The 114,409-nt window shown below is 45.5% G+C and overlaps 1 protein-coding gene across 2 annotated transcripts; it reads left to right on the top strand.

Moving 5' to 3' along the window:
* The first annotated feature begins 21,635 nt into the window (after positions 1–21,635).
* Positions 21,636–71,357, top strand: PRAG1 (PEAK1 related, kinase-activating pseudokinase 1). Of its 2 annotated transcripts, none has more exons than XM_036894286.2 (6): positions 21,636–21,772; positions 25,919–26,335; positions 28,108–29,900; positions 48,993–49,150; positions 60,197–60,954; positions 70,024–71,357. In XM_036894286.2, the coding sequence occupies exons 2-6, from the start codon at positions 26,045–26,047 to the stop codon at positions 71,203–71,205; spliced, it is 4,182 nt and encodes a 1,393-aa protein (XP_036750181.2). In that variant the 5' UTR covers positions 21,636–21,772; positions 25,919–26,044; the 3' UTR covers positions 71,206–71,357. The 2 variants fall into 2 exon arrangements, with proteins under 2 accessions (XP_036750181.2, XP_036750180.2); XM_036894285.2 differs by having other exon boundaries at positions 21,643–21,772; positions 25,833–26,335.
* The last annotated feature ends 43,052 nt before the right edge of the window (positions 71,358–114,409 follow it).

Here is a 114,409-nt window from a genome sequence, read left to right as displayed (position 1 = left end):
CTGAGAAAACCCCTCCTATCCCGATGAAGATTCTTTCCCCTGCTTCAACTCTATAAGGCCACCCAACCTGAACCCCACCGTGCTGCCCACCTCTCCAGCACGCCCACACTCCCTCTGTGAGTGTGTATTTTTGCCTTACTGAACTAGTCTTTTCTTGTACCTGCTCAACCTGCTTGTGAATTCTTTCTTGATCAGAGTCAAGAACGCTTTTCCGGGTTGAGGTCTCATCTAGTCCACAGGGAGATCTCCCCGGATTGGATTCTCAGACAACATTATTACTGGGAAAGGCAACGCCCACCCTACACAAAACTATTTTACGTTTGCTAGATAAGGGCCACCTGCTGACGTAAACACTGACATGCACTCTCTGCAATTACTAATCAGCTCTGTCTTGCAGCCACCAAACATAGCAGTAGACTTTTGAACACTTCCAAGGAATTTTTTGATTAAAATCCTTACCTATTATTTAATCCAGGAAGAGCTATTTCTAAGTTTTAGAACACTAGAGGAAAAAAAAATATGTACATGTAAATTACACACGCCCCACTGTGCCTTATTGGATGTCTCCAGCGGATCCTGTAGAAAATTTGCTAGCATTGAATCTTAATTGAAGATGTTTAGGAAACTATCAAGCTGACATCTGAACTTTCCTTTCCAGAGCCAACAGTTTCTGAAAGAAGTTGCTACTTACCCAATGCCCTTAGTGTGTTATCTGGCTTGGGAAAACTGTGGGTGCAAGTCTGCATGCCATTTTGGTTTGTCAACAATAGTTTCACTACGTAAGAAAAGTCCCGAAGGCAGTGCTTTGATTAACCAGCACCAGTAGCAGATCATGCCTCTAATCTAGTCCAGATAGAGTTCCGTGGAGTAGCTATGATGGGCACCACCCAGGGTGCGCCTACCGGCCAGGTGTGTGGAAGAAAAGCTGATAGTATTTCCTACCACGAGGTCCTGTTACCAGAGCAACAAACAGAAGTTAGGGCTTAATAGAAGTCAGAGGTCAGAAGGCACTTCCTCATTACAGGATGGCTTCACTGATCTTCCCATGGCCCCTCAGAATTTGCACCCTCAGCCCAGCTCTTCCTTTCCTGTTCCCTGCTGTTACCTTCATTCTCTCAGGAATAGCCATCACTCATCCTTTAAGATTCTAATCAGACGCCACATCTGCCCGGAAACATCCCTTCTGCAGGGATAACAAGTTGCTCCATCCCCAGCCCCCATGTTCCCATCACATCTTGGAACAGGCACCACCCTCAGGGGAAGGGCACCCCCTGACTCTTCCCTAGGTACCACGACTCCAGCAGTGAGTGGTTCCAGGGGCCGTTGCTGAAGCATTTGTCCAGGAAACAGTTTGAAAGAGAAGTGAGAATAGCAACAATGAGAGGTGACAGGAAATTCTTAGGAGGGGGATGACTTGCAAGACCGAATGTAACCTGCTCTGTCACCAGTGTGGATTTCAGCACGAGAGGCAAGAGGTCAAGGCCAATGGAGGCCATCTTGGGTTAGTTAGAAGAGAAGCATCACAGTGTGAAGACAAGGCTAACTCTGGTCTCTTGGAAACCATAGAGGAATTAGAACAAAATAAATCTCAACAGGGAGAAGACTGGAGTGGCTGAAATGTGTGTGTGTACATAGGTGTGGATACACATCTATGCACACAGCATATAACTGTATTGCAAAGGAGGGGACCAGCCACCCTACATACATTTCCTTTTGCTTTGAGAGAAATTTTCTTGGTATGCCCTGACTGGCACTCATTCAAAAGAGACAATCCCTGCAGAATCACTTACCTTGTCACTCCCAAACCCAGATAATGTTCCAAGTTTTAAAATAATTATTCCTGTCCTTCTCTCAAAGGTAGTTAGGCCATATTACTAATTCCCAAACTAATAAAAAATGAGATTCTTGAGAAGTCTGTTACTCATGCTGTTAGCAGTTTTAATAGATTCAGAAGCATACTACTCCAGAAGATGTAGGGGTGACAAATTTCTGCTCAAACGTAACACTCTGGGTCATAGAGGCCTCCTAGTGGGATTGTCTGATACCTTTGAAATCCTTTAAACCTAATACAAGAGACCAACTTCAACACAGATGTGGAAGAGTGTGGTTCTTGATTAAAAAAACATCATCCAGTCAAATGACTTGTGAAATATTACTGCAATATGTTTCTGTATCATAGTTCAGAGGTCAGCAAACTTCTTCTAGAATGGGCCAAATAGTAAATATTTTCACCTTTGCAGACCACCCTGTCCTTGTCACAACTGCTCAACTCTGCCACTGTTGCATACAAATTGCCAGTGAAACTATGTAAACAAATGGGCATGCTTTGATGGCCATGGCAGTGTTTCAATCAAACCGTATTTACAAAAACAGGCAAAGGATTTGCTGATCCCTATTATAGTTGATGATATAGCAGAAGTGTAAGAAAAGGTTTCTAACTCTCTGGGTTTTAAAATGCCTGTCCTGCACTTTTTTAGGGTACCCTAATATGTAATGGGTAAAGGATTTTATTCTGGATCAGACTTGATTTGAATGTTTGCTCTGTCAGTAATTATCTGTGTGCTAGGCATGTTACTTAACTTTCTAAGCCACGATTTCCTTATCAATAATACAGGTTAACGAGGGTACTTATGTCATAGGTTGTTGTGAGGATTAAATAAAATAATATGTGTCAAGCACTGAACACAACTGCCAGATTATGTTATCTATCTCATGCATTGATGTTGTACTGGAAAATGCCCTAATCGTCATCGAGAAGCCATGCACTGCCTCGCCTACTGTGAACTGAATGAATTCACACTCTCCACGGTGGTCCCTACCGTTAGTTAGGAAGCTCATTTCCCTGGAATCTCCATCTCCTGGCTGTCTCCTTCAGGGTCTCACAAGTTTCAAGATGCAGATTCATGGCACATTGGTTACCTAATGATCACTTTTAAGGATGAACATTCAGGTAACCGCCTTTACACAGGTTGGCATAGGAAAGGAACCTGAGTCCTTTTGACATGTTTTTAAAATGTTAAATGTTGTCATTTAATTGCACTTGCTCACATTTGTGTTCTCCTCCTGAGAATAAGGGCTCTTTTGTCTTTGGGGTTCTGATGGTTAACACAGTGTCTAGCACACCCCAAACATTTAATAAATGTCTTTTGAAGAAATACTGGTAACTAGATGGAATGTACTGGGGAACCAATGTAAGATCGAGCACCTGCCTGTAACTCTCAGGGTGTTTCCTAGGGGCCATGATTTTCTACCCTTACATTCAGACCTTTCCAGGGACAGGATTATTCTTGAGCACTCAATAATTTTCTCTTGCTTGTTTTCAGTGATTCATAAAAGCCAGTGTAGATGTCACTCTATACACTGTGTAAGAAATGTAACTAGATATTTCTATAACCCAACTAAAATTTTGTTTCATGCCTTTACTCAATGGTAGAGACTTAAACGCAGCCAATGGCCGTGTCCCTTTCTTGCCCCATCACTGTGTCTAAGGCATGACAGGGCCTGGGCTTCATCTACTCTGGTCACCAGCCGTCCTAGCTGGCATCCATGGGAGCCCCATTGTCCTGCCTGGCCCTGGTCGCCAGGCCCATGGGTCCATGCGTCCCCTCCCTTGCTGCTATCCAGGCACCCACTCCTGACGCAGCCTCTTTCTGCTGTGTTCCTGCTCCTTCCAGGTGCCCAGAATTGACTGTCTTCTATGTTGTCTTCCCTTCCCTGGGACAGCAGGCAAGAAGGCGCTAGGTGATTTATGGGGGAAGGACAAGGGCGAACATGGACGTGTGGTGGAAGCAAACACACCAACAAAACTAGTTGATATTTCAAAATTATTCTGCCACATAGTTCATTCCAATGAAGATGAATTGGACACAGGAGATGTACACCTGTGGGCAAATAAGCCGCATGGCTCCCAGGTATAGGAGATTGGGTCGAAGGATAGAAGACATTAGGAAGTAGATTGCACTTAACTACAAGAAACAGACAAACAAAACAACAAAACGTGAAGCAGTGAGAGCTCTCCAAAAATAAAAGTAGTTGTTCCAGAGGCCGGTGAAAATATTCAGCTAAGGCTCAGCATGTGTTTAGGTAGATGCTAGAGAAAAGATATGGCTGGGGAGGGTTGGAATAAAATTGTCTTTAATATTTTCTCCAATGCAGAAGTTTCGTGATTCTTTAGGAAATGTGTGTGTGTTTATGTGTGTGTGTTTCTTTCAGCTTGGTATTGTGGTGACAAGTCCCCCAAGGTCTGTGCTATGGCCTTGGGGTGTAACCTCAGACAGGCTTCTTCACCTCCCTGGCCTGTTTCCTCACCTATAAAATTGGCATAATAATGCTTACCTTGTGTGTTTGTTTCAAAGATTGAATTAGGTAAAATACTCTGCAAGGGCATAGAGGCATTGTAATTACACAACAACAGGTAGATAAATGAACCCAAACACTGGCAGATAGAAATGCTTGCGGAGTTATGACTGCTCTGCCCTCCCAAAACTCTAACGCGGCCGTGTTCAGAAGCAGTATATTTCTTTGGCAGCGTGGGGCAGTTCCTAGGCAAGTGCCCCTGGGACTCAGATATTAATTATAATGGAAAGTATGGCTACGCTTCTAGAGCCCTTGATCCTTGGCATTTCCTTAAGGTTAAAGGAGGGAGACTTGCCACGCAGATATGGAGACTGAGCACACAGCCAGCGATTGGCAGAGCCTCAGTGTGAAGTCAGATAATTGGCATCCAAGCCTGTCAGTAACCACTGTGCTCCATCTGCCACTGACTTGCGCTGTGCATTCATCAAGGTTTTCCAGAGACACAGAACCAATAGGGTGTGTGTGTGTGTGTGTGTGTGTGTGTGTGTGCGCGCGCGCGTGTGTGCATGCATGTGCGTGTGTGTGTGTGTGTGTGTGTGTGTGTGTGCGTGTGTGCGTGCGTGCGTGTGTGTGTGTACCCAGAATAACGTTTGACTAAGTATAATGTTTGACCATATATCTGGGCACCCTATGACCCAGCCAAGTGGGTACATAAAATTAACCATCACACTGTGATTCTCCACAGAAACCTATTTCCAGTTCCTCCCTAGTTTCCCATGTCCTGACAATCAGTTAAGAGCAAGTGAGTTGATTTTTGAAAACAACTTTCGAGATTCTCAGATAAAAGGGTTTCTACTTCCTTCTTGTCCACTCTCTACTCTCTTTCTCTCCATCTTTTTCCCTCTTTGACTGGAAAAAAGGAGGTTGGAGAGAGAGAGAGAAGTTTCACTAGCAAGTTTTGCAATGTGATACCCCAGCATGTTGCAACACTATTGTGCCAGAGGCAAATATATCTAAAAGGCAAATTCCATTTTTAAGTGCATGCACTATATAACAAATCAGCACTTAACGTACCTCAGATCTTTGATGTCTTCACATGTACTTTTATTCTTATTTCTCAGGTATGTAATTTTCAAAATGTAACAGAGTTTGAAGAACTAAACTTGGTTCAATGGGGGATGTGCAAAACCCACTCACATAGGAATATTTACATCATCGCCTGATTGCAAAAGGGACTACAGGGCCCCTGGCAGCTTCAGCCATTACCTTCTGAGTCCCTTCAGCCAGTAAAATATTTTGTCTTTTTCAGATATGGATAAAAAACGGTGTTCTGTTCTCCATGGGGAAAGTCTGGAATGGCAAGTGCAGAAAGAAGGCTAAATATTGGAACACGGATGACGAGTTCCCACAGTCAGCCTGCCTTGTTTTTGATCATTATTTCAGAACAAATGCTTCAGCTGCAAAAGCAAGAGATAATGCCTTCTTACCAAATCAAACTAAAAGTCCAATTGCCGATCGCTACATGAGTATGTTACAGTAAGTTGCTACAAAACACAACTGATTTAACTTGCAAAAAAACCCTTTTGAAATTAACTTGTATTCAACATCAGGAGAACCCAGAAGCAAATGAAATGTTCATCGTTTGGTGAATGGGTAAGCAAACTGTGGCAGAGCCCTATCATAGAATACCACTCAGCAATAAAAAAGAGCAAATTCCTAGTCCATGGAACACCATGGATGAATCTCAAAAGCCTCATGCTAAGTGAAAGAAGCCAAACTCAAAACCCTACATACTGTGTGATTCAACTAATATGATTTTCTGGAAAGGCAAAACTGTATGGATGGGAGTCTGATCAGTGACTGCCAGGGCCTAGAGACAGTAGGAAGGGGTAAACCACCAAAAGGCATGAGAGAAGGTTTTGGAATGATGGAACTATTCTGTGTCTGAGTTGTGGTGGGGGCTACCTGACTGTATGTATAATTTGTCACAATTCATAGAACTGCAACACCTAAAAAGGGTGAATTTACTATGTATAAATGATGCCTCAATAAATGTGACTTCGAAAAAAAAAGATGCATGATAATGCAAATGTCTGGAGAGAGAAAAAGACAATGATTCCTGGAAAACGGTTTCAGAGGGAAAAGAATGGCAATTGGGAAAGCCTCACTCACCCTTGTGCTCTGCAAGAGCTCAGATCAGCAGTGCAGTAAGAACACTGAGCAAGAGGCTTGGAAGGAAGGAGGAAGGGACGCTGCAGAGTGTAAGCCCTGTTCTCCATCCAATTTGAAATTCTTCTGCCAAGACTTGCCAGGGCTTTGGTTGGTTTATCAAACATGATTCACTATCTATTTGAAGTTTGCAAACGTCAAGTCAACGTAAACCTTCTCAGTGCGTGAAGATGCTGTAGGAAAGATCTCCCTGGAAGGGGAGCTCCCAGTCCAGAGATGTGTTCTCATGAGGGCACTCAAGGGATGCTAACCGAGTCAGTTTAGTTTCCCTCTTTCTGTTTCTGGACTGCACCTCAGGGATGTATACCAGGCAAACAAAAAAAAGGTAAGTCTTTTATTTGCCTTCAAGAACTAAAAAAAATGGTGGGAGAAGGTTGCCAGAATAAGTTAGGAAAGGAGTTTCAGGAACAGTAATGTGTCACCCAAAGTGCCAGCCAAAGTTGCATTTGGATTCAAAGGCAGAGACAGAAAACAGTATGATTAAATCCCAATTGTCACAAGAAGGTGAGGGGAAGTGAAGTAGGAGGCTTGACAGGGTGGGAAGGGGAGTGGACAGAAGATAAGGGCATCTAGGTCTTTCTAGATGGAAGGGAGCATCTCAAATCAAATCCACAGTGATGGAGTTGCTACCTGCAGAATATAATTTAAAGATCTCCTTTTCTAGTGCTGAGCATGCCCCTCACTTGCTGGGGTTTGACATCTGTCTTCTTTTCTGCAAAAGAGGGTCATTAGACCACACGATGCATCCTCCCCACAGGGCAATGTGGGGAAGGGATTTTAGCAGCCCTGACATACTGCTGGCTTTCGTAGGACTACAGTCTGTACTGTGCTCAGAGATACTCAGAAAAATACAGCACATCATTGTCACCTGGTATAAGTGGCAGACCCCTGCCTTTTCAAAGCTGTGTGTGCTTTTCTTCCCACAGCTGAGACCGTTAACCTGGTAAACCAGGCAGTGAGCGTATAAGTCCAGGGAAAGGAAATCCCGGGCAAAACACCTCTAAAACCGAAATCAGTCAAAGGGAGAAATAAAGTTTAAAATCCATTTATTGCTTACAAACTGCAGTCTGGGGCCGACTCTCTTTCCTGCTCTGGCAGAAGTAAAACTAGGCCTCCCCTTAACCTCTTAGGTTCAGATAAGCCCTAGTTGCCCAGGTAATTACCCACTGATATGGAGATGAACTATGGTTCTCCACCCCTGAGGAATGCCTATTGATATGCAGATGCACTAAAGCCATACTTCTCTCCATCCCTGAGGACACGGATGCACTAAAGTCAGGTAAGATATTCTGGAAATATTACAATTTTACCCACAGAGCATTTGAGCTCTGTGCTAGGCACTGAAGCAAGATGGAAAGATCACCGGAACCATCTATAGAGAATAACAAAGAAATTAGCTGGAGCCAGTGAGGTGCCACTGTTACTAATAAGCCTAGTTTCTGAGGAGCAATCTGCTCATGCCTCCTCTTTCCCGTGGTCTTTCCCTATAACCTGGCTCTTCACTGATGTCTTGGGACCCCACGAGCTCCCTTCAGATTAGACAGATACAAGGTTTAAAAAAAAAAGCACATGTATTTTCCTAATGTGTAAAACTGACTTCTATGTTCGCACTGTGTTAGATGCTTTCCATGCATTGTTCATTCATTGTTAAAAACGGCCCCATGAGGAAGGCACTATTGACACTCCCATTTTTCAGATAAAGATACAGAGAACCTGACAAATTTGTGGACTTGCTGAAGGGCACTAAACTATTCAGAGGGCAGGGCTGACCCTCAAAGCCACACCCACACATGGCCAAAACCAGAGTCCCTGCTCACTAGGCAAAGACGGCTCCTTCCTTGCAAAGCCAAGCCATTTCTTGCACAAGGAATGGGCAGCTCTAAACATCATCTTCAATCTTTCAAAAATATTCAGGATACATGATTAGGGGCTGGCCCTGAGATCCTGCACAAAGGGCCAAGCCATTACATAGGCCTAGACTCAAATCCAGGCTCAACAAATGAATGGTTGTGTGAACCCGACTAACTTGTTCCGAATAGGAAGTAGAATTACTTTTTGGAGATAGGAAATGACAGCATTTGGAGCATGTAAAAATAATACTACTTTGCAAAGTGTTAGAAATCTTACAGAACATGTTAACCTTAAAAGGTACAGACTAAATATATATATTTTTAAAGTGTGAATATACTATACACTCATAGTTGATACACGCTTCTATGAAGAGAATCTAGGAATGTATCTGAATCCTGAACCGGTATTACCATCACAAAGGCAACAAGATATTTTCTTTTCTCAAGTAAATGAGCTGAATGCTACCAGACCCAATGCAGGTGGTCTTGAGTTACAGCTTAGGCTGGGGATCCTGTGACACACAGATGGCATTTCTGAACAGAAACATTTTCTAATGGCCTCATCCCCCAAATAGGGTCACGTACTCCTTAAAAAGTGTCCAGTTCTCTTTGCAGTACTTCAAATGCTAATAAGAACTGACCTTATCTTCTCTCTTGATAGTCTCATAAATCCACTGCACTGTCTGGTATGTACCTTCTAGATATTCCTCTGGCACTGTTCCCAAAAGTCTTGCATAATGGGATTTGGGGAAAGTGTTGATAAGATCCTTCTGTTTTACTGTAACTTTGATTAAAATAAGTGTGCTATTAATATGCTGTTTTCATAGATGATTTATTTTTGTATGTAATACCACATCAGAGCATCTCAATTTTAGTTACTAGCTTTCTCTTCCTGCACCACAGAAAAGTCTGGAGCTGTTGCTACATATCGTTAATAACAAGTTTCAATGTCACTCCTGGGTCTCTTTTCCACAGGAAAGGCAGGTCCTACTTTTTTTTAAACATTTGTTTTATAAAATGAGAGTTTTTTGGTGAGGAGGAGATATGTGTCTCTTATCAACCTTTTATTTGCAAATGACTTCAGTTCCTTTAGAAACATGAAGCACAATTTTTCTCATGATTCCTTTCTTCTAATAGAGAAACAGAAATAAACACCCAGGAGACTTTGATATTGTGTTTAACTAGCAACACACTTAAATTTTTTAGGAAAGTGCAAACAGAAAACCTGTGTGTGTGACAGGGGAGGGCAGTGGAATGGACATTGGCATGAAGAAGTGTCTCCAGTCGCTGCGGCTTAGGGAATAAAGGGAATGCCGAAAAGGCCTTCAGGAGAAGTGTATTTGCTGTTTACCTGGAGAGGCCAAAAGATGGTTTGGAGCAAGTGATAAAAAGGCAAAGCATTGCTGAGACTGGAGATGCTAATGTCAGCCTGGTGATTCAACTTGCTGTCTGCCCTGGGTACGAACTAAATGGTTTCTTCGCTGTGTACTGTTTCTAATTTCTTAACCTATAGGCTCAAAACAGTAGCATGGAAGTGGTTAAGGGAAGGAAACCTCAAGCTTGCCTGCTTTGGGAGCTGCAAGGATATTGGAGCTAATGATGCAGAACGGTTTTGAACTCTCTGAGGGGTTCGTGTCTCCACAGCCTGCCCTACATTTGGCACCAGATAATCAAGCGTTGGTTGAAATAACCATTATGATAATAAGGTGGAGAAGTGTGTGTAAGTGCATGTCTCTCCTAGTGATTGCCCTTACAGTGGGATGGAGACAGAACATGCATCTGGTGATCGCTCTGATGGGGATTTGATGGTTCTATAAATGATTAAATTGTATATTCCAAAGTTGTAAAGTCATAAACAGAATTTGAGATTTTTGAATTTCCTTCTTTTAGCTTTTCTTTCTTTCTGTGTTCTTTTCTCTCTCTTCTCTCGTCTCCCTCCCTCCCTCCCCCTCCTTCCCTCCCTCCCCCTCCCTCTTTCCCTCCCTCCCTCCCTCCCTCCCTCCCTCCCTCCCTCCCTCCCTCCCTCCCTCCCTCCCTCCCTTCCTTCCTTCCTTCCTTCCTTCCTTCCTTCCTTCCTTCCTTCCTTCCTTCCTTCCTTCCTTCCTTCCTTCCTTCCTCTCTCCTCTTTCTTTTCTTCCTTACTGACCTTACCTTTCCTTTCCTTCTTTCTTTTTAACTGTGGGGGAAGAACCACAGAATCGTTCACAACATTGAACTTTAGACCTGGAAGGAATGTTAGCTGTTATTTTCTCAAATCTTCCATTTGCGGCAGAGTTAAGAGCTCAGGAATGAAAAGGCCTGGGTTTTAGTCTAAGTTCCACCACCCACAAGGTGTATATCCTGGGTAATACACAATCTTTCTGACCCCCAGTTTTCTCATTTGTACACTAGGACTGCTGGCCAGGGGCAGGACTCAGCTTTTCTGACTCTCAGCTCCTTGTGTTGGCCCCAGGACCCTGTCGGGGCCTTCCCATTTGCCTCCATAATCTGCCCAAGGTATCTTCCCCGCAGACCCCCAACCTTCTTCCTTGCATTGTCTGTGTTCCCTGTCACATCAGAGGGTAACAGTTCATATGCCAGAAAAAGTACTGGAATTTATTTTTGCAGTTTCATGCCAATAAATATCCTGATCCTGCAAGAGTATGACATTAAACCACAATAGAACAGACAGCCTTTCCCACATCCTGCTTCTGTCCCATGTCCTACTCTCCAAGTGTCAGCCTTTATCCTTACAATCTCAGCAACAATGAGCACTCACAGAGAAGATCATATTGACCCCACAGACAATGCTCCTGCCTATGACCTGACAAAGTATTGTCCCAACGGAGCACCGATCACAATCTACCATCAAAAATGCATGATCCTATTTGGCTGTGCGCTGTCGTCCCACCCCTATACTGTCTGATTCAGAAAGGCAGGAAGTATATCTAGCCCATCACTGCATCCTGAGGGCCTTGCTTAGAGCCAGGCACAGGCTGTGTCCTCAGTAAAAACATGCTGAGTGAGTGAATGAATGGATTTAACTTTCTGGTGAATGCTCTAATAGCACTCATCAGTTACTGAGCGCGTAGCATGTGCCAAGTGCTATAGGCTGATTGTTTGGGTTCCCCCAAATTCATCTATTGAAACCTAAAGCTCAGGGTGACAGTGTTAGGGGGTGGGGCCTTTGGGAAGTGATTAGATCATGCGGGTGGAGCCTGATGGGAATGGGTTTAGTGCCTGCAATGAAAGAGACCTCAGAGAGCTCCCTTGGCCCTTCCACCAGGGGAGGATGGCAAAAAGACACGTTTCCGAGGATGAAGAATCCGGCTCTCACCAGACACCAAATCTGGTGGTGCCTTGATCTTAGGCTTCCCAGCCTGCAGAACTGTGAGAAATAAATGTTGTTTATAAGCTACCCAGTCTACGGTATTTTGTTATAGCAGCCTGATGAGTCATCAGGTCCTAAACTAGACATTTTTACATAATTTAGCTTACTTAATTTCAAACAAACTTCTAAGGAAAATTTCACTCCATTTTATAGATAAGGAAATAGAATCCAAGGAAAGCACCAAGAAGGGACATTCAACTCAGCTTCCGGAGGCAGGGAAGGCCTTCCAGTGGTGACGATGGGGCCACCCCACTTGATTCCTTCCAGGTTTCAAATTTAAGTGTTTGATCTTATCTGGTAACAAAGCATCTCATTAGATAAAGTAGATAGATGGATGGATGGATAGATAGATAGATATCTCACATACATGATGACACAACTGATACTCATCAAGGTTCTATTAGCCATGGGAAGTATCAGTGAATATGAGTCATAACCTTTGGAATTGATCTGGGTTAAGCTGGTTGACCAGGAAGGTATGGGGATTTTTTCCTTTTGCTCTCTGGCCCCTCTGCCCCCGCCCCAGTGTAACCCCTTGGGAACCAAGAACCTTCCCCTTCTGACTCTCTTAAGATACTGATGCCAATCTGTCAAGCACAGGTTTAGTTGTATTAGAACCCCAAAAGACGTGGGTCTCTCTATTATTTCCTTTGTCCTATAATAGCATTGTAATGCCCATTTTTTAACTGAATTACACACAAAGCAACATTATACCCTGATATGAAAAGTCACATTTCTTTTCACTCTGGACACTAGCTCTGTGGGATCATGCATGTGAATGCTGCTGTCATCCCCATTCAGACTTAGTCAGCTGAGTTGGACGAGACTTCGTGTTTGTTTAATTTTTTTTTTTTTAAGGAAAAGAGATTAGCCAACACATGTCTGCTTGAAAGCAAATTCCTTTTTGAGCAAAATACCAGCTCTGCACCCTGGTGACAAGTCCTGGGTCCTTATCTTGTGATCCCTGACCCATGGGTGAGAATATCAGATAATAAAAGGTTTATTTAAAGGAGAATCAGAGATAAAACTCTATAGTTCCCTCGTCTCACAAATGCACATTTTCCTTTTCCTTTTATGTTCTTGTGTTACATCTTTTTGGAAGCTGTTTTCTCATTCAAACAACCCCTACTGGGCAAGCGTGTCTGCAAGAGTTGCAGGTGTCCCCCAGGCCGCTGCTTACAAAGCCTACTTGTTAATCGGCCCCATCACGTGTCTTTTGACCCCCTTCCTACCCTGCTCTCTCCACATCTCTCCAGCCAACCATCCCTGCTACTTCTAAAAGGGAAAAAAATGAACAGCCAGTCAAAAGAGCTATTATCCTAAAGACTCCTTAACAAGGCCTGGGGCTTTCCAGTAAATTAGTTCAAGCTTTTGCTCCCCTCCCCCTTTCCAGACATGGTGTCCCCTTCCCCCATTCACTGGTCTCTGCAAAGCTTGTTGACTCTGCTACATTGTGTGGCCACTGGACAGTCTACCAAGTGTCCCTCTGGGAGCCTCTCAGCCACCACTGCTCTATGTCAGAACCTGTTAGGAATGTAAATGAACAAGCAGATCATCCTGACTCCACAAAGTGCAGCCCTAGTGACTGCACGACGCCAACTAGGAGTTTAAACAGGGGATCTGGTAGACAGAGACATCGCTCAATCTTCTATACTTGAGGACTGACTGATCTATGCAGGTCCACTCTGTGTCACTTAACTGAGATGCAAAATAGGAATATTAACTCTTATGACATTATGAGTTGGGGAGAAGTAATTTGCTAATAGGGGTCAGTGTTTGTAGAAGGCCTTGGGGTTGGCATAGATAGGTTATAGATAACCTAGTCAATTATGTACTGTGGACCTGGGATTGAGGGAAGCCTGCATATACATGTACGTCCTAGATGGAAAGTTTATTTGCTCCCCATGTCACGCTGCCCCACCCTGCCCTGCTCAGAGATCAGGCACCATCTGTCTCTTCACTGACTTTATGCTCTCAGAAAGGAGGAAGCAGGTGAAAGTCTTATTTTGGTTTCGCCACGTGGTGTCCATGAAGAAAAATAAGACATTTCCCCAGAGTTACTTGGGCTGTATCAAAATGGGAATTTACTTGTGGAAAGGGCCAGTGATGGTTATTCGTAAAATGCTCTAAGTGTCCAAAAGATTGTCTTGAGATCCTCTTATGGTATATTTCCTTTGAGAACCATACGAAAAAAAAGAAGGCAAGAGAGAAGGCCACCTCACTTTAAGGTTGAATAAACTAAGGAAACACTTTGTTTTTCAACAGGTTTATAAAACTTTACAACAGATGGCAAATGTCATGTTCTTTTTAGATAAATAGAAACCTTTTGTTTTCGACCACTGAACAATCCCAGGAACACTTCATTTAGAGCACTGGCTTACCTTTGTAAGAAAAAGCCCCTAAGATATGATCCATGTAATGACATTCACATAGCTGGGTTTTGGCAAATGATAACTAGTCTCAGAGGTACTATTACGCAGAAGCCTTTGGGTGGAAGACAGCAAAACAACGGAGAGGTCAGGACATTCAGAAGCCTATTGCTCTAGTAAAATTGAAACCAAAGCCGCCTTGGGGAAGACAAGGGGAACCGATGTTCAGCGATGGGACAGTTGAGCCACCATAAAGCATGTGACATTTTCTCATCCATGACTTGGGTAGCAACAGCATTGGAGTTTCTGTAGTTTTATATAATTATGAATTGTATTTCCTACAGGAGCTTAGGAACTGATGGCCTTTTGAATGACTAAAGCTCATAGACCTAAAGAAATCATGAGATTTCTTAGAGCTGTTTCATTCCTCAAAAGCAGGCAGTTCACTTACACAGATATAGGTGGTCTCTCTCTCTTAATTGTATAAACTATATGTGACATATAATTTACTATTTTAACTTTAAGTGTACAGTTCCATGGCATTAAGCATATCCATATGATTATATAGCCATCATCACCATCCATCCTCTCCAGAACTTTCCATCTTTCCAAACTGAAACGGTACCCTTTAAACATTAATTTCCCTAGGTACTGGCAACCTACGTTCTACTTTCTGTCCCTACAAATTCGACTCCTGTAAGTTCCTCATATGAGTGGAATCATACAGCAATTGTTCTTTAGTGTCTGACTTATTTCACTTGGCATAATGTCCTCATGGTTCATCCACATGGTAGCAGGTGTCAGGGTTTCCTTCCTTTTGAAGGTGAATAATATTCCATTCTTTCTCTTTTTATAAACAACTTCATTGTGATATAGCTTACATGCCATAAAATTCAACCACGTTAAGTATGCAGTTCAGTAATTGTTAGTAAGTTAGCCAAGTTGTTTAATCATCCACACAACCCAGTTTTAGAACATTTTCATCAAGTCAATGAGGTTTCCTGTGCCCACTGATAGCTAAACCTTGTCCCCATTCCTCTTTCCCAACCCCAGCCTTAGGCCGCCACTAATCTACTTTCTATTTCTGTAGAGTTGCCTCTTCTGGATATTTGCTCTAAATAGAAGCATATATTAAGCAGTCTTTTATGTCTGGCTTCTTTCATTTAGTATAACATTTTTTGAGGCTTATCCATGTTGCCACATGTGTTGGCATTTCATTCTTTTTTATTACTGACTAGAATTGCATTGTATGGCTATATCACATATTGTTTATTCATTCACCAGTCAATGGACATTTGGAGTGTTCCCGCTCTTCAGCTATTATGAATAATGCTGCATGAATGTTTGGGTGCAAGTTCTTGTGTGGACATACTTTCGTTTCTCTTAGGTAGATATCTGAGAGTGGAATTGCTGGGCCAAGTGACAAATTTTTGGTTCACTTTTCAAGAAACTGTTAAGCTGTTTTCCAAAGCGGCTGTACAACAAGGACGTTTTCTTTAGGGTAACGAACGGATCTTTCAAACGCGTTTGTTTTTTCTTTGTGACCCTTCCTACTGTAAAATAGTCTGTTTCTTTCCAGCCCTGACCCCAGCTCCATCAGAAAGCCGAGCAGTGGGAGTCATGAATTGATTCCTCAAAGAGTTCTGATTTTCACATCCTTAACTCACAGTTGAGTTCATACTAAAACCAAACAACCTCAAAAGCTCAGAAGAGCTTCCTAAATGTCCTATGAGACCTTAGGCAGGTCACATTGGTCATGTAGGGCCCCAGTGTCCCCATTTGTCAGTGAGAGATTAGACCTAACTGATCTCTAATGTCTAATGTCCATTACCAGCATCTCTGGAAGTGTATACGGACTCAGAACAATCCCCTGATGGATGTGGAAGTAAAGAGTTTCTCAACTAACTGCATGCCAGCTCACTTAAGGAGCCAGGGCTTTTCCCCAACCATAAACCCTAAAAGGGAAGAAAGAGGGAGCTCAGGATGAAAGAATGATCATTCTCCTCCTAGGGCAGGGTGAATGAAGGGACACTCTGACCTTTTTACAGTGAACCGTCTACCCTTATGTCTGCAATGGGCATGAATTAACATGTTGCCTGTGTGTCATGTTCTTGTGAGTTGATTTTTGAAAAATCTTTATCTTCAGGCTAGAAGCAGTAGTGTATATCAACCATTGGAACATCTTCGTTTTAGTAACTGTATTAGTTCCCTAGGGCTGCTGTAACAAAGTACCAAAACCTGGGTGGCTTAAAACAACAGAAACATGCTGTCTCAGAGTTCTGGAAGCTGGAAATTGGAAATCAAGTTATCCACAAGGGCCACGCTCCCTCTGAAGGTCCCAGGAGAGAACCTTCCTTGTACCTTCTGGCTTCTGGTGTTTGCTGGCAACCATGTGGCCTCTTCTCCCTCCAGGTCTTCACACTGTCTTACCTCTGTGGTTGTCTGTCTCTGGATCCAAATTTCCCCCCTTTTACAAGGACACTGGTCATATTAGGGTAGGGCTCACCGTAACGATTTTATTTTAACTTGGTTACCTCTGTAAAGATGCTACTTCCAAATATGCACATTCTGACATACAAGGGCTTCAATATGTCTCTTTTAGGGGCTGGGGGAATGCAATTCAAACCAAAACAGTAACATTTGAAAAAAAATGAGGTTCTCAATAAGGTTCTCTGTCACTGAATGCACATCTAACTGCAATTATATTATAAAAGGAAAAAAAAAAGTGTTTTCCTTCCTCAACACCTGACATCTGAGCTCTGTCACACTTGAACACAAAGAAAGATCATAACAATCTTGAACCCTAGGCTTTCAGTCCCATGTGGTTTGAGATTCTGACATCCTGCAATCATTTAAATAATAGCTTTCAGTTTGGGCAAAAAAAAAAAAAAAAAAAGATCTATTCAGTGCTTGTAATATGATAGTGTAAATTATCTAGAATGTTTTATCCTGTGGAGAGCTGCCTAAAATCAGGGGGAAATGGGATGTTGGAAAAGGTTTAAAAAAGCCTGGGACACAAGGATGTGATACCATAATCACAGGGGAGGGATTAACCAATAAGATTAGTTGCGCGTGCACACCTCAGAGAAGGAAGAGAGAACTCTGGGTTGGTGACTGAACGCGCTGTCGGTCTGGAGGAAATGAGGAGTGCTGTCTACACCAGTCTTAGCTGACTTGCTGGGTCTCATCTAACAGGACAGGAAGGACTTGGAAAAGCTCCCTACAGCAAATTTTCAGGAGACATTTTCCCTGCCTTCCTTGCCATCCTTATCCCTGGTGCCATGGTGACTGGGGACCCCAGAGGCCACCAAGGTAGGCCCAGCACAGGCCTGTGGCTTCCAGATGTTCTATCCTTCCCCCTCTGTGGCCCTGCCTCCCCTTGTGAAAAGTGACTTTTCTCTATCACATCCCTATCAAACCCACTTTTCCATCCCATTTGTCTCCTCATCTGATTTACCTCTTCTGAGGGGTCCTTTGGACCTTCCTGCTATAACCAAGAGTTTAAGCTGGTCTCCAACACTTCCCACCTTACCCAATTAAGGGAAGCCTGGAATTCGCTTGCTCACACGTCCTCCCTAGCTGTCTTCCCCCAGAGCCTGCTCTTTACACTGTCTGGATTAAAGAGGGCCTTTCCTTCACCGTCTTTCTGGATTCCTGTGCCTGCCAATCCTTCACGCCTTCCTGTTAGGTCGGTTCCTTCTGAAAATGCCACCACATCTGGCAGGCCAACTTCATTTACTGGATGGCTATGATTCTCTTCAGAACCAAAAGACCACAAACTCAGTCAGGGCTTGCCTATTTGTACTGATGATGGCCATCAGGCTACCGGTGTCCGGAGGCTAAAATTCTGTGGGTCATCTTTGATTCCTTCCTCTCCCTCATACGACACCTCCTGCAGAGCTTCTGTGAGGTTTAAATGAAAGAAGGCATGTAAATCATGCACCACACAGGCCTGCCGCAGAGTGAGTGTGCATGGTATCAGCTGTCACTGGTTCACATCTTCTCGCTCCTAGGGAATTACTAAGCAGCCAGTCCCGATATCACCTTCTGTCTTTCAAAACCACCTATTCAACACCCATCCTTTCCATTCCCCCTGCCATCTCCCTTCTCCAGCCCTTACCTCCCACCTGGACCACGGAGAGTAACTACAAGCCATTCTCCTGTCTCCAATCTCCTCTCCCACTTCCTAATCCACCTGGGATATAAGATCTGGATAGAGCTAATGAAAGACCAAGATAATGTCATTGGGCTGCTCAGAAATGTCAGCGCTGTCCTGTTGGCTTGCTTGGAAACCAAGCCTTTCCTGTCCAGTGCCACACTCTATTTCCAGCCTTGTCCCCAGAACCATGCTCCCGCCAGACTGGATAGAAAATCTCTGAAAAGTCTTCTGCTCTGCCACATCCATACCTTTGTGGATGCCGTTCTCTCGGGCTGGAAAGTGCTCATTGTCCACCAGTGGAAATCCTTCCCATCCTTGTCAGCCTCCTTCATCCCATGAAGCCAATTTTTGTGTTTCCGACGTTTCCTTCTTTGAACTCCCACTGTCCCTGATTTCTCTCCTTCTCATAGAGTTTGCCTTTCGTCTCTTACTAATCTTTCATTTTTTTCCCCCTAGGGCACTGTCTCCAGTGCTTCGTAGGTAGAAGGCACTCAATAAATGTTTGTTAACTAAAACCGAACTACTTTCTCCCTTTAAGGTGAGAGATGCCTCTCTATTATTTGAGGTCTATGCTCTGGCTTGAGATGAGATCAGTCATGGAACTGCTTTGTTCCAATCTTTGCATTATCCAACCCCTCAAGCATCCCAGCTAGCATTTTCAGGATAACTTAATGGTGTGCACTTCCTCATTCAGCCATTTTGCCTTTCTGATTCCAAACTTTATCTTACCCACCCCAAAGCACTAACTCTCCCAGCCTTTGTCCTAATTTTCCAAAATTTTGCTGCTCTCTTGTATAGAATGTTGCTCATGGAAGAAGAACCTAAAGGGAATCACTCTCCTTCAAGGTCTGATTGGTATCAGTGAACTCCAACCCTGCAGTTGAAAGTGTCATGAAAATGGACTGAGAAATGGCTAGAAGCAGAGTGCTGTGTGTACACAAATTGCACCGCATTGCAGGGTATAGTTTGGAAGTTCAAGCAAGAATTGTTTATTAAAATGCATGAGCTTACCGCAGCTTTACTGAGGAGGTAGCATACTTAACAGTCACTGGTGGAGCCCTGCATGAGAGGATGGGTATTTTATGTGGTGCTAAGTGAGTCTTTTGAAGTATTTTTTGATTCTTTTCATTAGGCAAGATGAAGCCGTCTTTAAGGCCATGTTGCTGGCATAAAATGATGCACGTTTTATGCACGTTGCATATCAGCAATGACCATATAGTGTATCTATTTTCTGTGAGTGCAGCGAAACATGTGAGAACACGGTCTATTTTGCAGAAAGCCTGAATCAACCCTCCATTGCTATCCCGTGACACAGAACCGCCAATCTTGTCACACCACAGCCGTTGTTTCTTGTAACTACATGTTTTTAGTTTGTGCATGTATTAAGGATAAATTTAAAGAGAAGAAGATCAAGTGGGCAGTGAGTGCTCCTCACCTTGTGCTCCATCCTGTAGAGGTAGTGCCTCAACCCGGGGCCTTATGGCGGAAGAACTGAAATATCTTTCCTGAATCACGCGAACCGGGGACTTGCCCAACACTGGGTTTGCCCTGTCTCCTTGTAACTGAATTGCGTGCTCCTCCTAATGTCATTTTTGTGTTTCTCAAATGCAGATCACTCTGTGCCTACCTGCTTATCAACCCCTTCCCCTCCCGGGTTTTGATGAGTGGGCTGGACCTTCAGGTTTTGTTGGAACTGATGGAGCCTGACCAGGTTTCCTGCCATGTTTGTTTGGATGGCTTCCCCTCACATTGGGAAGAAAGAACAATAGGACTGGACTACCAGTACTTGGAGAGGACAGCATGGCAGAGTGGAATTGCCCATCAGGAGAGGCAGACAGCTGTTGGTTCCTATCCCAGTCCTGCCACTTTTCAGCTGATGGGCCCTGGCAAAGTATGTGGCCTCCTGTCTCTAACGGGGATGATGTCCCTCTCACGGAGTTGCTTGGCACAGGGTAGGTACTTAAGGAATGAAGGAATGTTAGTTCCACATCCACTCCTCTACACCTTCCCCCAGATTCTATTCACACGCAGGAGAAAGCCCCGATATTGGAGCATGCAGAAGTATTCCTCTATCTGTCTACCTTTTTCCTTTTCTCACACCAAAGCTGAACCTCAAAAACACGTCTTGCCCCTCTCCCCTCCACCTACCTCCTCACGCTCTCCACCTTGCTGTGCCACCACAGATCACAGGGAGAGCCCAGGAATCTCAAGGGGAGCTAGTCTTCCTCCTCTCCCCTGGGTGGGGGCTCACAGGCTCACCCTGGTGGGCTGAAGGGCAGAGGACCCTAAATGCAGTTACAATGCATTGGCTTTGGGTAGGGGTGGGGGTGAGAGGGGAGGCCACAGGCATTTCTCCTGCGTCTCCTTTCTGTTCCATGTCACCACACTCCCCGACCCAAGCTGGTGCACGGCGGTGACCTTGGTGCTGACTCCCCGAGGACACCTCAGGTCAAGGTGCGAGCCACCTGTCCAAGGCAGCAGTGGGAAGGGGGCTGGCTGGGTGTCAGGCTGTCAGATTCTCGGGTAAAAGTTCTTAGCCCGAGGACTATCTCAAACTCGTTCTACCTCAGTGAGAAAGTCACTTACTGGAAACGGGATAAAACACAGGTGTACTATCTGCCTGAGGAGGACCTGGTGTCCCAGAGTGGTGGAAGAACAGCTCTCTTCAGTTCAACCTTGCGTCCCAAATCCAGAAAAGTAAAGTTACACAGAGGCTAAGCAATCAGCCTGACGCTGGTCGGGGGACTGACTGCACGGCACCTGGAACCCGCGGTCGGGATTCTCAGCCTGGGTGCCTCCAGCGCCACCTTCGTCTCGCCTGCAACAGCAGTAGACAGTCACGGTGCCCACACCCCTTTCGGAACCGGTCTCGGATTTTGAACCTCACCGTTCTACTACTGACCCCTTGCTTCCTCGTTCCCCGACTCCAGCTCTCGAGCTTTACCCCCTTCCGCCTCCTCCCCGCCCCCAGGGTGACGCAGAGCCCGCTGGGTGGAGGGATGCAGGACACCTATAATACCTATACATCCATTGTGGTGAGCTCAAGGCTGCCAACGCCGAAACTCGCCCCTGCAGCAGCGCGCAGGGCCCCCACTGGGGAGGGTGCGTACGGGGGCTCGCCCGGGGGCAGACGGCGCCGAGCCTCGGGCTGGAGGTGGAGCCTCCCGGTCCCGAGCGGAGGGAGGGAGGGAGGGAGGGACGGGCGGGCGGGCAGAGTCTGGAGGGACGGGGCTGCGAGCCGGCTGCGCGCTGGCAGGGGGCGCGGGGCGCGGCGGGGACTGCGGAGGTGCGGCGGGAGCCGCGCGGGCGGCGTAACCGGAGGCGGAGGGGGCGGAGCCGCGCTCGCAGCTGCCACCCGGCCGCCGGCCCCGGCAGACGACACCCGCCAGCGGCCGGGCACGCTCCGCGCTCACGCTCCCCAAACAATGCTCCGGGGCGCCCGGCCCGGCGGCTGGCGGCGCGGCGACCGACGGCGAGGCCCGGGGAGCGTGGCCCCGAGGTGAGCCCGCGACTCTTCCTCCAAATCCGGCCTCTTTTTGTTTGGCAAACGTGGCCTCGGAGGGGAGCTTTGGGGGAGCGCTGCGGCCGCCGAGCGGGGCGAGCTCCTGTCGGGGTCCCCCGGGTGACAGGCGGCAGCTTGGGGAGGGTGGCGCGTCCGGACCGCGTGCGCCCGGGTTGAGCCCGGGCTGGAGGCGCTGAACCTGGAGGACAGGGAAGCTAGAGGGCGTTTTCGATTCATTCGAGAATCGCGCTCTTAAAAATGGGAAACTTTCCTTCGAGTTCCGGGAGGCGAACCGACTCTTCTGCGGGGCTTGCTGCTCGGTTTGGGGCAAGAGACTGACGCACTGTAGGGATCGCTGGGGTGGAGACTTCCTTTCGGGGGCAGCATTATTGTCAAAGGGGCAGAGACGGTGAGGTCGCCGGGCTGCTCGGCCAGGGCCCAGGGGAGATGGTTTGGGGCCCAGGGTAGCTGCCTGGTGTGCAGCGCCGACTCGTTCCAGCCTCAGACTCTCCGGAGGGAAGGAGATGATGCCTTTTTCCTGAGCCCTGACGGAGCCCTCGGACAGGCATAGCGTGGGCACGTTCTTAACCTTTGCTTGTGTTGATTGTCTCCCCAGACGGACACACACCTACACAGTTAGAAAATGGAGCCTTGCCACTTTCAGGGCCTGTGCGTGGGAATGCAGACAGGGCGAGCTCTAACTGGGTATTTCCCGCAGGTAAAGAAAGCTCAGCCAGCAAGCACATGGCTTTGCAAAACCCATGGCAGAGCCCAGAGTTCCAGGGGTCAGGATCAGAAGGATCACTGGCCTGAACTATCCTTACAACCCCTTCCCTTTTTGAGAAGGAAATTTGACAGGAAGCCCTGGGGGAATTCTTCTCGGCATCCTCCTAACTGGTTTAGACTGTAGTGGGTCTAACCCACGAAAACCACATTCCTACTGCTGAGATTAGATTACATAGCGCTGGAGAAAGAAAAAAGAAAATAAAAAGTTGGGTGAATATATGACTTACCCTCTGTGTGTGTGTGTAGTGGGTGTGTGTTAAGACTGTGACATTCTCGTTTCTGCCTGGGCCCCTAGAGTATTGAAATCCGGACACTTTCCATATATATTTTCCTTTCTGGTATTTCATTAATTTAACTGTAATATATATATATATATATACACACATATACATATATATACATATATATATGTATATGTGTGTGTGTGTATATATTATACACACACACACATACAATTTATTAGATGGGTGTTTTCTGGAATTCTGTCACCTCAGGGTAAGGCATAAGCAGCTTTTGATGTAAGTATGAGGGACATTTTGAGCCAAAAGATTTCATTTTAGGAATCTGGTCACCATTCTTCAGATTCTTTTTGAAAGGGGGGGTGGGAGTGTATCTGACAGCTTCAGTCTTGCAAATTGTAGCCACAAATGCTGTGCAGAAGTTTGTAGAGGCAAAGATATTTTATCATGACTTGGATCAAAAAGAATGCTGAGATCTTTTTCTAATCTTAACTGCTGCCTCCCACTGAAATGGGACAATTTGCATAAATCTGGGGGCAGTCTCCCCTCGAGGTAAGGAATGTGGGCTGCAAAGGTGCCATTCCGAGGCTGTGGAGAGTTGGCGCTGGTAGGCGAGGCGCTGCTCTCTCATTGTGAGCTCTGCTTGAGTTTTTCACCGTCTTTTACTTCAAACAAATAGGAACTTATTTCCAGGCAGAGAACCTCTCCAGACAGAGCTGGAAAAGAATCTTTTCTGGCTTGACATAGCGGTAAATTCTGTTCGTTGCAACTGAGAAACCAGTTTTAACAGGATGCAGTGAGTTGGTTGTGGGAGCCGAGACCTTCATTCTGTTCTCTTATTCAAAGACTTTCCGTTAAAAACCTTTGCATCTCTGAGTAGTCGTGTTGGTGAAAGTTGTGCCCGTGTCAGAGAAGTTCAGAGCTGAGCGTGGGAGCAAAGAGAGTGCTCATAAACTAGGGAGGGATTCTGAAGGAAGTTTCCTGAACTTTAGTAATTCAGAGCCCACCGTAAAGTTCCAGGGCTGTAGTGGGCCATCCGAGATAAAGGAGAGGGCCTTTGGCATGTGCAGCCATGACAAGTTTGTGCTCTCAGTTGCCCACTGAGGAAGTGAGATGTGACCACCCAAAACTGCTGCTTTGTCAATCTGCATCAGCCCCAAGGAAGTGGTTAGACACCCACCTCCTCAATAGCCCAGCCTTGTGAAGAGCTGCAGGAGTATGACATGCACACACAGATGTAGTTTTTTCCAAGCTCTTTCTCCATCCCACCAAGGGGGTGAGGAAGCCTCTGCCTGCAGTGGAGGGGACCTGCCTTCTGTGGCCAGGAAGGCCCAGGTAGCCTTCATCAGCTCCCTCAGAAAGGACCTACTCCTCCCCTTGGGGCAGGGGTATGGAGATGTGCGCCCTACTGAACCCCAAAATGCTTCCACTTTTCCCCCTTCCAAAATTTAGCAGCAGCAGAGCCTAAAGCTCTCTGTGGCCTAAGATTGTAGGAGAAAGAAAAATCCTTGCTATCCTCTGCTTGTTGAAGCTTAGTGACCTCTTCTGGGGAATTTGATGAGGAATGAATACACCTACTTGGGTGTATTCTGGGGAGGAGAGGAACCTAACCCAAAAGAGAGGGGTGCATCAGACCCTAACCTCGTGTGCTGTAGGACAAATACTTGTCTTTTATTTCTGAGTGTTCATTTAGCTTAACAATGCAATGGCTTCATGGTTAAGCTTAGAGGGAAAGGAGGCCAATTTAGCTTCATCCCTTGTTGAATCAACACCCCTGTCTCTGAGTGTGGGAGACCAGAAAGAGAGCACTTCCCACAAAGATTCTGGAATGATCTTTGGGGCTCCTGGCTCCTCCTACCTGGTTAGTCCTGTTGATAGTTTAAACAGCATCAACCTCAAAGCAGATTCTCATGGGAGGAAAGTGGAGAGCAAGCCCTTGGGCAACACCCTCCCTGTTTAAAGAGAATATGTTCCTCTGAGGTTCTCCTGAACACTCCTGATGAGGAAGTCAGGTCATTTCAATGAGAAAAGAGGAGCTGGGAGCAGCAGATAATGACCAGCAATTCAGAATGAATGACAGGGTGAGGGGAGGGGCTGTCAGCAAAGTTGGCTTCTCTTTCCAGAACCACCAAACTCTGAATATCTATGAACAGGCCTTAGTTAATGGCATTGCCCTTGTTTCCCCATCTGTGAGGATACCAGCTACCTGATGGGGTGTTATTCAGGTTGATTGGTTAATATCTGCAACCCTTTGTGCTCGCCTTCAGGTTAATTTACTAGGTTCTACCATGTACATTGTTTTTGGTTTTACTCAGAGGCATCTAGCCCTGTCTGACTGCCTGATTTCCAGGGTTGCAGGGAAAAATAACTCTGATAATCTCTTTCCTCTTTATATTCCATCCAGCCACCCTCGACCACAGGACTGGAGCAATCATGCATTTCTCTTTCTGGTTTCCCCCTTGGCCTGCAGCTCCAACTTTGCTGGCCTCACTGAGCACTGGGTTGATAATATATATTAAACAGGGGGAAAGGGACAAATTCCCAAGATACCCAACTGCCTGACTAGGTTCCCTGGGGGAGGCCAGCACCATACCTCTCTCCTTTCTCACCCATTCATTCTCCGCCTGGTGAGAAGTGTGGATTACAGTGCTGAACTCTGGCCTGGCTTATCTCCCTGCTCAGCTCACACAATTCTTGATTAAAAATGGTGGCTTATCCCCTGTGCTGCTTCACAGTTCTTCTTTCTCTGGGACAGAGTCCCAGGCTCTACACCCCTAGCAGCAGGGAATCATGGGTGGGACATAAGCTTCTCATCTCAGACCCTTTGTGAACACTCACGATTTCAGGGAACTGAAATGTCTTTTTTGCTCACGCCTCACGTGACGGTTGCTCTTGGTTTTTAGCTTCTGATAAGGCCACACTGGAGAGTGACTAAGAGCTTCATGACAAATGGGTGAGGGCCTCAGAATAAACGAAATACTAATCTTTACCTTTTTTCTCCTCCTTCCCTCCTTGTTCCCCCTTCTCCCCAGTCAAAAAAATCAGACTGTCATTGATAAAATGCACCCGTCCCCTGGAGGGGTAGACCTCTGATCAGGCAAGTGTTCTGCCTTTCCAGGAAGCCGCTCTGTGACCGACATCTGCCTCCTGCAAGACCACGCCAGAGAGCTGGGTGCAAGATGAGCCAGCACGTCGTCTGCTTAAGATACACCAGGCCATCCGATTGATCCCTGAGAGCCCGAAAATGTCTGCGTGCAGTGACTTTGTGGAGCATATCTGGAAGCCCGGGTCCTGCAAGAACTGCTTCTGCCTGCGGAGTGACCACCAGCTGGCACCCAGCCATCCCCAGTCGCGAGCAGGCAGCCTGCCCCCTCCACCCCACCTGCCCCCCAGGCCTGAGAACTGCCGCCTGGAAGATGAAGGTGTGAACAGCTCGCCCTACTCCAAGCCCACGATTGCCGTGAAGCCCACCATGATGAGCTCCGAGGCCTCTGATGTGTGGACAGAGGCGAGCGTGGGTGGCGACATCTCACAGGTGAGGCTGACTAACCCCTGGGGTATTTTTACAGGGGCTGCTCCTGTTGTAACACTTGGTGACTGGCTGGCAGCCAGGGAGGGCTGTCAGAGCAAGACTCCTGCAGGATGGCTTCCCCTCGGCTTGCCCCAAGCTTGCTCCTTCCTGACTGCTGCCCTCCTGCCCATCTGCTCTCTGCTCTCTCTGCCCATTCAGGCTAAGAACCATTAATCTACTCTGTAAGGTTATCTGGACACTATATTGATTATGTATCCGGAGGCACACAAAAGATGAAGCTTTTTAAAAAATAGTTTTTTGTATCAGTAATTTAAATCTATATACAAGAAGCAATAATTGCATAAGAAAAGCCATGCACCCACCACCCTTTAGTATGAGCTAAATAATCATCAAGTCATGACTGATCTTGTTTCCTCTCTACTCTTACCCTGACCCTCCCTTTTGATTTTAAAACTCCAGACATCGCCTCATTTCAGCAAATGTCTTGAAAAAAATAAGTCTTCACAAACAATATAACCACGATACCATTATCACACCTAAAGATATTAACAGCAATTCCTTAACATCATCTAGCCGGTTTTCATATTTGCAATTTTGAAGCTTGGATTTTATCAGCTTTGATGTAGGATCACCATAAATAATCATATCCCTAGAAAATGGACCACTCTGCTCATCCCATAGATAACCCTTATAAAGGTGTGGTTGTTTAGGGGACATGTACAGCCTGCTGCCATATCTTAGAAGCTGCACATCTAGGACATATTCTAAGGACTGCTTGGAACCAGCTTGACCTCTTTGCTGTTCTACTGCTCCTAAACCGTCGTGGTGAGTGGCTCAGGAAGGGTGTGTGAGCTTATGTGGAACCAGAGGTCAGTTTTAAATCAGGGGAGGCTTAATTGAGGAAAGGCATTTCCTGTGGTTGCCCTGAGCTCCATGTCCCCTCAGAGCCACTCCATTTTTGGTCAGCTTGTGACATCCATTCAACCAGGCCATTCTCACTACCTTCAACCTTCACAGATGTCAGCTGGGGACTGTTTCAGTTCAGAATCATCTTGGAAAGGATCCTGCTTTGAGGCTGCTGCTTAAGGAGGGTGTGGGGGAGACTATAGAGAAGAAGGAGGAGGCAATGGTGACTTCAGTAATGGCAATGACCTGTCCACATCTCTGTGTCATAGCTCAACTAGTCCAGCCACTTGAGGTCCCTGGCTCTAAGTGGGGAAAAGAGAATCTCTTTGGCAGGCATGGCCATGAGAGAAGGAAGGGAGACGCAGCTCAGAAGCCGTCCCTCACCCTCCTGCCCCCTGCCCCCACCACGCACCCAAGGTGTTTTTAAAAGCCCCATGATTCTGGTTTCTTTAGGAATATACTATGACCCAGTTATCAAAAGACTAATGAACACGAAACAAAAATTAAACAAAACCCCAAACTCTGTTTTCAAAGCCCACAGGAGAACTTATCTCATCCGGCAGTTTGCAAGGGAGAAGGCAAAATGTTCTTTTTAGAGTTTTCCCCCCTCCCTCACAGAAGCCCTAAGCCACAGGAATTACAGACCACGGGTGGGCTGCACAGCTCAGCCCCTGGGAAGACAAAGGGCTCCCCGGAGCCCCAGCAATGAAGGCAGGCTGTGGGGCGATCAGACTGCAGGCGGGCTGCGGAGTGTACTCGCCACAGCACAGAGGACAGCTCGCAGTGTCCCGGCGCGCGTCTCTCACTTTCTCTCTTTTCCTTTCCAAGACAAGGTCTAACGTACATCTTTTAACTTTGGGGCTGTGTAGGTCATCTGGAGACGAGTCCCTGGCAAGCTCCCCGTCCCGAAGCAGGAAGATGTGCCCATCGTTTTCCTGGGCAGCTTCCGTGGTGCCCAGAAGCCTCCTGGGCCCCCTGCCCCCGCAGATGGCCGCTCCCGCTGCGCCCCTGCGTACGCCATGGTCGGCCTGCACGGCCTAGAGGCTCGGGGCGAGCGCAACACCGCCTTCCGCCCAGTGACTTGCCCCGGTGAGAAGGCTGGGCGAGAAGATAAATCCACGTTTCCCTACCAGGAGCGGACCTCCACTCAGGAGAGCTCCCGCCGGAAACTGGCCGCCTTTGATGGGATGACATCTCGCTGTCACAAGGGCCCCGGGCCCTGCCGCTCTCCACAGCCCCTGCGGGGGTCCCTGCCCTCCGAGGATGACAGCGATCAAAGGTGCTCACCCTCAGGGGACAGCGAAGGGGGAGAGTATTGCTCCATCCTGGACTGTTGCCCCGGGAGCCCTGTGGCTAAGGACACCTCGCAGGCTGCAGGCTCCTGGCGCAGACGCGGCAGAGGGGACAGCTCACCAACGCGCTGGGAGCAGGGGACATGTGCGGGGCCAGCTGGGGACGACAAGCGGGGTTTGAGCTTCCCGAGGGAGAACCCGCCCGCCCTGGGCCCCAAGAAGCCGTCCCTTACCGTAGAGGCGGCAGGTTCTTCCGACGGCCTCTCCTGCGGCAGCGGCAGCAGCCGGGCCAGCAGCCCCTCGGCCGCCCTCCGGGACAGTGACTACTGCTCGCTCATGAAGGAACCTGTGCTGGAGAAACAGCAGGGCTCTGGGTGCCATGCCGCGACCTCTAGCAGGTGCCGTGGGCCGACTGGGGAGCCCCGGCCCCTGGCCCACCCCAGGGAGGTTGTGCAGCCTGAACCCATCTATGCCGAGAGCACCAAGAGGAAGAAGGCGGGTCCCGTGCCTTCCAGGCCTCCGGCCAAGGTGGAACAGGCAGCACCTGGTCAGGGCCAGGGCCGGACGGCTACCACCTGGGCTCAGAAAACAGCATCTGCCTGGGGCCGGGACAGGGAAGGCCCAGAGGTGGCCCCCCAGGTGGCGGCCACCATCACGGTCATGGCTGCCCACCCAGAAGAGGATCACCGGACAATCTACCTGAGCAGCCCTGACTCCGCAGTGGGGGTGCAGTGGCCGCGCGGGCCTGGGAGCCAGGACTCTGAGGCAGGAGAAGAGGAGACTTCGGCTGGGCAGGGCCCGAGCTCCAGAGAAAGACACCGCCACGATGCCAGCGAGAGCACATCCAAGGGGAAGCCCGCCATTCCCCCCAAGCTGTCCAAGAGCAGCCCCGGAGGGTCCCCGGTGTCACCGTCTGCCTCGCCACTGTCGGACCTCAGCGAGGGGAGCTCTGGTGGAGGCGGCACTGGGCCCCAGCCTTCCTCCAGGGGCCCCGCTGACCATGCTTCCTCCTGCCGGACCAGTGGTGACTCCAACAGGTGTGCCCCGCCGGCCGTCACAGCCTCAGCCCTGGACCAGAGGCGGCCCCGGTACCAGACTGGGGCCTGGAGTCGGCAGTGCCGGATAGAGGAAGAGGAGGAGGTGGAGCCAGAATTGCTGAGCCAAAGCTGGAGAAGAGAGGTGGAAAATGGCACCGCAGACCCCTCGAGCGCCGCCACCTGGCACCGTCTCCACCCCGCAGGCGGATCCTCCGGGCAGAGCAGCAAACCTGGGACTGGGATGAGCAAGTCAGCCTCTTTTGCCTTTGAGTTCCCCAAGGACAGAAGTGGGATGGAGACATTCTCACCTCCGCCGCCACCTCCAAAGTCTCGGTGAGTGTGATGGTTTGTGTGACTTGGGGCTTGTCCGGCAGGACAAAGGGCTTTTGCAGAAACCTTTGCCTGTGCTGTCTCTCCGGAAGGCCTGCACGCCAGGCACCAGCATCTGCCCAAAGGCACTGTGTCTATGTAAATTTCTTGGAGTTGTTGTTAATGTTTCTGCTCAGCAAACCAGCAGACGAGTGACGCCCTGCTTGGGGTGGGCTGTTTGAAATGAACCTTTCTAAGAAGCGCTGCCAAGCTGTCGCTCTTCCCTGGTGCTCGTAATTTTAAAATCTGGTACTCTTCTCCCCATCTCTCTGAAGTATCTTCAGTAGGCTTTTTCAAGGAAACCGTGCAATTCCCCATTTATTTACACATGTGCGAGAAGCCTAAGGGAAGCTATACTACAGAATTCGGGGAGGCAGAGACCAGAAGGTAAAGTGGGCAATGCCAAATGTGTGCTCCAGAAACTCTTACCATGATGGTAATTAGGCCTTGGAGCCTAAAGCAGAATAGTAGTAGGCTCTACACGTGGTTAGGAACCTTCAGATGTGGGTTTTTGAAGGAAAAATGTAGTTTCATTTTAGCATGCTGAAACTCACAGCTTTCTCTACTGCTTCATGGCTATCTCCTTCCAGTTTAAAGTACCTTTCAAAGGCCCCAAGAAAATAAGTGCCTTTTTAAAGATATTGAGTGTGTATGGAATTTAAATTCTGGGAAGAAGAAATTTTTTTTCTCTATTAGAGCAAAACTGATTCCTATGAGCGAAAGGAGAAACCTGTTGTTTTTCAAAAGACAGCATTTCCAAACAGACTTTCTCTATTTGTGTCATTTCCAATGGTTCTGTTTCAGCTCATGTGTCTTCAGGTTGATGTCAGAAGCAGGGAATTGTGCACCGAGAGAAGCAGCTGTGATACCTGACTTTGAAATCAAGGTGTCTCAGGCTGTGATGTGCTCTAACATGGGCTTTTTCCATGACCACCACTTCGTTCTGATATTGCGCTGGCCACCTGCCATGTACAGATGATATCCTCCAGGTCTTTGGGTGCCTGCCGATGCTCTTTGGCTGCCGACTTAGCTTCCTGAATGAATGAGGGTTTCAGCAACTAAGAAGAGTTCCCATTTCTGTGGCACTTACTATGGGCCAGGTGCAGGTCTAAGGGAGTTGGACATATTAACTCATCTCATCTTCAGAACAGCCCTAGGTGGTAGGAATTACCATCCCCAATTTACAGATGGCAAAACAAAGATAGTGAGAGCTGACGTCACCTGCTAAGGTTACGCAGCCATACCTGGAACTCTGGTGCAGTGTTGGTGCCCCTAAACACATAGGGCACATCAGTGGGTGTAGGAAGTGAGCAGGGCCTGAGAGTGAAACACGGGCATTGTGTCTGTCTGCCTCAGGCCACTTTGGGTTAGTGAGAAGCACAGTCTTCAGCATCAGAAAGTCAAGTTCATACTGCGTCTGTCTCATCTACAGGCTTAGTAATCTTAAGCAAGCCACTTGCCATGACTGAACCTCCAAGTTACTCTTCTCAAATGAGATGATAACAGTACTTTCATAACACCCTGTCGTTGAATGACTCAAATGAGATGAGCAGGTCTAATGCAGAGCATAGTTACACAGGCAGAAACCACCCTGAGCTGTTGACTGTGGCAGAGACACCCCCACCCTAGCCGATCCCAGAACCAGCCACCTGAGCCTTGGAGAAGGAACTAGAACTTTCTCATGTGAGAATCACAGCGCTTGGGGAAACCTGTCACCCTAACACTTGAGTGGTAGGGTTTTCATTAGCATCTAGGTTGAGACCAGTTTTTTGACTCAGTTTGTTACGATAAAACCATACAGCTCAAACCAGGTGGGAACCTCAGGTTCCGGATTCCAGCTCTTTAAAAAAAAGTTCTTACTTTCAGGACTTTTGAGAGAAAAAAAACCCTAAGAAATAAAATTAGCTGAAGGGAACACAGAAAAAAAGAAAAGAGCATCTGGTACCATTTAAAATGAATCAAACAGGTATATATTTTCATTTGGGGAAGACTGTCTTCTTCAAGCATTACTGACATCATCTCTTGAATTGTCACATCACCCCCGTGAGGAGATAAGAGCACAGGCTTTGGACCCTGTGCTGACTTTTTTAGCACTCAGGTACTTCCTAAATTCTTCTGAAGAGGATGCCAGGAACCTGAAGCCTTCAACCCTAGCAGATCAGGGTGACTGCAGATCAGAGTATTAATGAGAATGCGGCCCACCATTGATCTAGTACCACTACCAGTTCCATGCTGGTCTGTAGGGCACGCTGATGTCAGTTATCCAAAATGGAAAAACGTTGGAAGGTCTTTGAGCAACATTCAAGGTTAACTTAGTTCTTCCTATGGGCCATGTGTGAAATGGGTCCTATTTCTTAGGATCACTCTCACCTGTGAACGAAGATAACGGATCTCACGACATGTATTATGTACACTCAAAACTCTAGAGAAAGGGGTTGTTTCCTGCAGGCAGTGTTACTCTTCGTGTACACTTACGTATATCCATCCACTTTCTTGGGACATTATGGAGGAAGATCATTTTCTGGTTTACTTATGGTTCTGTTTACAAAACTGTCTCTGACTTGGAGGGAAAAAAAATAGATGCTGAGAATGACTTGGCTTTCCTGTCATCTTGTTCTGAGTGTTTGGTTGCCACTTACCTGTCTGCTTGAGATAGTACCCTCGGTAAACTCCCATTAAGGTTCCTGAGAACATGCTGGCTATAATGCCATGCAGGACAGAGGCTCTCAATGCTTGTTTTGTGCTCTGCAAGCCCTTTGGCGGTGTTGAAGCGTGTGCCAGGCCTCCTGCCTGGCAAGTAAGGCAGAGTCTGAGTCCTTCTTTACCTGCTCTCTGCCAAGGTCACACCTGCTATCACAAACTCACATCTGCTCGGACTGACTTCCCAATTTAGGGCAGAGTTAGAAGGTGAGAAGTGACAAGTATTGCTGGGTTAGGAAATGAAACTATGGGAAGGAAGTGTAGACTTCTTAGTTCAAATGTCCCGTTCAAGACCTAAGGCGGTTTTATGAGAGCAGCAGGGTCTGGGGAAATAATTAAGATGCAAAAAGAATCATACTTATTTCTGCCTTTTATTTCTTCGCCAGTGCGAACCTGGTTTTAAATGACTTATGGCTTTGAATGACAAGGTCAGTGGGGGGAGAACCATCTGATTAGTACAGACAAGGATTTCACAAAGAAACCCCAAATTAGGCTGATAGGCTTGAACTTAGAGCATGACTGGTGAATAAGAGATAAGACAGGTTTATATGGTTTTGTTTCCAAGCGGCTGGCCACTGGTCAGACTCATCAAAAAAGAGAAAAGTTTGCCTAAGAAACTGGGAGATATTTTTGTTTTGAAGTTATCACTCATGCTGGTTGTCACTGTAACCCACTACTTAACTACCTTCCCCTCCTCTTCTGCAGGGGTGCTGGGAGCAGAAACTGAGTCTGCTCTTGGGCATTTTTGCCCATTCTTAATTCCCTGCTCTGCCTTCCACATGGCTTTTCAGCAGACAGATAATGACAGTGTCATAGGTGGAGCACATTTCTGTCCACAGAAGCAGCATCTCGGCTAACCCGAGGAATCGAAATAGCTTGACTGTGTGGTCTCCCGGTAACATGCTCTGTCAGCATGAGCCCTGAGGATGGGCATAGAAAGAGTGAGATGGGTATTTGTCTCCAGACTCCATATCCAATCTCATTAAAGCTCCAAGTGCTTTATTCTTGAGGTACTTTGTACTCTAGTGGATTACAGTGGATGGCAACAGTTTACTAGGAAATCCCATAGTCTTGATAAATAACGGGCATTTCCATGTGGCATTTTGAAAATCACTGTTTGTATTAGAAAGCACTGTGAGTGCTTTGAGAATCTTCTCTACGCTTAGCCTTTTTGACAACACTGAAATAAGTTGGCTGGAGGTTGAGTTGGTACAGGGGAGAATGAATACCGGGTGTACTTCAGGGGGAGAAACTGCCCCCAGCTGCCCCACTACCACACACAACGTACACACAGAGTCCGGCAAACGGAACAAAGCATGTGTATCCATAATACAAGTTTATATTCTGCTCCATGCCAGGAGCAAATTGCCAGTTGGCCTCTTTCCATGAGTTTGTGGATAGTACCTGAGAACACTGGTCATCTAATGATGCCATCTATACCCAGGGAGGATTAGAATTGATACCTATATTCCCATTTTGTAAATTAAAAAAAAAATCACTGAGTTGAACAGTACTCTGTATAAAATATTTTGGATCTTCTCTCCATTTTTGAGCATACACCCATGACTAAGGCCAGGGTTTAAAGATTCTTTCTTTACTTCATCAGGTGTCTACTAACTGCCTATTTTCTATTATTACAGTCAGTGAAGGGTGCTAAAAAAAAAAGCCAGTGACTAGGGCTCTTCCCCTGAAAGTTGAGTTGGTATTAATTAAGTCAGCAGATGTGCAGTCTGATCACCGAAATCTCACCTCTGCTTTGATTCCCTTTGATGAACCTGGTTAGCATAGCATCTGGATTTTTACCATAGTCCGTGTTCTACTCAGTCATGCAAAAGTTAAGCTCAGCTTGGTGTCCAGGAGTAGTGTGTACAAGTGCTTCTTCCTCTAACTGCCTTTTGACCTGATCCACCATCAAGCTTCGTACAGATACTTAGATAAACACTTACTCCAAATAAAAAAAAAGGGCCAGGTGCTCCTTGAAGGTAAAGAGTATGCTGAGCCATCTACAATTCCATAATGTCCTGTTGGTACCTAGCACATAATAGATGCTCAAGAAATATTTGTTACATCGACAGTTGTAGACAGAGACTGTGCCTTGCTTATTTCAGTTTGTCCCAGACCACCTCCTTGTATTGTTTGCACATCAAAGAATGTTGAGAAAGGAACAAGAAGCTTCAACTACTTGTATCAAAGTATCCTTCTGAAACCCAGGTTTTCCTCTGCTCCAGTGCTCTGTTCATGCTTCGGTAGTGGCAGTTAACAAACGTGTCTTGCTTTGTACTAAACTGTATCCGCCCAAGAAATTGTAAACTCCTGGGAGTACAGGGACCATGTCCCATATATTTTTCTTTGACTTTTCCATAGGAGACCTTGGCACAGTGCCTGGGACATAGTAGGTATTCAATAAAGAATTATTGAAATGGGAGAAAAGAGGCCAGAGGGAAGTACACATCTTGGCCTAATTTTTCACTGGCTGCCTCACTGTAATTTGGTGGCTGAGCTTGCTCAATAGAACGTTGTCACCTTGAGTAAAGAAGCTGAGGTTAATCATTATTAATGCTTCAAGGTGGGCAGACACCATGTGGGCACAATGCATGCTTTCATGGATTAATTTCTCTCCAATGATTGTACATTTCACTTTGCAACTGGGCTCTCTTACTCTGCCCTTTTTTTTTTTCTCCGTCTCTCTTAAAGCTGAGCAGGTGTGTGGAGCCAGCCCTCTGTTGGCACAGGAATGTTCCTTTCAGGTACTAATTACCTAAGGACTGTTTCCCCCACAGTGAGTTGCAAGGAATTCTAGGGTGTGGTTTCGCTTCCCTGAGAAAAGATTTTCCGTGCTTTCTGAGGTGGGCTGGGAAACAAGCTTGGGGCATCTGATCGGGCCCCCTTCTGTCCATCAAGCGATCAGAGTGAGACTTCGTTCCTAGAATGGCCAGCCTACTTTTCTGGTGTGGAACTCACCAATGGGTGGGAAATTTTTGCTACTTGTGGCATAAGTAATTTGGGGGTGTTTTGGGATCGCTAATGGGCTCATGAAAGGGCTTGCACTTCTCTTTAACAGCGCTGATAGACCAGCTATACAGAATAATCAGCAGTCCTTTCTGTAGCTAATAACATTCAGAGTTTACGATCAGTGTTCATCCTTTGTGCTGTAATTGCTCCTTATTTCCTTATTCTGACTTTTGGGCAGATGCCAAAAAATGTTGGGTGTTAAGAGTGTTCACGCTGTTCTCATGCGATTCTCTAAAATTCCTTGTTTCAGCCAGCTTTTGTCTAATGCCCTGGATGGCTTATTCTCTGTGGTTCTCTAACAGGCTGACTAACATAAACAACTGTTCTTCAATGGGGCAGTGGGGGAACGTCCAGATTGAAAACAGCTTTTAAAAAAACCCTTCCCTTTTTACTCAGTTATTTTCCTCTCCAGTATCTGTCACTATCAAATCATTCCCCTGACTTCCTGGCAGGTAGGTTTTTAGTCATGTCATGCCTATTTATGCATGTGCTATATAAAAACTTCTCTAAAGTCAACACCTAGGCAAACCTAGGTTCTTCAAAAGCACTACACAGCAGTGAAAATGAACAAAAATTCATCTACATTGGATAAATATGAGAATAGTTGAGGTAAATTGGCATATTAGTAAGTAATATGACTTTGAAGATCAGGAAGAAAGAGAAGATTCTTTGGAAGTTTAAAGATCTGTCTTAGTGGGGATGTCACTTAAAGTAACTCTTATTAGTATGTGCAGATCAAAAGGAATATTTTGTGGCTGCATATTCTTAAACCATGAGGGCAATTAGGAAAACTGGTGAGGCTGTGTGCCCAGCTTGCAGGAAAGCTTGCCTGATCAGTCAGTACTGTTTGCTGGTTACGGGAGCGGGGAGTGCAGACATGTGTGTCAGCCATTTGCCAATCCAACTTTAGAATCTAAAATTTACCATCTATAATGCAAAATCATTGGTGGTCAGTAACTGTTCTCTACACTAATTTAGGGGTTCCATACCCAGGAACCCTGTGTTCTGTCCAGCACAGGTGGTCCTAAGCAAATTTTAGCAGAATAGTCCTCCTCTTCGATGATAACTTCAAATTTCAGACCATAATGCCAAAATGTTTTGCTCCCTCTTAATGAGTGATTATGAATATTCCATGAGTGTTAACCTTCATGGGACTCTGAGTATATAACAGTTACCATTATGTCTGTCACCCATTATTAAAGTATTATTTCCCCTTATAGATCTTAACTTTACTTTTGTAGTCCTTAAATTCTGTTAAATAATATATGTTCACTTAGCCTTACCCTCTTTGGCTCATAGCACTGATTCCATACGCCCTGGCTTGGAGGGTGATGAAGTAGGGGCAGAAAGTATGTCAGAATCTTTTTAAAGGGTAGTTTGAAAATGAAAGTTCAGTATTATAAATTTACATTTGGGAAATAAAAACAAAACTATTGTTTTCATAACACGTAGTATGTACAGTTTTCCAGAGTCTTTTTCATTGGTGATGTTAGGCCGTCTTTTTCATAGAGATGCTCAACTTGGGGGACAGAATATTTCCCTAAGACAGAGTAGAAGAAAAGCAGGACAGAAATGTTTGCTGTTATATTTACTTGGTGACCTCTTTTAAAATCTCTCAGAATGCCTTCTCTATGTTTCTGTATCCAACTTTCAGTGCTTGTCCATGCTTCCTATAAAAGCAAAGAACACTAACAAAAGAGACTCTTCTTAGAGTTCAGAGTCTGAAACTTTCTTGATCCTGACAATCATTTAGTCACCAAATATTGATGACCTGGTGTAGGTGGAGCTAATATGAATTAGCCAATAAAATTAAGAGTAATTATGCCTCCACAATCTTCATTCCTGAGTGAATGTTTCAGAGAAAACATACACAGGTCAAGAAGGGTCATACATAATAAAGATCATTTCAGCATTGTTCATAGTAGCAGATAGTTGGAACAAACCGAGCTGTTCATCTCCAGGAAAATGGAAAAGTAAAATGTGCTGAGTGTGAAATGAAATACTTCACAGAAGTCAGAAGCTATGGACTAGATGTATATATAGAAACGGATAGGCCTTAAACTGAAATCAACCGAATGAAATAACTAAGAAACGGAACAAGAGCTGTAACTCAGTATTACTAATTAATGTAAATTTAAAAGATACAAACTGGCACTGTATCTTTTTTAAAGATAAATTCAAGGATATGTACCCAAGGAAATGCAGTCTGAGTACCTGGAAGAGAGAAGTTGGGAGAATAGGGAATGAGAGTAGAGATGGGCATGAAGGGAGAAACTGAAATAATGCAAATCAATGCAGAAGTGGATCATAAATCGAGGCATATGGTCACTTCACTTTTCTGCACTGGCGGTAAATTCAAACAGGAAGTGGGACTGTGAGTCATGGAGAGAGAGAGAGGACTTCCTTGAGAGAGGTAAGGACAGCGATTCCGAATATTAAGAAACGGTGAATGTTTGGCGTAGCTGCTTTGGAGAACGGGGTTGGGGGTTGGGGGTGTCAAGGGCAAGGACTGCCTGGGAGCTAGCTGAAGGCAGGAGGCAGGAATTAAGTGTGCCCACCCCCCACCCCCACCCCGTCTGTATGGTTGTATATTTTCCTAGTGACACACAGGGCTGTGAGGTACAAGAGTGAAAATAGGAGCTATTTGAAGGTAACTAGTGGGATACTGTGATTTGTAGTAAATACACATTTGGTCTTCTTGTATCTGACGCTGAGCTCCTTAAACCCTTGGAATTTCTTAAGCGCTGAATTTCCTAAGAACCATAAAGGTGTCTTTTATCATGTTAATAATGTGACTTTTGGACCCATCTCTGGCTGGAGCTGGTTGCCAGGGGAACAAGTCACGTGATCAGAGGGTTGGGACTTTCAGATCCACCTCCCCAACCTCTTGGGAGAAGGGAAGGGCTGGAGGGTGGGTCAGTCGCCAATGGCCAATCATGTAATCAATTGTGCCGTTGTAATGCAGCCTCCATAAAAACCCTCAAGGACAGGGTTCAGGGAACTTATAGGCTGGTGAACATGTGCAGATGTGGGGACGGTGGTGCGCTCAGAGAGTGTGGAAGCCCCAGCCCTTCCCTATATCTTCCCTTGTGCCTCTCTTCCATCTGGCTGTTCCTGAATTATATCCTTTTAAGTAAAATGTTTCTCTGAGTACTGTGAGCTGCACTAGCGAATTAATTGAACCCGTGGAGGTGGTTGTGGAGCTTCCAATAGGTAGCTGGTAGGTCAGATGCGCAGGTGACAATCTGCATTGGCCTTGGTAAGGGAGGGCGGCCTTCTGGGGCTGATCCTCACGCTGGGGAATCAGGTGCTAACTCTGGGTAGACAGCGTTAGATTTGAGTTGAATTCTAGAATAGCCAGCTGGTGTCTGATTTGGGTGGTGTGGGGGACCTGTCCCACCAAAACAGTGTTGGAATTGGGAGACCAAAACCCTGGAAGGAAGGGTGGGGAGATTTCCTTCCCTGAGGTCAGGGAGGGAGATGGAGCTGTGGAGGAGCAGGTAAAAGAGGGCTGAACCGACTTGGGAGAGGGAAGGGAACTTCGCCCTTATTGCCACAGGCTGGACCAGAGTGAGGAGTGGAGAAGCAGATCAACCTAGTAGCTTTGTTACAAATAGCCTGAATGGCCCAAGCCAGGAGGGTGGGAATGAAGTGTGCATGTAAACACACAGAATTTCTTAAGCCAAATAGCTGAGCTCAGAAGCAGGTCAACAGAGTGTACGTGAAGCATTTGCTGAATCAAGAGAAAGGAAGTGATAATTCTGAAAGCTGGCTTGCCAAAACCAATAGTCTAGAAACAAAAAAGATTCTGGTTGGGCGCAGACCATCGTGGTGGATGGATTCCAGCAGGAGTAGGTCAGGAGTAGAACAGTGACTCCCAAGTTAGTAACACATGCTACTCTTTTTGGTTCATCAGCCACCAGCGTCCTCTGTGCTAGCGGGTGGGGAGGTGGTGTGAAAGGGGAAGGAATCACGGGAGGCTCCTTTATTGCAGGGGAAAAGCACGCCAATACACTAAAATGTTCTTCTGTTTCTCAGTTTTTGTATAATGGAGCTAAGCAACCTGGTCAGCCAGGGGTGGGACAGCCCCTGAGCTGTAGTTAGGGCCACACTGCCAATTAATTACCCAGCTCCTGAATACGTAGATTCAAAATGGGGTCTGGTTGATAGACAAGTCAGCTTTTCCTATTTACCTTAGAATGCGTGTCATCAAAGCAACACCCTGATTAACTTTAATCTTTGAGTCTCTTTAAAGCTGAATGAGACCTCTAGCCCAGCTGCGGTTTTCTGCTTCTCTCCAGGTAGCAAAAAGGAATTTCTGGGTCTGCTGGAGGCTGCTGAGGTCCTATCTGTCTCTGTCTGTGTTCCCCATACATCCATCCACCTTCTGTATAACACTTTCTGTGTACCTGGTGCTGTGATTAGCACTTAGTAAATATGAACCCATAGAATTTTCCTCACAGCCCTGTGACCTAAATATTATTGCTACCCCCATTTTAGAAATGGGGAGCCGAAGTACAGAGAGATTAAATGCCTTTTCCAGGGCACTCAGCCTGGAAGCTGTGGAGTCAGGACCCAAATCCAGGCAGCAGGGTCCAAGTTTATGCTCTACGCACCACATCAGCGGGCTTCCTAGGTGACTCTGGAATCCGCCTGGGAAGTTAGTCACGTGCTTGATCACTGTTCTTCCCAAAGCCGCTTGGGGTCCTCCCACACTGCTGGCCTGTAGGAGGTGCTCCTCAGTGGACTGCAGCTAGTCATTACTCCCATTTGTTATTTATCTCCTCCTCCTCTTTTCCCATCTGTCCCTTGTGTGAACAGATAGAAGAGCTTCCTCCTTGACTTTGCAGGGCAGGAGTTGGTGACTCCCGGCTCCTAGGTGATCATGCTGGAGATGACAGTGCAGTGGACGGGGTGATGGGGTCAGGCTGCTGAGCCCTCCAGGCCTCTCACCTGCTCCTCTTCAGCTCCCCTCCCTGTCCTCAGCCATAGGTGACACCTCCCCATGCCTGCCACCCTCATCCTCACCAAGCATCCAGAGCTTCATTAGGCAAGTACATAACAATGCCGACTGTGGCCACAAATTTAGGACTTTGATTTTATGAGACCTGAAAAGTCACCCTTTAAAATCTGTATCTCTCAATGCCAAAGCTATCTGTATACAGTTGGGGCAAATTTCCCTTTGGCCAATTTAAGCATTTTCATCCATCACTAAAACCAACTAGTAACCTAAATGTGTATGTTTGTGTGTGTGTCCCTTTCTTTAAAACTAAGTATGGTTTCATTCCTGTTTTTAAATGGTTTCCACTCAATGCAAAGTGCATTCATTTTGAGGTTGAACCACAGGGTTTTTCAGCTTGTGGAAGTCAGCAGTCACTGGTGCATTAAGTGCCAATGTAAATGAACAGGCCTGCACATGGGAACTACACAGGTCATCTGACCAAAAATGAAACTGATTTCCTATTTTTATACCTGCTAATAAATCAGTGGGGAAACATGTCCTCAGAGCAGCCCAGACCCATTGGCCCTTCCACGTGGCACTTGGACACTTGCAAAATAGCTCCCTTAGCATTTTCGTCAAAAGCAATGAAGGTAAAAAAACAAGAAAAACCTTCCCAGCTTAGTTATCTCCCTTTCACATCCTTTCTCCTGAAAAAAGAAAAATGTGAAAACTACAAGATTTGTGCAAATTCAGGATATTTGGGGACTGTTGTATTTTGTAGATATGAGAAAGCTCCAGCTACTGAATCCAGCTTCCCTGAGGAGTGTTGCTTGCTCAGTGTTCCCGCCTTTTGCAAGTTTTTCTGGGCAAGTGTAATTCTTAAAGGAAACATTTATCCTCCCAGCTGTCGCTGAGTTATTGAAACAGGGGCAGATAAACTTTAATCAAGAAGTATTTCTTGATTTCTCTGTGTCCCAGCATGTTCTGATTGTGACACAGTTCCTCAAACAGTTATAACTTGGGGGTGGAAACAAGCCTACTTCACATGAAACAATTAGAATAATCTAACCAGGATTATAACCAAATGCTCGGTAATGTGAATCAGACAGTCTGGTGTGAGCTCTGGAGGGGATAGCATAGTCAGAGAAGACTGACATGGTTGGAAGGATTTGTCGGTAAGTGATACACTGGGTCTTGAAGATGGAAAAATTTGAAAAGGAGAGAGTTCTTTCCTCAGAACTGGGGTACAGAGGGGACTGGCATGCAGGGTGCTTTGGGGATAGTGAGAGACTAGCCCAGTTGAAGCAAAGGATTTATGAGAGGAAGCAGTGGCATATTAACCAAAATGGTGATACATTTTTTCCAAGCCAGAAATCTAGGCATGTGTTCTAATGTAAAGACAGTGGGCACCCGGGATTTATTTGAAATTCAGAGTGTCACAGAAAATCTGAGGGGGGAGTTTCTATCTTGACAGAGGACCTGAGTTGGTAGCTAAGTTTGGTATGGTAGCTATGGTTAAGAATACTCACAAGGGTTCAGCCATCATTATGAGAGCAGTTATTTTTGAAAGATCTTGAGTCAAGGTGCTCTGCCTCAAGCTGCAGATCTTTTCTGAAGATATGGATGGAACCCTCTCTACCCTTTTTTTGAGAAGAGTCAGATGAATATTCACCTGCCAGGTTGGCATGTCTGCTCACTGATGCATCCTCAACACCTAACACCGTGCCCAGCACAGAGTGGCAGTCAGTGTTGAGTTGGAAACCTAGGAATGGTGTTCAGGGTAGACAGGATTGGGGGACACATTGCAGGTAATACAGGCATAAGACAAGTAGAAAACGGGCTGTTCTTTTTCACCTAGCAAACCTGGTGTTTCCACATGAATCATTTAACAATTTTGATTTGATGTGGTGAAATCGTGGAGAATAAATATGGTGACTCTTATGTGTTTTAGAGTGTATTGGAATTGCTTCTAATGAGGGATTCCGGTGCGACAATTGCAGGTCACAGAGGCAGAGCCGTCCCTATTTTCCTGTGCTTTTGCAGGAAGTGCATTTTATAGAAAAGTCAGAGAGGAGCTCAGGGGAAACGAAGTGCTCTGGGCTGGTGAGTTCACAGCATTACCGGCCTTTGAGGCCAGCCCTCCATCCTCAGGGCTGCTCCAGGGGACCCCACAGTCACGGGCCCCACCTGTCACAGGGCTCTGGGAGGCCATGCTGATGAGGACGGCACCGCTGGTCGGATGGTAAGAGGTTCTCATTCTTTGGTCTAGGCATAACTTGATTGATTTGCATCTAAAACCAGTCTGCTCTCGCTTCTTCTGGGTAATGTAAAAAAAAAGTATATAGAATTTTCTAAAGCATTTGAACTTTCAGAGCTCCCTCAAAGGACTTCTCCGAGCTATCGCTGAACTTAGCAGTGAACCTGACCAGTCCAAAGACTTGGTGGTCTGAATGTGTTACCGGGGTCTAGAGAGCTAGTCTAAAAATGCACTGGTGTTATTTGAGTTTTCACAGCTTCTGCACCAGAGGCAAAAAGCTCTCCACCAAATGTATGTGAACTGAACAAAAGTCAGGGCAGTTAAGAAATGAAAGTTTGCCTGAGTCACACTTGGTTTCATGCTGTCGTATGAGGATTCTAAGCAGGCATGTGAAGTGTGAGATACGGTTTCTGCCGCACACTGGGGCCCGGCATTTGTTAAGAATTTCGGACATTCTGAAAGCTGGGGGGTATTTTTAGACGAGGCTTGTTCCTATGAATGAGGAAGTCTGGCAGATGGCTCTTCCGCCTGGATTTTTTTTTTTTTCCAGCTTTCTACCAATACAGTATGGAGAAAACTCAGGCAGGGTTTCTTTCTCTGAGGACAATGGGGGGAAAAGGCATTCTAAAAACACTGGGCAGCAGCTGCAGGGCTCCGTCTTTAAGGACACTGGCCCGGTAATTCACCCAACTCTCCTGTGGCTGTGTCTAATCAGCGAGGAGGCAGGAAAGGAAGTCTGAGCAAGAGCGGGTCGTTTATCACACTGAGCGGGCAGAGACATCTGTGCAGGCCGTGCGCTCGCTGCAGCTGATAAGAATGTTACTCACCACCCAGAGAGGAAAGACCAGGGTGTGTGGTTTGGGTCCGTGGAAGTCACTTCCTTAAAGTACAGGACATCAGATTTCATCTTGTAGATGGTTTGTGCTAGTTTTATGAAACACAAACTATCATTTGTGAGGTAAAAGAGCCCCCTAAACACAGTAAGTGTGGTCTTGGTATGCATTATTACCTGCACTTGGATTGTCAGTTGGCTTTATGTCTGATAGAAGAATCTGTTGGGGCTCTGAAAAGTCACTTTTGGAATATTAAGCCTTTTCCAGAGAGTCTTAAGAAATCCTCTGCAAACACAGACTGGAGACACAGAAAGCAATTGGATCGTCATTCTCTGCTTGGATGGCAAGCTTCCCCTTTCATTTTAAAATCTGATGTGGTTTTTGCTCATTCCCTAGTTAGACTATTCTCCAAGAGTGCATATTACACAGGTTCCCAAGGTGGCAGATTTTTGATGCAGTTCATATCAGAGTCCTCACTCCCAAGATTTTGCTATGAAGAGCAAGGATCGCCTCCAGTTCCCCTGAGCATGCCAACTGCCTACTGGGTCTTAGTTGCCTGGTGGGAACCTGGGCTTCTTGAGCTTCTGTAATAGAGAAGCAGCAGTAATATTGCCAGGAGCTATGAAAACATGAATGTTCAGTTTACGGCTTGGATACCAGGGTGGGCTTTAGAAGGCGCCCCACTTCCGCGTGTGTGCGCACTCACACTGCAGAGAATTTATCCTGCATTCCCAAGAAGAGTCTGGTTTTGTCTGCATTCACTTGGTGACTCTTCAGAACTGTGACTTCTCCCTCATCGTGACTAGAGCCAGAAGAATTAATCCCCAAAGTCTCAGAAGACTTGTTAGGTCTGAGAAGTAATTCTTTCCATCCAGAGACTATTCTGCGGTGGAACCAACCCTCACTGAGCCTGCGTGGCCCTCTGGGGGGTCTGATGGAAGCCCGGGTGGGTCATCTTAGAGGTTTAGCAACAGATCAACAGGAGTGGCTTCTCCTGGGCTCATTCAGGAGCTGGTGATTTTCTGTCCTTCTAGAGATGTTCGTTTTGAGTTTATCGATTTCAAGCATACAGTGAAGTTCAAAGATTAACTGACTTTCATGTGTCACCCTAAGATTTTTTCGATTAACATTTTACCATTTTAGATTTTTTGAAATATTACCAATATAGTGGAAGATCACTCCCTAGCCAATTTCCATTTCAGTTTCCCATTGCTACCCAGAGTAATCACTATCCTGAAGTTAATGAGTATTAATTCTGTTTTACTAGAGATGCAATATATAGAAGTGTATAGCTTTTTTATATACATTTAAAAGTACATTAAAATATTTTAAAAATATATAAAATGTACGTAAATTATATCGGTGTATACTTGAGACTCTTGTAAGCCACTTTTAATATTCAACATTTTAAGAATCATCATGTTGGTACATTAAGATCAAATTCATTTATTTTTGAGTGCTATGTAGTATTCTAAAACTGTATTACAATGTATTAATTTCTGTACCGATGGACATTGGACTGTTTATGATTTTATTTTTGCATTTAGTAATACTCTGAACAGCCTTGTCCATGTATGAGAGTTTCTCTAGATCTGTAGTGTACAGTAAGTACAGTCATGACTAGCTTAAAATGTGGCTTGTCTAAATTGCAATGTGCTGTTAAGGTAAAATACACACCAAATTTCAAAGACTTAGAATGAAAAGAAGAATGTAAAATATCTCATTGATAATGTCTATACTCATTGCACATTGAATGACATTTTTTATATATCTTAAGCAAAATACATTATTAAATAGATTGCACCTATAATTTGGTTACTAAAAGATAAAATTATATACATGACTTACATTATATTTCTATTGGACAAGGCTGCTCTAGATCAGGAGTCAGGTAATCTGTCATGCACAGACTGGCTATTGGTGTTTATAAATAAAGTTTTATTGGAAAACATGCCTATTCATTTACATACAGTCTCTGGCGGCTTTTCTGCTGCAACAGCAGAGTTTAGTAGTTACAACAAAGACCAAATGACACATAAGCCTAAAATATTTATCATCTGTCCCTTAAAGAAGTTTGTTGACTCCTGTTCTAGAACAGTGATTTTTAACCTTTTTAAAACCATGACCCTCAAATAGAAATATACTTAATATCATAATCCAATACACACACACATCTGAAACAAGTTTCACAAAACAAAGTTTGATAAACCCTCATATTTTCATATTTTCTGATCTATTCTGTTTTGTTAAAATAAACTTAGGTCAATACACTGCCACGATTCACTACATTGACCTAGCCATTCATTCACTGCTAGTGATTTGACTAACGGTGGTCAAGGATATATACCTAAAAATGGAGTAACTAGGTTACAGCAATGTGCATATTCAACTTGATAACGGCTTATCAAATTGTTATCCAGAGTGTGTGTGTGTGTGTGTGTGTGTGTGTGTGCGCGCGTGTGTGTGTGTATGTACATACACCAAACTACAGTCTTACAGACAGTGAAAGTTCCCATTTTCCCACATCCTTTATACCTGATAATTGCCAGACTGATTTGATAGGTGTGGAATGGCATCTCATTTTATTTGTGATCTGATTACTATTAAGGTTGATCATCTTTTCACGTGTTGATTGGTCTTTCCTGTTTTTTTTTTCTTTTGTGAATTGCCTGTTCCTATCCACTGAATACGGACGGCTCTTTTTTGAATAAGGTTACATGTCTGTCTGTGGCATTTTTTAAATATTCTAGATACCAATACGTGATCAGTTATGCAGATTGCAAACGTGGGGGTTTCCCACTCACAGGTTTGATTTTTTTCACTTTCTTTAGAGTCTTTTTCTGCTTTTGTTAAATAGCTGGTGTTATGAGTAAGTACCACACATAGATGTGTCCATCCTTCCATTGCTGATGCAACACTACATTGTTACCATGTCCAGAGACTCTGTGTCTGGGATCTCTATCCCACAGCAGTGGTCCCAGATTTATCAGAAACACATCTTTACTGATCCATTTATACTGCAACCAGGTTGAGCTGGTTTTACAGGGAAGTTTTAGCATTCTTTCAGCGAATACATAATCTCTCTTATACAAACTACATGAAATAATTGAAAAGGGGAAGAAGCCACCCAACTCATTTTATAATTCTAATTCAACCTTTATACTGAAACTAGAAGAACAGTAGAAGGAAGAAAATGATGGGCTCACCTCACATTTGAATGTAAATATAAAAATCCTTAACTAAATATTAGTGAAACTGAACTTAGAAATGTGTAGTACAGTGGGCAAGCATGGGTCAATTTCTTTAAAGCTGTCAATGTAACATCACATGAACAGAATAAAGGAGGAAAATAATATATTGTTATAGATATAGAAAAAGCATTTGATGAACTCCAATAACTATAAATGATTTAAAAATATAAAATGTTAGAAAACTCAGAATAGAAATGCACTTCTTTAATTGGATCAAGAGCTTCTACTAAAACCCACAGCAAAAATGCACTTCATGTTGAAACATCCCTGTACTGGCCCTGCTCTGGTGTTGAGTTCCCACCACCTGAGAATTTTTCTTTATTCCAGTGCATCGCTGTTATTTGAAATAACTCCGTGTGCACGTGTGTATTCACACATACACACATTGTGCATTTTTTACTTTTATCTATTTATATACACGTCATCGAGTGTTTTTCTAAGTCTGTGTCATGGGGAGCGATGCCAGCTCAGCAGTTATGGTGCTTGAACTTCTCCCTGGGAGATTTTCTGAGTCTTAAGTGCAACAGACCCTGGAGACCACTTCGAGGGGACAAAGTTGTTCAATTGCCATGGCTGGCTTCTCTCCTAGACTAAGGAGTTGTTATTCACAACTTCAGGTCTTGGCTTCATCTGAGAAAGCCATTTTTGATGAATCCGATGAGGACAAAAATATTTTATGAAACTTTCTATGATTACATTTTGCCAGAAGGTGAAATAAAGATAATGTACTGCCATAGCACTTCCTAAGGATTGACTATTTCAATGATCCCCACCATAACACTGAAGTGTAAGAATACTATTCATTGCAACACTGTTCTCACTGTTGTAAATTATGTTTGAAGGCTTTAAACAATTTTAAGTGTGGTTCTGAGGGCTGGGGGTGGGGATAGGGACATGTTTCTGGAGAATACTTGTCATGGTAGCAAACAAACTTTCTCTAAACTTTTCTGTTAATAAACAAGGGATTCTAGTAATGGTGAAGACCAGTACAGGGCTTGGCAATGTTGAATGCAAAGAACAATTGATAGTTTCTTGACTGTAAGGTCATGTGCATTAAATAAGGCAATTCTGATGCCAGATCAATACTGCATTATATATTTCCTACAGCACATATTGAGATATAGATCTGCTATGGTGGGCATGGGAACGTCATCAGGAAATATCAGTCCAGACAAATCCGGGTCACCACCAAGGGGGAAAGAGCTGAATTGATTGTGGTCTGTCTCCCTTCGTGGTGAGAATGTCAGGTCGGAGTGAATATTCATGTAGTCCCTGGAAAGGGGGAAGGAGGAATCAATGAACTAAACAGTCTACCTAATAATGGCACTTTTCTTCAAGGTCAGCGGGATAGAGGGGGGCCTTTTTTCTTGAACTTTGTGTTCCTGTCTCTGATATGCTGGCAGAGCTGTCTTAGAGATACAAGAAAAGATTTCATAGAAAGCCAAAGGGCAGATTCTGTAGTTTTGAAATAAGGGTTATGTTAACATGGTTCTGTCTGAGCATTGCACTAGGAGTCTGACTACAACTGAAACGAAGTTTTCCTAATTCTGAGGAGCGACCTAGACCTTTTGACGCTCTGTCAAGAGAGTAGCCGTCAAAAAAATAAATCTCACACTTTAGTCCTAATTTACAATTCACTTGTTCTGTGATCTTGCTAAAGCTATCAATCTCTGTATATACATTGGCTTATATGATAACGTTTGGTTTTTTTTCTTTGTAGAGACGTTAACACAAGCTGTAATAGATGACAGAAATGTCTTGGCAGATGCAGTCAGAGTATGAAGGTAGTTCCATCGAAGTCATGATTTTGACATTTGAGTAAATTTAACAGACTCACTTCTGCCAATGAAGAAATCTCCTACCATTCAGATACATAAGATTTCAGAAGAGCCCCTATTCTCTCACCCTAAAATCTTTTCAAAACTTGCTAACATTGTTCAGGCTTCGTGTAGATTCAGCATGCATAGGCTGACATTGTTCAGCATAGTGGAGGTTCATGATCCATGGGCCTGGTTTCGAAATTGAAAAAATTAATTATTTTTATGTTCCTACACTTTCCAGGCATCTTTTAAAAATGAATAAGAGCAGCTCTGATTTGGAAAAAGTGAGCCAGGGCTCTGCAGAAAGCCTGAGCCCATCCTTCAGAGGCATCCACGTCAGCTTCACTACGGGCTCTACGGACAGCCTGGCCTCAGACTCCAGGACCTGCAGCGATGGAGGTAACAGATTTGACCTTGACTTATATTCTCCCTCGTCTAGGAGGGCAGGCTTGGGGCCGTTGCCAGGGTTCGGAAGGGCTGAGCTAGCCCTACTGTGTTGGTCCTACTTTACCTATGAAGTAGACTCTGCCAAGGAACAGTTGACGTTAATTCCCAGCTGAATGTATGGCAAGGCCCCTCCTCCCATGCTGGTGTCTCCAGGGATACACAATGCACGTGCTAACCAGGTGGCAGGAGGCAGAAGTTGAAAGTATATTGGAAGACTCCTGATTCCTTGGAGAATGAGCCATCTAGGTATAGCTCTGCTGTCCATTTCTGTCCCCAGGATTTCAGGATTATTTCTCCAGAGATGGGGTACATGGCAACCACAGATTTTCACAGTCTGTGTGTCTCTCACTCATGCATGCACACACTTACTTGGACACAGCAGGTGTTCACATAATGTTTGTTGAATTTAAGCATGGAAACTTCATTAGGCTACCATCCATCCACCTTCTTGACAAAGCTGTAAGGCATAGGAGGTGGGAAAGGAACTGTTGTTTCCTGTAGTTGTGATGGGTAGTGTTAAAATCTCTCACCATTTGCACATATGTGCATGTTCTGTCCCCATTTCTTATACTCATGTTGGCATGTTAGGTTTTGACGTGTGCTTACATGACTCCCTTTCTCCCTCCTGTGGGAGTATTTCTTCTCAGCAGGCAATTTTGGAGTAGATGGTTCTGTTATAAATTTATGGTCACCAGCATTTTCTGTCTAAAATATGAGGATTACTAAGCATATGTTACAAGTCAGTCTGTGGGAAACCTCTTGATAGCTCTGACTTAAAAACAGGAAATATCTTCATCTTGATTCAAGTGGGATGTAGCAAAGGACGGTTTTCTTTTCTGCAGCTTTTCCTGGGCTTCTATCTTTTCCCTTTTCCCGTCCCATTGTGCAAAAATTCCACGGGGCAGATTATTCCATAGAGGGCTGGCCTGGGCACGTGAGCCCTTTGACCCTTTGCTGGTCAGCCCTGATCCACTCTCTTGGTGGGTGTTGACCTGTGCTGAGGGAGCAGTCTGCAGTATGGCCCTCCAATGGCCACTGGCCAGCCGGTGTTGATAACTGGACTGAATTCCTCAGCACTTTGCCTCTCAGAACCAGCAAGTGATGGTGTTTGCTCTCGGGCCTTTGAAGGGCTAGCTAGGAAGGTGAGATGAAAACACATGGTAAGATGACAGGTGGGTGGATGGGCTAAGCTGGGAAACTGGGCTGCCCAGAACATGAATGCTTAAAAAGGCTTCCAGAAGAGAAAGGAATCAGTGAGGGCCGATGGAGGCGTTAGGGAAGCTTTTTCAAGAAGATGGGACTTCAGCTCATGTCTCAAGTGTGGTTAGAATTGAGGGAGGGAGAGAAAGAGACGGAGAGAGGGCTTTTCGGGTCAAGGAAACAGTAAAACGGGCAAACGCATAGCGTTAGCAGCACACATGGGGAAGAGGTAAGACCAGGCACTTTTCACTGGGAGCCAGTGAGGAGAAAATGGGACATGGGGTCGGTGGGAAGCTGGAGGCTGGATTGTACAAAGCTCCTGAAACCAGTTTGTGGAGGTGGGAAACCGGGAGCCACTGGGTGTTTATGAGTAAAACGGTGACACCCAATCCAGACATTTTTGAATTAAAATGAATGCATTTTCATGGTTATTCCTTTATCGTGAGCAAATTATTCCGTGGAAATGCACATCAAAATTTGCATTCCTAGATCAACAAAAAGGCATATACTTTTTTCCAAGACTCTGGCTCCCACTTCCCAGCACACCGTTTCTATCTGTTGCTCTTGCCTATGGCTCTGTACCCGAAACCAGGCTTTGAAACTGGCAAGAGACCAAGGGCATTCTCTCTTTCCTTGTTTTTCCTTGTTAACATCTCTTAAACTTTTATCTGGAGAATATCCAGGACCACTGGTCATGAAATGTGAGAAACCCTTCCTTCAGCGTCTCTTCATTAACCAAGGCAGCTTGCTTTAGATCTGTTACTGAACAATTACCTGGCAGTCCCATGAATCCTTACTCACTTTTACCCATTTACCCATGAAATATTTACCCATCATGCCTTTTGATACTGGACTGAATTGCTCAGCACTTTGCTTCTCAGAACCAGCAAATGGTGGTGTCAGCAAATGGGGGACTATTTGGCATCTAGTCCCAAAGCTGAGAGAGTACATCAAAATAGGATTGGGAGAATTAGTTCAAGCTGAAGTTCTTGGAACCAGAATGTAGTGTCTAGCTCCCTACTCTGATACATTCAGTCAGTAGGTACCATTAGACTATACATTTATTTTCAATGAGAATTCACTCATGAAAACTCATGAAAACGACGTGTTTCTTTGACTCTCTGCATCTGCCCTATAGTCTGGCTTGAGTGAATTGAGGACAAAGTCATTTCAGGCCATGTCATAGTAGTGGTTTGTGTAAATTTCCTGGAAGCTCGTCAGGGTTAATGGTCAAAGTTAGTTTTCTGCTGCTCATGTTTCATGGCCAAAAAAAAAAGTTTTAGATTTTGTAAGAAAAACAAACATAATTGAAATCTATAGCTTTGTTGTGTTTTGAAAACAAGTTTGTCTAAATTTTGTTTACTAAGTATCATTTTTGTATCAATATTAATTGTACCTCTTTATGCTTGTATTGCATTTCATACTTCTCACAAGGCATCTGTTACCCCATTTGTCCATGTGGGCAGTTTAATTGAACAGTGAGTCAACTCAGTGGAAGCAAAAATCTGTCTAAGCAGTTGTTTGGTTTCTGCTTGGTTTGGGTGGGACAGGCTGCATGTGTTGGGACAGATGCACGAATGCTGCCAAGGGGAATGTTATCACTAGTGAATGGATGGATGTGAGGGGAAATGATCAGCTAAATGGTCTTCAGGGAAAAAAGATGATCAGAAGACTCTTATGCTTTAAAGGGTGACTTTTAACTATGCAAACCTAATGTCACATTAACAATCACTGTCCTTTTTGATTTAGGATAACATTAAGATTCAGTTCCACAGTTTAGCAAACATCCTGGATGCCAGGTCCCCATGTACAGGATACTAGAGAGTGCTCCGTTGAACTGAAGCTGTTGGCACAAGCAGTAGATAAAAGGAGTAGCTATACAGTGCGTATAGGTAGAAACCTGCGTGAAAATACATACCAGGTCGGTGTTGTTATTCTTATTTTTATAGCTAGCAAGCCCGAGATACAGAAAGTGAATTAAATATCTTGGCAGTAGCCTGCTTGCTTTTCTCAAAAATAATGCCAAAAAGATTTTTTGAGTGTATGAATTAATTCATTCATCGATGCGATAGGTACTTATTGAATGCAAACCATGTGTTGGATATACTTCTTTTATTTTTATTTTTTTCTCCTTAACCCACCCTGCATTGGATACACTTTTAGATGTTGAAGATACAGCAGTACAAAATATGTCCAGTCCCTTCATTCGGGGAGCTCACACTCTGGTGGGAACAGACAGACAATGAGTGAGTCAGAGGGCAGTACGTGCTGAGGGGACCACGGAGCCAGGGGGAGGAGCTGGGGAAGGGTGAGAGGACCCAAGGGGAGAGATAGGAAGTCCACAAAGATCAGCCATCCCTCCGAATGAGCGACAGCCTGACCTTCACTGAGCGTTTGCTCCCCACTCAGGCTGTTTGTCACCTGAGACTCCAAGAAGAAACAGCATTTTTTTAAAGGCAATCTTGATAAAGACACCTAAAACTCACTAGCAAAAAATAGGGTGTTTTCTGACTCTTCAGCAGGCTCATTAGAATACTTAATCCTAAATCGATAGATTCGGTCTAATAAGTACACTGGTGTTTCGCTCCAATACAGCGCGGCCCTTCCTCACCCCCCATTCTCACGGAGACAGACCATGGGCTCTGTTCGGGGAGGTCACTCTTAGGAAGGGACGAAGAAGCCATCCCAAAGGGAAAGAGGCTCATTTTTCAGACTGTGCCCTGAGCCCTTACAATATCACGAAAGTGAAGCTTCATCCTAGTTTATACCTTTAAACTGAATTCTAAAATATGTATCATTACTTCAAAAAAGTCAACATGTCTATGATAAAAAATTCGAACAGGAGGGGAAGATCTGAATGAAAAGTTAAAGTCTTTAGATGCCCCCATTCCAGCTTTTATCACCACTTTGAACATTTTTTTCTGTATCATTACAGAAATTTTTATCCGTATACTAAATATCATAAGCCTCAATTCTACACATTTTTGAAGTCTTCAAACCAGAGCCTGTAGATCTACATCATTTTTCTAATGCCACGTGTTTTCATTGTATGAATTAGTTAAACCCTTATTATCAATTCCTCTTTAGGTTATTTTCATTATAAGTGCAGTAAGGTCCTGTGACATACACTGAAATTATTTGGTGAACGTCTCTGCAAGATAAAGTCATATAAGAAGTGGAGTTGATATGTCAACATGAAAATGCTTATGCATTTTAAATAGATCTTACCAAATTATCCTTTAAAAATGTCCATTTTTGCTTCCATCAATAACATGTGAAAAGGCTTTGAACTAACTTTTAATTTCACTGTTAAATTGGAAGAAAACCCTTAATGATTGTGCTACAACAGGGGATTGAAAGATCATGATTCTGGAACCACACTTGGGCTGTAGGTGTGGAATATTTTCCACACTGACACAGTGCATCTCTTCTTTTGCATGTAAATCACATTCACGGCTTCATTATTGTCTCTTGGGATGATTAAGTGGTCCGGAGAGACTCCTCACAAATGCCACATTTTCTATCCAGTTGTAAAATGCTAATACTGTGCTTCCATTTCCAGACAACATTTACGTTCTGGGAAAAACAAGGGTTCCTTTTGAAGGAATGAATGTTTGCTGCTTTTTAAAAAAATTTATTTTTAATATTTTTGAGTTGAGCCTATTCTGATTGTAGAACCAAACAAGAGGTAGCACAGTTTTTCTTTGCAGGAAAAAGTTACACGAGAGGCTAGAACATCCTCTCTGTGCCCACCCTTTGCATCCTCTGGGGGTGAGGGGAGGTGGTTTGGCAGAGCCTGCTAGACTGCCACTTCTGTGTGACATCCGCAAGGGGCCTACACAGATGGCTTTAGTCTTCTCACCTTTAATGGGAGGGGACTGAATGAGGCCCCAGGGCAGGGGTGAGGTTTTCTCCATTTGCTTTGTTGCCTGTGCCTTGCACTTAGTAAGTGCTCAAGAAATATTGGCTGAATCATGCATAAATCTATACAGCCCTTTCCAGTATACAATCTGTTATCTTCATTAAAAAGAAACAACAATCCATAGAACACTACGAGTTTTAAAACAAAAGAAATTTCTATCTGTTTTATCTACTTGAAGTTGGATAAGAGTGAGGCACAAAAGCTAAAAGTTTGGACTTTTAGCTGGAACTCTGCCATTTGCCTCCACATTTGCTGTGGCCCAGCTGCTGTCAGCAGGCAGAGCTGGGCACCAAGGGATGGGCTCATTCATATGCTCAAAACTGGACTGACCACTTCCTCCCTACGCCCAGCTCTCACTTGGGCTGCAGAGAACAATGAAAGTATCTGTTAAAACCCAGCAAGAAGTGAGGACTCTGTAATAAGGAAGGTGTTACAATTCTACCTTTGAACTTTAGGCCTGCATTTCTGCAAAGGAATTAAGCCATTTTTTGCAACTTTTGAAATCCTGACTTCTCGTCTCTGCTTTCTAAATATAATGGCACAAAACTACTAGACCTTCTCCTTGGTCTTTTTAAGATCCCACCCCGTGCACCATATGTAATTGTACTTCCCCACAAGAGACACTTTTTCGGCTCTGAATCATGTGCACTAAAGAGAGGCAGAGGCGTTTTACCTTATAGGCAGCTACTGGCTTTGTATGCAGAACTGGAATTTGGAAGGAAAATTTAGGAACCCAGATTTGGAGTTCTCTGGCCCAACTGTATGCAAATTCATTAAAACCTACCAGTGATGTATCTGAGGTAAGCAAACTTCCCAGAAAAACATTTTCTATCCTCACCCTTTCTCCCTCTACCTTGTCCCTCTTCCTTGTAAGCCAGAATTTGGAATCAGTGATCTAACACCAACATCAAACCAGGATATATTTGAATTTGTCTCATGGCCATTGGACCTGAGAATATGAGCTGTTGGCCAGAGTTTCTCGGGACTTTTTTAGGCCCATTTTTCTAGGTCAGTGGTTTGCCTGTGAACTTTGAAACTATTTTAGATGTCAAGGCATATTTGTTCTCTCTTCTTTCTGGCTCTTCTGAATGCCATGTGGCAGCTGCTGCAAATAGTAAGACTCTAGCTGCGATGTTGCTTACAACTGTGTTTAGGAGGAGGTTCCCCTCTCGTGAGAGTCAAGAAATTGGAAAATCAGAGCAGGTCTTCAGGGGTGCCCTCTGATCCCACAGGACTCAACTACTGCTTGTCCCACGTGGAGAATCACAGTGTCACCAAGAAGGGCCACATGTTGGCATCTATTTCAGAGTAGCCCTAAGAATATTAACAGCTGAGATGTTACATGGTCCTGAGGGGCCAGGGTGCTATCAGAGTGAATTATGGTCTTCTCACCAACCATGGTTCCACACCTGAAGAGTAGCTTTAAGAATCCTTCAGTTCAAGACAGTTCCCCAAAGAAGAAATTCAGATGGCCAACAGGCACAAGAAAAGAGGCTCCACATAGCTAATCATCAGGGAAATGAAAATTAAAACCACAATGAGACATCACCTCATACCAGTTAGGATGGCCAACATCAAAAAGACTAAGTACAACAAATGCTGGCGAGGATGCAAAGAAAAGGGAACCTTCCTACACTGCTGGTGGGAAAGTAAGCTAGTTCAACCATTGTGGAAAGCAATATGGAGATTCCTCAAAAAACTTAAAAATAGAAATACCATTTGACCCAGGAATTCCACTCCTAGGAATTTACCCAAAGAAAACAACTTCTCAGACTCAAAAAGACATATGCACCCCTATGTTTATTGCAGCACTGTTTACAATAGCTAAGATACAGAAGCAACCTAAGTGTCCATCAGTAGATGAATGGATAAAGATGTGGTACATATACACAATGGAATACTACTCAGCCATAAGAAAAAAACAAATCCTACTATTTGCAACAACCTGGATGGAGCTAGAGGGTATTATGCTCAGTGAAATAAGTCAGGCAGAAAAAGACAAATAGCAAATGATTTCCCTCATTTGTGGAGTATAACAATGAAGCAAAACTGAAGGAACAAAATAGCAGGAGACTCACAGAAGGGACTAGCGGTTACCAAAGGGGAGGGGTGGGGGAGAGTAAGTGGGAGGGAGGGAGAAGGGGATTGTGGGGTATCATGATTAGTGTACATGGTGTGTGAGGCGTATGGGGAAGACAGTATAGCACAGAGAAGACAAGTAGGGACTCTGTGGCATCTTACTACACTGATGGACAGTGACTGCAATGGGGTATGGGGGGGACACGATAATAAGGGTGAATGTAGTAACCACATTGTCATTCCTGTGAAACCTTCATAGGAGTGTATATCAATGATACCTTGATAAAAAAAAATAATCCTTCAGTTCAGAAGGATGTCTCAGGTCCAAAGGTGGTATACCCATTAAGAGAAGTAGGCAATTTTTTTTCCAATACAAAAAATCACACGATGCTCAGCTATATGGGTGAAGGGAGAGCCTCATGCCACTGGATAAGGTTTGTGTGGCTACACTCCTGACCTGCTGGGGAAGTGCACAGTTGGGGTTTTGGATCAAGTGCCATCTGCCAATTAGTCTGTGCTTTATGCAGTGATTATTGGCCAAACGCATAGCAACCATGAAATAAAGAAAAATGCAGCAGCGCCCGTCTAATGCCCAGTACACCTTGCCAGATTTGCCCAAGTAGTTATGGGATCTGTATCTGTTCAAAGCCACTGACTAACACAGTTCCCACAGGAAAGCAAGAGAACATGCATAGGGTAAAGAAGAAAATCACTTCGTTCCCACTGCCTGCACACATATGAGTTATTTTTGTGCTAAAGCAGACCTCTGGATACTCTTTGGTAATCTAGGGAATAAGAAGTGGTACAGATTATTTTTGATAAGATCCTTGCTCTCCTTACAGACTGGAGAGTTTTCCAGGGCAGCTGTGAGAACTGGAGATAGGAGGGGAATGTTGTAGCTGGGGAACCATCTGCCTGGAGGTATTTTATTTCAGGGGCAGCTTTGAGACAAAATGCATCTTAGGAGAGGCTGAAAATGGAGAGAGTGGCTGAAATTATCAACTTTAGTGCTGGAAGGCACCTTCACAGTGATGCAGTTTGGTTGGTTTTTAAATGAAGAAACAGCCTGGTGAGGTGGACAGTTAGGTAAGGGTTCATCCTACCAGTAAGGACGGGGAGATGAGCGTAAGGCTTAAAGAGGCGTCTGGCCAAAAAACTGATGTGTCCAAAACCTCCCCAGCTGGACTGGGGACCAGAGGGGGTCCAAGTACAGCACTGGCTAGGGATGCTGACCACACTCCACTCCCTTTCCCCCCATCTTCTGTGTGTTGATAATACATTGAGAATCAGACAGCGGGCTTCTGCTGTCCAGAATGCAGAAAGGCCAGGAAATAGACATGTTTCTGCCTGGCTGCCGTCCTGCTCCCCATCTGGGTGTTGGTGGCTGAGGCTTGGTGTCCTTGCAGAGCCCACACCTAAGGGGGTTTGTACCTCCCCTTTTCAGCCTAGGAGCTAGTCCATGACCCTTCTACTCTCTCAGCCGTTTCTGCTAGAGGGAGAAGGAGGGAGTGAATTGGCCGCCCCAGTCCTCATCTGTCCTTGTTGCCCACTGAGACCCTGAGAGGAGAAAGACTTGTTCTGGGGCAGCATGGGGCAGGGGACCCATGGGCCCCAGGGTGTCAGAGGCTGCTGAGATCCACTGCGATCAGATGTACCCTCCTCTGGCTGGCTGTTCTAGCATGCCCCTGTTCTAACGGTTGAGGGGAGAGTACAAGGGCGTGTAAAGCTGTCCAGTCCTGGCTGAGCCACTGCACCTGATTTATAATTAACCTGGGGCTCCTGGACAGGATATAAATCACTTGTTGCTGGCAGGCACCCCGCCTGTCATTAGCAATGCGGGGTGACGTGGGAAGGAAAACTTGCCATGATCTCAGTAAACCCTGGGAAGCAAGAGAGATTGCCTACTGCCTGAGGAGCACTGGGCTCTCTCCCGGGCCGGTGAGAGATGCTGGAGCCAGGAAAGGGGTTAGTGGGGGGTGGGGGTGGGGGGGGTGGCCTTGCTCTGCCTTGCTGGGCTTCTCTTTGCATGAACCTACTGGTTCCCAGCTTCTGTGTTCAACAGGCCGTGTGCAGCAACCTTGCCCTCCTGTGAGCTTTGTGTTCAGAGTCGTTCAGGGCAGGAGCACCCCGCTGTCACTCACTGCAGCCACTCTGCTGGGTGATGCTGGGGCTGGTTGTGAGCAGCTCCCTGCCCAGGCAGGATGAGCCCTGAGGACGTGGTCACACACCTCGCTCCCCAGAGGGACCCTTCTCCCTACAGAGCCTTCCAAGTAAGGAGGCGCGGTGCTGCTCTGAGAGCTGGGTGCTGGTGCTCGGTCCACAACGGCCCATTCTGCCCCCATGTGGGTTGGAGAAGGCAGGGCTGCACTCAATGTGGGCACAGAGGGTGGTTAACTGTTCAGGAGCAGCCCGTGAAAGGTCACGTGCACCAGAGCGGGGTGACACTCAACTAACAGTGTGCTTCCTTGGGGGCCTTGCACCCCTTCCCTGGGCCTGTGTATTTGTTGTCCCTCTTTTGTCCCAGTCATTCTGCTGAGGGGACGGAGAGGGACAGAGAGGCTGTACATGCCCTGCCCCGAAGGTGACACGGTGCTGCACAATGGAGGCGGGTACATAATAAGAGCCTATTTTCTTGAATCTGAGATCCTTATCTCTTTCCTATTTTAACCTTCAGGATGAAAGGATGCCTTTGATAACCTAGGAATATAGTTCATGTTTCTTTCATCCTCTTAAAGGCTGTTACAAGAATAGTGGGCACATTTTCCAGTTTTTGGAGTGGAAGAAATTACTGTTATTTCAGTTTGCCCTTTTCTGTCTCCAATGTCTACACCTTTTTCCTATGTGTTTTTTTTTTTAATCTAAACTCTTGTTTTGGTGTGAAAACTCCATTTCCTACATTGGTACAAAAATCTCCAGTCTTTGGCTGTCTAAGTCTCTGTCTTACCACCTGTTAGGTTTCCGAATGTCCTAATGCTCAGTGGGGCCTGTGGTCCTGATGGAACCTTCTTCCCCCAATGAGATTCAGCATCTTTGTGCCCCACTCTGGGGACCACGGGGCTTGGAAAAGACTCTCTTTCCCTTAAAATGTATTTCTTCATTTATAAAATCATGTTCCTCTGCCTTTTGAAATGTCTGTGGGCCTACTGTGTACCCCCAAGCGACCAGGGTGTTTATCAAAACTCATAGCACTACACTCTAAAGAGGGGGCTTAGTGTAAGTAAATTGTACCTTCTGTAAACCTGACTTTTTAAAAAATCCAGTCAAACCACACATGTTCAGGTTCATTGCTGTTCCAGCATTATTTGCAAAATACTAGAAGCAACCTAAGTGTCCATCAAGAGGGGACCAGTTAAATAAATTACAGTATTTATATATGATGATTATTATGGAATAGCTGTTAAAAAGACTTAGAGAGACCTGTACATCTGATGTGAAATAGCTTCAAGATGTAGTGGCAAGTGGAGAAAACCAATACTGCAAACGGTGGGCATCATTTGCTGTCCTTTGGGTATAGGCAAGGCACTGGGGATCGCCTCTGTGTGGGGTGTTGAGCATGTCTCCAGAAGGACACACGTGGTCTCCTCTGATGAGAGGGATGGGGGGGCTAAGGGGCAGAGGTGGAAAACTTCATCAGCACTGTATACCTTTCTTGCATTCTGAATTGTGTTCAAGGAGCACAAACTCTTAGAGAAATAGATCAAAAATAAATTGCTTTGACCAAAAAAAAAAACCCCACAGGGCCCTGGGGCTGAGTGGCATGGGCCTCTAGCCTGACTGTCGCTGTTTCCCGGTTTCAGGCCAGTCGTCCGAGCCTGCACACTCGCCCAGCAGCAGTGGGAAGCAGCTCTTTGCTCCTGTTCCCTTCCCCTCGGGCTCCACGGAGGACGTGTCCCCCAGCGGCCCCCTGAAGCCCCCACCTCTCCCGCAGAAGAAGCTCGTGAGCCGGGCAGCCTCTTCACCAGACGGCTTCTTCTGGACCCAGGGCTCCCCCAGGCCAAGAACAGCAAGTCCCAAACTGAACCTCAGCCACTCGGAAACCAATGTCTGCGTCCGCGAAGAGTCTCCCTTCAGCTACTCCTCAAGCCCTGGGAACCGCCACCATCATGTCTTCTCCTCTTCTGAGCCACTGGAGAAAACTGTCAAAGGTAACAGCCCCTGGGCCCCAGCACCAGGGCTGGCGGGCAGCAGAAGTGGCTGTGGGGGCCCCAACCTCCAGGGCAGAGGGGCCCCCTCGGCCTCATCCTCGCAGCTGAGCGTGTCCAGCCAGGCCTCCGGCAGCAGCGCCCAGCTTCAGCTACACAGCCTCCTGAGCAGCATCGGCAGTAAGGAGAGCACCTACGCCAAGCTGGGGGCGCTCTACGCCCAGTCCCTGGCCCGCCTCGTGGCCAAGTGCGAGGACGTGTTCATGGGCGGCCAGAAAAAGGAACTGCACTTCAACGAGAATAACTGGTCGCTCTTCAAGCTGACCTGTAACAAGCCCTGCTGTGACTCAGGGGATGCCATTTATTACTGTGCCACCTGCTCCGAGGATCCTGGCAGCACATACGCTGTGAAAGTAGGTACCACCCCCTCCTCCCGGTCTGCAGTTCAGCCAGCCAGTCCCGGCTGTGGCACAATCGTGGCTTGAGCAGGTCATCCACCTCTCAGGCTTCAGGAGAAGGGTTGATTCCTAAGGTTGCATTCAACTCTGTGCTCTACGATCTCTCTCTCTGTCTAACCCGGGACGTAGTGCAATAAGATTTGTAGTGTGAGTATACGATTCATTCTGTGCTTTCAGGAATGAACCTATATGATCCACTGGGATTACAGAAACAGGTTGTCTTCTAAAGCAGCAGAGAGTTTATGCATTTATTTAGCAGATTTTTACTGAGTGCCTGCTTATACCAGGTATTCTGTAAAGGTCTGAGTATATAGAGGTGAACAGAAATTCCTATGGAGTTTATAATCTAGTAAAGGAGATGGACAAGTAGATACTATTCTTCAAATGTTAGAGCTGCAGGTCAGCATAGCATCAGCTTCAACAGTAACAGTAATAATAGCATCAATTAAGCATTCACTATATGACTTGATTTTTGGCAGGGTGTGACCTCGAATCCTCACAGGTAGTAGACAGGTTTCACAGGTGGGGAATCGGAGGCTCAAAAGGATTAAGTAATCTGCCCACAGCTAGCTGATGGCTGAGGTGGATTTGAACCCTGCTTTGTTTTATCTCCAAAGTGTATGATACTGTCCTATCAGGTAGGAAAAAATGAAGTTCAGAGAAGTGAAGTGACTTGCCCAAGGTAACACAACTCTTTCCTTTTCTGCCACTGGATTACGGCCGTTTTAGCCACACCACATTGCTCTCTCAGGCAGCAGCCCTCAGCTGGTCCAGGGTCTGCACCCACCTGCCACAGCCTCTGATCCTTCCACATGGCCCCCTTTCTCATCTCTTTTCAGTGTCCGTTGAATGCTGGTGGTTCTTCTATAAATGCAAGCTTTTGTGGACTGTGAGAAGAGAAAAAACCCTGTGCTCTCTTCTGCCATCACCTATCCCAAGATATTCTTTATTTCCAGTTAGGAAAAAAGTGCATATAGTGAACTAACAGGAAATGGCCTTGATAGGGTAGCTTCCTGTTTACCAGCAAAATGTTTTAAAAATATTATGATTATTAGACAAGGAAAATTGCAGCAAATGTTACTTTGAGATTTTTCTTTTAAGAAGTTGGAAACCCCTGATTTCTATGTGCAAGGGGCTACATATGATTGCCTGCTGCCTTACTATGAAAAAAGTAGGGGATGGAGGTGGCTACTAGGAGGATCTAGGTTATCGTACAGAAGTCAAGGCCCGAAAGGACTAGGCTGTACGTCCAAGACCACAGGCCCTAGATGGAAGGAGACGTAGGCGTCCTGAATGAGAGGCTGGATTTCCTGCACTGCATTGCCTCTCCGTATCTAAACGCAGCAGCCACTTTCTTAGTAAGCTGTCCTCCCTGTCACTCGCCGGACCACAATTAAAACAAGAAGCGATCCCAGACTTCCCCTTTCTGCTAAGATGGTGCTGTGTTGGTGAGTGGGCCCAACAGTGAGCTGAACTTGCTTAGCCTGGTTACTGTCGGCCCAGAGCCAGGGGTCTGTATCCAACCAGTGAAAGGGATGTACATTTGAGCTCCTTGAAAGCCACTGGGATGGAGGTGCCTTTAGGAAGTTCTCGGCTTTTGCTACCCCAGCGGACCTGAGTAGGCGATCTGTGAACCATCCCTCTGCTTCCACCTCCCCACGTTCAAGCTCATCAGTCACCCCTTCTTGTCTCATGGGGCTGGACCTGGGGGCTTGTTCAGTGACAGGAGACAGCTGCCCTCCAATCAGAGGACGAGAGAGCCTTAATTTCTCCTGCCGCTGGGGCAGAACGTGATGTAACCCTGCTGCCAGAACTGAGGGGCCTCCTGGCCCAAGTCTGCCACCAGATCAGAACCTTGGGGCAAAGGGTTTGGGATTTTAATCCATAACTGATTGTGATGGGCAGCCTGGATTCTGGGACCTCCTGTAGTAAAGCAGAATTAGCCACATTCTCCAAAGAACAATGCAGAAAACTCAGCTTTCCTAGAGGATGTTCAAAACAAGCGTAGCTCCTTATTTCATTGGAAATCTAACCCATAAAGAAAAGACCAGAAGATAGGCCTTGTCTTCTAAGGGAGAGAGTCCCGGGGTACCCTATTTGACTTTGGTGGAGATGTGGCACACTCAGCAACTATCTCTGTGATGTGTGAAAAGGAAATTTGAGGATGAGTTTCAAACATTCAGAGACTGGGGAACACCACTATCCATCTGCAGATGTGCCTGGTAACGGGCTGGGGTAGGGGTGGAACATCGTTTTGCATGTGCGGCTGTTCCTCTTCACTAGCACTGCAGTCTAGACGGAATACAGTCATCTGGAATCCGTGGGAGGGGCCGTCTCCCTGGCCCGCCGGCCAGCCACCTGTCTGCCGCTGAGCTCGTCTCATCTGAGCATGGTCATCCGCAGCCTGGGTGGCAAGCCCCCACTAACAGGCAGGCTCCCACCTGCTCCCGCTAATGCTGGGCCCTCCGTGTGTGGGCTCCGTGCCCTGCAGCAGAGAGGAGATACAGCCAACCCTCGTGGCCTCACCTCACTCCATGAATATGTTGCAGAAAAGTAAATTGTTAGCTGCATATGAGTTTTTGAAGCTGTTTCACTCCTCCGTCAATGAGAAGTCCATTTTCGTAATTAGGGACCTGTGTTAAGCCGAGTGGGCCTTTTTTTATTTAACAGACATGACTTAGCCCAGATTTTCAACCACGAATAAGGCTCTGGTTCCAAACTTTAAGGTGAGACTTGGCTCAGCAAAATGTTTGAAATTTGAGCTAAACCAAAGGTTTATGTGAAACTTCTGAGCCCCAAAGCCAAGTGCTGACCCCCTCAAAATGCAATTGGGTGGGGGAAATGTTGTAAGGGCTGATGGGGATGAGGAAGAAGCCTCCCCATCTTCCATCCTCTTCCTGTACCCCCTGCAATATGGGGGCGCCCTCCCAGAGCTCCTCTGCTCCTTAACATGCACTGACTCTCCCTTGCATGGTAGCGAGGAAGCTGTGGGTCTTGCCAGAGCACCACATCCAGCCCAGTTGCCATTTACTCTGCTCTTTCATTTACATCTCTGTGTAAACTGTCAGAGGTCAGCGCAGGGAGTGTTTGCTGGGCTCAGGCCTTTGATACCCTTGAGAACAAGGATCCTTGGAAACGCCTCCCAGGCCCCCGGCCCTGCAGCTGCGCTCTCCAGGTTTGTACAGTAACCTGCAAGCCAGCTCTGGATCACTCAGTGCCACTCCTGGCTCCAGCCATGCCTGCGAGAGTAATCACCATAGCAACCTTTGCCAGGGAGTGCTCGCCATCGGCTGGGCACCGGGCTGAAAGCCACACCTGTGTGGTGCCAGTTGATGCCCATGGTGGCCCGTGAGGAAGGAGCAGTTACAGCTCCCGCACAGGGGAGAAAACAGACTCAGATAAATACAGTCCGTCCTCATTATTTGTGGATTCCGTATTTGTGAATTCACTGCTAACATTTATTTGTGATCCCAAATAAATACTTGAGGTGCTTCTGTGGTCATATCTGGGTGGGCACGCACGCACAGAGTGCCCCGGCATGCAGGTTCCCAGCCAAGGGGAACAGGCTCTCCTTCCTGGTGTTGGCCCTCACCTTGCAACACAGTCCTTTCCATGTTCCATGTTCAACTGCCTCATTCCTCACTTCTGTGCTTTTTCTTGGCGACTTTGCTGTCAAAACGGCCAAGCGGAGTGCTGAAGTCCTGCCTGCTGCTCCTGAGCACGCGAAGGTTGTGGTGTGCCTTTGCTACACTCAGGCCTGAGTACAGTGCAGTTGGCAGGGAGTTCAGTGCAAATTAATCAACAATCTCTCTTAATAAGGTTTAAGCAGAAGGACACATAAAACAAGGCTATATGAAAGGTAACCAAGATGGCGGCGTGAGTAGAGCAGCGGAAATCTCCCCAAACCAAATATATTTTTGAAAATACAACAAATACAACTAATCCTAAAAGAGAGACCAGAAGACACAGGACAACAGCCAGGCTACATCCACACCCGCGAGAACCCAGTGCCTCACGAAGGGGGTAAGATACCAGCCCCGGCCCCGCGGGACCCGAGCGCCCCTCCCCCCAGCTCCCGGCGGGAGAAGAGCAGGCAGAGCGGGAGGGAGACGGAGCCCAGGACTGCTAAACACCCAGCCCCAGCCATCCACACCAGAGCACAGGCACAGTGCATGTGTGGGGTGCCGGGTACTAGGGAAACAAGACAGTAAGACCTATGAGCAGGTCCCCGCAGCCGGTGCACCCAGTACAAAGAAAAGCGAGTGCTTTTTGAAAGTCTTAAAGGGACAGGGACCCCACAGCTGGACAGAAGCACCCTGGGACACTTAGCCCAGCAGCTGCGAACCTCAGGGAGCTCTGGGTGCCCGAACCCCTGCAGCGCAGCCCGGAGGCCCCTCACTGCGATAAACAGCCTCCCGCCTGTTTCCCCTCTGACGTGGCTCCGCCATATTGGAGCAGCAGCCTGAGGCAGGCCACACCCACAGCAACTGCAGAGCTAAATAAACTCCATAGTGACTGGGCAAGATCAGAAGCCCCGTCTGCATGCAGCTGCCCAGCACAAGCCGCTAGAAGCCGCTGTTCCCCCAGGAGAGGAAGGCCATAAACTGGCAAGAAGGGACTTTCTCTTACCCAACACACGTGCCAGCTCCCCACAAATATATCTATCACCATGAAAAGGCAGAAGAAATTGATACAGACCAAGATCACAGAGGCAAACCCTGAGAAGGAGATAGACCTAACCAGTCTTCCTGAAAAAGAACTAAAAATAAAGCTCATAACCATGCTGATGGAGATGCAGAGAAATATGCAAGAGCTAAGGGATGAAGTCTGGAGGGAGATCACAGATGTCCGGAGGGAGATTACAGAAATGAAACAATCTCTGGAAGGATTTATAAACAGAATGGATAAGATGCAAGAGGCCATTGATGGAACAGAAACCAGAGAACAGCAACGCATAGAAGCTGATGCAGAGAGAGATAAAAGGATCTTCAGGAATGAAACAATATTAAGAGAACTGTGTGACCAATCCAAAAGGAGCAATATCTGCATTACAGGGGTACCAGAAGAAGAAGAGAGAGAAAAAGGAATAGAAAGAGTATTTGAAGAAATCATTTCTGAAAACTTCCCCAAACTGGGGGAGGAAATAATCGAACAGACCACAGAAATACACAGAACTCCCAACAGAAAGGATCCAAGGAGGACAACACCAAGGACACATAATAATTAAAATGGCAAAAATCAAGAACAAGGACAGAGTTTTAAAGGCAGCTAGAGAGAGGGAAAAGGTCACCTACAAAGGAAAACCCATCAGGCTATCATCAGACTTCTCAACAGAAACCTTACAGGCCAGAAGAGAATGTCATGATATATTTAATGCAATGAAACAGAAGGGCCTTGAACCAAGAATACTGTTTCCAGCACGACTATCATTTAAATATGAAGGAGGGATTAAACAATTCCCAGACAAGCAAAAGTTGAGAGAATTTGCCTCCCACAAACCACCTCTACAGGGTATTTTAGAGGGACTGCTCTAGATGGGAGCACTTATAAAACTAAACAGATGTCACCAGAGAAAATGAAATCACAGCAAAGAAAGCAGACCAACCAAATACTAACTAAAGGCAAAAAATAAAATCAACTACCCACAAAAGCAGTTAAAGGAAGCACAAAAGAGCACAGAATAAAACAACCAACATATAAAGAATGGAGGAGGAGGAATAAGAAGGGAGAAAAATAAAAAATGACCAGACAGTGTCTAAAATAGCTCAATAAATGAGTTAAGTTAGACAGTAAGATACTAAAGAAGCTAACCTTGAACCTTTGGCAACCACGAATCTAAAGCCTGCAATGGCAATAAGTACATATCTTTCAATAATCACCCTAAATGTAAATGAACTGAATGCACCAATCAAAAGACACAGAATAATAGAATGGATAAAAAAGCAAGACCCATCTCTATGCTGCTTACAAGAGACTCACCTCAAACCCAAAGACTATAGGAACAAAGAAAGACTGAAGGAACAAAACAGCAGCAGAATCATAGAACCTAAGAATGGACTAACAGTTACCAAAGGGAAAGGGACTGGGGAGAAAGGGAGGGAAGGGAGGGACAAGGATGGGGAAAAAGAAAGGGGACAATACGATTAGCATGTATAATGTGTGGGGGGCACGGGGAGGGCTGTGCAACACAGAGAAGACAAGTAGTGATTCTACAGCATCTTACTACCCTGATGGACAGTACTGTAATGGGGTTTGTTGGGGGGATTTGGTGAAGGGGGGACCCTAGTAAACATAATATTCTTCATGTAATTGTAGATCAATGACAACAAAATTAATTAATTAATTAAAAAAAAAAAAAAACAAGGCTATGTGTCAGACAGTAGGTGACAGTGTTGTGACCAGCGGCTTTCAAGAACTTTATCCGATACTTCTCCTTGGAGTGGTGGTTCAATATTCACTCATTCAGTCTTTATGGCTAATTAATAGAACAGAAGTACCCCCAAATCACCAGATTCAGTTATAACTTGCCAGGGTTTGCAGAGTTCATTGAAACCAAGATCTTTTTTACTCTAAAGCCTGTACTTTGATTTCTGGAACACCTCTTGGTTGTATAATCTTGCTCAAATAATTCACCTCTTGAAGACTCAGTTTCCCCCTCTGTACCTCATGGGGTTTCTGGAATTTAATGAGATACTGCATGAAAAATGCTTCATGGGCACCGTTGCCTCACAGGTGCAAGAATTAGGGAGGTGTCTGTTGTGGATAAGAAGCCCTCCCTGGAGGGGGGTGACCCCAACGGCAGTAACGCTTTGCCCATATAACCATAGATACGCACCTGTGTCCATAGATGGCATAGCAGACAGGTCCATACACAGTGGTTGGTATGTATACACAAGACTGGTTTTTTTTGAGGACCTCCCCAAATTACCTTTAGTTTAAGTGTTCCAGAAGACTGCCATCTAAAAACCAAATACAGTTGAGTGGACTAGAATAAGAAAGAGCCTGCAACAATGCCCTTTAGGTGTGGATTCCAAAATCATTTTTGTTACTGGAATGAGAAGCAACATCTGGGATAAAATGTACTCCCTCTAATTTCTGTTCTATAATAGATCACTAAATTAATGGGTTACCTCCCGCACCACCCAATAAAAGTTTCCTCAGAGGCTGGACTCTTTCATCCTAGTGTCACGCTACAACATAAATAAATCTCTGTGGAAAGGTGCGTGCAACAGAACTTGTGACAACATCCCTTGTAAGCATCGTGGTGCTTCTAAACACTGTTGTAATCGTGCGAGCGAGGCAACATGGCAGCCCGGAGGATTAGTTGGGGGTTGTTTGCAGGAAGGCATGTTATACAGGTAGATGCCAGATGCCTGTCTTCCCAGGATAACACTCGGATCCTTACCTTCCTATAAGCGCAGCTGAGGTTGTACCACCCGCTTTTGAGAGAGGCGGCCATAGACCATCCTCAGTTCCTTTCAGAGTGATCACAGAAGCCCGACAGAGGGCCGTGAGGTCTGGCCCAGGACTCGGTACCCGCAGCAACCAGATGGGGGTCAGTGTTGTGAAAACTCCTCAGGTGGCTGACGCTGTCATCCGTACAAGATGCGGCGAGGTGGGGAAGAAGTGGTGGGCGCGGTGGGGGTGAGGTTCCCAGGGAAGCGCAAGCTCGTGGCTTGTTTGTTCCTTCAGTTCAGAGGGTGTTTTGGCACTTTGGGATCCTACCCCTGGAAAGCTTGTGTTTTCTTCCAGATCTGTGGCTCACCTCAAAGGAAAGTGTGTGGTTGCCACATAGCAACTCCACTAAAATGAGCCCTTCTTCTCATGCCAGGAAGTCTTAGTTACCTGGGTCTAGAAGCCAGGGCAGCCGGAGTGAACTTGACAAAGTCCTAGAGTTTCAGGTCCTGCCTCTGCCCCTAAGATTCTCCAGAAGGGAACACACCAGTGGTCCAACACGTCTGCTGTCAGGTAGCTGCCAACGCAGGTGCAAGGATGTGGAGTGAGGCTGACTGCCTGGTATTAACTCTTATCTGGCTCCCTGAGAATTTGTCCAGCCCACACTGTGGGCAGAGGGATGCCTTCCTTGTGATACTAGGGTGCCATACTGTGTACTGTTCTGTGGGGACAGCAAAGTAATCAATGTTTAAGTTTCATTAAAGAAATTGCCAAACTGTTCCAAAGTGACTGCGTTGTTTCGCATTCTCCCAGCAAAATGCGTGAAGGTTTCCCGTTTCTCCACATCCTCAGCCTGTCATCTTTATGATAGACATTCCAGTGGCTACCAGCTGGAATCTCACTGTGGTTTAGATTTGCCTTTCCTGATGCTGAGACGTTGAACGTCTTTTCATGTGTGTATGGCCATTTACATATCTCTTTGGGGAAATGCCTATTAATATCTTGTGCCCACTTTCTGATTCAGTAGTTCATCTTATTACTGAGTTGTAGGAGGTTTTTTTCTTTTTGTAAATTCTGGAAACAAATCACTTATCAGATAAGTATTTTGCAAATATTTCCTCCCCGTCTGTTACTTGTCTCTCATTTTCTTAATGGTATCTTTTGAAGCACACGTTTTTAATTTTGATGATTAACCGTTTTTTTCTTTTATCATCCATGCTTTTGGTGTGGTATGTGAGAAATCTTTGCCCAACCCCAGGTGTCAAAGAATTCTCTCCTGTGTTTTCTTCTAAAATGTGTATATTTGGGCTCTTACACCTGTCTGTGTGGTCTATTTTAAATTAACTTGTGTGTATGGTGTGAGGTCAGGGTTTAAGTTTACCCTTTGGCATGTAGATATCCAAATGTTCCAGCGGTATTTTTTTTTTACACTGAAATATAGTTGATATTCAATATTATATTGGTTTCAGGTGTACAACGTAGTGATTTGACAGTTATATACAGGTATTACAGAATGCTCGTCACAGTAAGTGTAGTTACCAACTGTCACCATATAAAGATGCTACAATATTGTCTAGATTCCTTGTAGTGCTTTCATGCCCATTACCTCACCTCTCCTTTTCCGCACAGATCTGCAAAACCCCTGAGCCCAAAACGGCCTCCTACTGCAGCCCTTCTGTGCCCGTGCACTTCAACATTCAGCAGGACTGCGGCCACTTTGTGGCCTCCGTGCCCTCCAGCATGCTCACCTCTCCCGACGCACCCAAGAACCCACTGCCGGCCGTGCCCTCACACCCCCCTGCCCAGGAGCAGGACTGCGTGGTGGTCATCACCCCAGAGGTGCCCCACCAGACCGCCTCTGACTTTGTGCGGGACTCAGCCACCAGCCATCAGTCTGAGCCTGAGGTTTACGAGCGGCGCGTGTGCTTCCTGCTTCTGCAGCTCTGCAATGGGCTGGAGCATCTGAAGGAGCACGGGATCATCCACAGGGACCTGTGCCTGGAGAACCTGCTGCTGGTGCACTGTGCCCCCCAGGCGCCCGCTGTCACCCCCGCTGCCGCCCTCTCCTCTGCGACCTCCAGTGCCCCTCCCACCACCGCCTTACCCGCACCGGCAGCCAGTCCTGCCTCCTGCCCCTCTGCTGCCCCACCAGCGGGTGTCACTCCCAGCCCCCTGGCGGCCCCCACCTGTCAGGGTGTGCCCAGTGAGAAGTACTTGCCCAGGCTCATCATCAGCAACTTTCTGAAGGCCAAGCAGAAGCCCGGCGGCACCGCCAACCTCCAGCAGAAAAAGAGCCAGGCCCGGCTGGCCCCCGAGATCGTGTCTGCCTCCCAGTACCGCAAGTTCGACGAGTTCCAAACAGGCATCCTCATTTATGAGCTGCTGCACCAGCCCAACCCGTTCGAGGTGCGCGCGCAGCTGCGGGAGCAGGACTACCGGCGGGAGGACCTGCCCCCGCTGCCCACCCTGTCCCTGTACTCGGCCGGCCTGCAGCAGCTCGCGCACCTGCTGCTGGAGGCCGACCCCATCAAGCGCATCGGCGTGGGCGAGGCCAAGCGGGTGCTGCAGTGCCTGCTCTGGGGGCCCCGGCGGGAGCTGGTGGAGCAGCCCGGCTCCTCCGAGGAGGTGCTGCGCGGTGCGCTGCACAACTGGATCGACATGAAGCGGGCCCTGATGATGATGAAGTTCGCCGAGAAGGCGGTGGACCGCAGGCGCGGCGTGGAGCTGGAGGACTGGCTCTGCTGCCAGTACCTGGCGTCCGCCGAGCCCAGGGCCCTCCTAGAGGCGCTGAAGCTCCTGCAGCTTCTGTGAGCGCCGCCCAGCCCCGCACTTTAGCTGCCTGACCCCCACTGGACCCTGTGCGCCGCCTTGCCTTGGAAACGTCTGTGTCTCCCTGGGAAATGGTACAAACGACTGTCCTACTCGGATGTAATATATATATATAATATATATAAATAATGACAGTGTCGCTGTCCACTCTGGCGTCCTCTCTTCCCCATTTTCTCCTGCAAATGTGTGCATTTCTAGCTCAGTGCAAGGCCCTGAGGGCAGTTCTGCCAATAAAAGGAAGCTTGGACTCAGGCCTCGCTATCTTGTGGGATCCCTTTACCCTCTTGTCATATGGCCATTAAGAAAGGAAAAAAACCTCCAGTTTAAAACATTTTTGGTTGAGTCATGAGCAAATTCTTTTATCCCCAAGTGCCCATGTGCATTAGTGTCTTTGCTGTGAAAAACTGAATACGAGCCTCTGAGGCAGTGGCTTCTAGACCACTTGAAGTGACCTTGGTCTTAGACTTCTCCTGAGATAGAGCCGCAGCCACAGGCTCCTGGGCATGTGTGTGCTCCTTAACCGTCCATGCCTCTCTCCCCACCTGGCAGTCTCAGAAAGGGTCCAGACACAAGCTGGTGTGATCCCAGAGTTTCAGAATTCAGCCCCACTGCTTCAAATCCATTTCCAGTTTGCTAAAGCTGGTTACTGTTTGTATCAGGCAGAGGCCCTGCTGAAAATGGAATCCACCCGACACGGTTCAAATGAAAAACGCTTAGCAGGGGACCCCTTAGAGAGGTTGTAGGCAGGGTCAAGAGAAAAGCAAAGGATGATGAGGCAAAGGAAGGGGCTGCGATGGGGAGAATTTGCCTATCCACTCTCTCTGTTTCCTCCCTGTCATCTCTGGGCAACACTAATGGCAAGGCAGACAGCAGGGTCAACCTCCTGCGCCAGGGTGCCAGGTGGCAGAAACAGGTGCCCCTGTTTCTACTGGACTAGATAACAGCAGTGCACGAGTAGAACTCGGGTGTTCTTGTCCCTAACCAGAAGTCTCCCTGCTGTTCTAAAATCCTTTGGGTTTCCATTTTGAAAAACTCATTCATGTAACACACTCATTAGCACCTTTCATCTTAAAAGTGCCCACAGAATTAGGAGTTTGAGATCTTTCCTTCTCAAAACTTGATACACACAGAAAGTCATCAATTACTCCTTTGAAGGGAAACAGCTCCAAGACCCCTGTATATCCACCTACAGGGTGATCTTCCAACTCGTGAACTAATTAATTTAAAAAACGTTGTTAATAACTATGGACCATTTTAAGACAAATGCCAAGATCTTAATGAGTGCCCTAGAAAACTGGGGATGTGGTTAGCAAATAGGATGCGGAGCTCTCCCAGGTCAACTCCTGTGCGTTGATTTCACTCCTTTTTAACCATAGGTAAACACATCCACATTTCCCTGCATCAGCTGTGAAGACAGCGCCTGCAGGGCACGTTTGTCATTTCAATTGTATCTTGAGCATTGAGGAAAGAACCGGTTAAACCAGCTTCCAGCTATATTCATACATTAGAAAGAAAGAATCTTTGAACATGGAAATCATAATTCTTCACAGGACCTGTGTCAGGGGTATTATTTTGTCAGTTGTTTTGTTTCTGGGAATTTTCCAGGCAAACCCTCCGCCCACGATTTGCTGTCTTTTGCTTTCTTATCCTTTCTCACTTCAAGTAAATAAACAATAGAGAGGGAGGAAACACACATTCTGCCAGGGGAAGGCAGTACTGCGTGGAAACACATGTCTCAAGAGGCACATTTAAAATCCCTGAATTAATTGCACCTTTTTAATATGCCACCCACTTTAGGAGGAAAAAAATTAGATTGTAGAAAAGGTTTTAAGAACCAAAATGAACCCAAAAGTAAAGGTGGACAGAAGAAACTACAGCAATATATTTCTGAGTAGAATGATGGCATTCAAACATCAAATGCACTTCTGAGCTGTCCACCAGCCAGGAAAAAGTAGAAGACAGCTGGTTGCAGAATTCTTTGTGTAATTTTAGGAAACAGTTCAGTTAATCAGGAGGAACAAACCTTTTCCCAGTGCTTGGTTCTGAAGGGAATTTGTCAAGAGTTGCTTGTTTAAAGACATTGAATAATGTCCCTAATAGCAGTTTAAAAGAAAAAGAGATTATTTTTCTAGGTAGGGCAACTTATGTCCACCATTGGTGAAGCCTAAGGGCGTAGTGTTCGAGCCTAGTTCAAGGTGGTTCTACAGTACACCTGCCACCCATTCATCTGTTGGTTGGCCTTTTCATAAATGGTAAGTCACATGGCTATAATTAGGTTTGGCAAACAGCTTTAGGTACGCTGATTTCAGGGGCTCAATATAGCTGGTTTTTCGTTAACTCAGAATACATCTGGCATTCATGGCTTTGTCTCACAGAAAGCTCAAACACTAAACATACTAAGTTCAGAAACAATAGCTTGTTCTGCAGGACTGAGGGTCAGAAATCAGCGGGGACCTTTGTCTGATGGCAATCTCATAACATCCAGCTATCTGATATTCCTGGCATCTGTGAGTTCATCTCCCCCTTTTTATTTGGCATTAGACCCAACTACTGATATTTAAATCAGGGTTTTTTTTTTCTCTCCAGCTCTGAGTCAAGTCGCCCCCATATCCTTTCCACATTTATAATTTTTGTTGTTAACAGACATTTCCCTTTCTCATGCTAAGATGTGGAATCTTTTCTTCTAAATTCTTTCCTGTAGGCGTTATGAAGCCCTACACCCAAATTGTTACAACCTTGTCAGAAGCAAGATAATGCCCTTCAGGGATTATTCATCACAACAGAGCCCCTGTGTGAGTCTTTTCAGGCTTGGATCTAAAAAGATGGGGCTCTGGGAAGCTGTAGTTACCACTCCGTAATACTTTACAGTTTTCAAGATCTTAAGGCTCGAGAAAGCTCTTTGTGATGTACACATGTACACAAAACCGTTATGAAGATTTTGAAGAGGGAAGCCACATGTTACTTTAATGACTTATCTGAAATTGGTTCTTTAAATATAGAGCCAATAAATGTGGCAGCCGTTTCCCACTGTATCTATAAATCTTTGAAGATCTAAGGATAAGCTTCTTAAATCTCAAAATAATAGATTTGTAATTTGAAATCTACTTGGCATAGTTAGTAAGGGGGATGTGAATGGAACTGATTCATCAGAAACCACAATTCATTGCAAAATACCATTGCTAAAAATAAGAGACAAGAATAAAATGTTTGGGGCAAGTTCCATGGGGTGCACATCTTGACCAATTACTCTTTCCTTGTCTTCCCGTGCTAACTAATGGGGTTGGAGGTCAGCCAGGGAAACCTCCTTCGGCAGGAGATGTCCTAGGAGCCCTGAGCCCTGAAAGGTAGTTGGGTTCCAGGAGCCCCCAAATGATCTTATTGGTTTGGGGAGAAGTAGGGTTGGGCCAGAACTTCCATAATCAGTGTGGAACCTACTGCCTCCTCGAGACTCCGTCTTCTGTGACCTGCGTCTTTCCCCCCAGGACTCGACTACGTCTACTCCAACTTTGTCAAGTGGAGGAAGCAGAGAGTCAAGTTTTTCTGAAGGCCAACAAGTCAACTTGGGGTGGGGCTTATCCCACTGGGGAATCTGAACATATACATTTATCATATATATATTCTGAAGGCTGGGCTCAAATCTTTCTGGATCCTTTACCAGAAGTGATTAAACTTATTTCAAAAAACAAAAACAAAAACTGCTCCTGAACATTGGATATGCTTACACTTATCAGACTTTTAAGTTCATTACGACTTACAGGTTATTCTTCGGACTCCTCATTTACTGCCTTATCCAGAATAATCAGACATGGAGACAGGTTGAGGGCACTAAGCATGGTGTTCTAAGGAGGGAATAGAAGACGGGAAATGAGAAAGCAAGATTCAGAGACAAACCTTTACCACTTGCCTGGATCTAGCCCTGAAAACTTGCCACAACCCCTGGAGGTGTATTTGTGCACTCTCAGTCCGTTTAGGCTGCTACAACAAAATGGCACAGACTGGGTGGCTTATAAACCACAGAAATTGATTTCTCACAGTTCTGTATGCTGGGAAGTCCAAGATCAAGGTGCCAGGAGATTTGGTTCTGGAGAGACCCACCTCCTAGTTCATAGATGGCCATACTGTGGCTACACCCGCACATGGTGGAGGGGCAAGGGAGCTCCAGGGTCTCTTATAAGGGCACTAACCCCTTCATGAGAGCTCCACCTACATGACCTAAGCACCTCCCAGAGACCCCACCTCCTAAAACCATCAGCTGGGGGCTCAGGTTTAACATCTGAATGGGGGCAGGAGAGATACTCACACCTGGCAGCCCTTTGGGGGATCATACAGACACCTCTATGTCCTGCTCTCAGAGCTCTCCAGGGAGTGGAGCCTATAGAACTTTAAGTTGCAGAGTGTTCAATTTCAGAATTTTCAGCAGATGCCTTAAAAAGTCATAAAGACTAGGAATTGTGCCCTTTGTTTATGTCCTTTCTTTACTGACCATGCCTGTCACCATGGTGATGGGGACAATTTTCAGTTTTCCTAAAGGAGTAACAGAGATTTCCTCTCCTCTAACGCCTCAGTCGTAGTGGTTTTATTCATTCCGAGCATAGAAAACATAAGCCCCAACTATTCAAAAAGATACACTCGGAGAAGTATCACTCCCCCATTCCCCGTCCCCACCCCTCCGTCCCTTCCACCCTGCTCCCACCCATCCCCTGGAGTAATTTCTTTTTTATCCTTTCTGTGTTTTCTTTGCACAGATAAGAACATACAAACATATTTTTTTCTTACACAAAAGTTAGTACACCAGAGATGCAAGAGCACTTGGCTTTCTCTCTTAGCAGAGTGTCAGCTGAAGCCATCTTACAGCAAAGAGGCCACTTGATCTCTCACTTGAGTCAGAGAATAGACTCGGTTTTATCACCCTCCACCCTGGTGGCCAAAGCATTGCTTGCCCTGCACGGAGAGCATTAATTCATCAGACTTCTCATGATCGCTCGCTGGTATTGCCCCGCGGTTCCTAGGGCAGCACATCTTATTTCCACTGGGAGACAGGGATGGCTTTCCTCCCAGATGGAAATCCTGAGGCTTGCCCCAAGCCGCAGTCAGCCACGGCAGCAGACCCCCGAGTCAAATGATGAAATCCACCCTCAGTTCTCTGCTCGCCTATGTCCCAGGGCTGCTTTGATAAGCTCTGCACTGATGCTTTACAGCAAACCTAAGCTGGAAATATTTCCCAGAGGAAAATATTTCCTGGGTAACCTTCCAGAAAGAGTGTTTATGGAAGAAACAGATCGTGCTACTCTGTGGCTTGGCTTCTCTGTGGCTCCAGTGCGGTGATCTCTTTCCCCGGGCTTCAGAGAGTGGCAATGTCAGCAACAAGGACCCCACTCATGGAAAGCGCTTATGCAGCTTAGAGTTCACTCTTCAACAAAAGGGGCCTGATGCTGTCGGTCTTGGCGGAGTCCACTGTGAGTCATGCCCTGCCTGTTTCAAGGCACGGTGGAACAGGGATCGAACGCAGGAGCTCGCTGGGGGCTCAGTCCTGTAGAATGGTTCCATGTGGAGATGAGGGCTGGGGAGGCAGGGCCGGGGAGCTGTGCTTCTAGCTCAGAGGCACACAAGGGCACTGAGCACAGGGCCCAGCGCCTGCTTGGCCAGTGCCGAGGCTACCCCTGCAGCTGGGCCAGGGAGCCTCCTCCAGCTATGAATCACACATTTGACAGCAGCCCTTACCCTGCAGACAGGCCCCGCCTGAGCCAGCTGCTGGGCCCTGCTTATCAGTGGGACAGCCCCCTTTGTTTCAACTGAAAAAACAACAGCCCATTGAAGAAAGCGCTGGAATGAACACAACCAAGGGCGTTGTTACGTGGGGATTGCTGCTATGCTGTCCTTTTGGTAGGAAAACCATTTCTAAACAATACCCAGCTGGCAAGTGCTCCAGAAGGGGCTTTTATCAGGGTGCAGGCAGACTTCTGGGAGCAGTTTGAGACGACCATTTTCGAGGGGGCAGGCCCTGTAAGGTCTGGAAGTTCTCTTTTTTGGTGTCTTTAAAGTTTCCGTGAAGGAAAAGAAAGGAGGTAGGAGAGAGACACTTAATATTCTTGAGCCCTGAGGATGGCCATGGCTTGGCTATTTGTTGTCTGTGTGTCTGTTAACAGACCCAGGATGTTCAGTGAACAGAACCCGGCCATGCCATCCAGCCCCTTTGTTTCGTTTTCACCCACATACCCCTGTGGTCTGAGCACCAAGAAAGCAAATGCCTTAATCTGGCAACCTTTCATTCAGAGACGCCCTGCGTTGCACAAACAGAAGTTGTTAGTTTAGCATTGAAGGAAGACACTGGAAAATTACAAGTGACATAATAATACTCCCTCTGTCTACCTGACTTCTCTGTTCCAAAGGCTTAAAGTCCTGGTGTCTGAAATACGATTTTACCTTCTTACAACATTTTCTCTGACATATGTAGGTATCAAGACAGGTAATCTACATTTTAAAAGGAAAATTGAGGTCTGGGAAGGGGAACGGATGGGTGAAACATAAATGCAGGATGAGTGTCTCAGCTGCATGCCTTCCCTTCTGCACTCAGCCACTGAATGTGACCGAACGTGGCCTGGGGACCCATCCGCATCATGGCTGTCCTTCAGTGCTCAGCTCGTCTCACCCCACCCCCCAAAACTAGTGTCCCTTTCTTCTCCCTGTACTCGCGACTCACTACAGGGTCACTCTTGGGGGAGGAAGACACTGTTTTTATCTTATTTTAGTAAGAGCGGCGATGTAGTATATTCTTTGTCACTGACTAGATGTGAGCCCCTTGTGGGCAGTAACCCTCTCTGAAACCACTTTGCCCCTTCCCAAGTCCCTTATATTAATACAGTAGGTGCTTAATTAATGTGGTGATGACACTTACCATGCTGCCTGGTTTACCATGGATGACTGTGACCACTATGGAAAAACGATACCCCACAGGTCACGCAGGGCTGTGCAGCTGGCAAAGCGCTGTCACCCACCCTCGAAGGTCGCACACTCCCAAGTTCAGAGCGTGGCCTTGAGCCTCAGAGAGAGAATAGGGGACTTGCCAGAGAGTCCTTCTGGCTGGTGAGTGACAGGACTCAGACTGGAACCAAGTTCTCTCCCCCACAGCACAGCCTGGCCACTATCCCTAAAGAGGGCTGCCTTTGCATTCAACTGGCATCCCAGAGCCTCTGCCTTTGACACCAAAGCTGCTGTTTCTCCTAATGTGTGGCTTCCACTGCCACAGTGAATGCAACGGGCTCCACTGTTAGTAGCAACAGTTAAAGTAAAAGGACATTTTATATTTTCTTAGGCGTGTTGTGCAAAAACACTACCCATCTCTCTGAAATGGGTAGTGATGAGGTGGGGACTAATAGATGCACACAAGTTTTATCAGAACTGTTTTCAGTTGAATGACCCTAAATGCACTCTTAGTAACGATGCTCCCCGAGGTACCCGGGAGGGAGAACATTCTCTCCTGGATTATCTGTTCAACCCTGGCGTGCGCTCTGCCCCACTGCCGGCCCGCTGCATTGAGGCCTTGCAGGGCATGTCAGATGGGCACCGGGGCGTGTCCAAGGTGCCTGCCCGGTTCAGCCCCTGCGGGGCCCTGCTCCGGCCCTGCCACCAGCCTGCCAGGCAGGAGGCCTGCACTGACACTGCTGTGGTTTTCCGAGCTGTCAGCCTGGTGCCCCACCTAAGCCAGACAGACACAGCAGTGCACTTTCCGTGCCAGACTTCTTAAAACACCAAATCCCATTTTCTGTTCCAAACTGAGGCACCTGGGCAGAAAGGGAGTAGGTGCCTGCAAACTTCCCCACTGCTTATCTGTCACTCTATAAGGTGAGAGGTTTTTCTCCTTGAGGCTGAGGCTGAGTGCTCTTAAAATGCCAGCTCGGTGGGATGCCACAGGTTTATAGTGAGGCTGTCCCAATATGCCCAGCAACAGGGCTCAGGAGAGCCGGGCCCAGTGCTGAAAGGCACGCTGGACGCACTGTTTATAGCAGGTTTCCAGGCAGCTCATTCACTAAGTTCCTTCCCTATCCAGGAGGCACATTTCCTTCAATGCTTAGGTAAAATTTAGGATGAAATTTGATGAGAATCACCTGAATCCATAGTAGACATGAATTTACAAACCATTTCAGTGTTGATCAGTGATTTTAAAGGGATACCACCGGGTGAAAAATGCCATCACGTAGGGTCCTGCTCTCTGGGTTCCCCCAAATTTGGATCAGCTCTTAGACACGTTTCTATTTCTTGTCAATGACCCCATGGTGCCTTGTTTTTGAGCTGCGTCTCAGTGTTGTGCTTTTACTGCAGGAATTCAGCTTTCCAAAATGATTTCCTTTACCCTGTGATAAAGGACCCCTAAACCTCATGGACCCATCCCAGGGTCCCTGATGGCTATGCTCGGCGGGGTGCAGCCCTCCACCGGGTTTCTCTCCATTTCTGGTCAGAACGGCCTGGAAAGTGAGCTCAGTCCTCAGCAGACCATTTCATCAGCCCTAATAAAGGCATGTCAGGGCTCCGGCAGGAAGACTGGTTTCAGAAGCCACTGCCCTTTTTAAGTGCCGGGGTAATCGTTTCTACCCAAACTCATGAGGGTCGCATTGCAGGAAGTAAAAATATGATAGCGGGCATGTTGGCAGATAAGGTTCTTCCCCAGCCTCCAAACACATAGCTCTCGGGGTGGAGCGGGGGAGTGATGTCTACATCAAAGCCGCTTGTCATTCAGGGGGACTCCCAGATGGGGAAGTGTTTACTTTGGCTGAGAACGACTATATTCTCTGCATCCGGAGCCAGGGGCTGACTGCAATGGGCTCCTTCTGGTTGCAAAAGGGTGGATTTGCTGTGCCTTTTCCGGCTCTCATTACCCAAAGAGGTCGGAGGGAGTTAGGACAATAGGAGGCCGCTGACAAGGAGTGAAGCTCTCCAAAGTGTGCGGAGCCTGTCGGGTGTGCTGGAGAGGGCATTCAAATGTTTCTCTTTTAAAGCTTCTATCGGAGTTGGTAGTATTCAGCTTTTGGTAAAATCTGGGATGGTGGAGAAGCTAAAATTAGTTTTTTTTTCTTTGGTAAATAACACATAGAGGTAGAAATTTGTCCATTTTCCCATTTAACTCATTCTTGCATCCAAAGACCCCCTCAAAAGACAATGAAGCATGTCATTGTGCCACAATCCTGGGGTGAGAAGTCGTGTCTTCTCTCTGTCAATCACTGAGCTGTAACGCAATCACTGTTTGATGACCTGAGCCCTAAGCAATTTCCTCCACCATTGCTTTTTTGATTGATACAAAGTCACAGCATGGTTCGCCTACTAAGAGCTATGCTAATCCCAGGAAGTTTCCACCAGTCACTTTTGCACTCAGGTAAGACTCTTACCTCTCAGTTGTGAACCACCTGTCCAGCATCCTTAGTATGGAACAGGGTAGCAGCCTATGGGAAAAAAACAGAGATCAAAGTCATGAGCATGTCGTGGGACTTTTATACATGAATCTGATAGAGGCAAAGAAAGGATTACTGGCTTGAGAGAGGGATAGCGAGCAAATGATGGCCAAAATAAACTGGTGTTGAGTTAGGGCTTGAAAAAACTTATGGTCAGGTTTTTCTAGAGAGTTCTAAGCACTGGAATCTGGACAATCCTCACAGAATTGTATGGCACATGCACAACCACCTCTCCCAAACATATTTCCTTTAGTCAGTGTTTTCTGCATGCCTTGTCTCACCAATTCTCATTCAAAGTCTTCAAGGAAAAAGGCTTTATCCTCTACATCTTTTACATCCTTCAAAATATGATCCACCAGCCAGCAGCATCTGCATCCCTGGGAACTTGCGAGAAATGCAGAATCTCAGGCACCACCCAGGATCTTCTGAATCAGAATTTGCAAATTTTAACAAGATCCCCAGGGATTTGTATGCACATTATTTAAAGTTTGCTGTGCCCTGTTGTATCTCTAAATCACCAATCATTAAGCATAATATTCAATTAAAATAAATGCTTTACTTATAAAAGACTTGAGATATAATTTCCTGTCTCACAATTCATTCATTCATAATGTACAATTCAATGGCTTATAGTAAATTCTGAGTTTTGCAACCATCACCACAATCAATTTTAGAATACTTTTTTCACTCCAAAAAGAAACCCTCACATTAGCCATGACTTCCCAAGTCCCCATTCGTCCCAGAACAGGAACTCTTAATCTACTTTCTATCTTTACCATTTTCCATATTCTGGACATTTCCTATAAATGGAGCCATGCAATATGTGCTCTTCTATGACTGTCTTCTTTCACTTGGCATGTTTTCAAGGTCCATCCGTGTTGTAGCATGTATTCTGTTGTTGGATTTATTGCATTTCATATTCTGTTGTTGGATTTATTGCATTTTATTTGTCCATCTATTGATGGACATTTGGATTGTTTCCATTCTATGTGACCAAAGCATCTATGAATATTCACACCCAAGTGTTTGTGAGGACATCAGTTTTCCTCTCTTTTGGGTACATATCTTATAGTGGAATTGCAGTGTCATGCTTCAGTTTTTAAAGTATTTTCATGTTGTGATTCAGAGAGAGCCAGTCCTGCTGCCCGCAATTAAAAGATGAGGAAACAAGTCCACGTTGCCCAGTGAAGTAAAGTTGTCCAGTTCGGTCTTTGATGTTAGTGCATCAGATTGGTACGGGGTATAATTGAAAGCGAGTAGGTTAATTGGTTTTTCTAAGAGCACCCCAAAGATTTAGTTTAATAAAGGGAAATTGTGATCTTGGATTTACAATTTTCTTTCTCCAAGCCCTAGATAGTAACTGGGCGCCTAATACATTTTCTCCAGCATTTAGACTGGACTCAAAAAAATGAAGTGTTTCATAGCTCTTAATTTCTAATCAATGTTTTAATTGCACAAGGCAGTCTGAAGGGGAGACATTTTTAAAGATAATTACACAAAAGGCAAGTCCAAGACAAGCTATTCCCAGCTTCCTTTTACTGTCATGCTAATTAAACTATATGGTTCCCTCTGCGTTTGCCAGGCATTATGAATTTATGTCATGATGAGTTGCCTGTCTTTAAACAACAGCTTTATGCATTTCTTTATAATTTATTTATTAGTTTTCTGTATTACCTTTCCACTTAGGAGCTCATGGTACTGCTCATATGATCTTTAGGGTGTCCTTTTTATCATAAACCTTTCTAAGTATCTTAATGAATAGGAATGGTTCTCAGTGTAACTGAAGAGAAAAGCTAACAAAGAAATCACTAGAGTGACATAAATGTGAACAATAAACAGAACAAAAATATTAACTATAATGAAGATATGATCTAAGGTACAAGGAAAACTGAAAAGGTAAAAGCTAGTTTTGCCTTATGAAGTGGGAGGGGGAGGAACTAAGAAAGATCACAGAGGAAGTGATATTGGAAGTAAATTTTGAAAGACAAAGTATGCAAGATAGACAAGAGTACAAAGGACATTTTAGTTTTTAACAGCTATGTTGAGGTGTAATTTATACATAACAAGTTGCACATATTTATGTTTCCAATCTGGTCAGGTTGGATGTATATATGCACCCATGAAATCATCCCACAGTCAAAATAATGCACACTTGTTGGCTTCCCAAAGTCTCCCTGTGGTCCACTGTTAGGACTCCCGCCTGCCTATCCCACCCATCCCACACTCAGCCAATCCCCAAGTAACCATGCACAGGCTTTCTTCTGCTATATATTAAAGTGCATTTTTCTAGAACTGTGTGTAAGTGGAATCACAGAATGCATACCCTTTCCATGCAGCATTAATCATTTTGAGAGATTAAGCTACATTGTTCTGTATATCAGTAGTTCAATTCCTTCTTATTGAGATTTCCATTGTATGGATATACCACCTGGTATTCATCACCTGTTGGTGGGTATTCGAGCTGTTTATAGTTTTATAAAACTGCTGCTAAGGACAATCATGTACAAGTCTTCAAAATATGGACATGTACTTCTCTCTTGGGCAAACAGCTAGGAGTGGAATGACTGGGTTACGGGGTAGATGTTTAACTTTTTAGAACCTGCCAAATGGTTTCCCAGGGTAGTGCTACCATCATACAGCACACCTACAGTTCCTGAGCGTTCCAGTTCCTTCACACACCTGGCTGGACAGTCGGTCTTCTTCATTTTAATTTTACATGTTTTGTGGGGGAGGGGAGGGCATTTCTGATGATTCCCTTGGGAGAGAATCATCCCGGCAACATGAACATGTTCAGTCTCTTGTTCTGTATTGCAGGTTGTTTTCCATACAATTCTTCATTCATTTACCCTCCTTACAAGGGCTTCATCTCACTGGCCTTCACATCTTAAAATCCTTGCCGGTTTCCCTCAGAATTCCTGCACTGAAAGGCCACACATACCCCATTGCTGGGGTAGCCTATGGAGCAGGGACTTTGGGGTTCCTCCTCTGCCACCCCGATCTTCCAGGAATCTCTCTGGGGTAAGATCTCCACCGAAGGAGGGATGGAGCCAGGAAATGCAGAGGGGCGGGAATGGGGAGACGCTATTGTTTGGAGCACCCGGACTGCTTTCGAGACCAGGAGCTGGTTTGCGCCCAAGGATAGGTCTCACTTGGAGTCCCTTAAAGTCTGATTAAAATGACAGGTTTTATCTTTCTGTCTCTCAGGCACCACTTCACTATTAGTAATCCCTTATAAATATGTTAATTTTTTAATAATCCATCTAAACTCTTTTCGGGAAACATTTAGCCCAGGGGTTACATTAGAAGATCATCGGTAAATGGTTTTTCCAGTTTTGTGGTTCTCCGGAGGCTACTTGCCCTTAGAAAATAAAAACAAATGACGACTGCTTCCGTCTGTGCGGCAGGGAAGGCCTCTGCCCTTCCACGGATGTTGGGGGATGTGATGGTTAAGGCAACCCCAGCCCCTCACCTTGACATCTACCTTGGGAAGTCCGGGATTTATTTTTCCTGTCAAGTTTTAACTCACTGTGGTTCTTCGAGTGGACAGTGTGGTAATATGCTGAGATTTGTGTCCCTAGGCAACTGGCCCATCCCACCTAAAAAGGGACTGGCTGGAACGATTCTTTTTACACACTGGCCAGACCCAGCTGAGGACTCTACAAGGCCTTCCTGGCTGGTGGGGTGGGACACGGGTCGGGGTGGAGTCTAATTTGAATATCTAATCAGATTCAAATTAGAATCAGAATCTGCCCCTTTTCGTTTTGGCAGGAGCCCTCCATGTGGTCAGTGATCCTGCGTGGCATCTTCTGTGCTTTATGGGGAGGGGGGAGGGGTTCTGAGGCACCGCGGGTGGTACAAGATAAACTGTTAAGGATTGGATGCAACCATTCTTGCAATTTAAGATCACTGTTAATTAAATATAGGAAGGATTAAGCTCCTCTCCGGCCACTATTAGCAATTAAGGACCCTAGAGAAGGGCTCTCACTGGTCTTTCTCAGCGCCGTACCTCTGGAATCTCTATCCACAGCCTTTGTGTTTGGCTGAAGCGTTTCTTCAAGAGGTGAAGGCTCATGGCGCACAGCAGGAGAGACTTACTGGAATTCTCACACGGTTTCTCCTGACGGCGAGTCCGCATGTCAGTCCTGCCCAGTAGCTACCCCGGGGAGGGTCTCCCCCGCGCACCCGGGCCCCCCACTTGCCAGGTCCCTGCCAGCCCGGCTATGGCAGGGGGCGCGCTGGTGGTTTTTGACCATCGCGCCGCCACTGCCTGAGCTCTCAAGCCCCTGCGTGTCTCCTCTCAGCTGACGGCCGGAGACCCCATCATTCCGCTAAAGAAGGAAGGACGCCGGCGGACCGCACAGCCCCGCGCCATCTGTCACACGTGGCTCCTCCTTCCCAGCTTCACCTGAGTCCGGAGACCTCGCCCCTCCCCTGCACCCGTCTAACCTCTGACACTGCCCCTCCCAGGGCTGTTTGCATGCCCGCGCAGGGATCTTCCACGTGGACGCACGCAGATGGGGAAGGGATCCCCCGGACACCCTTCTCCTGCCGCCTTTTCCTTTCCCGTGTTCTCCCAGCCCGGCCGAAGCGGGGTGGGGGGCTTGCCAGCCTCTGCACCACGCGGGTGCCTGGGAACCAGAAATATGTCCCCTGGTTCCGGGAAGCCCCCAGCTGGGGAGCGGCACCCCCAAGGCTCGGCTCTGGTGAGCTCCCCGGCCTGGCCCAGGCCCCCTCCGGCCAGGGTTTGCCCCGCCGCCCGGCCCGGCCTTCCTCGGCGTGGAAGCCCAGGGGTCCCCGAGAAGGCCTTCCTGCCTGGGTGCCAGGGCGGGAGGCGGATGCTGCCTGGCCGCGCGCTGGCGCCCCGGCCGACCGGGGCTGGCTGCTGAGGTCAGCCCGATGGCATGCTTGTGGGGAACACCCCTCCTTGTCCCGGACGCTGAGTCAGAGGGTAGGAGAGGTGCCCTGCCTAGATGTGAGCCACACTGCCCACCGAGGGCAGCGCAGAGGAGGAGCCGGCTGGCCCTCCGCCCCCGACGTGGGACGGGGGCTTAGTGACCCTCGGCCGCCGCCAGGCACAGGGCAGGTTTCAGCCACGGTTCCCACACATTCCCTGCTTTGAGCAAACTGAACCTTCTGGTTGCTCCCTGGGAGCCAGGGGAGGAAGGCCCTGGCCTCCACCTACAGTCTCTGCGAGGAGGGAAGGGTCCGTTCAGTGGAGGACAGGGCGAGGCAGCGAGTTGCCCCTGGCCCATAGCAGGCAATCAGCCAGTATTTACTCACGGAGCTGAGAAACGGGGCGCCTGCACTGGCACCCCCTTCCAGACGGCTCTCCCTCAAAGCCTGGCAGGCGGGTTTTCTCCACAGAATGGACTGGAACCCAAAACAATCACTGACTCAATGGCACCAGTGGGCTCAGCACCTCCAAAGACGGGATCTGGCCGCTGGCAGACTATAAGTAGGCCTAATTGTGGACCACAGCCTGTGACTTTATGAAAAGTAGTTTCCACAAGGGGGCTGCAGGCCTTCCTGAGTCTGCACCATCACAGACTTGAGGCTGAGGGGCTGGGAACCTGGACCTGGGGCAGGCAGGCTGCTGGGAGCCCTGAGCTTGGGGCCCCGGGGTCCGAGGGTCTTAGCCCCGTGCGAGCAGGCCGAGCTTGCAGACAGTGCCCGGGGATGGGATCATTCAATTACGGTCCCTCCCACCTGGGTCCTGCCCCACCTGTCACAAATCTTGCTTGTCCGTGGTCTGACTCTCTTTCTGCCAAGGGTAGGAAGGGACGGCTGAATGAGATTAGCCACCAAATGAATGAGAAAGCAGCCAGAGCAGCAGTCCTAACGTAAGAGTTAAACAAAAGCAGGAAGGAAGTTTCAAAGGAAAATCCGCACACAGGAAGGAGGGAGACAAAATGCAAAAGAGAAAGGGAAAAACAGACAAACTTAGGTCACCTGTGAAAAGCCCTCGATTAGCTAAATGAGACACAGGGTATCACACAACGAATTAGAAAAAGCAGGGGAAATGAGCAGAGCTAACACTTAAATAGTAGGCCCTGCAGAGGTCCTTTTCTGAGCATGAAACATTTATTAACTCGTTAAAGCTTCACAGGACACCCCTGTCAGTTCAATACATTATCCCCACTTTACAGATGGAGAGATTGAGTTGCTGAGAAGTAAAGAAAGTAAAGGAGTAAAGAAAGTAAAGGAGTAAAGAACGGCTATACGCAACGGATAAGAATTAATGGTCTGCATATATTAGAAGTCCATGAAGAGTAAGTTGACGTTAGGGGTTTTTGGGAAATTCTCCCCTCCTCCTCTCTCTGGTCTTACCAGGGAGGGTTGCGTTACACTGATCAGCACGCTGGCTTAAGCCTGAATTTCGTCCAACTTTGGGACTCAGAGGTGGCCATGCAAATAGCAGCCTATTTACATGGAAGCCAAACGGAATCGTGAGGAAGAAAAACAGGCACATATAAAACTTGTCCTAAGGGAACGACGGCAGCCAGACCTGCTTCTTACATGACTAAAGATCCTGTATACCCAGGAAAAGGGTGGCTGTGTTTATCTTTCAGATCTGTCTGCTGGGCCTGCCCCATGGACTCATGCCTGAATCCTGTTTTGAGCAGATTAGGAGTAATAGTGTAAGTAAAATGAATATAGCTGTTTCACAAAACCGGTTCCTATCTTCTGGACCTGTTTAAATGAGCTTAGCACCAAAAGGGAGTTGAGAATTCTTTCCCACTTTTTAAAGGAATGTTGCACAACTCAGCATCTCTCCCCACTACACCCACCACCCCAACCCTGAAGTTTCAGTATCTCAGGATCTGCTGTTTGAGCTCCAAGGTGTCTGAAGTAAAAAAACAACAACAAAAACAAAAAGAGTGGGAAGCAATGGTGCCCAGCATGCAGGCCGAGACTGTGCACCCAGCAGCCTGGCTGTGTTCAGCAGGGGGGCAGCCTGGCACCCAGTGCACATGGCGAGCGTGGGGTCCAAGGGAGGTCCCGGCCTGAACCCTGGTACTAAATAAAAGCAGTGGTGGTATCTGGAAGCGATAGTGGTAGTTACTGAAGCATCTAGCAGAGCTATGTCCAAAGAGAAGAAATGGATAAAAGGGAAATAATTTTATTCACCAATAAATAGAAGAATAAACCCCGAAGAATCCTTAAAAAATAACTGTGGCAAGTACAGTAAATACAAATGACTACTGTACCTGTAATCTCCAGTTAAAAGTATTGAACTAGCTTTATGGAGAAGTATTTGAGTTGCTTTCACTTTAACTTGGACTTTAGGCAAAGTCTGTGTTTTAACAGAAAAGCATGTTCACCAATAATAATTTTTCTGAGACAAAAGAACATAGTTCAGGTTATCACAATATCAACCCAGAGCTGAGAGTTGGTGTTTAAAAAATCAGGTTCTTAAGAATTCATGCTTAATTTTGTTTCCTTAATGTTTGACTAAACTGATGACTCTTTTCTATTTCCTATTGTTTGGATAATATTCGTGTTTCTGTGGACAAAATCCAAGACTCAAGAACACAAAGAGAAAGTTCATGGCATTTCAGTCAAGATTTGCTATTCACCTTTTTATCCCCCCTAGATTTTGATTCATTGTGGTGGTGGAGACCTGACCTTATCTGTTATTCTGAATGACATTCTGGTTTCTGAAAGGACAGTACTCTCAATGGCAAATAATGAGATGAGTATTTAATCTCTTTAGTCTGTCTGTATATCAAGGGCACCTTATTTTCAAGGGTATGTGTGTAGATAGTGTGTTCAGCTTGCCCTCACCCTGTAATCACCTGGCTTGTAATCACCCTGGCTGGACCTAATGCAACATATGCTATTCAACTTTAACAAAATAAGAATTTTATACTGTCTCCCTTGTTCTTTATTCTTCCCTAAGGGCTTATTTGGTTTAGTATCAAATATAAGATTAAGAGATGCTAAGCTTTAGCTGAACAGCCACTCAAGGGATTGAGAGATGATCTCTTTAACCCAACAGGAATTAGCATACATCTGACATCCCCAGCACAGAGAGCACCTGTTTATATAGAATACACATCCGTTTCCTAATGTGGATTGTTTATTTGAAAGCAACATGAAAAATAATATTACTATACCCTCAAAAGCATTAACTTCAGTTGTGTAAAATTTGGGGCAAGACACCTTTCTATCAGTGTGTACTGAATCAAGCAAAAGAAGAGAATGAATGTTATAGTGATTATAGAATCACATGAACACGTGTGTGCATATCTACATATGTATATGCATATGTGTATATTTGCATGTATCTCAAATTTGCGTGGCACAAATGAAGTGGGGTAGTCAAACCTAGTAATACCTCAGCAGGAATTCAAACTTTGGTCTTCTAAGACCAATGCTAGTGCTCCTGGCATTACCCTATGCTGTAACCCAAATGGTAATAGAAACTTGCAGGGCAGAGGAGAAAAATATACGGGGTAATATTTCTTAGTCCCACTAGTTGGCTAATGATGAAATATTTTTGCATAAGTAGTAGAACATGATATGCGCTTTCCTCATGGATTTAGGCTTAATAAAATCATTTCAATGGTTTTAAACAGAGCACAGATAGAGAAACAGGGAAGGAGAAAGAGATAGATGGCAATAAAAAGGGAATGAAGAGGAATCTCTGCCTCTTCCCTACCCCTTTAGAGCTTTTATCCAAAGAGATCCCAGGATTCTATAAAGAGCTAACAAAATTCCCAAAGGTCTCACTATATAGTTGCAAACTGGAGAAGCAGATTTGGAAATAGGGTTGAGAATGGAGAAATATAAAAGGGAAGGTTCAGGAAAACAGAGGGAACATGAAGGAACCTTGATAGCAGGTGGCCAAAGCTTGTTTAGCTGAAAAATGCTTTCATGCCACTGTGTACCCAGAAAGCAAACTCACTCTCCTAGCTTATTTGCATAGGATGGGAAATGCATTTTTAAATATTTGACTATTTGTTTCTACAGGGTAAGTGCAAATAATTTGTAGACATAAACACATTACAGTGATGGTGATTGATAGTTACATTTTCTAGAATTAATCATTTCCATGGTCATAAGCGTGAATGTCACACTGACTTGGTGAGGGCAGAGGGAGTTGTGTGCAACCCCTTCATTTCCAGAGGAGGGAAGGGAATGGATATGATACTACATATGGTTTGAAATGTGTAGCTTATGTAAAGTTATGTTTTTAAGTGTGAGGGTGTAACTAAGCATTGCGAAACAATTTAGATTGCCTGAGATAAGGCTTTGATTCTCTAAAGTTCTAAGGTTTCTGCAAATGGAATTAAAGCAATAACTTCAGTAAAGAAAGTTGCAACTTCATTTCCTCACAAATGGGTCAGCCCTTCCACCCTTCAGCTAGGCAGATCTCTTGCCCTGGGAAGAAATGCTGATGATATGGCAACAGTAACCAAATAAAAGATCAGGTGTTGTTGGGGGAAGAGTATTACTCATAGCTTGGTATACATCCTGTCAATTAGCCTGATGAATAGTATGTGACCGGAAACCAGGAAGTGATAAAAGACCTAACGATCCCATCTCCTCCAAGGGGAAGGTGGATTGTTGAGTGAGTGCATACCAGGCACCTTGCCACACACACCACAGAGCAAGGGCTGGGTTCATTCATCACCCTTACTGCTGTGGGAGTGTAGCTGTGAAAGGGTTTGACATTTACATCTAAGGAGATAAGCCAAGTGCAGAAAGAGTCCAAAATGCATGTCTTGTACCAAACCAAAACAGTTCAGAGTAAGGGGAGAGGATAATCGTACAAACAAAAAGGGCAGTGTTGTTCAGAAAATATTTCGTTGTCCATTTTTTTCCAGTTCATAAGTAATATGATTTCATCAATATATTATGAAAAAAAGCTTTTTCACATCTCTGAATATGTCAATGGGCAGGAAGTAACTTAAGTTTAGAATAGCAGACCCAGAATTGCAGGTATCCTGGTGGCCTTGACATTGAAATTCTCATGCAAAGAAGGGACTCCTTTTAACATGCCCTGGGGAATGGCCCAGATCCAGGTACTCCTTGAATATTGCTAATATGGGCAAATCAAGACTTAACTAGGCACATCATTCTATATGCTAAACAGTTCTAATTATTAAAAAGGTCCTTATGTGATCGGATGAGGCCAGGTATTGGATATTTCTACAAGTCTGTGTGTCCCTCACCAAGTAACCATGTGCATGAAGTGATAGGATCAGGAGCTTTGTTTTGACCAAAAGGAGGTAGAAAGTGGAGACAGAGAATAGAGACCACACAGAGTTTCCCATCTAGCCCCTTGGCCTGGTTGGAGCCCCAACAGAAAAAACGATCAAGAGCCAGAAAAGGAAAGACTCCAAGCACTGCCTGCTGGGACCGAGGGGCCAACTGCGGCCAGCACGCAGCCTTCCCCGGCCACTCTCTGGGGAGCCCAGCTCTGCTTCCAGCCCTTGCGGAGGGCAGCCTGGGAACCCCTAGCAAGACACCTCGCTCAGACGTGGGGCCTTACCTGGGACTCCCAGCGAGGACCTGGCTCCTTCAAGCCCCTTTGCAGGCAGCAGCCTGGAAAAGGGTGAGACCCAGGAGGATGTCTTTGTGGCACTGATGCGGACAGGCTGGTTATTTGGAAAGTCCTAGAAATAGTTTAGTTGGGAGGAAGGCGCCTAGGAGGTCTTTGGGCAGGGAACGGCCTGTGTGCAGACGCCTGGGCAGAATCAGTTCCCGGGTTACCGATGGGAAAGTCTATCCAGGCTGGTGAGTCCTGGCAACACTTGGGCCCCATTTATGTGGAGTCAGTTGCTTCCTCGGCAAGAAGGCTAATTAAATAACTCCTCACTTATGAGGGTCTACCGAGGGTGAGGACCAGCTATGAGACTGTGAGGATCAGCCGTGTTACTAACTCTCTGAACAGATTTTTTTTTAAGTCACAAATTGTTCTTGACAGAAATAATCAGTCACTTCCGTTTCTTCGTCCTATAAAACATACTTTAATCCGAAGCAGTATGAGCACTGGGAAGCCTTTCAATAAAAGTAAAAGCTGTCTCTTAAAGGAAGAGACACCATATACTGTATCATCTGAATCAGGGCACTTTTGTGAGTGAAAGAGAGTGTCATTATGCTAGGGCAAGAGGCAATCATCGGGACTGTTTGGATAAATCGGGCCATGCGGGCCCCCCTACCTAAGGGTGACTGGTATGGAAACATGGGCGCTGAAATCAGGTGGCAATGCCCGGCTTTCTCAAGCAGTCCGGAATGCAGCCTGAATAGAGCTAAACCCTCTGGAAGCCTCCTTCCGCCTGCTGATGCCAACTCCCCTCACCCACCCACCCCCAACAATAGCAAAGAAAAAAAAAGCAGACTCTTCCAGAAACCTCGAAGAGTAATACAGATATGTTACAGGTTTGCTTGAAAGGAGGGCTCAGTGCTGTAGAAGAAGGCGTTGTGCACCAGCCAAGCACCCCCACGGCCCACCACGCTCGGCTCTTCCTCCTCCCCACAGCTCAGTCACAGCTATTCTTCACTTCCCTTGCAGGCCTCTCCCCTGAATCTGCCCTCTTCCCTTCTGCCAGCCCCTCCCCTCCGTTTAAAATCCGCAGCAGGGGCGAGGGGCGGATGTGAACGCGCATGCATTAAGCTGTGGTGTGTGTTCATCACACCCTTTAGATTCTCATTACAACAAAAATAAAAATCTTTGTTGGAGAAAAAGACCCCAGTTTGAGACATGCAGGGGGACTGGGATTCAGAGGGAGGGAAGAGGAACACGGAGCTGAGGGTTGCTGAGCTCGGTCCTGCCTTACTCACACAGGGTGAAATGAGCATGTCCTGTCTGGGTTTGTCTGAGGCAGGAAGGCAATCGGTGCCATGTGCCAGGTGAGTTGTGAGACTGACACCCCGTGGAAATTTTAACACCCGTCATACCATTCACCTACACCAAAGGTCAAAAGAGGTCACACTGTGGGAGATTGAAGGGATTTGTGAAGATTATGTTTTTGGAGATTGCTGTTTGCAAATTACAAATTCCACCCATGCCTCTCACCTCAAGCAGAGACAGCGGGGGCTTTAAAAGATGGCTCAAAAACTCATGTCCCAGCATCTAGAGAGACAGCATGGACTTGATTTGACTCATGCCCCAGATCTAAGGTCCAGAGCCGCCTGGCTGGCTGTTCCAGCGGCAGGGTGAAGTAGATCACCAGGTTGGCGCCTGGCTGTTCAGTATTTTTGGGCAAATAGTCTGTGTTTCCCACGTGATTCCATCACGAAGAGAAGGAATGAAGACTTGTCTTAGGACTGTTCAAGTGGTTTCTAGAACAGCTCCAGGCTTCAGGACAGGAGCAGCCGGAGATGTTCAGCCCTTTGCAAAGGCCTTAGAGGAGAGTGAACAGCTGCAAAATAAATTCCACTTCCCCAGGTCAAGGGAAGTGGTAAATGGAGCTGCCCAAAGCTGGGCCCCATTTATGCAGAATCACAGAGAGATCAGAGATTGGCCAACTATGGCCAGCAGGCTGGCTGCCTGGTTCTGCAAACACAGATTTGCTGGCACACAGCCACACTCATTCTTTGACATATTGTTAGAATGGCAGAGCTAGTTAGTCACAGCAGACACTGTGTGGGCTGTGAAGTCTCTATATTTACTACCTGGCTTCTTACAGAAAATGTTTGCTGACCCCTGGGAAAGATCCTCAGAAAACTTTCAGAAATGCCGCAGGAGGGGAAAACAATCAAACTTAAGCAGTTTGCACACACAGAGAACACGAAACCATCACACAGTTTGCATGAAACCATCTTAAAACATTAGGTTCCAGGAAAACTTCCCATGGCCTCTTCCTTCTTGTGTTCCTGCATTAACCTCATCCGGTCAGAAACTGCTGGGGCAGGAGGAGGAAAGAGAGGAACCGCCCCGCCCCTCTTTTCCCATTTTGTGGGGGTGGCCCTCCACAGCCCCAGCCCAGCGGCATGAGAGGCAGGAAGGGCAGTGTCCGATTTTCATTCCCAAATTTGGAAGTTGGCTTGTTATGCGGCCTGGACACTATAAACTTCTAAATTGAGAACCCACTGATCAAAACTAAGGGTATTTTCATTCAGAGGAAAGGAAAGAACTTCCACCGTTAAGCAAATATGCAGGAACATTGGGAGAAGGCAGAAAACAAACTTAGCTTTAAGGTAACAGCCCAAGAGCCTCACCTGTTCAATATATTTGATGGTTTCACGTTTTTTCCTTCAGAGAGGATTGGGGGATTTCACATGGGACTCTCTCTCTATATATATAATCCAGGACAGGGCCTACCTTTTCTGAAACTCAGTTTTCTCACCTGCAAAGAAGGGCTGGACCCGCACTAGATGAATCCCTTCAGCACGGATACTCTGTGATCCCAGAGCTCAGCGTACACCCTTCAGGGCGGATGACGTCTCTCTGTGGCTCTTTGCAATGCCGCCCGCCCGTGGGCACTGCTGCAGCCAGCAGGTGATTGACTGTGTGTGGATGCTGGGAGCTGGGCCCTGGTACGGTGGTCCCTCCCCTCTAAGGCGTCCTGATCTCCAAGCCTGTCCTCACACAGGAGCGCAGGTGGGGAGGCCGAGGGAGGCTTTGTGTTGGTCTGATGAGCAGTTCAGCTGTGTCTACTGTTTGCTGCAGCTGTGCTGTCTGAGGCCAAAACTCCCCTTAGTGCCCTTGCTTTCGACCTTGCTGCTGTCTCAGGTTTTCTTGAAGACTCCTAAAGAAGGTCTGGGGCTTGCTGTTTCTCAGCTGTATCCCCTGGTGTGAAACACGAGCCTGTTGATGGGGTGGGAGGTGGAGGAGGGCAGGGGGACTACATCCTGAGATTAGGTGGTGGTCTTCCACTAGCCTGACTAGGGTATTTCCCATCCCCCTTTGGTTTAGGAAAACTTCCTCCTATTTAAAATTATTTCTTCTGCTTCGTGTGTTCCTTTTTCTTCTTTCAGAATGTCTGTTATTCCAGTGATAGGTATTCTGCACCCATTTTCCAACGCCCTCACCTTTTCCCTCATGATTCCCACCCCTTTGTGTATTTTGCTCTGTGATTTGTGATGCTGATGGTCTTCCATCTTCCAGGCCACTAATAGGATCCTCCTCAGCCCCCACCTATCCTCTTGATTCATCCAGTGGATCGGAAAGGCTTTTAAAAGCTCTAGCAAGTCTTTTTATTTGCTGTTCTGTGGTTTTGTTCTGAAGTGCTCTTTTTCATTTCTTGCTTGGGAAATGAAAAAAGTTAGAGATATCTCAGTTGTTGGCTTTTGGGGAGATACATTTTTTTAACACTCCCAGGAAAAGAATTTACAGCTGACTCTAGCAGACAATGTGGCCGCTGAGTTTGCAATCTAACTATCGTATCTACTTGTCCTCCCTTTGGCTTCTGGACAGACATCTTTAGATCCATGATTATTTTTCTCTATGGGACATTTGGAGTTCAGGCCTATTTTTCTGTACTCTTCTAAGAGTTAGGAAACTGTCAGGCCAAGGGGTCCATCCCCTCCCTGTGATCCCAGCCATCCCCAAAGAGGCGCCTGGATGAGGCATGCCTGCCTCTCACCCTGGGCTCTCTCAGCACCCATGACAGGGAAGACTTGTCCGAACGTTATGTCCCCAGGGAATCCTGGCACACTCGAACAGGACAGAGCGGACACGCTGCGGCCAAAGGTCTGTGCATCGTGATTGACAGGCTCAGTCCATCTCTCTGAGCTCACCAAGAACAGCACCACTTATTTCTGCAGGAGGCAGTAGGGTTGGGTGGGGATGGGATCCCTACTCAGAGCCCAAGGCCTCATTTACACCCGTTGTCGGTTCTGGCTCTTGACAGGCACCTCTCTTGGTTTTGGGAGTGGAGGACAAGGAACTCTCCTGTAAATCACCAAATTCTGAAAATCCGCTGCTCAGGAATTTCTTCCGTAAAATGAGAAAATTTAGACTGGTGTTAGATAACCAATCTAAAGGGCTGGTTCAGGTCCCTAAATCTATACCTCAGAGATTAAATAGGAAGAATGTCACAAATAGGATAATATATAGGACTACAATGTGTCAAAGGAACACTTGAGGGCAAGTGCTTTTACGAAGAGTACCTGTTTAGTTGTAATGTTTTTATGAAAAAAAAAACCAGCTAATCTGGAGATAGGACATGGATTGAACCTGGAACATTGAGTTTTCAATCTCTTAATTCTGATCACAGATAGAACAGAAAGTGTTTTCTTCCTATAATCTGAAGCAGTGCTTGTCAAACTTCACTGTGCATACAAACCACCTGGGATGGTACAATGCAGGTTCTGTCTCAGCAGGTCTGGCGGGGAGGCCTGGAGATTCTTTGCTTCTCAGCCAAGGGGTTGCCCGCCAGACTAGTCTGGGGCAAGAATCAGTAGCAAGGAATGGAGTATTTGTAAGCACTGAGGAGCCCTCTAGTGGCCATTGTAGGCACGTACAATTACTGTCAACAGCAGCTGTAAATTCTTTTCCTGGGAGTGTTAAAAAATGTATCTCCCCAAAAGCCAGCAACCGAGATATCTCTAACTGACATGTGGGCAGAGCCAACATAGTTTATTAATTTGGACTCTATTAATCTGGAATTTGGTGTCATTCCAGACAGATCACATTGCCAGTGGGAATCAAAGACGGGACATGTTGAGTCTATTCAGTGCTAAAGCAAATGCATTTGTTTCAAAAAAAAACCCTACTGGAAACCAACCTAGCAGTAGGCTTTATATACAAATAATGAATGGATTACAAGTGATTAGTCTTTATATCATTAAAACGTGTTTTACTTCTCTAAGGCTCTTGATTTGATTCTCCCGTCCCTGGCAAGGGCTGCCATAACTAGCATTTCTTATGAAGCGTTCATTGGTTCAGGCTCTTCTGAATCAGACAGCCTACTCTTTCATTAGGCAAAAGGAAGGCAGTTTTATAGTAGTTTAAAATTTTTCTCCTCTCTTGCCTTCTCTCAGTCTGCGCTTCTCAAACAGAAAATAAAAAGCGCTATGCTGTTTGACTATTATCTATAGTTCAAATAAAACAAAGAGGCTATAGATATTTAAAAGGTATTCAACTTGGAAACTATTTGTTCTAGTTACAAATATGTTTCGTATTTTAAATGTGAATAGACATATTTCCTGGCTTTGCCATGGCAAATAGTTACATGTTCCAGAAATCATCTATTTTTTTTTGAGATAATATTAGTATCATTTTAGGAAGGAAGATAAACATCCTACACCAAGAATATGCTTTTTTTTCTCAAACTTGAAGCCCATCTAATTGAAATAAACTTGCAAATTGGTATCCATATTAACTGAATATTGATATAAACTTGTGGCCTCCTATAGGACTCACTATCACTGGTCCTAGGCAATTACTGGAAAATGGTTCATTGACTCATGGAAATTTTCTGGAGTATAGTCACGTTCCTGTCTCCTTGCATTTGGATACTATGTGGGACCCCAAAGCAGGTCTGTTTCCTTTGCTGGCTTCCATAATATCATCATAGCCACCTATGTTTAATAGTTACACAGATCTTATTATATATTGTGGGAAGTTATATATGTGCATTCAAAGCCTTGGTTAATCAGCTTTATAAAAACATCTGGAGTTATTTCTACTAATGACTCGGACTTGGCAGTTATGGAGAGAACTGTCTTTGTAGATCATTTCTAAGTCTCCAGTTCTAGGGTTGAGGGGAAGGGAGAGGCTTTTTCAGTAAAAGTTTGGTGGGAAGTGCAGGTAAATGGGTCATTACCGATGTTTCTATATCCTTAGAGTCTCCAAAAGTGCACAGAATTGCATATGACTGACTCAGGGATCAACACGGGGTTCAGATTCATGAACAGCCACCACCTGGCCATGGTTCTGATAACCATTAGTTAACCAAATGAAAGGGAAAACGCTATTCTCCCCCTCTGTGCTCACAACCCTTCTGACACCGGATATGGGGTTTTCCCTTCATTGACCAATTCCCTGACACCAGCTTATATCCTACGGTTCAATTAAGTTCTGATGCTGTCTACCTGGAGTTAACATCATATCCACAGGTCAAGGCTGTCCCCACTTCAGATGCCCATATCAAGTAGTGGGTCCCCAGATTACCCACAATTCTGTCTAACTTGGCTACAAGTCAAGGGTTCCAATGACCCCTCCTTAGGCTCAATACTGTGCTATAATGTGTCGCAAAACTCAGGGAAACACTTACATTCATCATTATTATATAAAATAGGATGTGGTAAAGGAACACAAGGACAGATGAAAAGGTACATAGGGCAATGTCCAGAAGGGTCCCCAGCACAGGGGCCTCTGACCCCATGGAATAGGGGTGTGTCACCCTCCCAGCACATGGGTGGGTTCACCAACTGGAAGTTCTCAAACACTATAGTTTGGGAATGTTTACAGAGGCTTCATCACATAAGCATGACTGATTATTAACTGGGTTTCTAGAGTCTCTCCCCTCGCTGGAGGATAGGGAGAGGGGATGGAATTTCCAAGCTTCTACTGTGACCAGCCCCCACCCTGGAGCCCACCAGGTGGCCTCATTAGAACAAAAGACACTCCTATCAATCAGGAAATTCCGAGGGATTTAGGAGCTCTGTGTCAGGAGCTGGGGTCAAAGGCCATATTTAAGACAAAAGGTGCTTCTAGCATTTTCCTAGCATTATCTATCACTTAAGGAAAATTGCAAAAGTTTTAGGAGCCCTGGCCGGGATTTAGGGACAAAGACCAAAATGTATTTATAATTATATCACAATAGCACACTAACCTTAATAATCTCGTTACATTTAAAATATCGGCCATAGAGGTTAAGAGGGTGAATGTTAACCACACCAGCAGCAAGCTTTGCTTGTCTGCAGTTCATAACCGTCCATTACAAGGTCTGAGGAAAGAACAGAATCTCAGCTGATACCTAGTAAAATTCAAGACCCTTGTTATTTTTCATTTTAAAACCTGGATTATTCCTTTCTAAGTCTAGTATTCCCCTTCTTGTCTTGGATTCTAGGGAGCTCTTCTAATGAGTGAGGCAGAAAACACACAGGTAATAATTGGCATGATGCTTCCAGCTGGAACAGGAAGGAAATAGCTCCGCATGTCAGCCCTCTGCAAAAGCCAGAAGGAAAACGTGAAGCTGCAACACGGGTCAAAGCAAAATGCTACCAAAACACCCAAATCACGCACCACAAAACTCGAGTCTTTATATTCTCCCATCTCTGGGTACCCACTGTGACAGTCATGGAGGTGCTTTGCAAAAGTAACACTTGTGGGATCTGTGATTTGGGAAGTAGAGCAAAGAAAGGAGGTACAGATACCACAGAGCCGAGGGCGGCCCAGGGCAGATTCTTTTTTCTCCCAGGAAAGAGCATCTTATCCCAACCTGAGACTTCCTATGCCCCCAGTGGTGAATATCTCACTTTGTATTGTTACATTTATTTATTTCTAAAAACCAAAAACACATCTAAGGTGTGAGCTTACGTGTCAAGTGGGTATTATTAATCCACACACGAGATGGGATCAATTCGATCAGGTTGTTTTCCTCCCACCTCTACAGAACCCTGAAGGAACAGCCGTGTCCATAGCGTGGCGGGAAAGGAGGTAAGACTCCACTAGGGAATTCCCTTCTGCGATCGCCTTCCTGGGCCAGGTGGGACTGGCGAAGGGGCATGCTGGGTCTCTGGGTTGGGATGGGGCAAAGGAATCAGGCATTTATTGATGGCTGGGAGGTGTGGTGCAATATACAGCTAGGTAAATACTAAAAGTCCAGTCCCTGAAGCAGAGCAGAATCAGAGCCAAAACAAACATTCCAAACTGGGTCAGCAGCCCCAGGGGCCATAAGGTAGGGCGCCAAATGGGCTAGAAAAACAAAACGGAAGAGGCCAACTGCTGGGAGTGTCAGCCAGGCCCCGAGGGGCAGCTGAAGGCGGGCTCAGAGCCCAGCTCTTCCAAATGAAACCTCGTTAGAATTGGAGGCCGTTAAATTTGGGGAAGGCTTAGTGATCATCCGATCCAAAGTTCTCATCTAAAGCCAATGAATTGGAGCCCGCAGATGAAGGGACCTCAGAAGCCCACTCCAGGAAGAGGCGGAGAGCGCCTCCCACATGCTGCCGTCCACACCTGGCTACCTCGGAGGCTTCTTGGGCAACACCCAGGAGCTGCTGTTTGTACACAAACCTGGAACTGCGCCATTTCCGTGGAAGTATTGTTAAAAGGGGCAGCCACCGGCAGTCCTCATTTATGAGGCAACACTGATTGATTTGCCAGTGGGTTTCAGCCCTGGAAAAGTTTACTCTTAGTTTGGTGAGACTGAGAAATGACAATGGAACTTTCTTGGGAAGAAAGGGTATAAACCCAACTTTATTCCCACGGTGGCAGGTCAAGCACTAGAATCCCATGCATTCAGATCAAGCCTGCCTGCAGCAAGCCAGTGTCTGCCTCTGGGCCCCTCTGCACCACAGCTGTCTCAGGCTCTGTGCTCGGGGCTACCACCACTCCAGCTTCTGCTCTCCCGCACCCCTGCAGCCCTGAGCACCAGGAGGAGCTTTATATGGAGTCAGTAATAACGTATTGCCCACACGTGTGCAGTGGACGCACAGACCAGGGTCAGGTGAGAATCCTGGCCATAGGAACTTTCATTTTCTCTACACCGATCAAACTAGAAATAGCCATCATTATCAAAGTACACAATTTGATCTACTCCACTTCTAAAGAGCAAAGAGAGACTAGCGAAGGCCTGAAAGAGCCAGAATGAAGGTGTAAATGGTGGAGTATAAGCTCTGAGGAATAGGGGCCCTGATTTTCTTCAGTGAATATTTGTTAAGCACTTATTAAGGCACTATGATAGGTACTGTGGGGATTCAAAAACGGTGCACCTTGGTGGAAACTGCCAGCTAGGAGAGGAGGCAGACGTGTACCAAACACATTCACTAACACAGCAGGGGTGGGACAGATATATGCTTGGGGCCCCTTGGGGGCCCCAAGGAAGAAAAGGTACCTACCCATGGGAGATGAGCTCACAGAAGTAATGACTAAACCAGAAATATGTGGAGAGGCTCTATAGTGTGAATACAGACCGAGTTACACTCAAAATGAGGAGAGAGAAGGAGCTTAGACTGTACCATTAAAAGAGGCAAATAATTCAGAAACATGTCTAAATTGAAAGTTAATCCAGAAATTATTTGCTGTCAGTGGTGTGGAATCTTTCTCAAAGAAAAGGAAAAAAAAACACATCATCTTACTGGAATGGTTTAACTATGTTAACTAAAGGTTTCATGACTCATTCAAATCATAAAATGCTATTTTTACAAAAACACAATCACTTTAAAAATTGGCTCTAAGCATGACTACTTAAGCTCTCTAAATTCAGACAATTAGTGCTTATAAAATGGTGAATCACCCTCCACTGTGTCTCCTAAAGATTGACTGTTTTCCCAAGCTTTATAGTTACATATGGAGACTCTTATACTTACACACTTGTAACTTGCAAGCTGGCACAGATGGGAGCAAAACTCCTATCCACTCTGCCCATTACACCTGTGGATGGAATAACGGTTATGCCCATCATTTTAGTTTGAATACAACTTTGCCCCTGGTTTTAGCCATTAGTCTAATGTGTATCTGCTGTGTTTACATCTAGTACTGAGGTACTGTTATGAGTACCCTTTTACTCCATTATCTCCAATAAATGCAGTAACCTTAAGGCTGTTAAAAGGGATAGTTTGCAGAAGCACACGATTACAGTGGAACAATAGCAGACATAATAGAAAACATGCAAGAACATTATATAGGCAAGAGACATTACTCATTGGCCCACAGGAACAATTCAGTCTGACAGAGCAATGTGCAAAAAGCTGCTCTAACCAATCAGTAATATTTAGCAAAAGATTAGGAAGAATAACTACCAAGTCGAAAAAAATAAAGTGGGCTTGGCAGGTTTCGAGAAAAGGTGAGGAACTCATCCAAACTTTCAGCATTTTTAAAAGTAGCAAGCCACCGTGGCTTGGTGACAAGCCATAGATGCCCAGGCCCGTTAGGATCTGCACAATGGCGCCATGTCTAGGCCAGATGGAGCCGCTGTGAATTTAGGCAGAGGCTCAGACCCACACAGGGGTCTCAGGTGAGTGGAACAGGAGCTAGAATTCAGTCCCCTTTTGCTGTCTCAATTGGGTAACCACCCTGCATAAACAAATTGGATACTAGGTAACTCCCAGAACAACATGAGAGTTCCCCCAGAGAGGCGATGTGTAGCCAACAGATTGTCCTTACATTGAAACTGATCTGATTTGGAAATAGGTGCCCAGTGGAGCTTAATGCTTATGAAGGGTGGCAGAACATGCCAATTTGGCATGAGGATTGTTTGGGGTGAGGGACTTGAAAAACAGCAAGGGCAGGAAAGGTGCTCTGACTTTCCCTTTTCTTCCTGAAAGTAGGAAATGAATGCCCATGTGAAAGATGCGCTCCTTGTATCAGGAGGAAAGAAACATTTTTATCGCCAGAGATGGGGAGCCCCGGCCGAGGAATTCTGCAGGATCAGAGCTTGTTAAAATAATTCTCCTCTCCTTTTGGCTATATTTTAGTTACTTTTTAAGTTAATTTTTAGTTAATGAATATTTTAGTTAATTTTTCACAATTGCCTCACTTCGTTGAACTTAGTATAAAAGCATTTACCTTTGGCACTTCTTTGAGTCTTCATTTTCTTGCAGAGACGTCCACGTACAAGGGCAAATATAAAACTGGCATGTCTTTCTCCTGTTTATCTTATGTCTATTTAATTCTCAGACCCAGCTGGAGACCCCAAAAGGGCAGAGGTAAACTTTTGCCTCCCCTACATTAGTAAGGAGAAGACCCTATATGATTTAAAGCTCTTAGAAGAACAATTGGTTCTCCTATTGAATGAAAATAGAGTCATAAACCTCCCTGAGACGTTAGAATCTACGGGGGAAATGCGCTATTAACAGGATGGGGTTGGCTGTATGCAAATATGACTGCTAAGGGTCCCTTCAGAGCAGCGAGCAGTGAGCAAGCCCCTCCTGCAGGAATCACCCCGTCTGACTCTCTTCGGTTGTTTGCTTGGCTCGGGGCCACTTAAGGGAGTGCGAGCTTCCTAAGAAGGCTGGCTTGTAGATGGTGGAAAGAGCCACCTGTTTCTTTCTTGTTCCTCTTCTGGCTTTAAGATAACCAAGAGAGCTGTTTTTCTTATCTTTGCCATTTTATCCCCTCAACTGCAATCTGGGTTGGGCTAACCTTCCCTAAAGACATAATTCCATTCATTTCATTTTCATGGATTTAAATCCAGTTCCCTTCATGTCCATTGTTGATGCTTAGGTGTTAAACAAAAATCAAGGGCCTTACTTTACAGCGCCTTGGGCTAGTAATCTCAGAATGGTGACTTGGTTGAACCTTAGCTGAGAATATTAATTCCGAGCAGCCCCCGGTTATTGAGCGCCTATTTTGTGGAAGTTCAGCACCTGTGTACAAAGGGAGGCTGTGGGTTTCACGTGCTGGGCTTGGTTGTGGCCTTTGACTGAAAACAGCATGGATACAGAATTGCTTAAGGGTTCCTGTAGCTGACTTGATATTTTTAGCTTAAGCTGTTTTTACGGAGGCTATTCTATCCCCATTGCCTCAGCAGACCTGGTACCTCGTGATGTCAAACGGCTCCACTGATGGAAATGTTTTGCCCCCTTACCCTGTCACTTGCCAGGACTAAGGTAGATGAAGAAAACAGAAGAGACAGAAACACCAAGCAGTGACCTCTAGGAGAATGCCAAGTCAGTGACTCCACGATCTTGGAGGTTTTCTGGAGTCTTCTGTCAATTGTCTCCAGGGCTGTGTGGACATGATCTCTTTTAAATGCCACTTACCAGTCTGCATGGAAACTATGAGTTTAAGTGCCTGCGTCCTCACATGTGTCATGAGCTCCTTGAGGGAGGGAACTCTGTCTCAGACGTGTGTCTAACCCCTGCCCCTAGGCCAGTCCATATAAAAGCAATGTTCATCGAAAGTATTCCCATTAGTGTCCTTTCCATCACTCTCAGTCCACGGCTTTCCAAGTGAATCCTATTCAGATAGCACCTTAATACTGGTGCATTTCAAACCTAAAGGTAACAGCCAGGATCCTATAACTTGAATAAACATTTACCTGTGATTCTTTAAATTTTGTACTTTACCCTCCAAAGTTTTTTCTTTGAAAACACATCAAGTTACATGCAATTTTTCTTAGTTTTTAAAAACTAAATATTCATAAAATACCAGGTCCTCTCTCCATAGGTAATAAGCACGTGACCTCCCGACACCTGACTGGGGTCCCTCCCTGAAGGCTCCTCACTCTCCCTCCCCTGGTCCACGGTTTCTGGTACCTTCCATGGACACCTGTTCAGTCACATCCTTCCTTTTCCCCTTCCCTTAAGATCACATTCCCCCTAGTTCTACTGCCTCACCTCTGCCCATTCTCTGTGAGACACCCCATTCTCTAATTTTTCTTTTTACTTTGTTTCGTTCCACCTGTCCATGCAAGAAAGTATCTCTCCACTGCCACCTCTTTCCTCACTGCACTTCTAAGGTAAGAAGAAAAAGCCTTAACTTCTAGATGAAGAGTGAAAGATACCAACTATGGTAAGAAAATCCATGGATTTTCACAGGAAATGACATGACAATAAAAGGGGCCACCAACCTTTAAAGCCCAGAAATATCCTTCAGAATCTTATTAGCTGTTAGCCATCTCTTCAGCCTCCTGTGAGGAAATTGACTCCACTTCAGTCATCAGCAGACAGCTTATACTTAAAAAAAAAAATTACTTACTCAGGGTGTTTCATTTTAATTTTTTAAAATCCCTGATAATACAGTGGCATTTTTTGTGTCCATAGCTTGCCTTTTAGCTACATAGTGGATAAGGGGACTGCTGGTCTCAAAGATCAGCCTGTAAGCTGTGAAAGCATTGTGTCTGTGGGGAGTTGAGTCTGGAGATGCAGGAAACCAATTTAAAGCAGAGGTCAGAGCACAGTGTTTGTAAGGCAGTAACAGTGTATCGTTACTAGTCTTTGTATGTCGAAAACTGGGTTCCGCTACTAATTCCTGACGTTCCTCTTATGTGGCCACTTCATGGGGGTGTCTTACTCTGTCTGGCATAACTTCTTGGCCTCACGTGACTGACAGTCTTTTTGGTGACATTTTGAAACAGGATTTTCCCATTTTCAGCAATCTTCTCACCCAGTCACTACACATGTACATAAATCATATTTAAAAAGTCAGGAACCTGAACACTGAATCTTACTAGATAACCATTTATTCCTTGGTGTTGTCACACCTTATTTAGAGAAAGAGAACAATAGACTTAAAGCAAATTCCGTTTTTTTCTGTAGCGTGGATTTTTGATACTCAATACCTCAAAGCAATGTGCATGATTATATGAATCCACTTTATATTTAATGTCTATAATTATTATATAATTTTATTATATTATATATGTGCATGTTTGTAGATAATTATATATGTACTTGACTGTGTACCTTATTTTTATTTGTAATTTTCTCTTCTGTGTTATAAATGGGAGATCTAGTAAAATTACTCTGCAGGTGAATAAATATCTCATTTGTAATTTCCAAAATATTTTATGCATTGGTGTGCCGGTCCTCCTACAGAGAGTGGGAAGGGAGGGAGAAGTTAGGGCAGGACCACCCAGCTGGTCCCAGAGAGCCTGAGCCTGCGAATTCCGATGTGCTGGGCCAGAAGGTCAACACTGCCAGTCCTGGGCAGAGATGATCTGGGAAAGTAGATCTAAGCCACGTTGCCGATGAAGAAGACCAGGAATTAAATGGAAGATGAGCTTCGGAGCTGGGAAAGAGTGTGTGCAGTGCAGTAAGGAAAGGAAGGGAGGGAGGGAGGGAGGGAGCAATTGGGTTTGAAACTACCAGTTTGCTAAAGACATGATTGTGTTGAAAACCCTAAATTATAAAAATGCATATACTTATAATGTATTTATTTATATGTATATATATTATGTTAGTTTAGAAAACTGTACCATAGGAAAATCTAAAGAAAAGAAATCATCTGCAATGTGCTATTTTGAGATAATCATTGTCAAAAATTTAATGTTTTCTTCTGTTTTAGGAGCATGCACACACCCTTTTTCCTTCCTCATCTTTCCCTCCACCCTGCTGCCTGGAATATGGCTTTTACCATCCTGGACCACTGGGCTGAGGCCAGGCACTGCAAGAGCAACCAGGCGGAGGGACTCTGCATCCTTGGGGACCATCACACCATCTCTTTACCACCACCTTGGACTCTTACCACTGTCCTGTTTAAGAAAATGTTATTTTGGGTTTTCCATCATTCCCAGCCAAACCCAATACATACTGAAGCAAGGTCAAGAGAAGTAGGCAGTGAACTGCCTAAAAAAGATCAGGTAGGAAGAGAAGTCCTATGAGAATGCAAGAAACAACATTCCATTAGCCTGCCATGCTTGAAAATGTGATGTTATTTTTCTGACTTTGGAGGGAGAAATCCTATATTCCACCTTCAGTAGGTAGTCAAGGGGTCAGCCCTAAAGAACTGGGCTATGTTGCTGGATTTGAATTACCCCACATCTAGTGGGTAGGTGGGCAGTGCGGGTATCTTGAGGGAGATGATGCTGGGTGTGGGTACACATGCCATCCGGCTTCACTCATTATGTTCTTTGATGAAAACACAAACTCTCAAATCAGAGCACTTCCATCACAGCTAAAAATCACCTCTGAACTTAAAGCAGTATTTAGCATCATAAATGAGATTCGGGGCAGATTCCAAGGGCTGCTTAATAGAAGGAATTATTCAAGTGAAGGAATCACAGGATGAGTAGTTATGTAAAATACATATACAACTAACACAGTGTGACCCAGTCCCACCAAGACTTACATTTTCCTGCAATAAAATATTCATGCAGTCACTTTTTTTGTTGTTGAGGAAAACTTTTCAAAGCACCTGTGAGATTATTCTGTGAACTGTCTATCCTTTGATCATTTATCAATTGGGGTTTTCCTGTGTTCCCCATTTGTGGGAGTTCTTCCTAAATCAAGGATTCTAGTAGAATTAATTCTGATGCATTCTAATGCCATTCTTCATTGTTAGTCATTCTCCCAAAATTATAAATATTCCTTTTCGGGTATTGCCAAGTGCTAGGTATCATGGTTCTACACGAATTATTTTTTGCTGATAAATGCTAGTGAGGTTTATGGATGACCGATTTTCTGGGGTTCAGGGAGATTTATCAACTTAGAGCTCATCAATTTGTTGCCTTCTGCTTTTGAAATCCTGCCACAGAAATGTGTGCGGAAGGCCTGAATTGGACTGGGACACAGACATTTTGCCTAAGCGCTTTGTCAGGGGTGGGAGTGGGGAGGTAAGATGGCTTCACAGAGACCAAGGTGGTACAAAAAGTTACATGTGGGCAATGTTCTGTCTTTTTTTTTTTTTTTTGGTTTTCTGAGGTTTTTGGAACTTTGGTTTTAAACTGGCGACATTTTAGAATTTCTCTCTGAATAGGAGTTCTGTTCTACTTGGTCATCCTGATTTCTTTTAACATATTTATTTTTTTATTTCAGGTATCATTGAAATGCACTCTTATGAAGGTTTCCCAGGAAAAACAATGTGGTTACTACATTCAGCCTTAATATGGAGTCCCCCCGATACCCCATTGCAATCAGTGTCCATCAGTGTAGTGAGATGCCACAGAGTCCCTACTTGTCTTCTCTGTGCTACACTGTCTTCCCTGTGACCCCACACACACCATTAACATATAATTTTTAGGGGGAAATAATTAAAACCATATATTTTGCTCCAAGAATACAGGAATCACTTGGGATAATTTAACCAAAAAAAAAAGTAGAGGTGTTTCAATTTAGAATATGACTGAAAAAGCTTTAGGAGTAGAACCAACCATCATCGGTGGTCACATGAAGCCTATGATGTCCCCCCTTTTCAGGATTAGATCCGGTCAAGAGGCCAAGCTCTGGCCTGGAGCCGAGCGGCCTTCCACCATCAGGCAGCTGCACGGCCTGTGCGGCCGGCGTGGCCTTCAGCCTGCCGTGCCCCCGTCTCCTCCCCTGAAAGCAACCGTGCTATCCCACGGGGCTGTTGTGAAGGTTCAGAGACTACATTTTCACGCCTTTCAGGTAATCAGTCATTGTTGGTTGGTACTGTTTATTCAAAATAATTATAGTTATAAAACTCACACATATGCTGAGCTCTGCCGTTGACCAAGTTTTCCTATCTGTCAACTCCTTTGGCCTCAACCAGACATTGTTTTTTTATTTTTATGGTTCTTTTTTAGAGATGAGGCAAGTGGAACTTTTTGAGAAAGATTAAGAATTTCTCTGTAAAAGAAGACAAGTAGTGACTCTGTGGCATCTTACTACACTGATGGACAGTGACTTCAGTGGGGCATGGGGGGGACTTGATAATATGGGTGAACGTAGTAACCACAATGTTTTTCATGTGAAACCTTCATAAGGGTGTATATCAGTGATACCTTAATAAAAAAATAGAATTTCTCTGTAAGTCAAACGACTATTAAGTGATAAAGTCACAGCCCATGTGGCGCTCTGTGAGTCATCTTCCCCACCTATCTGCCGCCTCGCTCTGCTCTCCCTTGGAATCACTGAATTGAGAACTGGAGATGATGTCAGAACACATTTATTCTGCGCCCTCAATGGGGAAAGCGAGGCCCAGAAAAATGAGGATTACCTGCTGTGGAGAAGACCTGCATCTCCTGATTACCAGCTAAGCCTTTTGACACTACCATGGATCAGACAGCAGTAATTCCAGTAAGCGCTGGGGGAGGGTGACATTCCCCCACGAAGGAAAACATTTTTTCTTAGTAACTTGAGAACTTAAATAGCACTACTTTTCTGCAAGCCAACTGTTGCAGAATTGCTTAAAAGGCAAATAATGAACGAGTTATGGTCATACCCAGGGGATCCCTTTAACTTCCCCTTAGCGGTAGATTTTGGTTTTGCCTCCTAGTAATTTCTCCCTTCCTCATGCGAGACAGAGTCCCGTGGGCGCTGTCCTGCCCTGCCGTGACCAGCCCTGTGTCGAGTGCTTCCAGGAGCTAGGAGGTGTGGCTGGAACTCCAGGAGGTCAGCTTTCACCCGTGGCTTCTGGAAGCAAAGAGCAACAGGACGTGTCGTGGAGAATTTCATCTGCAGCGCACACAGTGGAATCTGTGCGGTTTGGAGATGGCGACTTTCTAAGGCACCTTAAATTATGCAGTCAGATAGGAGGAGCCTGCTTTGGGCAAAGAAGAGACACTGCATTTTGGGTGAAGTCAGCTCTTCAAAGTCTGGCCCTGTGTTAGGAGAAATAGGAGGAAGTTTTAAATCTATCACCCTGCCTGAAGGGTGATCTAACTGCTCACTGGGATTTAAAATTCCTGGAAGGGTGCTCTCTCCCGACTCCTCAGAAACCCACTCTGTCCTGTGACTCAGGGGAACAGCATTTCTGAAAGGCCACTCCAGGCTTTCACATATGACGGGTCTTTCCCCGCACAAGGCCTTGACACATGCTAACTTTCCTTTCGGAGCACTCCTCCCGTGCCTGGCTGCTTCTCATGTTCATCAACGTTTCCCTTGACTGCTGTATTTAAAGTAGGTCATGCAGCCCTGTCCTCCTTTATATCCACACCCTATCTGATCCTTTTGTAATGCTGGTCACAACTTTACTTATTTCTGGTTGCAGTAAATATTCTCTCTCTCCAGCTAGACTTCAAGATCCAAGAGTCTAGGCAACACTCAGTCTTAAGTTCAGTGCCTGGAAGATGCTCAAGAAACATGCACTGAATGAACATACTTGGTGTGGTTGATTAGATGCATAACTAAGACCAGTGCTAACAAGTTGAACTTAAGTGGAACATTTAGGAAAAAGAATTTTAACCAAATGAAATTAAGATATGACAAAAAAACCCCACTTTTTTTCTGGTTTTAGACCAGAAAATCTGTTCAGTAACATTTGCGCTGGTGGTGTAATCCCAATGGCAGAAGTAGCCTGACCTTTGAAATCAGAGGAAAACCGGTTTAAGTCCACTCCGTGCGCTGCGCCAGCTCTGAGCCCTTCCGGTTCTGGCTCGATTTGGGCAGGAGAGCCTGGTTTATGGCATTTTTTGGTCACCTCGGACCACCTCCCACGTTTACAGAACTGTTCTGCCTGTGCCACCTGCACCGCACGCGGCGGGCCTCCCTTCACCCTCAGCTGCTCGCGCTGCGTGGCTCTCCCCACCTGCAAATTCCTGTCCCTCCTTTTGCAGTAGGTCAGCAAGCTCCTGTCCAGTTAGGCCTTAGGAATTTTACCGCAAATTCCAAGCTACTTTTCAAGGTGTTTTTCTCAGGCAAAAACTATTCCATCCCCAAGAGAAATTCCAGGGCTATTAAAAGATATTATTTCACCTTGCTGTATTAGGTGAGGTCCATTGGCCTGTGAGGAATAGAAGCAAATGAAGGTGAGGAAAGCATGTTCAGGAATTTATTGTAAGGATACTGATGCAAGTCAAGCCAGAACTGAATAACTAGGCCGTGGGACAGGGTCTCACAATAAAATGCGGAGTCCCTGGGGATCACAGACGATTCCCACAGAAGAGGAAGGCCACTCGAGCTGGCTGGACACACCCAGAGATGTCTTATGGGACCTGCTGAGTGCAGAAGATCTAGGCCCGTTTCCTCAAAGAGATAGTAGTTCAAGCGGGCCATTGACTGTAGAACACAGTATACAGAGTACTTTACACATATAACTATTTTCAATTTTCAAAAAAACATAGTCTTTGCTTCACTTAACAAAAAACCTCCTTTGTCATTCAAGTGAGATAATGGATGGGAGTAAGAAGAAATCATTCATTTTTGAACTAGTGATGCCAGAAATTATATTGGCCTTTGAATGAGCATCTTAAAAGCCTAATCTTTATTCTAACAGGACTGTCATTCTTAGTAATTTCTGTGCACCCACCCATGATGTGCCCCTGTGGGAGATGTAATAAAGATTTAACTCCTATAAAATATGAGATATAGTTATTATTTCCATCATTTTATGGATGAGAGGACCAAGGCTTGGAAAAGTTCAGTAACTTGTCCAAGATTTCACACCTAGCAAATATTAGTAAAAATATTCATTTGTCTTTCAGGCTTCAGAGACTATGGTTAACAAATGTCACCCTTCTAATAGGAAGGGTATTTTTATAAAATAGAAAAACAGGGGGGGCAGGTGTTAAAAAACACTATGGCCTTATCTTAGAGCACATTTTTTTGTCCAAGTGAGAGGAAAGTCTTTAAGAACACAGATCCAAGCCAGAGACGGGGTAAGATTCCTCAAGGGAGGAACAACCTAAGACAGGCACAGTCGCAGGGGGGCCATCAGGTGAGAAATTGGGGATCAACAGAGGTGAGGCTTAGAACCTCACCCCCCCTGTTTTGAGAGAAATCTTCTGCATCCATAGATGTTTGTTGCCCTTGTCTAGCTTGGATTAATACTTAGTCTACAGGCACAGACCTGATAGGCACATTTGCCCTCTTACAGCACTAAATTATGTTTTCTACCTTTATCTTGCATCTACCTACCACTTCAGCATTTTATTAAAAAAAAATAAGGGAGAAATGTGGGATTCACATATAAATCAAGTATAAAAATCAAATGAATAATCAAAAAAAAAAAAAAAAAAGAACACGGAACCTTTCCCTGTGAAGCTGAGACAACGGCCCTGCGCTTTTTCTTCGGGTGTAGCAGCACCATCTAGTGGCAAAAAGTGGCATAGCCCTAGTGGGTGATTTTCTTCATTGGATAACTAACTTCATTTCTAGGGGTGACAAAGATTAACTTGGGGTTTCCAACTAAAAATAAAATGACCAAATATTATATTTTTATCTCCTTTACAAGGAGAAATTGCCCAACAAATACTAAGAAGAGAGGAAGAGGACAGAAGGTGGTGACTGATAACAGAACAAAGGAGGTCGAGGCTGCTGTTTAGCACCGAAGATGCCCAAGGGGCTCAGAATTTAGAGGCAGTTGCGACGTTGGAGGGAGATACGAGGCCCGGGCTGGAAACGCGGGCAAACTAAGAGTCTGCTTTATCTAGTTTTTATTTTTCTTTTGAATACTATACAGTCCCGCCACTCTATGAATGTCTGTATTTTTTTATTAACATGACATTGACCAGATTCCTTGTGAAATTATAACCCTGGCTTTATTTTGCTAAAGATGCATTGGGCTCTTTCCTGAACTGGCTTTCATTATAAGGGGCCTTTATATTATCTGATAATATCTCTCATTGAGATTAAACCGTATCACTCTGAAAATTCCTCTTGCCCCCCAAACATGTGGTTTGTCCATTTGACTCAGTCATCCTATACGGACTTGGTAAACAAGGTGTTCTCCTAAGCAACTAGAGTCAAAAGCTTTATGACTTGCCACATGGGTTTGCCCTAAAATGAAAGATATTAACGCCAGAAGTAACAAAAAAAGATAAATGAATTACTAGCTTCTTTTTCTTCTCATCATGTTAAACTCCTAACATTTCTTTTATCAGTAAGTAACCTAATATTTATTCCCTAATAAGAAAGTGTGAAGCAGAGACGGATTTATGCATTTCTTTGCATTTATGGGATAAATCACATACTACGTATGCTTACAGGTGCAGTGAAGCCTGTGACAGGCACTTGAATTTCTTCTCATCTCAGGGGTTGGCAGGACCATCCCAGGCTAAGAGTGGGTTTTCTGTCCAGAAGGACGAAACATGACTTTTCTCCTTACCAGTTGCTGTAGTTTATAGAGAAGAATCTAGGCTTCTGCTCATGCTTCGCCCTCTATTTAGAGTTCCCTTTCTCTCCTCTTCACCTGATTAAACACTATTCATTTTTGTTGCCAAGCATCTGACATACCAGATCTTTATTGCATGAATGAATACAGAGAAATAACTGTAGCTTTGTAACTGCCCTGAAAGGACATTTACAGGTGGCTCTATAGCCAGAGTTCTCCTGGCCCTCGGTGATTTCTCAGATTTCAGGAGCAAGGATTGGCTTGAATTCAAGATGTTAACAAAGGCAGACTGTATCACAGGAATGACAGTGACATGAACGCCCCATCATGAAGATACAAAGAACAGTAACACGGTAGTAGACTGTTCAGGTGAGTAGCCTCTGGTTATCTTCCTCAGCCTAAAATCAGGATGTGGTCAATAGTATCAATGTAGCGAAGGTAGGGAACTGCATAGTTTGACTAGGTTAGAGAGACCTATGTCTTTAGACCAGAGAACTGTTAGAAAGCTGGGTTTGACAGTTGGCTCTCTGTGACTTCTCATACTTTTAACACCTGTAGCAAGAAAGTCTAAACCAACTGGGGGGATAAACTAGTAAAAAAATCGTGGTGAGCGTGAGAACATGCTACAAATTAGTCTTTAAACGGTGCCATTTTCATAGACAGTGTGAAGTTTGAGATTGGATTCATATGCTAGTGTCAATTGTTAACAAATTTTGGATCTTTGTAAGTGTATGGGGGGATTTTTTTTGAGACTGTGACTACAACTGAGCAAATGGCAGATGGTGTTTCCTGCTGCATTGTTTTTTTTTTCCAGTTTTCTACCAATTTAGTATGAAGAAATCTTCAGCAAGCTTCTGAAAACATGTCCGAACAGTGCACAGAGCTCTTATAGGGTTGAGTAACTGGAGAAGAAATTTCACTTTTTGCTTTTTATAGGTCTGTATTACATTTCTCTAAAAGCATATATATATATATATATATATATATATATATATATATATATATATATATATATATATATATATGATTCTTGAAATTATATTAAAGCAATCATCTCAATCAGCATGTGGTGAGTGCTCAGTCTAGCCCCTCACCTTTTAGGACTCGTTTTGGGCAGTATTCTTCAGGGAATTTAAAGTCCTTCTGGGTGCCGGTGGGAGGCAGAAAAGGGAATATGAGTCTAGATGTTTACAAGCAAGTCTCCTTATTTCCTCCCCATCTTCTTCCTGGACTGTGAAGGAAAATTGGCTACAAATGTCAAGCTTCTAAAAGTTTGACATTTCAACCTGCAGTTAACCTTTCTGGCCACCAAGTGATGCTCGTGTGTGTCTATAGGGAAAGGCAGATTTAACATTGAACTGGATGGAAATTTTTAGAAATTTGGGACATTTGACGAATCACCAAATTAACCAATACAGAAATGCAGTATAGGTGTTCCTGGACACATTTTTATAAGCAGATTAGAAAATTTATCTTAGTATAAGAAATTCCGTGCTCCCGATTAGGAAAAAATGACATTCTGATTGCTGTCTTTAGATCCCTGTATCTAAAACTCTAAACTCAAGTTTAAGATTATGGGCATTAGATTATCAATCAAAACGTATGCAAGGTACACATATTCACCTCATCGTGCATCCTAGGTTGACCCCCATGCACAAAAGGCCAGATAAATCTCAAATTTACCCTCCCCAACAGTGTTAGGGGAGGAATATTTTTTTCCATCCTAACCTTGGGTAGCATTGCAGAACAATCTTCAGTATTTAACACAAGTAAGTGGTCCAAGACCAGCCCAATTATACACATTAGGAGTCCACCAGGTACATACCTGGGCAAACTAAACTGTAATGTTTGACTCTGAGTCCTAGCAAACTATTAGACTTGAATTTTTTTTTTTTAAGTTGGGGTTTTCAAGTGAAAAATCTAACTCACTTAAGAAAAGAACAAAGATGGGGTTGGCCTTATAGTTACAGCAGTGTGGTGTCTACTCCTTATGAGGGACTATCAGTCGTGC

The sequence above is a fragment of the Manis pentadactyla genome, chromosome 7, assembly GCF_030020395.1.
Source record: "Manis pentadactyla isolate mManPen7 chromosome 7, mManPen7.hap1, whole genome shotgun sequence".
NCBI lineage: Eukaryota > Metazoa > Chordata > Mammalia > Pholidota > Manidae > Manis > Manis pentadactyla.
Note: the sequence above shows the minus strand (reverse complement) of the source record. Positions and strands in the feature narration are given on the sequence as shown.

Bases quoted from the DNA above. Each gene is read 5' to 3' on its own strand.
- PRAG1 (XM_036894286.2), top strand. From the start codon at position 26,045: ATGTCTGCGTGCAGTGACTTTGTGGAGCATATCTGGAAGCCCGGGTCC. The intron at 26,336-28,107 runs GTGAGGCTGACT...GGGGCTGTGTAG, and splicing joins TGGGTGGCGACATCTCACAG to GTCATCTGGAGACGAGTCCC. The intron at 60,955-70,023 runs GTAGGTACCACC...TTTTCCGCACAG, and splicing joins GCAGCACATACGCTGTGAAA to ATCTGCAAAACCCCTGAGCC.